The following is a 144,179-nucleotide window of genomic DNA, read 5'->3' as shown; positions in this document are numbered from 1 at the left end:
TTAATTGTTTAATAGAGCGCAAACTTAATTAATATTTTAACTTCATAATATTTGAATTAGAAAACAAGTATAAAGTCCGTAGATAAATTCAACCGTTAATAATACTGTTTTATGCAGTAATCAGTTAATAATACTGTTTATTGAAAGCACAGTATATTGATAATGGCTCAAGCTACAAGATGATTTTTGAGGTCTGCAGTTAAGTAAAATGTATCTAAAGTTGGCAAGCCAAGTTCCTAGTTCTTATCACAGCCTAAAAATATTTTTATAAGTTTCTTGTAACAAGATTGTAGATTGAACATTAAAATTTTATATGTAACAAGCTTTTCCATTAAAATTAAGCTATAGAGCTGAATCATACAAACAAAGGAAGTCAATCCTAAATAACTGTGTTTTTACTCTAACAGAGCACCTCTTGAATCATCTAATAAGAATATTTGTATGAGTATATAAACATTTACCCTTTCTGTTTATATCTACATATTCCGTTAGATTATTTTTGATTACGTAAAACTACAATTCTAAGAGGTAACGATAAGCCATTTATGACTAAGGTTTTTAGAAAAGGGTAATGCTACGCTCTAAATAAAAAAAAAATTCCAGATTGAAAAATCAGACATTTCTTTGCCTCTCTACAGGAACCAAAAAAACTGCGTGGTGAAGTTGAATAAAAAAGCAAAAAAATTGTATTTTAGTGAGGCAAATTTATCCAAGTCTTCCTTTACATCTCTGTGAAAGATATGCAAGCCATTTCTTTCTTATAAATTTGGTATTCCAATAGTCGTATAATGCTGATTGAACTTGTAATGTACAGGTGTCTGTTGAATCTGCTATTATAAAATATGTAAACCACAATACAAACATTAAAAATAAATTCAAATTGTATCCTCAAAATTTTAAATTTCATCAAATTACTTCTAATGATATAACAAAAATTTTGATTCTTTAAATAGTAACAAGAAGACTAGTGGAAATATTTGAACTTGTTAAAAAATCATGTCATGGATTTTAGACAAAGTCTCACTTCTTGTATAAATAATTAAATATCCTAAGGCCAATTTCCGTCCTTCTTAAAAACGGCAAATGTCGTACTATGTTTAAAGAAAACGACCCTACTAATAAGTGTAACTGCCGCCCAATAAGTAATCTGCCAGTTCTCTCAAAAGTGTTTGAAATGGTTATTTATGAGCAAATGCGGGTATTTTATTGAGGCAAGCCTTAAAAATTGCTGTGTGGCATTTAAAAGTAAATTTTTACAGATTTCTGTGTCTTTTATTAATAAGAAAAAATCGTTTATAAAGATATTAAAGAATATTGAACCCATTATTGAGCCTTAAGTTAGACCAGATACTTTCGGAGAGGGCATAGTGCACAGCACGCTCTTTTTAATTTAGTTAATAAGTGGAAAGAATGCTTGGATGAAGGAGGCATTGTTGATGCTTTGCTTATGGATTTGTCAAAGGCATTTGATTTAATTTCACATGATTTGCTTATTGCTAAGTTACAAGGGTATAGGTTTTCTTACAATAGCCTCAAACTTTTGTTATCTTAACTTTCTGCTCACAAACAGAGGGTAAGACTAGAATTGTCATTCTCTGAATACTTAGATATGGAATCTAGTCTACCTTAAGGCTCAATAATGGGTTCAATGTTCTTTAATATTTTCATAAACAATTTTTTCTTATTTATAAAAGACACAAAAATCTGTAACTTTGCTGACGACAACACTCTTTCTGTTTGTGACAACAGCCTTGTGAGTGTTATAGCTCGTCTTCAAAGAAAAACATCAAATGCAATTTCATTGTTTACTTCGAAAAAAATGGCTGTAAACCCGGAAAAATTTCAATTTTTTTTAGTTGGCTTAAAAAATTGTGTTGATCAGTTTTAAAGGGTTGGAAATGTCAAAATCATTTTTCTTCTCGAGGTTACAATTGATAAGGATTTGAAGTATGATGATTATAATGAAAGTCTGTGTGGAAAAGTAAATAGTAAATGTTTTGCTCTTTCACGAGTAAGGAATTTCTTGACAGTAAAACAAGCTACTCTTTTATTCAATGCTTTATACTGTCAAATTTTTCATATTGTCTTTTGATTTGGATGTTTAGCTCAAAATATAATAATAACCTAATTAATAAAGTTCATCAAAATGGACTTAGCATTGTCTTTAAGAGATCTGATCTTTCATTAGAAGAAATTCAAAAGTATTTTCAATTTTATTAATTAACGCGTAGTTGTGGCCTTTTATAATTCTTTCTAAATTTTTTGTACAAATATAACTTACTTTAATAGTATTTCTGTTAAAAATCTTATGCAATTTATTAGTGGGAGGAAAATGTTTGTCCGCTAATTTTAGAAAAATTTTACCTATATTTGTTGAAACATTTTTGCTGTACGGGGCGTTGAACCAAATTTTGTTTCAAAAAATATTCAAATGAGACTATGCTGTCAAAATATATTTGGGATTTAAAATAAAAAAAGAAAAATTTTAATTTACAATGGTCTATTCTAAAATCTGCCCCTGCCTATAGTAACATTTCCAAAAAAAGTATTTTATGTTTACAAAAAAAAATTGAAATAATTACTCATTTAAATCAGGAAAATTTATAAAAATAAAAAATCTGAAATAATTTCTAAATGTAAACATGAAAAGAAAAACCTCTTAAAAAATTATAAAAACAAATGACCAAACTAAATCAACCCGATTCTAAAGAATCTTATTTAATAATTACTTTCTGTAACTTCCCGCTTACCAAAATAAGACAGTATTTTATTTTTATTATTTCATATCTTCCTGTAAAATATTTTTTCTTATAAATTGAATTTTTTGAGATTTAGTAACTCTTCCTGATGATCTAGTAATAGTGAAACTTCAAGTCGAAGAAAGTTAGATAAGTGTTTTTTATTAACTTATATATATATATATATATATATATATATATATATATATATATATATATATATATATATATATATATTCTCATAAATAAGACAATTTTTTTAATTTTTGTTAAAATCATTTATTTTATAAATACATGTTTCGAGTATATCATAGCCATCATCAGTTAAAATATATTAAAATGGTTAAATCAAAATAGTTATTTATTTATTTTATTTTTATTATTCATTTATTTAACCGTAGTTATGCAAAATTTACAATAATATAAGTTTACAAAACTAGGTCAGGAGACACTCAAATAGTTACAAACTAATCAAGGAGTGTCACCTAAAATGAACAACAAATAATGACAACAAAATACAAACAAAAGACCACAAATAAATCCTTGACAAAAAAAACTTATGAGATAGGAGAAAAAATAAAATAAAGTTACAGATTACAACAATAGCTTCAAATTAATAATTATAATGAAAATAAAAAATTAAAGGTAAAACAGATAAGAATAATACAAGAAACTCTTCCAAAGTATAAAGTAAAAAGTGAATTTAAAAAAAAATCAAAAAACAAAACAATCCTTATCCTGAAAATAACAGAGAATAATTTATATGAGGAAAGAGATAGAGAGAAAAAAAGAGAGAGAGTTAAATAAAAAACTAAATTGCGAACTAAAAAAGATAAATAAAATAAAAATTACTAAAAGTTTGATAACAAAACGAACAATAAAAAATTACAAATGACAGATGATTTAAGTCTTAAATTAACATTATTTATTTTTCCTTTCTTTAGATAGTAAAATTAAGTTGAATTAATAGAGACCTTATAATAAAAAATACAATAAAAAATGCAATTAAATAATGTAACAAATGTTTTAAAAAGATAAAAGAACCGGTAATGTTGAAAGGAACTAGATTAAAATTGTCATTTTTACATGGTTCATTTGTTTATTAATAGTGGGTTTATCCCACTCTATGTACATGCTTTCTTTGAGTTTTAATATAAATTTGTTTGAGGCCGAATCCAAAATTAAAAAATTAGCATGATTAAAACTATTAAAACAGCTTTTATTTGAATGAATATGTTTATCAATGTGTGAGTTTTTATCCCTTTTTTGGTGCTCGATTATTCGTGTCTTTAAATGGCGAGTAGTTTCGTCAATATAACAGGATTTACAGCCTGCTCAATCAAATTATGGACAACGAATGATTTAAAGTCTGTAGGAAAGGGATCTTTGCGGAAAAAAATTTTGAAATTTTAAATGAAGTAAAAACCAATCTTACGGTGACTGATTTACAATATATTTTAATGATCGTGTTCAGTCTTTGTTTAGTTAAATCAGATATTTTTCCAATATGTGGAAGTGTAAAATATTGATAATTTTGTATGTTTTCCGAACGCGATGAAGTGTCGATATTGGTGTTGTTAATATAAGACTTATGGATTTTCTTAATCAACCAAGACGGGTACAAGTTGCGTTTGAGAACTTTAAAAAGATCGTTAATATCATGACTAAGACCGAGACTAGTGTCGTTTATTTTATAAGCTCTATCAATTAAACATTTAACCAGACTAACTTTGTATGAAAATGAAGTAAAACTGAAAAGGTTTGTGTAGAGTCCCGAGAAGGTTTTCTTATGAAAAACAGTGGCAATTGTGAAATTGTTTGTTTTATTTAGTGTAAGGTCCAAAAATAATGTTTTTGATTGAATTTCCTTTTCCATTGTAAAAGTAATAGAATTATGTTTATTACTGATATACTCCAAAAAATAAATCGGCGTGATTTTTGGAAGTGAAAGCAGCAAAAATGTCATCTACATACCGTTTATAAAAAGCTGGTTTTTCTTCATTATATGATTTGTGCCAACTATCTTCGAAATTTCCCATGAAGAGATTAGCAAGAACAGGTGCTAAAGGAGAACCCATTGCAACACCATCAATTTGGTAATAAATTTGTCCTTTGAAGAGAAAATGAGTTTGAGGTGTTGCAAAATTGAAGAGCTTTTTTAAATCACTTTTACTCATTTTAAGATTAACTTAACTATTTATAATGCTATTGACGGCAATATCTATTGTTTCTTGTAGTGGAATATTGGCGTATAAACTTGTAAGATACTAAGAAATGTTTATGAAGGCTAGCTTGGTTTATTTCTTTAGAAAAAGTGAAAGAATCTTTAGTGGCAGTGGAAGTGCCCACCTTTAAATGTCGTAATATATATATATATATATATATATATATATATATATATATATATATATATATATATATATATATATATATATATATATATATATATATATATATATATATATATATATATATATATATTAGGGTGTTTCCAAAAAAAGGTGAAGTCTGAAAAAAAAAAAAAAAGAGCCCTAGCTTATCATCTGCCCAGACCATGATTTAGTACTAAAGAATTTTTAATTTTTTGTTTTTGAAAATCCTAAGGGTTCCTTCAGGGGGTAAATTGGGCAATTATTCGAGCGTTTTGTACCATTTTCAAAACAGTTTATAGGAAGTTTTAACATAAAGATTTTTGATTTTCTTTTTTATATTTATGTTTGTAAAGACTTATTTAATCTAAATAAAATAGGATCTGCATTCAAAAAATAAGTTAAGCATTTAAAAATTGTTTCAAAAAGCCCTAAAATCTATAAATATCTAGCAAATAAAAATATTTTTTACCGTATTTTTGTTTACATTTTTTAAATAAATTTTAAATTCTATTGGTAAATAATGTTTTCTTGAAATATATTTTATATGAAATTTTGTTTTTTAGATTATATATTACAAAAGTTAATAATATGCCACCGAAAATAAAGTTTGTATTAGATATAGAATATTTTTAGTTAAAAAATTAATCGTAAAACTTCCAGCAAAGAAAACTGCTAATGAGGTCATTCAATATTATCTTTCTATCTTTCTAATATATCTTTCTACGAAAATCAAAAATTTAAGCAAATTGAAGTTTTACGTAAAAGTTCTTCTTTCATATCTAATTGTCCATTTGATCGGTCAGAATGCTGCATACTGTCCAAGTTAATGAGTCCTTGGATATTTGGTGGATTTAAAGTGCTTTAAATACAAAAACTAAAGTTATTTTTATCAATGGTTTCTAAATCTTTTTATTAATAATCTTTAATGTTATTAAATAAAAAATTTTTACTGGATTAAAATTTTACAGAATTAAGCTTGTTAAATGAGTGGATGAAATTAAAAGATCAAAGAAACAGAATGATTCTTGCTAAAGTAAAAAAAAAGAAATTTACTTGGAGAACAAATGAATAAAGTATTTTGGATTGGAGACAATCCTAATGTTATGTTTGAGGAAATATTAAAAGATAAAATAAGAAATCGGAAGACAAGGAAGAAGATGTTGCTTTTTTAAAAGATTAGCTTGGGGAAAGAAAAGGAAATCTTGGAGGTAGAGACAAAAGGTACGAGTATTCCTCATTTAGATTATCTAAGTTCTTCTAGTTCCACTTGCGAAAAATTAGGTGAGGAAACAGATATTGAACTTGAATTTAATGAGCTTCCAAATGTTCAAAACTCTGTTCTTCTTTCTAAAAATATCCCTCAGACTATCCCTCATACAGCAGTGGGAGAGAATATAACACCGCACCTACATAGAGCATAGATTAGTAAAGTTATTTTCATGACTGGTAGTTCTGTAGCAAACTTTAATTGTTCTAAATCCACATCTTATAGAGCTGCAGAGAACAAACTATATGTTGGGTCAAAAGAAACAAGGGAATACTTAAAAAACACTGCAATATTATCAGATTCACTCATGACCATAAATGTTGATGAAAAAATTATTAATGAAATAATAATTTTACGAAGGAAAAGCACTTAAAAAAACGGAGCGAAAGGATTTTAAAAAAAAGGAATTGCAGTTTTGGTTAGGATTGATGGGAAAAAAGAACTACTTGGCATTCCTCCAATAGAATCTTGTTCAGGGATTAATCAAAAGCAAACATTTGTTGAATTGATGGAATTTTTTAGCTTGGAAGATAATGTAATGTGTCTCTGCTTTGACAAAACTTTAACAAATAAAGGAAGATAGCAAGGTTCTTGCATGAAATTAATTCAACAAATTCAACGCCCATTGTTGCTAATTGCTGACATCATGTAATTGAGCGGCACATAGCCCAATTCTGGAAGACTTCTTCTCCAGAAAACAAACTATTCAAAGTTCTAAAAAAACAACATTGATGCTGAAACTAAGGAACTGAAGAGAATAACTATAACACCTGGAACATGGATATATAATCAAAGGATAGCTGCTATTCAGTTATGTAATAATGTGATCAATTTAAAGATCTTCAAAAAGGTGATAATCTAATTTTATTTATTTTATTCCTTTTTATTCTAAATTTTTATTCTAAGTAACAATTATAACAAATTTAAAATATATTAAAAACTTTTTAGGATAAAAATGTAAAAAAGAAATACTATGAGCTGGCTGAACTTACTTTAATGGTACTATAATCAATAAGTTTAAATTTCACTTACTGGGACCAGTTCACCATTCTAGATTTTAGGAAAAGGTTTATACTATCTAAAATTGTATATTTTAATGGATGAAATCCTAAACCTGGATGACAAAAACAAGGAAGAAATAACTGTTATGAATTTATTCATTTGTCTTTTCTATGCAGAGTGGTTTCTAAAACCAGAGTTAAGTTTTTTGGCGCCAACACAGGTATATTGTCTTTTAATATTTTATTGATAATTTAGTAAGCTCGTTATCAGTTAAAATGATTCAAAATGTAAATTAATATTATTTATTAGGATATGAAAGCTTACTGGCAAATGGAAAAGTTTGAGGAATGAAATTTAGTAGATGCTCTTTCTCTAATCAATAGTTTCGGCAATCATTCATTGTTCAAAGAAGACTATATAATAGTTATACTAATATTCCATGAGAAACTTACTGCAGAAAACTAAAATATAATTGCGGTTTGGTAGATAACTTCTTTTATGCTCTTAATTAATGTTATATCATGTGTGTAACAAAATCACATAAGTTTTTTCTTTTAATATGTTAGGACCAATTTTATATCATCATGTTTATTTTTCTACAAATCCTCGCGCCGCTCCCGTAATTTGCAATTTTGTAAAAATTCTAGGGCAATTTAACTAATTTTAAAACCCAGTATTTGTATCTTATGATTTTCTTTTCATTTTCAGACTTATTACCTAGTATACTTACAAATCCTAAAAAAATATGTGCATTTCTTCGCCGTTTAGAATAATTTTCTTCGGAAGTTGGCAAAATTAAAAAACGATTTTTATTTTGAGAGCTTTTCAATACCATCTGGTATTATCGATAAAAGTTATGTTAAAATATCTTGTCCTCCAACAATAATGGATTCTACGGTGGCAAAATCTAGATACCTTTGAAACTTTTTTGGAGGAAACCTTTTTCCCGACAAGTTTTCTCTATGTACTGACTGAGAAAAAACGGTATTTAAAACTTTGTTAATAAAACAGTTTTAAAACTTTGTTAATAAAACAGTTTTAAAACTTTGTTAATAAAACAGTTTTAAAACTTTGTTAATAAAACAGTTTTAAAACTTTGTTAATAAAACAGTTTTAAAACTTTGTTAATAAAACAGTTTTAAAACTTTGTTAATAAAACAGTTTTAAAACTTTGTTAATAAAACAGTTTTAAAACAAAGTTATTAAAACTGTTTTACAAACAGTTTTAATAACTTTGCGCAACAAAAAGTTGCAAAAAACTTTGTTTCCGTTAAAAAAATGGAATATTATCATATTCCTTTATATAGATCTCTGAGCCGCAGCCAACGTTTTTTGCACGGGTCAACATTAGCTGATTTGTTTTTCACTCCGCTAAACCTAGCCTTTAGTCTCAATAGCCAATATCATTCGGTTTGATCAAAATTATTTAAAAACAGCGGAAAATATAACGTTCGAAAGATAACCCTTTTCTGTTTAGACTTAGCAGCAACAAAAAATGTCTTTTGTAAACGATGTCCTATTGTTGCTACTTAGACTTAGCAGCAAAGAGTTATCTATCAAAGGTTTGTTTTCCTTTGTTTTTCGATAATACAACCCTCTCCCCTAGGGGTTACGACTAATAATCCAATTTCATTTTGTGGCACCCAATTTTTTTTCTTTAAAAAACTTAGACCAGTAATATGAGCACTTACCAAAACTTACTTACTTCCCAACTTACCGAAAAGAGCAAAAAGTACCAACTTAATAAATGGAGATTATAAGTGGAATACACTGATTCTAAGATAAGAAAAAATACTATGTTTTTAACAATGACATTAAATTACAGGAAGATTTAAATATTGCTATCTATATTAAATATTTCTACTATACTTTTATTCTGAAATCAATTACAACCCCTGCAACCTTTGGACTTTAAAAAATTTGCCTAAAAAATCCACTTTACTTTAAGCATGCTCATATTTTACATAAATGGTATGTCGAAATGAAGTCAAAAATAAATGTTCTTATCCATTGCTTTCCAAGCAAAAAAGAGAAAGATTACTAGGAAACAATTTTTTCTTTAAAAATATATATATATATATATATATATATACATATCTATATTACCCCAGCAAAAATTTTTATCGTGGATTCCCAGTTGACCTGTATAGGCCCATAGCGGTTCATCGTAGTTTTATTTGTTGAACCCGAAAATTAGTAATATATCTAACATTATATATATATATATATATATATATATATATATATATATATATATATATATATATATATATATAAATATATATATATATATATATATATATATATATATAAATATATATATATATATTTATATATATATATATATATATATATATATATATATATATATATATATATATATATATATATATATATATATATATATATTGTTAGATATATTACTAATTTTCGGGTTCAACAAATAAAACTACGATGAACCGCTATGGGCCTATACAGGTCAACTGGGAATCCACGATAAAAATTTTTATCGTGGATTCCCAGTTGTTAGAAATGCTTGAGGCTGAAGCCGAAGTAAATGTTTCAGTTGAGGAATCGCAAGACGAAGATAAATACAAATATGACAAATTATGAAACTCCTCTTTATTATGTTTGTAACCGAGAACATCTTCTTCCTATTTTGTCCGACAATTACAATTAATCAGTTTCCCAAATCAAAAAAGTTTGTAAGTTCATTCAAAAATGTCCAGCAAAAGAAACACCATTCTTCAAAATTATTTCAAATTAAAAGAAGAAAAAAAATTAAATTTATTTCTTGACTGCTAAACAATGTAGAATAGTTTAAGGATATGATTGGTAGATTCCTAGCAGTAAAAGAGTGTGTGGTTTTAGCATTAAATGATATTGGTTCATCTTAAATGTGGAATCTTATATGCTCAATATCCTATACTTTTGAGGTCATGGAAAAATCAATTAAAAGTGTATATTGTGGCAATATTGTGTCCAAAATAAGAACAAGACTTAGCCACCGTTCAGTGAACATTTTATGTTTTTTAAAATCCTAATTCCTTAGGAAAAATTAAAATAAGTGAAATAAATATTGTTTATCATTGAAAATTTTTGCTTTTGAAAGTTATGTATAATCTGCTTTTTTTTATATTTTGACGTTGATATTGATTTTATTTTTGTTATTTTATATAAATTAACAAAAGTTTAAATAAAAACATTCTTTAAATTAAAATAAAATACAAACTTCATCAAAATATTAAAAAATTAAAAATCACAGTAAACAATTTTATTTTACAAATTTGCAAAATAATTTGTAAAAATATTTTAAAGAAAAGCACGATATTTTTCAATCTTAACATGTTTCGTAGTTTACATACTACATTTCAAAAAATAAAATTACAATTAAAACTCTGGAAAATAAAAATCAAAAATTGAAGACACTACAGAGAAATAATGACGGACAAAAAAATTTGTTACAAACCGATAAAATCTATAATACAAATACGACGCAATAAATAACAAAATAATAATAATGAATAAATAAGTAAAACAAACAAAAATAATAAAATAAAGTAAATTGACAATTTTATATTATAGTGAGAAGTTTGTTTATTTAAAAAGGAATATTCCTATTTAATATGGAGCGCTTCTTTAATTTTTGATTTATTTTTGGTAAGGGCAATATCCAAAATTCAAAACAATTATAGCTAGTCAGATTTTTACAATTAATGGATAAAATTAAATGCTTATAAACATTAGATTGTTTATCACTTGTAAGGTGCTCATTTATCCTTGTTGTCAAATGTCTGGAGGTTTCTCCAATATAACTGGCATTACAGCCAGCACAAAAAGATTTGTATACAACATTTGATTTGAGCAGCTTAGGAAGTGGATCTTTTATGCAAAAACTGTATTGTAATTTATTGGATGTGAAAATTAATTTAATTATTGCGCCTTTGCAATATTTTTTAATAATTTTATCAATTTTAGTTTTAGTAAACTTCCAATAAATGGAAGTTTATAATATCTTTAATTACGATTACAAATAATATCCACAACAGATGGATTAATTTTGCCATCAGCATATAATTTGATTTCAGTGTCAACTATTTTTTGTGGAAACTTATTGTTTTTCAAAACTATAGAAAGATTTTTTATATCCTTATCAAATCCGAGCCATTTGTCGTTAATTTTGTATGTTCGATCAATCAAACAACGTGTTACACTAATTTTATAACAATACGGAACAAAACTGGAAAATTTTTTGTAAAAGACCCGTATATGTTTTTTTGTGATAAGCTGACGTACAGAGCGAAAAAGACATTAATAAGAACATTTAAAAATGCAATTTGACAATCTTGTTTTTTTTTCCATAGTAAGTTTTTATGTTTTTTATTAAGATGTTTAAAAAATTCCTGAGCTTCAAACTCTAAATTAATAGTAGCAATATTATCATCTACAGTTTATAGAAAATCGGTACGGAGGATGAGCAATTATTAACCCATTTTTGTTCATGAAACCCGACTCACAAGAAGGAATTATGTTCCCTCACAAAATTTACTAGTTTTCTTTTTAAACACCAAAACTTTTTTCTAAATATGTCATCATACGCTTTAAAACAGGATGAACTGGATATATTGAATAACGATCTTAATTTTGCTCTACCGCCCATCGTTTATAAAAAACACGGATGTCCTCGCTCAGTTCAATAGCATAGCACAATTTCTCAATACTCAACTTAGAAATAAAGAATGGGACCTCAAACCTCAAATTAAAAGTAAACTTTCTCATTTGGCAAACAATTATGTTTATAAATACACGCCACTGAAGGCTGTTTGAGGAAACACAAAATAATAAAGGACTAAAGTAAAATGAAAATATCGTAATCACAAAACCAGACAAAGGGAATGGTATAATTATTCTTAATTAGGTTGACTATATAACATCTTTAAATAACATTATAAGTGATAAAACCAAATTTAAGGAATTAAATTACGATCCAACTATTAAAATAGAAGTATCTTTACATGGGTATCTTAGGAAACTTTAAAAACTGAAATGTTTTGAAAATGACGTTTACAATAAAATTTATCCTGTTGGTTCACAAACCGCAAGAATTTATGCTTTACCTAAGATGCACAAACTCATTAAAGATTCTTCTCTACCACCTTTTAGACCAATTATTTCAAGAATCGGGACATATAATTATAACTTGCCAAACATATTTCTGATTTACTGTCTCATTATATACCAAAAAACTATTCGACCTGTGACTCGTTTTCTTTTCTTGAGGAATTAAAAAAAATTAATATAGCAAACAAATTTATAGTTTCCTACGATGTTGAAATCTTATTTATAAATATTCCACCTGAAGAAACTATAAATATATCTACTGATTTGTTATTTAAAGATGAAACTTGTTTAAAATACTTTTCTAAAGCTCAGTTCAAAAAATTGCTTCCAATTTCAACATCCGGTTCTCATTTCTTATTTAATGGGAAATATTATGGTCAAAACCAACCAAAAACAAATTAAAAATTAAAGAAGCGCTTCATATTAAATGGGAAAATTCCTCTTTAAATAAACAAACTTTTCGCTATAATATAAAATTGTCAATCTAGTTTATTTTATTATTTTTGTTTATTTTACTTATTTATTTATCATTACTATTATTTGGTTATTTACCGTGTCATATTTGTATTTTAGATATTTATTCTTTTGTAACAAATTTATTTGTCCTTTAATATTTCTCTGCAATGTCTTCAATTTTTAGTTTCTATATTCCAGAGTTTTAATTGTAATTTTATTTTTTTAAAATGTAGTATTTTCACATTTATTGCTATTGTGTTGCTCAAGAAATTCATTATTAAATTACTTATTATTTATTATATTTTAAAACATTAAAAAAAATATAAATTTCAAAACATATTTAATTATAAAATAATAGATTAAATATTTCATTTATTATTTTATATTTATAGTTCATATTATATATATTTAATATATTAAATATTTGTTCCGTGTAATGAGGTTTTTCAATTCATGGAGGTTATGAAAATATTCTCCACGGTAGTAGATCATAAACTCCTTGATATTCGAACAACAAAAACCATTCGTAAATATCTTCAATAAAGTCGATGTTGTCGTGAAGTTGAAGAGATAAATTTTACAAAGATTAATCCAGGGAAGAATGATTTCTTCAAAATCTGTCTTCGTTATTAAATATTTTGAGATGTTTATCGTCAACGATTCAATCTTATCTTTCTGTTTCCATCCTTCGAATTTAATTTGATGAGAAAAGATGACAACGCAAGCATTTGCCAAACGCTTCAATAAAAGACTTTTTTCTTCATCAATTAAAATATTTTTAAGAACAACTAGCCGCGTTAACATTCTTTCAGAATTTATTAAATGATTAACGAAATATTTTTCGCAAGAAATTTCGTATGAAGTTTTTCTATTGTTAATCAAAATCATCCACTCTCGTTTATCAACGAATGATTTAATTTCACCTGTGAATAATGATTGACTTTCATAAAAACATTCAATGAAAAGCTTCGTAGTAACTTGAAAAACTTCGTAGTAACTTGAATTATCACAAAGATCTAAAGGAAGATTAGATATAAATATTAACAATTGTTAATAATCAATATTACAATATTATATATATTATATTAATGTAAAACATAACTTATAACATTTCATATTAATATAATTTACGTAATATTTAGATATAACATAATAATATACGATATTATTATATTATACACAATTTTTTTCTATAATAAAAACAAGAGTAAAATAATAAAGAAACAAAATGTTAAAACAAAAAAAAATTAATCTTTAAAAATATTTCATTATAATTACATAAATATATTTAATTTTTTTTTTTAATTCAAATATATTAATAAAAATTTATAAATGTTCATCGTAAATTTACAGAAATTGGTTAGGTGTCACTCATATATTTAGAAACTAGCCAATGGAGTGAAAAACATATAATTCACAAACAAAAAAAAGAAGGGAAAGCATGAAAAAAAAAATTACAAAAAAGAAAAATGTCACAAAAAAAAAAGTTAAACAAATAATAATGATATTAGTAAAAATTATAATAACAATAAAAAATAATAACAATAACAATCGTACTACCAATAATAATACAAATAACTATAATATATTATAATTTACATTATATGTACATAATAATATATTTTATTAATAAAGACATAAAGACATAAAAAATCATTACAATGATAGAAATAATAAATATTGGTGATATAAGAACTAAATTTATGTAAATATTTGTAAGTTACTTCCTGACATTCAAACACAAAAAACACAATTAAAGCACAAACCAAAACCACTCATACGTTTAATTAGTTATATACTAAAGACAATTGTGGTACAGAGAGAAAATCTAAAGAATACATTCAAATAATATATTAATAAATAAAATTCTATTAATCAGTAAGTAATCCATAACAAGAAGTTATTTTCTTCGAGACTTTTTTATTATTGCAGGAATATACTGTTTCCAATAAGAAATACATTGGTGTTTAATGGAAAACTTACCATATTTAATTGTTTTGAAAAAAGAAGAGTAGAATAGAACCGGTCAAACCGCACACCATATCATTCCGCACACTGATTGAAATTATCAAATAAAAACTAAACGGATATGGCTATGAAAAAAATAAAAATAGATTCAAATACAGAACTATCTCCTCTATTCGAATTGATAAAATTATATACCGATTCAACACCATTATTTTTTTTTTTTTATACAACTTTAACGGGGAGTCAAAATTTTTTATATATTTTTAAATATATAAAAAATTTTAAATATTTAAAAATATATAAAAAATAGCGCTTGGACCGAAACTGATATAAAAATAATTTTAGCACTATCTTGTTGGAAATTGCCATGTCAAACAAGTGTCTATTGCCATGTCAAACAAGCATGGAAAGAAATTCTTACAAAGTATTACAAAGAGTCAAAATGTAAGAGTTTAGATAAACAAAACTTTCCACCGTTGCTCAAACTGCTGTACGAGAGTGGTAAATGTTTTACACGCTTGCATGCAATCGCTGGTTTCCAGCACACTGGCTTATTTCCACTTAATAAAAACAACATAAATCATAAGGCGTTAGCAATCACACAAGCGTTTAATCTACCTTCATCAACTTTAGCAACCTCTGCAGCACCTACACTATCTTGTTCAGGCACAGCTTCATCATCTTCAACAGCCGCCGCAGCTCCTACTCCAACTACACACCAATTACCATCTTTCTCAACTACACCAGCTTCAAGTTTTGATAGGTATCAAGCACGTGTTGAGCGTTGCAAAAACAGTATCGAGATAGAGTTGAAGCAGTTTTTTCAAGCAAGAAATCAATCGCATGTTAAGAAATCGAAGCAGTGCAACATGTCAAAACTTGGCGGAAAATGTATTACCGAAGAAAATGTGATCGAGTTCCTCAAACAAAAGGATAAAAAAAAAAGCAACAAAGGAAGCCGTGAAAGTTGCAAAACTTAATGCAAAGTGTAGACTCTCTATGCCAAGTGCTCAAATGCCTGAGCATAACAATGCTGAGCGACCTCAGCAAAACAATAATGAAGAACAAGTACCAGCTGCCAAACAATTAAAAGTTGCAAAATGTAAAAAGTGTAGAGTACAGTTAGTTACACACAGAAATGTTGCAAAGCGGAAATTCGATGTGTCGGGAATGGTTGTGCAAAGAAACATGTTTACCAAAGAAATATGTAGTTGGAAATAAATGTTTTTGTTGCAAAAAATGTAAAAACTTTAATATAGTTTCCTAATTATAAGTTGTGTTAAAAAAAATAAAAAAAAAGTTAAAATTTAAAAATTTCAATGTTTTCTCAAGTGTGCGGTTTTATCAGAATGTCGCCTAAAACCGCACAATTTTTTTTTTCTATACATTTAATATTTTCAGTAATTTTTTTTTTTTTAACATATATTTATATTATCTTATGTAGTTTTTTATTACCTATCTAATAAAAAAAAAAAGAGAAAGAAAAAAGAAAAAAGAAAAAAGTTATTTAATTTTTATTGATAAGTGTGCGCTTTGGCCCGGTTTTGCTCTATAGCTTACTATTTTTTGTGTTTCTGATGCGATGTTTATGTATTTCATTTGTTTTAATGAAAAACTTAAAAAGAGAGTTTTTTTAGTCCAGAAAATTTTGTTTGGATATCAGATTTCATTGTTGAAAAGGTCATTATTCGGGTAGATGCTCGTTGTAAACTTGCAATGCGATTTAGTATTAAGTTACTTTTTTGTTTTAATATTGACGCATATAAAAAAAAAAATGTTAAGATCTAAAGATCTTATGAAAATAAACAAGTTTAAAACTGTTTTTAAGAGATATAAAAATATGATAATTGCTTTAAATGAACTTAGTAAAAAAATCCATTTAAAAAAATTCTTCTCAGAAAATGCAAAAAATTTTGAACTTTGGAAAAACATTAATAGTCTAATAAACGTCAAAAACTTTAACAAATCATCTTCCAACTGTTTACAAGATAATGAAACATATATAACTGATCCGACTCTTATCTCTGAAAAGTTTAACACTTTTTTTACAGTTGCTCATAAATTTATATCCAATATTCATTCGCCTTACGCCAATTATCAAAAGTATCTTAAATATTCAAATTTACATAGTCTACTATTGTCTCCAACAAATATTCCAGAAATTTTACTCTTATATCTATATTGAATCCAAGAAAATCATAAGGTCCAAACAGCATTCCCAAAAACATTCTTATAGATTTTAACTACGAATTTTCAAATACTCTTTCTAAACTGTTTAATATCTCATTCAAAAATGGAAAATTTCCTAATATTTTGAAATTATCTTGTGTTTTTCCAATATTTAAAAATGGCTTTAGACCTATTTCACTTTTATCTAGCTTACATTAGTAAGCTAGTTGAAAAACTCATGTATTCTAGAGACTACTCTTTTCTAAACTCCTTTAACTGCCTAAATGAATTTCAATTTAGTTTTTGATCAAAACATTCTACTTGCCACGCATTGATAAGTATAACTGAAAAAATAAGAAAATTCGGATCTAAAAGGTATAGTTTACTTGTTAAATGCAAACCTAATATGTCTTCACACCGAAAAAACTGACCTAATTTTCTTTTCATCTCCAAAAAAAAACTATTTCTACAACAATGTTGAAATTAAAATTAAAATTAATAATAAACGGCCATATCCATCGAGGGTTATTAAATACCTTGGTGTATTGATTGATTGCAATCTTTCATGGAATTTTCACATTGTTGAGCTACGTAAGAAACTAACTCGAGCTAACGGTATGCTTTCAATAATTCGACATTATGTAGATAAAGTTACCCTTAAAAATATTTTCTATGCATTATTCTCATCTTATCTTAGTTACTGTTGTCAAGTTTGGGGTCAAATTGGAAACTATCACATTAACAAATTGCTTTCGTCTCAACGTCAATCCATTTGAATAAAAAACTTTCAGCCTTTTAAATCAGACACATCGGAGTCCTTCAAAAAACTTACATTCCAACCTTTCCGCGCTAGTGAAATTTGCTAATCTTCTTTTTGTTTTTGACTCTTTAAATAAAAATTTACTCTCTTCCATTACAAACTTTTTCACTGAAAGTAGACTAATACATTCATACTCTACTAGAAATATATTTATTGGAAAGCTTAATGTACCATCTTATAAAACTCAGAAGTATGGTAAGCATTCTATTGTCTATCAGTGCGTCTGTGAATGGAACAGAAGCCTTGTATGCGTTATAAATGAGTTCAAAAAACTACAGCTTTAAACACCTTTATCATCTTTTTCTCATCTTAAACAAAATCAATTTTAAAAAATTCTGAAAAATCTTTTATTTTAACTTCTTGACATTTATATCTCTTATTATTAAAATAAACTTTTAATTTTCTTATTGTTATTACTACATTTATTATCAGTATATTTTGTTTGGTAACTTTTTCATTTTTTTATTATTATTACCTCTTAATGTATATTGTATGTCTATATGCTTATTATTAGTCGTATTATATTTAAAAATTTGTGTCACTCCTTTGATCAGACTTCTGTATTAGTGGTACCATACTTATAAATCATTAACTAATTATTATAAAATAATATTATAATTTTTTTATTTATTGCTATTATTGTAATTTATTATTGTTATAATTATGATTTGTATTATTCTTAATTAATTATGTTATCTTATTATATTTTTAAAATTATTATTATTATTTATTTTTTTTTATTATTATTTTTATTGTTATTATTATTTATTACTACTAATGTAATAATGATTATTAAAGGAAAATAAATATCTTGTTGCTCGTGTTGTTGTTGTTATCAAATAAAAATAAATTTAAATTAATATTTCTCCTCAAAGTTTTGTTAGGCTTTTTTTTTTTTTTGGAGGTATTCCAAAAATTAAAAATGTGTTTTTTTGCTTGAAACTTAAATGAGTTTAATGATTTTGCCACATTTACATTATTTTTTGAAAAGAAATCCATAACTTAGGTCCTCGATATGCTATTGAACATTCTGTATATTTATTTAATTTCTTCGGCAGTTTGAAGGAATTCGATTCATTTGTTCTTAAGAAATATTTTTTATTTAGATTTTTGTCAAACTTACAAATAAAATTAGCTGGAGTTAGCTTATTAATATATTTATACATAAAAATTAGGTTAAACATTCATCATTTTCATATCTCTCATTAAGGGTTTAGTATGCTCCCCTCTTTTTTTCCTGTAAATAATTCTATACGCATGTTTTTGCAAACTAAGTATTTTTTTAAGTTTCGTTGGTTGTCTACTTTCCCATATAATATCAGCATAATTAATGAAACAATGAATTAAAGAAAAGTGTATTAATTTTAGACGAACTGTGTTTACATATGGACAAACTCGGTACATCAGACCAATGGTCTTACTAACTTTTGATTGTAAATATTTAATATGGGGAAGCCAAGAAAAATTATTGTTAACAAGTATTCCTAAAATCTTTATATAGTCTTGCTTTTTATTTGTATGTTATTAAAAGGTCTTGTAATTTAAGGGGAAGATTTTCTTTTTGCATTTTTTTATGAAGTAATGTATACTTTGTTTTTCCAACGTTTAATGAGAGCTTATTCGCTATAAACAAGTCATTTAACTTATTTAATTCAAAATTCATGTCTGCATGAATCTAAACTTGTTTGATACTATTGTTGGAAAAAAATAGGTTTGTATTATCTGCAAACATAATTGGGTTTATCTTTACTGATGCATTATTTAAGTCATTTATATAAACAAAGAATAAGAGAGGACCAAATATCAATCCTTGCGGTATTCCACACAGGATTTTAAGTATTCCATATTCTTGATTTAGAACATATTGTTTTCTATCAGTGAGGAAACTTTTAATACAATAGTAGACTTTATTAGCTTCAACATTACTCCATAATGCTTCAACTTTTCTAACAAAATACAATGATTAACGGTGTCAAAAGCTTTTGAGAGTTCAATAAATATACCTAAAGTAAATTCGTTTTTGTTATAGCCATTAATTATTTGATCAACTAATTCAATACAAGCATGTTCAGTTGAATGATTTTTCTGAAATCTAAATTGTTTTGAATTAAAAAAAATTGTTTTTAGTAAAATGACAAAACATTCTATTGTAAATCGCACGTTCGAATATTTTTGAAAATACAGAAAGCGCCGATACAGACCTGTTAATTGGAAACGTTAGAATGATCATCAATTTTACAAATTGGAAACACTTTTGCTACTTTTATTACATCAGGAAATACCCCTAGATCTAAAGAAAGTTTTACTATATAAAAAAACGGTTTACTTATACTTTTTATTTTATTTGAAATAAGTATATTACTGGCTACATGATCAAATCCCTGAGATTTATTCTTTTTTATAGAGGAAAAAACCGTTTCAAACTCTTATAAAGTTATGTCAAAATCATACAATGTTGTGTCATCTGACGGTTTTAGATTAAGTTTTTAATAGAATTAGAGGTTGGTGTAATTTTGTTAACAAGATCAAGTCCAACAATTGGAAAATATTTATAAAACTCCTCAGATATTCGTTTAGGGCATAATATATCAGTATTTTTGGTATTTTTTAGTAGCAAAGAAGAAGTTTTACTTTAAATTTTTTTTATCAAATCATTGATTACTGGCCATGTTTTTTTAGTATCTAACTTACATTTAGTAATTTGTTTGCTGTAATATATTTTTTTAGTTTTTTAAGAAGATTGATATAAAAGTATTTTCATTTTTATAAACGTCACTCCAATTCTTTGTATATAATTTGTGAGATTGTTTGTATTAATAGTAGAAAGGTTGCGTTTTTTTAAACTTAAAATTTTATATTGATCCTCCGAAAAAGCTGTAACTTTTTTTATGTTAATATATATTGGGAAATGATCACTAATATCAATCTAAAATATACCTGCCTCAAATGACGTTTCTGAGTAATTGTTAATAAAAATAATATCGATGGCAGTTGCAGAAGTTCTATTTACCCGAGTCGGTTTATTAATTACTTGCAAAACATTGTATTTAAGTAACATGTCAAAAAAAGATTTTGTTTTAGGAAATTTGTTACGGCGTTCAAATTTATATCATCGAGGATAAATAATTTTTTTCTTTTTTGGTTTATTTTTAAAATACTATTTTTGATCAAATCTTGAAATGGTCTAATTTGACCACTAGGTAGTCGGTACATACAGCCAATTATAATGTTTTTATTTTTTTAATTACTTCAATAAAAAGGCTTTCATAGTTATTATTTGCAACACATAATTGCTTTTTACTTTTAAAAAATACTTTTCAAGTCCATAAATACCTAGTCCCCTTTTTTATTTCCTTGTGGTTGGCTAATTAGTTTGAAACTTTACAAACTGTTTTTTTAATAAAATTACAAATACAAATATCTTTTTTTTTTTTTTTTTGTTCTATAATATACAAATTTTCACTTCCATTCAATTTGTCTTGCTTTAATTCATAAACTAATAGTTTTTTAGTTTAAGTTATCCGATGAAATTTTCCCTCGGATCTTTTTAAAATTCATTATTTCTTTCGTTACGTTGTTTATTTTTTCATCAAACGCTTTTACCTTGTCATCACAAATATCACCAACAAAGTTCATACCAACTTTAATTTCGCGAAGTTCATTCCTTAAATCTTGAACATTTTTTTTAAACGGATCAAACTGTAGGTTAATATTAGTTACCGTTTCTCGAAAGAAGCAAATGATCGTTTCTTTTTGAATATTCATCAGTTCACGCATCATTTTAACAGAAACATACTCCTCTTGTTTATTCATTATTAGTTAAATAATATTATAGATATATAAACAAAAATTTTAAAAATTAAGTTTTAAACGATTTTATAAAAAGTTTTCAGCGCTAGAAAAACACGTCCGATCACTTCCGTTTTTGCGTCTTTTAACGTATTAACGCTTAACACATTAATAAATAAAACATTTAAAAATCTTCAACCTTGTGTTAAAAAATTTTTAAACATGTTTTATTGTTAAATGGCTTTTTAATGGTTTGTGCTCAGAAAAAATTTATATTTATGAATTATTCATATAATTTGGATTTATGATTTAATTGCTGAAAAGACTTTTTTGTAAATTTGTAAATGAAATTTATGCGCAAAAAGTTTTTAAAAGTTCTATTTTTAATTTTCGGAGCCAAAAATTTAACGAGATACTTAAAGAAAATATTTCATAAAAAGTCTATGTGCTAAAAATATTAAATCACGTTTACTATTGGAACTAAATAAGCTACAGAGGTGGTTACAACCATTTTAAAAATGAAATAACTTAAGGTGGTACACCCCCATTCTAAAAAATCTCCTTAAAATAACCAATACAAAATTAAAACTACAATACACAAGTTAAAACAAGTATGCTGATTGTTTTTTTAAATAAGAAATCTCGATTGCCCAACTTTTGCCTCACTTATTCCATACGAATTGCCAAAATATGTGTGTAATTTAAAACAAGATATCTCCAGTTCTATATATCTTTTAGCTCTGAAATTTTCACACTATGTTCCTAAAAGGTACGAAGAGGTTATGAACTAAAATCATGCATTAAAGATGCATAGAACATTTTAAAAATAATTTTCTATATATTTAAGAAAATTTTTAACAAAAAAAAGCAAGAAAAAAAGATTTTATTGGTTCATTACCTAAGTCAATTTATAACAAAAACACCCTGACAATTTCAATTCAGCATATGGTCCCAAACTGAAAATATTGCGTTTTAAAATTTAGGTATTTGGTAAAAATGACATTTTGAGAAAAACACAAAAAACAAAATAAAAGTTCGTTATATTAGGAAAAGAAGCACAAGCCCAATTAAAAACCTCCACTATTATATTGTGGGTCCTTTTCCAGTTCTTTTTCAATATCTATGTAACCTTTTTTGATGGCTCTAAGCTGTTTTCTCCTTATTTTACCTTTAACACTTGATTTGTGATTCATTTTTTAATTCGGTTGCAATTTACGAAGTCCTTCCTGCATAAATATACCTGGTTCGATACCTCCAGCACAAATTACTTTTTCAACTGCTGTGCTTCCATCATTAAATGCTATAATAGCTGAGTTCTTACTAATCTCAAGAACTTTTTTCCCAATAAAAAAATCTTTAGGACATCTTTTCCATGTTAAGGCATTCAGACTTTCATTGTTATTTTGAGTTTGTCCGTGCAAACATTTTGATAATAATGTTTCATTTGTCAAATCTGTAAATATAGGCATAAGTACTGCTTTAATTGCTAATGGTAAGCTTAATTTAGTTTTGTATGTTGTTTCACCTGTTACTTTATTACTCTGCCACAAACACCAACTAGTTCAAGTTCGTGGGCAAAATTTGTGTCTCTCTGACTCTTCACAAATGTCACTGTTGTGAAATAAAACAGCCAAGCACCTTTTTTCATTGCATATAGGTTATTCACATTTTGACGGATAGCTATACCAAAATAATTTTGAAGCGTATTTATGGCTTTATCTGTCAGTTGACCTTTTCCATCTATTTTTTTTCCATCTGAAAGAAACTGACCTTTAAGTGTCACTCTAAGGTTACGCGCACGATTTCCAAGTCTCTTTTGGTAATGTCCAACACAATGAAGTCTGTTTATTTCAAAACCTGGATATGGATTACTTGCAACAACATGATTATATGCTGAGCTGTAACCGTCTCCAATATATCCTTCATATCTCAAACCATGCTTTTTAATTGACCGTTGGAAAATTGAAACAGCACCAGAAGCTTCCATGGATCCTGATGATTTATTGTGGTTAGCTTCACAAACATGATTTATTTTCCAATTTTGATAACCTGGTGTTGACTTTTTTTTGTTCCAATAACTAGAAGCTTTGCAGAACTTAGTTAACAAAATTGAATCAAGACATTTTCCATTCTCTCTTGATATCGAAGTGACAATACCATTTAAAGATTGATGACCTCTCTTTTGCCAGGTACCATCAACAGAAACCTGGCAAGCAGAAACATCATTAACATTGCTTCATTTAGAAATAATATCTTTGGTTTCATTGGCTGCGCTTGACATACTTGCAGAAGCAACTTCATTATAAATATTTAACAAATTGTTATTTATTGCACTATACTTTTTAAAATTCATAGGAGATGGCATGTTCATTACTGCAGCAAATTTGCATATAGATTGATAACCTTTACCAATTTCATGAAAAGCAGTAACGACTTGAAAATTAACTGATGCAGTAGGAACACCTGGAGTACTTTTAGATTTTTTAGTAGAAAACTGAGACGTGTGCCATCCTTTGCTAAATTGGCAACAAAGGCACTGTAAAGTTAAATAAAAACAAAAACCTTTCTTGCTTTTTAAATCATTTTCTAAACAAACTTCATTTCCACATTCGGAGCATTTAAACTCACTAACCATTAGTTTTAAAATATTAAAGTTTATAATGATGTTGTAATTTTTTTGACTTCCAGATATTTCAGTGTTTACTATTTTTCTGGAGCTTGCTGATAAACTTGGATCAGAAATTGATGTATCAAGCTGAATAAACTTTGAAGATTTTAGATGTTGATTACAAGAAAACTTTCTTTTTTTAGTTCGAGCAATAGAACGTCCCATATCTTATTTAGCTATTTATTTATAAGAACATTAACAATTTAAAACAGCATGCAAGCACGATACATTTGATACCTATTCACATTAGTAGTTCAAGTTATAGCTTTTAAAATAAACATGAAGCACAAAATAAACAAGCTGCAGTAGAAAGGAGTTATTGATGTTAAAAAGCTTGAGCAAGTTTACATTTTTTGTTTTAAAATGCGTTGCTATGGCGTTGCTACGGACTTCTCAATTTACTATGGCCACAAAACACATAATTGTACACACTTCCTTATTAGTTTATTAAAAAAAAAATTTATAATATTGTTCTATGAAAAATTTTGAATTTAAAAAACCAATTTTCAAAAAATTGATTTTTTCTAAAAAATTTCAAAATAAAGGGGATGTACCACCTTAAGGAATCCAATATTTTTAAAATAAAAAATATTTATATTCGCTATTAAAATTGCCCAAACTCCCTAATAATGGTCTAAGATAATAAAAAGAAATTATCACTCAATTCATTATAGTTAATTCTCAATAATTAATATATATATATATATATATATATATATATATATATATATATATATATATATATATATATATATATATATATATATATATATATATATATATATATATATATATATATATATTAGTGATGTAAATTTACCGGTAAGTTTACCGGTAAATTTTAAATAGAATGGGTAAATTTTCCTTAAAAAAATTTTTTTTTTCAAGTAACATTTGTTATTTGTAAAAACCAATAGTGGTGTAGTGGTAAACCGCTCGCTTCATAAGGGATTAGTTCCGAGTACAATGACCGCCACAACCGCCCTTAACTTGTTTCTCTGCATAACAGCTCTATTCTTTAAGGCTTATGTTAAGGAGTTGAAAAGTTAAGAGAGGGTTGTATGAAAACTATATAAGGGTTGTATTTTTAATATAAGGCTATATCAAAAACTAGTAAACAAAAATCAGTATTCTCCTTGGCTGTAATAGCGTACTTTGCCTTTACATTATTCATCATATTAAGACACAACTCTAATCGCTATTCCAATAGAATTTTTTATTACCAAAAATAATTTATTTTTAAAAAATATATAAGTGAAACACAACGTTTTTGATGTGCGGTTCATTTAAGTTCTTCTTGTATTTTCCTCATTGCACAATAAGTAAAATTTTAAAGAGGTTTCTATGTAAGATAAGAAAACAAAGCCCTATGACAGAATTTGACCTTCTACAAAAAAAATATATTTTTTAATTTTGACCTAAAGTGTATTTCAGGTCAATTTAGACCGGACCAAAACCTTAATGATTCCGTTGCACCGCACCAACCTAGCTAGAGCCCTGCCTTGTTAAAACATACATCACAATAGACACTATACCAAATGCCTTTATTTCATGTTGCTGGTTTTAAATGCTTATTCTGCCGGCTATACCAGGGCCTGATTTTCCATAAGGCACGTAAGGCCCGGACCTAGGGCCCCCTAATTTTCAGCTTTTAATAATTTTTTAACCCATCAGAATTTTCTGACGTAACAGTAGAATTTAAAAATATTTATTTCAATTTTTAAATAGTTATATCTTTTTGATGGCCGCGATGATTAGGTCAATTCAAACTTTTCTCCCTCAGGGTTCGATAAATAAGGACACAAGGGGGCCCCCAAATTGTGTTGTGCCTATAGTCCGTTTTGTTCTAGATCGGGCACTGGATTATATACTACAATCTGGAGTTACTTACACTTTTTCGATTACATGTGTATAAAAAAGACTTCATCTGGAATTGTATAAACAAATGGGCAGCAGATTAAATAAATTTACATTTCGCAAAGTATGTACTTACATCTGTATGATAAAATATAATACATATGATAAAATAAAGATATTATTAAACTGCCAATTCAAAAATCAATTTCAGCTTGATCATTAATATCTTCGTCAGAATTACTTTCTTCGAAACCCTCTGTGACTAATTCACCATCTGATTCAGAATCAGAGCTATCCAATGAAGATACCACTGAGACCGGTTCAATTCGCTGGATCTTACGAGGTGGTTGTGAATCTAAAGAAACTTGTACTTATGTATAATTTAATTTCAATAAGTTATAATATTTTCATTAAAGGTGAAGGAAGAACATTTTACATTGTATATTGAAATGGTTACATAATGAATAATACTCTTTTACATCAGAACCAAAATATAGAAAAACATTTGTTCAAAACAAAGACTTTGCATATGTATGGTGATTATGTACTTTCACTGTTACCTTTTAATGTCATTATGGAATAAAAGTTCATATCTATAGGACCATCAATGAACTGGAGCGCTGTATGAGTCTGCTTCTTTTTCCTTCTCACAGGTTGTTGTACTTTGATGTTATATGCAACTTTTGTTACTGTTGCACTTAGATCATTTGCCAGTCTGTTACGCTTCTTTGTTTTTTGCAGTGCGTTCTCTTAATTCTTGCGCTCAACTGCAGCTGATGAGGCAGGTAATGAAAGTAGCTTAAATGCAATATTCTGTAAAGGTTGCCTTCTACAGAATGCAGACCACCAATGCAATGGGTCAATGGTAATATCAACAGCTTCCCAAATCAATTTGTTGCCATAAACCTCTCCAGATTGGGATTTAAAGACATAAAATCTCTCATTATCTCCCCACTTAATAATTGAAATTCTAATCCTATTTTGACAATGGTTGAGAGACCCTGGCTTTTTTCTGATTCTATCAAACCATTTCCCATGAATCTAGGATCCAAAAGATTTGCTGCTTTTTGAATATCACGCCTACTGAATTTTCTACGTCTTTCAACAGCTTCAGTTAATAACTTTATTTCATCTCGAGGAATTTTACAGTCACTATTTAATAACACTTCTTTAAAGTTGTTGGCAACGTAGTTCCATAAACGAGGCATTACAGATGCACGAACAAGATCTCCTTCTGCAGATTTAACTGCATTTCGAAGTGATACCAGTAATTGCTCGCAAAACATACTCATTGACCAAAATGAAACAGTATCATGTAAAGTATTCTTCACAGAATTTAGTTTTGCTTTATCAGGTGCACTTGTAGCATAAACTCGAGCATCTGAAATTGAAATACGCAAAACATCTTGAAGATCATTATTTCTTTTGATCATAGTAAATGCAGATGACCATCTTGTCAGCATACTTTGAAGGAAAACAAGTTTAGACTTTTTCAATGTCATTTGATGTGTCACATGATGATTCTAACATCACATGCTTTAAAACTTGCTTCTTTCGAAAGAAACCAGACACTTTCTTGTGTTGAAGGTGGTTAAACTGAATAGAGGGAATCTTAAGTATATCTGTAGCCAGGAGTTCGAGTGCATGTGCCCCACAGCCATGACAAAAAATTTCTGGGTGATCATGTTGTAACAGCTTCCATGCCTTTGTCATATTTGATGCATGGTCAGATATAAAGGCAATAGGTTTAACATGAACTTCCTTAATTACAGAGTTGGTAATATTGTATATATATTCTGCTGAATGACGGTTGCATTCGGGATGAAGTGACTTGAGAAATATTGGTTTTGGGGTAGAAAGAAGAAATTGTATAGGATTATCATTACAAACATCTGACCATCCATCAAACATCAAAACACACCCAAGAGACTTTTTTTATTAGAATTGCATTTTCACTTTCAATCCGTAAATGCCACAATTTTAGCAAAGGCCCTGCAAGTTTATATCGAGATAGCGGATTCCAAGCAGGTCTTAGTTTTTAAAAAAAATCTATCCATAATGGATTATCAGCCATCGAAAATGCAGTTGCAGTTCCATAGATTGCTTTTGCAAAAGTTATTTCTAAATCCTCTTGGTGTTTCCGGTCACAAGTATCCATCCAGCGTTTTATACCAGGTAAATTATGACCTGATAATGAAGAAGATCTTGGAAAAAGTTCTGTAGCAGTTGCATCTACCGATAAAGAATTCAAAAAGATTGACAACTAGCAGAAGGCATTACTAGAGAAAAATCTACTCGATCACGTCGTCTTCATCTTCAGTTGAACTAACAGCAATCTCTGCAACTAGTTTAGTTGACAATAAACTTCCTTTTATATTAAACTTCTGTTTGACATCATTTGTTACATTTTTACAGTTCTTAACTAGGTGCCGCTTCATCCGAGTTGCATTATTTACAAACTGTTTTCCACAGAAGATACACTCACCCAGCATTTTTTTATCTGTGATTTTACATTTAAAATAATTCCACACAAGTGTTTTCTTATTATTCACTATTTTTTTTATTTCAAATAAATATATACAATAAATGTATAAAGAGCTGTAGTATAATTATATGATGTTATGATAATGAGTATGTTGTTATGATCAAAACTCATTTAACGGACACTGCCACCTTATGCGCAGATTTTACTAGAAAATTTCAAAATTTACCAGGGGGTAAATTTTCAAAGTTTTCCGTTAAATTTACCGGTAAATTTTACCTTCACAACACTAATATATATATATATATATATATATATATATATATATATATATATATATATATATATATATATATATATATATATATATATATATTTATATATATATATATATATATATATATATATATATATATATATATATATATATATATATATATATATATATATATTATGTTATATTATATAATATGTAATATAATAAATATACAGAAAGTTTAAACGCACAGACAGTTTAAACGCACTTGTTATTTCAACGTGTATAATTCTTTCAAGAAATGATAACCCACTAACTTTGTGAGATATGGTCCGCATTTTTATGCTTATTTATACTACGGGTATTATTTAACAGTTTAGAGAGAAAAAAAAAAAATTTTAATTTGAAGCTGGCGGAGGGTGAATGGAAAATTAACAAAACAATTAAGTCCTTTCAACTCTTTGAAATGAAGTTTAAACGCACTTTGATAAAAAACCTTGTAACTCTCGTTAATTGATAGATTCTTTCAGTCTCTTGCTACTTTATCACACAACATATTGCTAGCGTTTGGATATTGTATTTGCATTCTTAATCATATTTTATCTTGAATAAAGACCGCAGCTACTATTTAATTTAACCTTCAGCTGATAAAACCTTGTCAAAAGATCAGATTTTCATGGGTAAAAGAGCTGTCTCATCAAAAACCAAATTGTAAGTTATTGGCAAATTACTTATCAACTGGTAGTGTCAATGATAAACCTCGTATTGGGTGTCCAAAAAAACTTCAGCACGCAATGAAAACATGCTTTACACGCTGAGCAGACGCAACCCAAAAGCAGGAGTATCAGCTTTGAGTGCAGAGATCAAGTTCGCTTGTAGATAAAACAGTTAGTCGTATGAAAATAAGTAAATTATTATGCAAAAAAGAATTAAGTTCATTTCATGCTGTAAAAAAGCCTTTGCTAACGTTAACTGATCGCCAAAAACAAAAAAAAATGGTGCAAAGAGCGTTTATTTTATTCAGTAGAACAATGAAAAATGATTATCTTTAGCGATGAATCGAATTTTGAAATAATTAACAGAAAAAATTAGAGATTTGTTCGTCGCAAAAATACCGAAAAATATTAAAGCAACACATACAAAGCCGTATTCAAAAATGTGGTGGATCTGTTGGTATACGGGGATGCATATCAGGCTCAGGCGTTGGCTGTTATAAAATATACAAAGAAAGATTGAACCAGAATGGGTTAATCTTGACATTTTGGAAAATGCGCTTATCCCTAGTCGTTATTTATTCGAGGCTAATCAAAATTGGTTATTTCTGCAAGACAATGCTCAATGCCATACAGCGCATTCAATCACTGATTATTTTGTTGAAAGTGATGTTCGAATCATGCCTTGGCCAGCACGGTAACCTGACTTAAATCCTATAGAAAATTTATGGAGCTGGATGGATTATCAGCTAACAAAAAAGCAAATTTCTAGTCACGAAATGCTCAAAAAATAACTGACGAAACTGTTTCTTGAAATACCAAATCAAAATTATTGAAAACATTATAGAATCAATGCCAAGGCGATTACAAGCGTGCATCAAAAACGACGGGGGTTATATCCTATATTAATACATTTTTATTTTAAAAAATTTGAAGGTGCAATTAAACTTTATTGCACTTTTTTGTCAATAATTGTTTGATTAGCTGCGTTTATTATTATATTTTAGAAAACATTTTGTTTTTTTTTCTTAGAAATAATCAGCTAAAAAAAAAATAAGAAAAAAGAGTGGACCCTGCATCGGATTTTGGTTTTATGCATATCTAAACTTACTATTACTTACAAAAAAAGAGTGTGTTTAAATTTTCTGTACAAGGTGTATATACACGCATTCGTAATGATTTAAGAAGAAGATAGTTAAATGGTTTTCGATAAAATATTCAATAATGAATTTTTTTTTTTTTTTTTGAAGTTTTACTTCTGTTTCCACAAACCACTTGTGTGGCTTGGACGGGTTTCCATAATACCATTTCTAAATTAAATGACATTACGGAAGAGTTGAAGCAGTTTTTTACAACCGGATCTTCTTCCTGACGTTAACCTGCTCACAGATCAGGACTGAGTATTTTTATCGTGATACTACCACTAGGAAGATTACCATCCAAGGTTAACGAGCTCCTCCTACCCTTACCCACAAGTATATAGGGGGTTTTATATCAGAGTTTTCCTACTCCTAGGACTGTTGCCTTCGCCACCGCTAACGAGCCTAACCTGCTCCATATAAAGCAGGTTGTACAAGATTACATGTTAACAGTAGCAGGATGACCTGACTACCAGGGTGACCTGACCTGACCAACAATAAAATAAAAATAATAAGAATAAAATAAAAAGATTGATTTTTGGCTATTTTGATTTTACTCTTTATTTTGTTTAAAGGTAATTATTCTGAGTTTTGTCTGATACTTTTTAATTTACTGATAAATTTACGTCAAAGATTTAAAGTAACTGTTTCAATTATTCTACCGCAAGATTTGAGCAATGCTGGATTAACCAAAGAGATGTAGTCACCAGTTATAAAACTTCTATCAAAAACTCTACGCTAAATGTTTGTTTTTTTTGATTTCCTAATATAAAAATTTTTCATAAAAAAGCGAGTAAAACCTGCTTCCTTTCATTATATATTTTTCTTGCATACGTTATCCAACATTTAACTTTTAGATTTTCTCTGGCTCCGGCCAATGCTGTATAAGCAAATAATTAACAATGACAAGAGCGATTGGTAAACCTCATCAAAGTTGGGATCACTAGATTAAGATAATTTAATTTGAAAAACGGTTTGCACTTGTTACCTCCTTCAGTTGGTTTGCAAAATAGTTAATCAAAATAATTTAATGACTGCCGACAAATTAACAAAATAGAAAACTTTTAGTATTTTCAAAGCATAAATTTATTATAAGTTTTTTTTTAATGTTATTCACCTCCCCAACGCCGAGGGGGTCACTACAGTCGAGGAGGCTGATCTCTTTATTTTTTCTATTTTCTTTTTTTAAATTGTGGTTACAACCTTTTCTCAACTCGTTAACTCCGAAAAGCTCTATGTGGATTAATCTTTTTTTTTCTTTCTTCCTTTTTATACTTTTTCCAACTTTTTTTTTCATTTTTCTTTTTTCGTTTTGATAACAGTTTTAAATTTCTTTATTTTTAGAATTGTTTAAAATTCGAATTCAAAAATTATTATATGGAAACCTAAATGAACTCCAAAGAGCGGAAAATTTCAGCAGTTTCGATATTTTACAACGAATAACAAAAACCATTCAAAATAATTAAAATATTTACTTCAAAAGCATTTTTAAAAACATAAAGTAGTTTATTTCTTATAATTTTTACAATGATGTTTGAAATTTTTTAAATTTTTATTAAAATACTTAAAATAAAAATAATGTAACTTCATTCATTTAAGAAAAAATAACAAAAAAGCGTATTTTAATTTTTACAAACTTTTATTCTCAAATAATATTTGTCGTCACTTTGTGTATATGAATCTATAAAAAAAAAAAAAATGATGTTTACTTGAAATCTGCTGAAATAATTCGTTTGCGAAACAATAGTTTTAAAATTATACAACAACAACAACAGCACAACAATATATCTATTTTCCTTTTTCTAAATTTACAATCATATAATAACAATAATAATATCGATAATAATACAAATAATAAAATCATAATAAAATATCATTACTAAGAATAAATATAAATAATTATTTGACAAGGAAGGTGTCACTCATGCAGAAGCCTGATCGAACGGGAGACACCAAGTAATTATAACAATAAAAATAATGATAATAAAATAACAACAATAAAAATAACGATAATAACAAATATAACAATATATCCATTAATAAAGCAAAAGTAACAGAAACTAATTTATCACAATAATGATAATAATAATAACAATGATAATGACAATAATAATAAGAACATTATATTTAAACACTTGTAATAATAATAAAAAAGTAATTATAATAATTAAAATAAATCAATATTACCTTCCATACAATAACCATTTATACATACATAGTTACAGCTACAAACAGTAATAAACTGACAAAACGTAACAACTAACGATGACATAAAAACGATTATTGTTAAAAAATTGTCAAGATTTAGTAAATATAATAATCATAATTGTTGTAATATAATAACATCATATTACAAAATACATTGCAAATATAATAACGAAATAAAATACGAACAGAAAAACACTGTGAAAAACAAAAAAAAAAAAGTGACAACAAAAATTACAAACAAAACAAAAAATTACTGCTGAAAAAAATATTAACAAGTTTAACATAAAAAAAATTTTTATAAAACTAACATGATATAATAAAACAATAAATGATTAACAACAAATAATAATTAAAACTATATGCACTACATATACTAAAAAACTAAAGAAAAGAAAAAAATCATACATGCATATATATAATCAATCATATATATAAATACATAGTTACTGTTAAAAAAGTAATAAACGGACAAAACGTAACAACAATGACATAAAAACGACTATTGCTTAAAATTGATAAAGATTTAGGAAATGTATTAAATTTTTATAATATAATAACCAAAATATATTGCAAATATAATAAACAAATAAATTAAATATAAACAGAAAAAACGCTGTAAAAACAAAACAAAAAATTTACTACAAGCAAAGCATAAAATTAAGCTTAACAAAAGTAAAAAAAAAAGTGTAATAAAGCAAATTAACAAAATAAATTAAATATTAAAAAATAAACATACCCACACATGTATACATATATACATATACACATATACATATCCATACAGAAATACACACGTTTTTTTTTTTTTTTTTAAGTATTTAGTATTTTTCTGCGTTTTATTTATTTAGTATTGTATAAATTTATTTTTACAATAGTATTTAGTATAAATAATTATATTTGCAAAAAAATATTATGATTTTCGAATATCAACGACTTTATGTTTAAAAATTAATGAAATTCAAAATACAATAACTTCGGTCATGAATTATTGCGCAAGTCCTATAGCTTGAATTATAGCCATGAACTATTGCGCAATTCCTATAGCTAACTTTTTCAAATATTTATATTTATATTCCTATATAAATATAAATATTTGAAAAAGTTTAATTTAACTAGACAACACAAATCAAAATTTTAAAAATAACAAAAATGACACAAACCAAAAAGTGAAAATCATTTTATAATTGCTTTCATGCTTAATAATGAACTGAATGAATTTCTTATCCAAAATAATTTGCATTTTTAAAAACTTTTTTAATTTTCTTTTTGTTTACTTTTTTCATTCATTCCCATTTTCATTCATTTCATTTTCATTCATACCCATTTTCATTCATTACTTTTTTTCATTCATTCCAGTTTTTCATCTTTAATAATAATTATTATATTCTGTGCAAGTTTTAATTTTAATTATTATAATCCATGCAAGTTTCATTTAATGTTTTAAAATACTAATTACAACATAATGTAGCCATTGTAAATTTAACAAATACAACTAAACTCTACTTCCATAAAACAAAAGAAATGGCTCATTGTATAAACCAGTAACGAGTCACCAACTTTTCATAACTCATACACAGATGTGCCAAAAACCACACTAGACTTTATCATAACAAACACACCAGACCATGTGTTTGAGCTAAAAGAAGAAGCCCATTTGGAAACACACCAACAAGGCAGATGCACTGCCTGTTAACTGGAACATTTTCATTAATGGGAATTGATGACAACCAGGCAACACTATTAGCACCACGTCTTATATGGAGTAAAGCCAATTATGACGCACTCTCGGCCCACATTTTAGAATATGTATGGCTGAGAAATTTTGATGGGTCCTCAGAGTCAGAAAAATTTTTTTTTGTTAGTTGATAAGTACAATTAAGCGGTAAGGGCTACATATTCCTTCAACAACTGCTAAATTTAAAGAGAAAAAGACAGCTAGGTGACAGATGAAGTCAAAAAGGCGCTATCCAGAAAACATTAACTATGGAGTCAATACATATCGGCTGGTAAAGAAACTCATGAAATTGTTTGGACATTATATAAGGTGGCATGTAGGACAGTAAAAACAATAGACAAAGCGGTTTCAAACATGAAGAGGATAGCGCATGCGTCTTCAAAGTCAACCCAAAGAAGCTGCACACTTATGTTAATCATAAAACGCAAATACATGACAACATCTGCACACTCAATCTTGATCAAGCAGATCAAGATCAGAAGATCAACAAGTAATATATTTGATCTTAAACCAGTATTTTCAATCTGTTTTTGAAATAGAACCAGATGGTCTGATTCCAGATTTTTACAATCGAACCAATGTTTGAAAAAAAACCCAAGTAATGAACCTTGACGTGACCAAATCAAATGGATTTGATGTTGTACATCCAAGAGTTTTAAAAAATTGTGCGGACGCTTTTGAGGTACCCCTAACGATTTTGCGGTACCCCTTTTCTTCAATTCCTCAATTGCAAGTCTAGAAGTTCCAGATATGTAGGAGAAATCATGCTGAGGTTATGCTGATATTCAAAAAGGATTAATGACAATGAATATAATTAGACAGTTTTTTAATTAACAATAAGTAATAACTATGATATATAATTTGGAAAAAAAAAATTAATTAACTGAAAATCTCTTGTACTTTTAAATTTAATTGATGCAATATTTTTTAATTCCTTTTAGACATTTAATTAATTTGCCTTATATTTTAATCGGTAATACAGTAATATTTTTCTAACTTGCAATATGATTTAAAAATTAATCAATTACCCAACTAGCCAGGGTTGGCAAAAAACCCAAACCAAAAACCCAATAAAACCCAAATATATATGGGTTTTTTTAAAAATGTCCTATTTAACAACTGATAAGCCTAATTTTAGCTTTTATAAATCCATTATTAGTAATAAATTGCATTTTTTTATTCTGTAAATATACTTATATACACTGTATTTATGTATAAAATGATATTTACAATGCATGTATATATAATAAAATTTTTAGTTTTAACTCCTTACAGAGTAATCCAAGATCCAAGTAATCATTTTTGTGTAGCTAGTTGGGCATTTGGTTAACTTTTAAATCAGATAACAAGTTGTAAAACAGATTAAAATATTAGGGGAAATTAATTAAATGATTACTAGTTATTCAATATCATTCCTCTCCTCAAAAGATTAAAGTTATTTAATATCTCTCCACTTACCAGATCTATCATCTGATGAAGGTATTTGAAACCAAATTTTTTATTATAAAAAGGTGCTTTTATATTATTTTTTAGAAAAAAATATTCTGAACATGTTTTTAATTTTAGGCAATTAATTAAAATCATTTATAATTGAGGGACAACCCACAATCCTTTTGAGCACCATACTAGATATAATGCAGTAGTAGACTTGTGGTAGAACACTTGGCTTATAAACAAGATGTCATGGTTCATATCTTGAATGCGCCTCTCGAAATATTTCAACCTGTAAGCCTAACCCATTTCTCAGCGCAATGGCCTTGTGTAAAAAGGTTAGTGTTTCTGAGATTAGGATAGAGAGAGTTGCAAATAAAATAAAATATTTTTATGAGTAGCCTCCTAGACTGTAGTGAACACTGGGGCCTTGGAGAGATGTATTTATAAAATAAAAAAAAAGGATATGAAGATGAGTATTGTCATTCAAGGACAACTTTAATACTGCAGTTAGAAAGGAACAACTCGATAACTTTAAAAACTTTTCCAAATACACGATATGATATATGAAGAGAGCATATGGAGAAGTCCAGCATGCCAGATTTTATCAAAAGCCTTTGATATGCCTAGAGCAATAGCCCTTACCCCATTCCCACCATCAAATGCACAGCTACAACAATTGACAAGTCAGATGTAGAACGAGAGGATCAAAATCCATATTAATTGTTAGACTCAATAATATGAAATTAAATCCATATTAATTAATTGACTCATAAGTTGTTAGACTCAAGATGAGATATTAGAAGTTTGTTAAATAAAGATTCAAAGACTTTGTTAATAATAGAGAGAAGACTGATTAGACAATAGTATGAGGGATCAGAGCGTTCTTCAGAGTTTTTAAAAATTCTACCACAGATACCATTATACAGCAGACAGGAATAGATTCAGCTAAGGACTTGTTAAATAACTTAGAGAATATTGAAGAGAGTTCTAAAGAACACTTTTGTAAAACTATGAGAGGAATATTGTCTGGACCACAAGCAGTAGAAGAGTTCAAATAAGAAATAACTTTAGTAACAGAAGTCAGAGTGATTATGGAGCCGGACCATAGTATTAATAGATTATATGTTTAATTACACTTTTAAAATATGTTTAATATATACTTAGAATGCTTGGTGAGATTTTATTTAAATTGAGACTAAAAGACTAAGTAGGTTTTTGATGTTTTTGAATTCCTTTTCAAGTATTCTTTACATTATTGATGTTGATATTAAAAAACGTTACAAAGAATAATTTTTTAAGATGTCTCAATAAACTCCCAATTATATTTTCGTACAACTTAAATTTAGCAAATAGTAGAACTTTGGTATTAACGTTTTATGAACTGACAAATTTTTTAAAAAGGATGTTTTTAGCAGAAATAGATTTAAAAATACCATAAGTGAACAAGAGATTTAGATTGAAGTATGATTTGTTAGTTTATTAATTCTTTGTAAATAGTATGTTAGTCAAATACTTTTTCAAAGGATTTATGGAAAAAATAATAGATCAGGGAATTAGGATTCATTATTGTTATAATCTTCACTTATGTAAAGTTCCCAGGTAATATAAGAACTTTCTTAAATAAAAGTATGGGTATCAAATTTTTAATAGTATCAACTAAATCTTTTTTTTTTTTTTTTTGGGGAGGGGGGGATTTTGAAGAATACAGACAAATTACGGCATATGGCCCGAGATTGAAAGTGTACCATTGCCGGAGATTATGTGAGAGTTATGCCAGGAGAGTTTTGATTATTGCAGTTACACCTGTTGGAAGAATTATAGTAAGAAATAGAGAAGAAGAGCATAAAGATTCAAAATAATTACAAACAACTTGTGGTTCTATATAGTTCCATACATTTACGTTAAAATTGATGATTAGTAAAATATTTTCTTTTTCGTAACTCAACTTTTCCAGGAGAGGATTTAAATGGTTATTTATAAGTTCAGTTGAGTTTAAATAGGGATGTCGATATATACAGTCAATCATAATATAACTTTTAATTGGATTTATACCTTCAACAAAAATAGACTGTAGAAGTTTTGAAGCATAAACCATGTATTTCCTATCTAGTATCAATTGTACTATTAATAAGACAAGAACTATCATTGACGAGAAATGGAAGAGATGCAATATTTATATAGAGCAAATTTCTGTATAAAGAATAATGTAATTATTTGTTTTTTTATGTCATGGTATTTGCACTTAGTTGGATTAAACACATTGTTACATTGTTATTATGTTTACTGAATATATTTCTAAATAAACTTGTTAAAAAGCAATTACTATAATGTACTTCTGCAACAATTTAATAGCTTTAACATTTAGTTGACAATTAAAAGACGCTTAAATGACAAGCATTGAAAGATACCATGTATATATATATATATATATATATATATATATATATATATATATATATATATATATATATATATATATATATATATATATATATATATATATACATAAATTAGTAAAACACTAATCTAATTTATATATATATATATATATATATATATATATATATATATATATATATATATACATAAATTAGTAAAACACTAATCTAATTTATATATATATATATATATATATATATATATATATATATATATATATATATATATATATATATATATATATATATATATATATATATTTATATATATATATATATATATATATATATATATATATTTATATATATATATATATATATATCAGAGGCGTAGAAAGAATTTTTTGGTGTTCGAGATAGGTAACTTCCAGACATGGAGCAAACTCCAAACATTTATACTTATGTTTATACATTTATACAAATTATGTTTATGTTTATACATTTATACAAATGTTTATACTTATGTCAAATAATGAGGGTTTGCAAAAAATTGCGATGATTGGAGGCTGGGAACAAAAAAGCCCCAAAATTTTTGCCCCCCCTGCCCCAAACGTGAGAGCAACAAGTTGATGAAGTATTTTTTGTACTATTCTTAACTAGACTTATATTCATCGATAAATTTTAAGTTTCATAGTATTATCTATTAGCGTTTAAAAATTATTACTATATAAAATTTGCAACCCCCTCAAATTGAGGGGGGTTTAAACTTTATATGGTCATAATTTTTGAACGCTAAAATATTTTTAAATGAAATCTAAAATTTATCGATGAATATAAGTCTAGTTAAGAATAGTACAAAAAATACTTCATCAACTTGTTGCTCTCACGTTTGGGGCAGGGGGAGCGAAAATCTTGGGGCATTTTTGTTCCCAGCCTTCAATCATCGCAAATTTTTGCAAACACTCATTATTTGACATAAGTATAAACATATAAATGTTTGGAGTTTGCTCCATGTCTGGAAGTTACCTATCTCGAATACCAAAAAATTCTTTCTACGCCTCTGATATATATATATATATATATATATATATATATATATATATATATATATATATATATATATATATATATATATATATATATATATATATATATATATATATATATATATATATATATATATGTTCTTAAAATTCTTAATGTTCTTAAAAAGTGAAATATTGCAGAGTATAGTGAAATATAGTGGAGCAATGGGAATTTTATAAAGCAATGTGAAACCTAACGTTACACCAATCCACTATAGAGTTATTTATTATCCTAACTTTAATAAATAGTTCAAGTCAGATCACTTCAAAAATTGTTTATGATTTTACTGTAGAAATTACATTTATATGTCTATTATATTCAACATATCTGCATAATCGTATTTAAAAAAAAAATTCTCAAAATAAATGAGTAAATGTAAAATCAATTTGTCAATCTCAATTAATAAGATTGTCATTGACAAATATCAAAAATATTTTACTTTACTCTTCAATATTTAACTTTACAATATTTCAATTTATCTACAATATTTTACATTGCTCAATAACATTTCCCATTGCTCTACAATATTTCACTTTACTCTGCAACATTTAACATCACTCTACAATATTTCACTTTACATTATTTCACTTTACAATATTTCACATTTCTCTAAAATATTTCAACTTTAAGCTAATTATAATATATTAATCAAATGTCGTGTGGTGGCAATAATAAATATAAACACTAATTCAAACTACGTAATGTTTTTGAATATAATATAACTAAAACATACAAATACAATTTATAATATATTTTAACAGTTCGTCTTGTTAGAGAATATTATAAATTGTATTTGTATGTTTTAGTTATTCTTCAGGAGTTAGCGAACAATAAGAAGAGATAATAAACGAACTGGGTTCATTTATTATCTCTTCTTATTGCTCGCTGACTCCTGACTATCCAATTGGCCAAGGCTGACCAACTCTTAAGACTGACTAATTCTTCTCACTGACCGTCGACCTCCTATTGTCTTGTCTTTCCCTTACCCTATTACATCTTTTGCGGACGCTTGACGCGTCTACGGTTAATAAACAGGTTAGTTGATAAACAATATTTATGTTAATTGTCACACGCTTTGTTAAGCTTGAGTGTTACGCTCGGTTAGTTCATAGATTGTTTGCGACCTTTGCAACATTAATCTACAATATTTCATTTTACTCTACAATTACTTTCACCTAAATTACTGCAGCAGTTTATACACTTATGCCATATTTCTTATTTTTTAACACAACCAATTTTCGTTAAAAAAAAATTTTCATAAGAAAAAAACATATATATTTAAGATTTTTGATAAATAGTATTTGCTTAAATTAAAAAACAACAACAGATTACTAATAAAAGAGAAAATGGCAAGTAAAAATAAAACTTAAAAACCGTTTAAAAGCCAATTTTGGAATGCAGTGTTATTTCATTCATTAAATGAAAATCTTTCATTGATTTATGTTTTTAGGTAATATTTATTAAAAGACAATTAATAACTAATATTTCATTCATTAAGTGAAAATCTTTAATTGATTTATGTTTTTAGGTAATATCTATTAAAAGATAATTAATCATCAATTAATTATCTGTGTTATCTTATAATTTTTTTATTAGTTTCTTAATTAATTCAAAGTAACTTATCTAAAACATCTGATTCATTTCAACTAAATGCTATAAGCAAAAAAAAGTTAAAAGAAGAGTTTAAACACAATGATAAGTATCTCAAAAATCAGATTTAGGATTTAAAAAATAATAATTGCAATTGACAAATAATTAAAAAAAACAAATAAAAAATATATATATAATACTGATAATATAATATGTTTGATAAACGACAAAGTATTTTTAGTAAATATCATTTAAAAACATAATTTTAATTCATTTCAGTGTTTAAAATGATAAAAAAGTAATTTTAAAAAATAGCCCAGGTGTTTTTGGTCATAAAAACTGTTTTTTTTTTACAATAAAAAAAAAAAAACAACCTTAACATACGTGAATTTGATAAATCTTTAAGTACATTGTTTCTCCTCATTTGTTTCAGTGAATCAATAATATATTTTCTTCAGGATGATGTTGATAAAGTTCTGTCAATAAATATCTCATTTTATTGTTGTCTGCAGTTTCATCATTTATTGACTCAATAATAATTTATTGAACATTCGTCAGTGAATTCACAGCAACAAGCAAATCTTTGCCAATCCAAAGCCGCCTTGTCTTCAAGGATTTCTTTTCCTCTGATATTCATTCCTTTGTAAAATTAGAAAGAAAACCTTATCAATTCCATATAAAAAAATTTTAATGTAGTTTAAAGTAAATACAATAATAAAAGTTTTGATTATTAAACCATTAAAGAAACTAATTCAGGTTAAATTAAAATGGTATTCATTTATAAAGGATAACTTTTATTTATTTTAACTATATTTTATTATACAAGTAGACAGGGCCAAAATCCAAATTTTTTTTTTATCATATCTTTAGTAAAAAACTAAGAATTTTTTTTTGAGATTTTTTCTGTACTTTTTCTAGGGAAAAAGTTCTTCCCTGAGGTTTAGAATTGTTTATTTTCATATCTTACTCCTTTTTTTTTACTTAAAGTTTTTGTATATTTTAGAAGGGGACATCAAAAACTGCATGACTTAAATTGTGTTTAACTTTTTTAAAATTTGAAGTAACTAGCAAATTTTGGATGAGCTTGTTATGTCAAATTTGAGTTTATATGGTACATTGATTGCAAACTTATTTTAGGAAAAGCACAACAAAAGCCACATGACTAGGATCCCAAAAGCGACATGAGTTTTTTTAGTTTGAAAAAAATTAAAGTGATACCACAAAAGTTCAATTTTTAGAGTAGATTTGTAGTGGTTGAAACTACCTATTAGATGATCGTGTGTTTATATACAGATATGTTTTAAGCTTTTGCATTGGGGATAATTTAAGTTCTGTTTATAATAATTTCTTTTTGATTCCATTACTTGTTTAGACAAATAAATAAAGACGAAGACCAACAGAAAAAAGTACAAAATGTGTTTACAAATGAGGTCACTAAATCCAAGCTTTAATGCACTTATAAAAAGAGAAGCTATATTTGAAAAAAATAGAAATTGCTGTTTAATGGTGTAAAAAAAAATGGTGTAAAAAAAAAAAGGTGTACAAAAGAACTAGAAATTGCTGTTTAGTGGTGTAAAAAAAAAACAATGTAAGAGGATATGCAGCAGTTAAAACAAGACCATTCCCACTCATCAAAGATCATAAAGCAATAAACAGTAGGCTTGATGTTAAAGTAGGTAATAGTCATGAAAAACAGTACTGTACAATTCTCATGGAGGAAGAAGAAATGTCAATTGTTTCATACATTAGGGACACAAATTAGGCAATGCAAGGGATAAACAAAGCATAATTACCAAAAATTGCCTTTCATATCCTGAAAAATTAAACAATGCAAAATTAAAGAACAATGCAAAAATAAAAGAACTCTCAATTGCACAAAGGAAAAGGCATGTTTCCACCTCGGTATTAGAAAATATTTTATATTTTATAGAGTACAGATGCTTCATTTAAAACATAACTCAAAGTTACAGTTTTTAAATATTTAAAGGACTGTAGAATTTTTCATTCATGACTTATTAAAGGAGAACGGAGTCATTGAAGAATTGATTAAAGCTTGTATAATAACAGAAGTAACACACCAGGAGACAGGAGTTTTGCCAGGAGTAAACCTTACAGATCAAATATCTAATCACGACAAAACGCTGCAAATGGGGAGATATATTATAAAATGCTGAGGAAGAACCCAGAATGCGTCACCATACATCGTCTGATAAGAACATGCAATCATGGTGTATTTAATCACAAGTTTAGCTTCTGCAACAAGTCATTGTTAGATAAGCATAAAGAGTTTGACGAATATCTTACTGAAAGAAAAGTGATAAAAAATGTTAATCCTGCTTTCAGATGGGCATTGCTAATGTTTTTATTTTAATGTGTTACAGTTGTTACAATAAAAAATCATACCTATGTTCCTAACTCTGCCTGATCCACCAGTGTGACACAGCTTTTAGACTAACTCAACAAAAACCTTCATCATGAGTATCGTAGTATGAAAGACAACATGTCTACTTATTTTTATTAACTAAATAAAGAAGCTTTCATGATAACCTTGGGTGTATTCATAACAACTGGGCCCCAAAATAATCTTTAGTCAAAGCTCCAAGACGTGTGGGAGTAACTTTCTAATTATTAAACCTCAATCACATTCAACAAGACAAGTTTATACAAGCTGCTTCAAGTATCGATACATCAAAAAGTATTCAACCCAGCACATTAACTCTTGAAAGATATATCGTTGAATTTCCTGATAAAAGAAAAAATTCAGTTCAGTATTGGAAAGCAAAATATGAGCGTTCACAAAAGCTTATTTAAGAGCTGAGCGAAAAGAGTATTCAGCTTGAAGAAATCCCTGGCTTATTGGCAGTTCAGAAGTCAAGCAAGAAATGTCTAAAATTACTACTAGGGTTACACAGGTTTACGGATCAATAAAAGGAAAAATTGTGTTGGAAATGTTGAAGGTAATTCAAGATATTAGAGCTCAAAAATTAGGGGAAAAAAAGGTAGGGAAGAAAAAAAAGGTAACAAAAAGTAACAAAATTAAGTATTTTTACAGTGTAAAAATGCATGTAACTGTGTACAAGGTGTTTGCTATGCCATAAACCTATAGCAGTGCTCTTCTTATCACAATGTACAAAGGTCAACATGTGGAAAGTCATCCTGTAAAGTGGCTGGAAAGAAGCCATTAGTGTTTTAGCTGATACAACAAGCAGCTTGCTAAAACGTAAAGTAATTGAGGATCAAAGTGAGGATTCAATGATTGAGGGCTGTTAGGAGGATACACCAGTACAACAAACTAAGTTCTCATGTGCATATCACAGTTCATTAGTTGTTGTTCTAGAAGGATCTACCAAATTCAAAGCACATATTTACGATGATGTACAAAAACACTTTAATATTGTCTCAAACAGCATTAGATTAGAGCTGATATACCGTAAAATTAGTTTATAAACAGTTAGTTTTTGATCTTGAATATATTTTTTTCGTAATGGGACCCCAAAAACTACCCAGGTATACTATATTGGTTTAGTTAAATTATTTTGCTGTCATTTTCATGTATTTTTTTTTTTTGTGGATTTTTTTGCAGAAGTATAACTAATGTCTTTACAAATAACTTTACTTTGCAAACTTAAATGTACATTTCCAGTTTTTATGGACTATCATATCAAAAAGTTATAAATTTTCTCTATTAAAATTTTTTGTTTTTTCATTATAATTTTCATAAAATTGGGCTTGACTGGTTATTTGTTCCCTTTGGAAACACTATCTTGTAAAAGAAAAAAATATTTCTTGCTTCTTGATGGGGCTTTATCTATGAGTTACAAGTACAAACGTGAGTGCGTGGATTTTGGGATTTAAAACTTCCCTTTTTGGGAGTTTTTGGGGACCGTCTACCTGTAGCATATTTTCAGTATATTTTTGATAAAACATAAAAAAATAATGATACTGGAATAAATTTTAAAACATAAGAATAAACATTTTGACAAATAATTTTAACTTTTTATAACTCCATTATATTTTCAGCCTTTTTCAGTTTCTATTATATAATATTTTTTATTAGCAAATTTAATGTAACAACAGTTACAAAAGACCTAAATTAGAGGTTTCTACTTATGGTCATTTTGTTCTACAATATTATTTAGAATCCTAAACACCAGTCTCTACTCGTTATCTTGTAAATTCTATTGAGTTTTAAGTAAAGTTTAAAATTCAAAACAGATAATACATATTTTGGTTTTGTTACAGTTGTTGTTCGAAATATGTTCCCAGCAAACACATGACATCTTTTTGACAAATTTGTGTTGAAAAAACCTCAAGTGTTTGCTGGGTTCATTTCTATACACTAATATGTTTAGGATAATTATTTTACCGTAATGAAATAAAGTTACAAAGTAAATAGTTTTTGTAAACGCAATAAAATTCTTGTAACTATGTTTACAACTATTAAATCAAATGAAATGTGTTTGCAATAATAAATTAAATTATTCTTTTGTATAAAATTTCGTATCAGTTTATAATTGCCCTGTAATGTATTTGAATGAAAAATCTTCTTTTCCGTTTAGTTTGTATGTTATGAAAAAACTACTGGTGGTTGAAGAGATTTATTATGAGAAAGCTGCTGGTCATTGAAGTGGTTTGCTATTAGAAAATTACTGGTGGTGTAAGTGTAGAGTTAAAAACTACTTAATTAGTTATTTAAATGCATAATTAGTTTTTTCGTAAGGCACCACTTCAAAGTTTGACACTTTTACCCTCTGAAGTAAATTTTCAAGAGTTGGAATAACTCAGAGTCTTTTATAGAAAAAAATCTCTTATAAAAAAATAAAATTACTTATTGTGCTAATCTTTCCTTCGTTTGCAAATGGAAAAAAAGAAAACTGTTTTTGCAGATTTCGTAACGATAAGGATCATAATAAACCAAAGTAGCTTACTTAAAAATAGTGTTTTAAAAAAAACACCTTTATATTAATCAACAATGCTTCAAATTGCTGGTCAAACAAATCTTTAAAATTTATGTAATGTAACATGTTACACAAAGGCTCCGGATAATAAAATTTTATTTGACGGACTAAAGAACTGAACAGTCCTTTATCCTAAAGGCTAAAAAAAATGGCTAAAGGACTGAACAGGTCTTTAGCAAGAACAAATGACGAAACAAAAAGGACTGAACTGAACTTAAAGCTAAATTGACTGAACAAAGGTATTAACAGGTTCATCATAGTCACACGTACAAATAGTTTGGAAACAAACAGTATCGCTTTTTTTACGTTATTTTTGAGGAAATTACTCATTCTCATTCATCTGAGAGTGCAAAGTAGGGTGAAGTAAAAAAAAAATTTTTTAGAAATTTAATTATTCTCCTTGATTTCTATATTAATTATAGGAAAACTAAAATAATGAGACCAAGATTGGGAAAATCGGACAAAAATTACCCTCTTGCAGCAAATTTTGACTAATATTATTTATTATTGACTATGTAAATGTAAGCAAGCTATACTACATATCATTTCTTAAATAATATTACAATTAAATATATATTGTAATTTTACAGAAACTTCCTGGAAAAACCATCAAAAGGAATGAAGCAGCTGCAACAGCAAAGCTGGTTTTAAAAATTTAAGGAAAAATGCATCATACCAACTGTGTCATTTATATCAAAACTGTGTATATTACATCCTTGACAAAGAGAGTTTTTATTTTTTCTTTAGCAGAGCATAAAGCTTCAAATAACTCCAACTGCTGACAGGGAAAATTAAAAAAAAACTTTCAGCTCTATAAGGACAAACTAGCTAAACTGTTTGATGTGTCTGCTTGCCAATGCAAAGATCTAAAGAAATGCTGCTGTGCCGAGATCAAAGGAGTTAAGGTAAAATGGCAGGATTAATAGCAAAAATGGAGAATATCCAAAGCAAACAGAGCCTTTTTTTCAGTTTGCAATGTTAGTTGTGATACATAAAATAAAAGTTTACAAAAGACTTCAACAAAATACAGTTTGCGTATTAATAATATAAACTAGGTTCACGAAAGAAGGTCAAAAAGATTATCATCGGAACCTTAAAAGTAAATATTTAACTACGATAAATACATACACTGAAGGTTTAATATACTAACATTATATATTGCAGCAATGGCATTAGCTGTAGTTGAGGATATTGGCATTATTTCACATGATGACGAAACACAAGTTATTGACCGGACCAATATAAGGCGTAAGCGCATGAAAGTCACGTATAACTAGAAAGTTGCTGAAGTCCAAGTAAAGGCGTTGTGCTTTGATGACAAAAAGCACCGGACACTCAATTTTCCATTAATAAGGGAACTATAGTAATGGAGGACAACATATCTTTGATTAAGGAACCTGGAGGAGGCTACTTGGGACACTGCACTCCTCTTAGTGGCGCAGCTGAAGCAATAAAATCTGCAATTCTTTAGTATTCTAAAGAAAACAACATCATTTTTTATCATTTGCAATTGCTTGACTGTGATGGAACTAATGTAAACACTGGAAACAAGGGTGGTGTTATTAGATTGATTAAGTTAAAACTTCAACGGCCTCAACAATGGGCAATTTGTTTGCTGCATGCAATTGCTTCTACTATGCCATTTGTTTGAGGAGTTGGGTGGACCAACGTCAGATCCTAGATGCTATTCAGACTCTATTGGAAATTCCCTTGAAACTTGTGAGATTTTAAAGGTTGATGATTTTCAACCTATAAACCATAATGTTGAAATGCTAGAGATGGACAGAAAAATTTGTGTTTCTACCAGGAGTTTATTGATTGGATAAATTCACAGTGATGCAGCTTACTGACCCTAACCCTAACCCTGACAGCTTTAAATTCAGGGTGATGCAGCTTACTGACCCTAACCCTAACCCTGACAGCTTACTTAAACTAAGTGAAACTAAGTTTTTTGAAAAGTTACCTTGCGCGCAAAGCTTGCCACACGCAAGCTGTAAAACGAGGTGTAAAGATGGGGACAACGATTTCTGCTTCGGTTTATGGCGTGATGAAAAGAGATGGCATGATACGTATCCGTCTTCAATTTAGTAAGAATATACCAATATTTAAAATCTAGGCACATTGCGACGCTAATTAGTACAACTTGTGCTCTATGTATGTTAATATTATATAGTAAATGCACCTGTTCAATTCTAAATCTTTAAAATAACCTGGTAAAAGAATTTTTTTTTCAGGTATATTTTTGGTGCCCCAAAAAGTCTTAACAGTCTTATCACAACACCGAAGATGAGCATTTAACGAGAAAGTTCATACCTCCTTCCTTACCGATAGCGGAAAATATGCTAGAAGCTGGGTTTGAGCCCTGGATTGTTTGCATAGGAAGCAAGCACTTTAACCACTGCGCCACGGCTGCTCGATAAAGCATCTAAAAGGAAGGATACTACAAATTATTACTATTTGGAATAAAAAATTTCAAATATTAAAAATTCTGAAAATTTATGTCTAATTTGGCCAAGAATTAATGCAGGGGGTTTTTCTTAATCAATTTTGCTCATCTTGCTCTCATATTTTTAGTTTTCATATAGTTTATATAGAAATCAGAGTCAATAATTGAACTTTTAAAATAAGTTATTTTCACTCCACCCTAGTGCTCATTAACTCAAATCAACATCTTATAGCAAAAGTAACAACCACTTTATAATAAAAGGATTGCTATAAGATTTTGCTATAAGATGTTCTGCTTTATTTAATTAAATTTATTTTACTCAACCCCTTATGGAATAGATATATACTCTAACTCTAACTAATCATACGCAGGAGTCGGTCGTGTTTTATTCTTATGCATTAAATATAAAAAATTAATCTAAGGTGACCAGACGTCTCACATTGGGTAGGACTGTCCCACATTTCGGTTTTTTGTCCCACATCGAAACTGCCCCACATTGTACAATGTTTAAGGATTCGTTTTGTAACTGGTTTTATGTTAAGTTAAGAATGTTAACTAAATGTAATTTTTCTTACTAATGCGTTGCAAGTAAAGATAAAATTTGTATCATTACAATGATAAAAAATATTTTAAAATAAATAATTAGTTTATAAGTAGTGGTTAAAAAAGCGCCCATCTTACCGTTTATTTAGGTAATCATTATTGACAATTTAAATATATACTGTGAAGTAGATTAGAAAAATTTTAGAAAAATTTTCTGTGAAAAATACTTTTTTGCTATTTTGTGGAGTTTTTTTATTGTAATTAAAAGTAGCAACTCTGATAATTTCATTCAAAATTGTCTGAAATTGCGCGTTCTATGTTATTGTATCTTGTCTTATTTGCTTAGCATATAGACGATGTAAATCAATATGTTTAAATTAAAAAATGGTACCATAGTTTAAACTGGCTTAAATGTATACCGTATATTATTTAAACCAATACTGCAATGTGGACAACTTGTGTGCGTATATTTTCTAATAATCATACTAAGCAAAGTATTTCTTTTAATATTTTACTAAATAATCAGATCAATTATAGGGCTTTTGTTACCGATATGAGAAAAATGGTAATAAAAACTGATAGGCATTGGAAAAGCAAGATGTCAGCCTCTATAAAAGTAGTAAAAAAACAACGTATTAATTGATCAAACGCTTAAAGCGTTTAACACACCGCTAAAAATATGGAAGAATATGGATAAAAAAATGTCAACATTGTCATTAAAATTACCGCTTACTAATTCACCAATGTTACAAATGCCATTAAAAAATTTATTATTAATGCTGTTATAATGGATGCATATTTTAAATATTTAAACTAAGTAATCAACTAAATAAAGAGCACAACTTTTTTTTGTGACATAATTACGCATAAATTACATATACGATAGAAGTTACAAATAATATATAAACAATATTTTAATAATACATATGCAGCTTTGTTTGTACAACATATTTGCCATATTTTTAGTACACTGCAATTTTTAATTATATGCTAATATTTGCTACCTCACCGCTACACACCATTGCTAGTAGGGATGTCATATTAGATTAATTTCATGTATGTTGTACATTAAACTATGTGTTAGTTAACTAGTGGTAGAACACTTGGCTCACAATCAAGAGGTGGTTGAAATCCACCCTACACCTCTGAAAGTACAAGACTCAACTTGTTGTTCCCCACGGCTTTCTTAAACAAGGTTTGGATTTCAGAGAAAAAGAGTGCATTGAACTGAGTATTTTGCTCAATATAATTGAATCTAGGTTTTCATTGATTTGAAAGGCTGCATTGTAGATATAAATTTTTTTTCATATTTATTAATCAATTTAATCAATTACGTCAAGCCATTACTATACCAGTAGGAAGATATTCAGCAAAATAAACTTTTTCAAGCAAAGCAACGAAAAAGGACCAGTACATTTGTTTTTCATGTAAAGCAAACTGCAGAATGTTACATATTTAAATTGTTGCTTAGTATTCTAAATATAGTTTGTGACATCAGTTGTGATGTATAAATTTTATATATAAATAATTACTAAGTATTACTAATATATGCATAATAAGTATGCATGAATTAGCTGGTCCAAGGTATTCAGACCAAACTTTGCATCGTTATAACAGCCATTGGCAACTGATGCGCATCTTCAGAAATATCATGGAAGTGTGGAGATCATTTTTAAAATACACAGTGGTGGAATTGCATTAATCTTAAGGAAGATATAATTGTGAAGAGATGTGTGGTTATTTAAGAAAAGTTAGGCTCCATGCTTGAAGTTCCTTAGCTAGTGAGGCAGAAGTTAAAAATTGACCGGAAGTGACATTTTTCCCATTTTCAGTAACTGAACTGCCTCATGGTAGTAGGACGTCAATTGCCAAATTTTGTAAACTTTGATAATCTATACAATAAAATCAAAAGAAGCTGTTTAATTCAAAACATACCAATGCTGTGTAATATGTTAATCTTCAACTGGTATTGCATGTTCAGCTTCTTACTTTTAAAATATTAGCTCCTTCGTATCTCTCATAAAATATAGATATATAGCCTCCCCAGCAGTAGCCGGGTTCATTTGCTCTCTCATATTGAACTCCCTATCACATCTGCCACAAAGTTCACCTACTGTTGTGTTTCAACTTCTCCGACTGTTAAACTTCTCCAACTGTTAAATTACCAGTTAACTACCTTTACTTGTTTTTATTATCAATTTTGTAAAAGAAACTGTAGAGTAAAGAGCTGTATCTCAACAAACCTGCAAAAATTTGAAAGAACAGTTTAGATTAGGTTATTTTACAAGGTTTGTTTAGATAAACTGTCAAGTTATCAGAAGAATTTCTTCAACAGACTTTTACAACTTCTTCAACTTCTTGTTTCAGAAATATCAATATATTAATATTATTACTTTTGAATTGAATCTAGAAACAATAAAATGTGCCTAAAATGTAATAGAGTTGTTACTGTTAAACTGTTATAGAGTTGTTACTTCATTGTTTACATTTGTGGGTTGTTCAAATGTTAAAAAATTTAGATAATGAATCATATTAATATGATTTACTGCTTTAGTCTTAATGCATGACAACATGTTTCTAGAATATTTTATAATAAACTTTAATTTCACTTCAAACTTTCAAAATTATTTTAAAAAAACAGTTACTTGATTATGACATATCTCAAATTCTATTTTATTTTTAATATCTTCTTTTTCAATTCTTAACTTTTCTTTCGTTTGCTTAAAAGTAAAACATATATTTTTTTTGCTTATTTATTTAAATTTGTATTTGTATTTAAAAGTATTTATATTATTTTATTGATATTGTAAAAATTTATGATAGATTTATGATAGTGTAAACGATACAACGGGGCTAGATGATAAGACTTTTGTCTTCTGCCTGCTCCGGTCATATCTTAACTCAAAATATTTTGTAAATAACTTATTATGAAAATGACGAAATAAACTATAAAAAAAAAAAAAAATGTTAGTTAAGTTAAAATAAACAGGAAATATAAACGGTTAAAGCTTGGATTGTTCTAAACATTTAATAAGCTCATGATTGTTCCAATAACATATAACAATAATGACTACAGACAAAAAAGTTAGTATTCTGGTCTTAATTAAGCTTCTTTTGAAACAATCATGAGCTTATTAAATGTTTAGAACAATCCCAGCCTCAAATCTAAAAAATTTGTTCTACATTTAGAAATATTCTTGAGGCTTAAAAAGGATCTGGCTGAGTAAAAACATTTTCCGAAAAAAACAACAACAAGTGTTCCCCCCCTCCCCCTAGATAGCAACTATCATCTGCATCTATACGCTCTACACGCCTAAACCACCTTAATCTTCCCTGACGCACCCTATCAGATACACTCACTATTCCAAATCGCTGTATAAGATGACTGCTTGTTTTCTTGTCTTTTAGAGTCACACCACACATCCATCTAATCATCATCTTTTCTGTTCTTTCCATAAGCTGGATATCATCAACCTTCATTGCCCATGTTTCACTTTAGCTACCAAATTTAACTTTAGCTACAAAAATCTGCTGAGAATAAAAAAAAATTGAATAGAATTTAATGACCACATCATTTTTTTTAATGTCTTAATTTTTATTCATAATAAATTACATAAATAAATAATCGTGAAATAATCTATAATAAAAGCGACAAGAAAACAATGTTAAAGATATTTATTATTATATATAAAATTTTATCAAAACGAAATATTATTGTAACATTATAAAATTAACTTAAATTTATCTTAACGCAAAAATTATATGATTTACATATTTTAATTTACAAACATAATAAAAACATAAATCAAAATAAATCCCAAAGTTTAATTGAAATAGAAAAGAATCTAGAAAAATTACAAAACTTCAGGAACATTTACAAACATGAAGTTTTTAAATCAACAATTTATCAAACTGTTACTAATGGTCCGAAAAAAACGCACGTTTATGGTTATCAAGAAAGTGAAAATTTCAAGATCAAAAATTTTTCCAGAATTTTCAATTCGCAATCACTTAATTCCCGCCTTGGTTACTATTATTATAATTTTTAAATCTATTTTTAAATACCATTTAAAAGAATTCAATTTACTTGGGCAAATAGGATGTATCCCATTGGAAGTATCTAAAATTTGATTTTTTTAATATTTTATTTGGCTTCAGTTTTTTTTTTCAATTGAATGTGAACTATTCAATAAAATGTTTTAAAAAGTCTAGTTGAAGAATTGTTGCAACTTTTGTATCAGACGCTGTTTGATCAAATACTTATTATATTTTATTACTATAATTATTACACTTTTGTATATTGTGAATGTTATATATTTTACTGTAATTATTATATTTTTAGAAATCTATTTCTAGATAAACTAGATATGATTTCCAAAGAAAGCACAAGCAAAGATCCGAAATTGAGTCAAGGAGGTTTAGTATACAACACCTAATCTCAATTTTAACCTAAACATACATTTAAAATCAAAATTTAAATCTACTATTATTTACAAGCGTATTTACGTCATTGCAACCTTTTTAACCATATTTTAATAAATTCTATTTTATTAGATTTATCTAAAATGACCATAATATTTAAATAAATAAATGTACTTACTACTAATATGGACCATTGATATCTTTTCATTGTTTGAATTATTCAAGTTAAGAAGAAACTTAAACATTTTGAAAAAAAGATTTTTTTGCAGGTTTCAAGTAACAAGAAATTTTATAAAATTATTTTGACTTGTATTAGTTAATCCAAAAATCATTGATAAACAACTCTTCAGCTTATCATTGCCAATAATCTCTTCACCACTAAAATTAATAAATGCAAACACAGAGACACAGAATTCCATTATTGATAAATGTGCAACCTGATAATGATAACCTAGATTTGTTTCAATCCTTTCAATAAATCCAAATAGTTGATCTTCAACTTTATCAAAGTCACTCATAAACGTTAGAATTTCTTCTCTTGAAAAAATGACTTTATTTTCAACAAAAAATTGATATGCAATTTTACAAATATTAAAAATATATTTTTAAAAATATATAAATATATAGAATCATTTTGCATCATATCATACACAGGTAACTCATCCTTAGTAATATGTTTTTGAACAAAATATAAAAATATACTTGCATACAAATCTGTCATTGTTAATATTGAAAAATTGACTCTTTGTTCTGAGTTAGCAATAATTTTACACATACAAGATAAATAAAATGGAACCGATGCCATGGCTTTTGCAATTTGAGATTGGTTGAGGACATTTTTAACAGCATCTTTTATTTCATCAATAACATTAAGTTCTATATAAATATTTATTCCATTTTGATTAAACCCCATTATTTGAATGGTTAACTTTTCATTATGCACCTTGGACATCCCAAAAACACTCTGGTACCAATCTATAGCATATACTCTACCAGCTATCACAGATTTGTAATTTTGAATTTTTGCTAGAACATTGACAATCGGGTATTGGAAACTAGAATTATAATTTATTAAATCATCTAAATATTTAAACTCATCTAAACCATCAATAATAAATATTATGTTATGGTTATTGATATCTAAATCTTTCACAAAATCTTTGTAGAAAACATCAAGCAATACATTTATATTAGAAATATTTTGATGTTTGTTAAGTATTCTGCATTCAAAATAAAACACAAAATCAACATTTTTCCAAATAAAATTTTTTGCCCAATTGATCAAACATTTTCTGAGTAACCAAGACTTGCCATTTCCTGCTATGCCTGAAATTAATATCAGAGATTTTTCTTTCATAAATACTTCATTATATGGAATTGGTATATAATTTACTTGTTTCTTAAGATAATTCATTCGTTCATCACTATAAACAGCATCAATATTGACATCTTTTGCATCAACAATACACAGATCAATAAAAATATTTAATAAATCAATCCTAGCAGGTATCTTTAGTGGTGGTTGAAGTTCATCAATTTTCTCATAAGTTTGAATATAAAAATATTTCAGTGCAGCAGATATGTTTAACACATCTAAATATAAAATAAAACATACTTAAATCATCATCATCACCATCACCATCATCATCATCATCATCATCATCATCATCATTATCAAATTTTGTTTTGTGCTTTATAACTTCTAACTTCTTGAAATTATATTTTTATTTACTTTGTAAAAGTATAACTTATAATGTACAAAAAAGTTAACTTATAACTATAAAAGATATTTCTTATAAGTATGGCTATTTATAAGTGTTTTTATAAGTTCTTATAAGTATAGTCTTGATTAAATTTATTTATAGATTAAATTTATTACTTATAATTATAAAACTATAAGTTATTTATAAGTTTAACTTTTAAGTAAATGAAATATAAAACAACAATTTATTTCTATAATTAATTTTTTTTTTTTATCTTTAGCTATTTAAAAATACAATAAAAATAAACTTAGTTTTTTTTATTTTTTATTTATGAATATTCACCTCCACTACAGTCAAGGAGGCTACTCATTTTTTTTTTTTTTTTATAATTTATGTTATAATTTTTTATAATTTATAGTAAATTATATTTTAATAAAATAATAAACATTTTTATTTTTAGATAAAAAATGAATAACAAATAATGTTTAAATAAATTAAAATAAGCTTCACACATAAAGAGTTATTAGCTATTATTTACTTTTGCCCCAAAAACAATATATATAATTTATATAACTATATAAAAAGGAGTAATTGTGCTTTTGTTTAAATTCTTGAAAACAATTGCATCTCTATAAGCAAACTTTTTATCATGAAATATTTCTTTTTACTTTGTAAAGATTTCCTTTTTTCATGGTATTTCAAGTTTTTTTGCAAAGCCTTTTTCATTATACGTTCTTTTTGTAAATCGTGTCAACTTCAACCATATCAAAGCTCCTACATTTTATAAATTTCTATGTATCTGAAAGTAAATCCCTAAATGATTGAAAGAAAAGTTGGATGGTAAAGATATATAAAGGAGGTAGAGATGCACGAGAATGTGGTTTGTATCAAGAAATAAATCTCCTTAACCAAAATGCAGTAGTGGTGTAGTGGTAAAGCGCTCGCTTCATAAGCGAGAGGTTCCGAGTTCGATCCTTACCACGTCCCTGGTAGTACCGCGCTCAACTTGGAAAAGATGTTTTTTGGAGAAAGTGTGCGTATGAGCTGGCAGTTAAAAACAATAAGAAACACAGTTTTAATAATGACCTTGGCATTGCCGGTTATGACTGATACAAATGTTTCATGGAGAGACATTCAAAACACTTTGTAAACCGGACGTTACATCAGCCGCTCATGCCATGGGCTTTAACCGAGTGGCTGCGGATTCTTTTTTTACTTTACTGGAAGAATTTGTGGATACAAACAAGCTACATGTCAAAAAAATCTGGAGTTGTGACAAAGCAGGTATTTCTACAGTTCTCTCTAAAATTGTTTCAACCAAATGTAAGAGACAAGTCGGTTCTCTCACTTCAGCTGATAGGGGTCAGCTTGTCACAGCCATTATTTGCTCTTCAGCAAGTGGGAAGTACATGCCACCCATAATGATGCCACCCTTTCCTCATAAGCAAATGAAGCCAGAATTAATGGATGGAGCACCACCAGGTTCCTGGGCTGAAAGTCACTCAAGCGGGTGGATACAAAAAGAATTGTTTATTGTTTGGTTAAGAAAGTTTATTCAATATTCAGGGGCCAAAATAAGCTCTCCAGTTCTACTTGTTTTAGATGGACATAAATCTCACACTAAAAGTATTGAATTGGTTAACAATGCGAGAAAGAATGGTATAATACTTCTGTGTTTGCCTCCTCATTGCGCACATCAAATGCAGCCCTTGGATTTGGCTATTATAAAGTCACTTAGCTCTTATTATGACCACAATCTCAGGAAACAGTTGAGAACAAATCCTGGGCGAGTTGCCACTCAATTTCAAATAGCTGCACTTTTTGGCTCAGCCTACCTGGGAGCTGCCACAATGACAAATGCAATAAACGGCTTTCAAAAAGCAGGCATATGGCCAGTTAATAGAAATGTTTTTTCCAAAGCAGACTTTTTGGCAGCAGAAACTACTGATATTAATTTCATTGAAACAAACCCTGTTGCTGATACATGTGACATGGTTGTTACTAGCCACCTTTGTACTTCTGTCAGCCATCCATCTGTAAGTACCAGTCATCCAATGGTAGATACAACCCAAATATCTGCTTTTAGCAGCAATTTAAATGTTTCTAACATCCATACAATTGCTTCTACAAGTCAATCATCTGATTTTACCAGCATAATGCCCACTTCTTCCAGCATTTTAACCACTTCTACAAACAATGTTAATACCACATCATTTCAAAATGTATCTCCAAGGTTTATCATTCCAATACCAAAGCAGTCACTGAAAAGGAGACTATCAAGGCAGAGAGAAAAAACTGCAATCTTGACCTCCTCTCCATATAGAGCCTCGCTATTAGACACCCTGAGTAAAAATGAGCCAAATTCATCAAAAAAAAAAAAAAAAAAAAGGCTCAAAATGACAAATAAAAATGGTTATGCATAAAAAAAACAAAAATGTTGAAGTAGACGGACAAAGCTCTGCATCTAAAAAGAGGAAAACGTTGAAAAATTCAGAGGAAGACACTTTCTGTCTCTCCTGTCAAGAAAATTACTCGACTAGTGCTGAAATTTGGGTTTCTTGTAGTGATTGCCACAGCTGGGCACATTACTACAAGATAAAAAGTCAAGTTTTACTAGTGAACTATGCATAAACATTGAATAAAGTCTACAATATATGTTTTTGTTACATTGTATACCCCAAAATTGTTACATTGTATACCGTCAAAATGACAATGATATAATTTGGACTCATTTGATATTAGTTTATATTTGTTGACATTATTTAATTGATGATAATAAAAATTGTTGATAGTAATTCTTAAATAGCATTTTTGTTTAGTATGCTGAATACTGGAAGTATTCAACATACTAAACTAAGTACTTTCTTCATATAATGATAACAATGTCATCTTCACTGTTTTCATCTTCACTTAAAAATTCTGTTGGTATATAAACTTTTCTATCTTGACATATTTTATCATCATAAAGAGTGGTAGCTGATGCTATACTAATACTATTTTTAACATGATGCATTTCTTTGGACTTTCTGTTAAATTTTGTTTCTAACTTCTTGATTTCCTTTTTGTCTATATTACCAATTATCATAAGCCTTAATCCTTTATGATCAAGCCAAAAATCCAATTCTAATAATGGAACTTTGACATTCCATTGACATTGTTTACAATCTCTGTTTTTGTTATCAAAACAATTTGCAAGGGCATATATCAAACATTTCCTCTAAAGACTGCATAGAACTTCTGTATGTAGCTGACGCTTTTTTATCATTCAAATATTTCAGAAGTCTTTGTGATGCATCAACTAGCTTGGATAGTTTGATAAGAACACTGCTGAAGTCAATGGTTGGTATACCAGCTTTTTCCCAAACAGATATAATACTTGAAGATAGAGATTTATTAATTAAACAAACTGATGTACTATGTGAATTCTTTCCGATATATAGATACATTCGAAAGACAACAGCCTCGGTTGGTATCATGTTCTTTGGTATACTGCAAGGATATCCAAGTATATATCATATGAATTTTTACATGTTGACATTTTATACCTGAAAATAGCAATAGAAACATTTCTAACCATTGGACACAACATTTTGGAACATACATAAAAAACAACACCACTATGAAAAACAGTAAAAAACCTATGCAAAATATTTAAACAGAATAAGTAAAAATTGTTTTTATATAAGTTAAAGTTTTAAACGTTGAATGTTAGTTTTAAATAACACGTCTATTGATGTATTTTAACAACTAAATTTTTTTCAATGTATCAGTGAGTTAAGCATGCTAAAGTTATAACGCAATAAAAAAAATGTTATTTTAAGAATTTAGTACATTCGACAGATGTTTTCATTACTTTAACTAGCAAAAACATTATTACAAGATCCTCCAAAATTTTTATAAAGAATTTTCAGAAAAATGGTTTAAATGGAAATTAAAGTTGGGACCCCTAAATCTATCACAATCATTCTCATATTTGATAGTATTACAATTGATAACTATACAAAACTTTTAGGACCCATATTGAAGAAAAAATATCTCACCCCACCCTAATACAAATACATATGCAAATCAATGCGAACACTGGTTGAATTTATCAAAATAAAATTAAATCATAAAAAAATCTAAAAGTTTAAAACTTTCACTGGTGCAATACCGTACTAGTGAATTTCCTGGACTTGGACCATCTGATGCGGCAACAGCAACAGCTAAAGTATATTCGGTATTGGGATTCAGATTTAGCAATACAATGGTTTGAAGGAAAGAAGAATGATTATATAACGTCTGATACTCTTGTTGGACATATGGATGACCAGGAGACTATGTTCTAGCCTAAAATAAATAACCAAAATCTTTTTTAATACCATTAATATAATTTTATAGATCATATTCACTGAAACAAACATACCACAGGTTGCGAATTTTAACATTTTAATATTTACTTTGCGCATTAGGGTGTCCCAAAATTACACTTTTATTAAAATTTGAATGTGCATGCAGTTTTTTCCCATTCTCTGATGTCTCCTGATTGCAAATATATCCAAAAAATTATAAATTTTTTAATTGACAAATTATATATTTATATAAATTTTATTATTATATAAATTTATATATAAAAAAGATAAATTATATATCTCCTTTTTTAAGTTTCTTCCTGTTGTCTCTGGCCACCAGCTTAGTTGCATATTGTCAGTCTTGTAAACCAATGCAAACCTAAGCTATTCATGATTCAAAAAGTAATCTTGAAATCAGCAAATTCATTTGAGGGTGATTTTGTAACCATGTATGATTTTAGAAAACAGAGAGCACAGCAGACAGATGTGAAAAACGTTGCTATCTATCATTTTTCTCCCTTCATACATAATCTTGTTGACCTTATCTGTTATTCTAAGGGTAAGAAGGTATAGAGCATAAGCCATAAACCTGAAGAGTAAGATTTTGTCACCGTTAGAGTTAGAAGAAATAGAAAAATATTGGTGAGAATAAGAGGATGATCGTATGTGGAGACTTGAATGGGCATGTTGGTGCAGCATCTGATGGTTTTGAAGGATTACATTGTGGAAAGGGGTTTGGCATAAGGAATACTGAAAGTAAATTATTATTAGAATTTTCAGATGGTATGGGATTGACAGTCTGTAATACATGGTTTATGAAAAAGGATTACATAAAGTAACTTATGAGTCAGGTGGTTTTAAGACTATCTTAATCAGAAAGCAGGATCCCAAATGATAATGATCAAAGATAAATGGCGTAAACATTTTGAAAAGAAAATTAAAGCAAGAAAAGAAATCATATCATAAAAAAATGTGGAAATTATGTGGAGAAATGCTTTCTTGATGTATTTGATGAAGTATGTGGAAGAACTAAAGGTTCTCAGCAACACAAAAAATATAGTGATGGAATAAAGAAGCGGCTAAAATTGTAGAAGATAAGAGGATATTTTATGGTATGTGAAAAAAGTCTGGGAATGAACAAGACAGGCTCTTGCATTGCGTGGTTAAGCCCAAAGCCAAACAAGCTATATACAAGGCTCAATCAAATGAGCAGAAGTTATTAGGTGAGATGCAAGATGGAGAGAATAAAAAAAATGGAGTGTTCAGAGTTGTAAAGCAAATGGTTAGGAAAAATAGAGATGTTGTTGGAGAAGGCTGTAATAAAGAGCTTGATGAAATGTACTTACAAATGAAGTTGAGGTAAAAACAAGGTGGATGGCTCATTTTGAAAAATTGCTAAATGAAGAGTTTGGATGGAATAAGGAAAGTTTACCTGCAGTAAATAAAGTTAGTGGACCAGCAGATCTGATAAAATGTAGTCAAGTGAAATTAGCTATTCCGAAGGCTCAGTTAGGCAAGACTGCTGGTCCTTCTAGTATATAGGCGGAGATGTTGAAAGCCTCAGGGGATGCAGGTGTTCAGTAAGTGTCCCATCTTTGCAATGCAATTGTACATGAAGCTAAAATCCCAAACAATTGGATAAAGAGTTGGATGGTAAAGAAGGTGGAATCACACTAGAATGTGGTTTGTGTAGAGGAATAAAACTGCTTGGGTATTTAGGTGCTGAAGAAAGGCTGGTGACAGTTATCATGGCTATAAATGAAAATGTCACAAAAGCAAGCACAACAAGAGATGGAGAGTGTTGAAGTAAAAGTTGGAGTGCACCAGGGCTCAGTACGCAGTCCTTTGCTTTTTATTATTGTCTTGGAAGCTCTCTCTAAAGAGTTAAGAAATGGTTTACCATGGGAGCTATTCTTTGGATAGACAATAAGTGGTTCACCTAAAGTTACTTTTTCACTTTTAAAAAGTAACTTTAAGTGAACCACTTATTGTTTTGCCAGACAAAATACTTAAGGACCTTTTGGCTGATCAGGCTTACGGATATAGAATTGTAACAGCAATAAGATCTAGAGTGTTACCTGAAAGTTTAATAAACCTTGATATAGGTCCTGTTTCTCATTCCAGATGGCTAACTACAGCCAACAGTTCCTATAGATTGTGGGTTTCAATTCATTTTCTAACAGAAAAATTCTTCGAAACTTACGTTTAATTATTGAACTCATAGTTAGCGTGTTTTTTCACTGCTGGTTTCAAATAAAGGTAAAACATTCCTGGTTAAATGGATCTCGGCATATTTTATTCCAATTGAAACAACTAAAATATCAGAAAAAAGAAGGTTGTTACAATAGTAATTAAAACTGTAAAGGGATCTGCATGGTTTGCATTTAGTGAATGCATTATTCAGACTCTTCTGTGTTCCAACGATGAGGAGGAACAAAGTTAGAAGTGCTAGAGATTAGAGGGAAAGGAGATGATAATACCCAGTTTGGAGATAATTCAGTAAGAAGTCGCAAAACCCCATGCATAAATACTGATGCTGATAAATTGACCAACCTAATTGAGTGGAGAGATTCAGTATACAAACTACTTCTTACAACAAGTCTCACAAACCATGAAGTCAAAAATTATTTTCATAAGCTTATGGTTATTCCAGATTGACCATGCCATGCCCAATCTATCGAACGTTGTGTTAAGCAGGTTTCTTTTTTACACAGTTATATGAATATAATAATTTATTTAAATTTTTCAATAACTAAATTGTTTTTAATGTTTTATATAGGTTACCAAGGCTTGCAAAAAAGCATATTCTCATTAGAAGTGAAAAGGATATATAAGAGCACAAGAAGTCAAACTATTATTAAAGCTACCAGTATAACATAATATATATTATAAGATGTATTAATATACAATATATTGTTTGTTATAACAAAATTGTTTGACTTTGGTCAAACAATTTTGTGTTCAGTACTATATCATAAACATTATTATTCATAATATATATTTTATATAATATATAATTTTGTATAATACATCAAAAGCAAGTATTAATGCTTAATTTTTCTAAAATCAACCTTCAATATTACTCACCTTCTTGCATTTTGCATACCTAATATTGAAATTAAATAAAATGCAATCAAATAATTTTTTTTTTCTTATATTATAATAATTTTGTATTTTCACATTTTTTTATAAGAAAGCAGATCCTTTAATAATTTTAAATTATGTAAAATAATTAAATAATGACTATATTAGATAATTGTGCTGACATTTCAGATTTATTTTTTATTTGCAGATTCGGATTCCCCATAAAATTCTTCACAAAAATAAACTCCCCTTATATTTAAAATTAGATAAAAACAAGAGTAAACAACGCACTCTACCATAACACTCTGTCAAAAATAATAAAAAAGTGCCTAATTTTTGTAAAAACACCCTTCACAAAAACTCACTTTCTGTGTTCACTTTTATGAATTTTTGAACCGAATATTGAATTTTCTAAAACTCAACATAATAATTAATGAGTTTATCAAAGATGTAAAAACAAAAATTTTTTATTGTAAATTATAATTTCCACCATTAATTAGTCATATTTTAGTCCATTCAAAACAACGCTGACCAACCCAGCAAGACATCATTTTCTTAAATTTCTTTTTTTTGCAGATTCGGAATCCCCATAAAACTCTTCACCAAAAGTAACCTTGTTGTTTTTAATATTAAAAAAAAAATCGACACACCCCACTTCTGCTCAACTTTGCTTCAGAAATATCAAAGAAAGTGTTACTCATTCTGTATCTTAGAGAAGTTGCCAGCACTGGAATTCCAGTTCAATGATTTGAGACAATGCAGATTTGTGTATTTATTATGGAGCTTAGGTATCTTATCATTGACACTGGATTCACTGATGATAAAGTGATGATAAACACATGATGCGTTCATGGTGTTTGGGGGTGGGGGGTGGGGTAAAATATATAATTATCACAACATTTTGTATGAAAAAATTATTTTATACAAAATTACATGCAAAAGTCATGTAAAACTGTGGGGCCTGCGTTTAAAAAAATGTAAAAACCTCAAACTTTATTGTAAATGAAAAAAATAGTGTTTTGACATTGTTGAAATTGAGTTTTTTTAGTGTTACATATGAACTTATTTGACATCAGAGAATGGGAAAGACAAAAATGAAAAATTTTTTTATGCAAATCTATCTGCCAATTTTTTAAATTGGCATATAGATTATGTGGATTAATTAATTATGTGGATTTTTCTAATTAAAAACAATACTTTATTTTATTTCTATTTCAAAAAATTAAAAATTTTTTTTTTGAAAAAAAGCAAAAAAGGTTTTAGAACTTATTTTTTTGAAAAAAAAAAACAAAAAAACTATCTGATGAGATGTATAAATCGGTTTTTATTTTTTTTTTTTTCTTATTATGATAATTGCGCCCTAAGAACGTGATTGGTTGTAATGGTTCTCACATGACCGAAAAGGTGAGGGGGACTGACCGAAAAGGTGAGGGCGTTAAATGGGTTGAAAAGGTGGGGCGTCAAGGGGTGTAACAAGTGGTTGGTGTCAAGTGACATGGTGACAAATGACATGGTGACAAGTGGTGACATGGTGACATGGTGATAAGTGAAAATGACGCATGCGTGACAGGGTCATTCTTGTCACAGTGTGCATGTTGTGACATGGTGATTTATAAAAGAATTAAAACATCGCGTTTATTTTATTGAATTTATTAAAAAAAACAAAGGTTTATAATCTCGATAGGGTCGTTTGCCATAAATTAACCGGTTAAAAAAGAAAAAAAATGTTTTTATATTATTTCTTCACAGTTGTAAGATAATTCAGAACTGAGCGCTTCTTCTACAATAAAATCTTTTTTCTTCTTGTGTCAATGATGGTGAATAAATTGGCATTTTTATTCTAATCTAAAAGAATTTTTAAACGGGTTATTATTTAAGGAAAAAAAATTTCAAGTTTATAAATTTGAATCTGTTAATAAAAAGGTTGAAAAAATGGTATAAAAAAAAACGCAAGAAAACGATAAAAATAATCGATAAAAACTCGGCATTGACATTATTTTTAGATGGAGAAAAATAAACCGTTGCAACAGTTTGAGCAGCCGAAAAAAGTATCAGTCGTGAAACCGTACAACCCTCAAGACGATAGCACGATCAAGTATCATAATGGTATTCCGTACGATAGCACGCACTATAGTTTCCCTGTGTATTAAATTAAAGAGAGTCATGGTGGAAAAAAGATTTTCTAAAAAATCAAAAAACTTTTTTGTTATTCGACCGCTTCAGACATGATATAAAAGAATACAGCAATAAAAAATACCAATTTTGCAATAAAAAAGTATATAATCTTGAAAATTGACTTGTTGTAAAAAGAAAAAATATTGAAATATGAAATAAAAATGTATTATAATAAAGTCTATTTACAGTTTAAAAAAAATTCTTGTTTTAAATGTGGGATGCAAAAATGACATCCCGCACATTGTTCGTCTCTATCCCATATAAACGAGCATTCTTTCCAGCAGCATGGTTTTTCTGGCCAACTGCATAAACAGCAACCACAGCAAAAATATCTTTTGTCCGGTTTGTCAAAGTCTTTTTTAATTTTCTCAAGCTCTTTCATTTTTTTTCTTTTCATATCTTTCTCCTTTTCGTTTTTTGTTTTTTTTTTATTTCTAAAAAAGAAAAAAAAGTGATTAGGTTGTGCTCAAGTTTGACATGTTTATAAATGTAACTGTGTACATACCTTCAGTTGAGAACGTGTTTTCTGTTTCTTTTTTTTCGCAATACCTGTTTCTTTTTCCTGTTCTTCCTTTTTTTATAATTTTTTTATCCATCTAAAAAAATTATACAAAATATTCGTAAATTATTTTATGATTAAGAAAATAATTTGCATTTATAAATTCGTATTGATTTTTAACAAATAAATAGTTTTTAAAATAATATTAAATATATTGTCAAGATATTTTTTGCATTGGTTATCCAAACAAGGTTTAAAATTTATTTCTGCAAAAATACAACTAAAAATACTTTGAAGTCCTTTTATTAAAGCTTTTTGTATAATAAAAAAAGACAAATCTGTAGAAGTTCTCCATAGCCAATACGGTCCGTGAGTATAGTTTAAAATTCGTCATGAAATCTCCGCAAGATTTTGTCAAAATTAAATTTGAAATTGACCAAAATAGATTCAATTTCATCCATGACTGCTTCCATTTTATTTTTTAACTTTTTTATTGATAATTTTCTTAAACAGAGTTGTTTTAATGACAAATCAATTTCTCCATTGGGGTAACATTTTATTTCTTTCATGATTTGATCGTAAATGTCAATATTAAACCAAATTCTTGTGTTTTGTGCCACCTCTTTTAAATAGTAAGAATAAGGAATAAACTTGTTTTCTCGTTTTGCTTTTTTCCGTTTAATTATTTCTTCCCAGACTATATTTTCTTCTAAATCTCGATGAAAAACACACAGAAAATCAACTTTAGGTTCTTCATAATTTTCCGTGTCACCAATTTCTTGAGTGCATTTTTTAATGTTTTTCATTCTGAAAAAAAAAAAAACTTTTATTAAAGATAATCGAGTATAGGGTAGATTAGGGTATTATGAGCACCTTAAGCAAAAATTGGAATAATTTCAAAAATAATTAAGCTGGATCCAAAATTTTTGCGAATAAATAATATTTAGGGATCCCTTCTCATGATCCACTTAGATATTTGGACACCCGAAATTTTTTCTTAAAAAACACAGAGGTTTTAAAAAAGTAACAAAAATGCTCATATTACCCAGACCACTTGGTAATATGAGCACTTTAAATTAGCTCACAAAAAAACATTAATTTTGTAAAAAAAATACCAACCTGACAATTGGAACTAATTTCTGGAATATAATGATTCGTTATTAACAAAACTTATCATTAAAAAAATCAAATTTTAAGCCACTTTTGTTGAAACAATACTACTGTGTCTTCCACAAGAAAAAAAAAAAAAAATTAGTTCGTTTTTTTTTTTTCATTTTTATCAACTCACACCTTTGAACGATAAAAATTCAATCTTTTTAGATTTAAATTACAGAAAAATATTTAGTATTGTTAAAATATTAAAAAGTTTTACTATATTTTATTTTTATTCAAAAAACCAATTAAAACCACTACTTGTTTAGGAATATAAACTATGTAATTTAAATAAAAATCACTGGGTAATTTGAGCATGCTCATATTACACAAAAATGGCATCTTTAAATAAAGTCAAAACAAAATATTTCTATGCATTGTTTTTCAAGCCAAAAAGGATTGGATTTTTAGCTAACATATTTTTCTTTATGAAAAAATTAATTTCATTATTTTAGCAACAAAATTTCGCGCCACAGATGCATTCATGCGTGATAATATTATTTTAATAACGCACAAAATTTAACATCGTTTTAATTAGATGATACCCGCTAATTACTGCATATAGGTTTACGCTAGTTGTACTGATTCCTGTAATGACCACATAAAGTCGATTCAAAAAATACATAGCAACTTTAACTTTACTGCTTACATCTAAGAAATCTTTAAGTATGCTCATATTACCCTAATCTACCCTACTATTATTACAAATAAATTTTTCATAAATGACAAAGTTATATTGATCGGTAAACCATTCAATAGTTTTTAAAATAATTTTAAAAAAATGGTGCAGATAATCTTTATTCAAGTGATAATATTTTTTTTTTGAATATTCAGTTTCATAATATACTTGTGCAAATAAATAAACTAAATTTATTAAAACATTATGCTGCAAAATAAAAAATTTTAAATGAGGTTTTATAAACTTGTCCAAGTTTTTTGTTGATACTTTATCAGTTTTTAGTATATATTTGGCAACTTTTTTTTTCATCGAATTTTCTTTTCTTTTTTTGAGGTAGTAAAGAAGAGTTTTTTTATCAAAATATTTTCGAGAACACAAAGTACATTTTGAGTTAAATTTGTCATTTCTTTTTTTATTCGAATAAATACCATTTTGCGTTTACATAAATCTAATAAAGAAAGTATCGGTTAGTCGGTATAAAGTTCTTGAAATGTGCGAGAAAGATTATCTTTATCAAGCCATATCTGAGCTTTATTAATAAACATTTCAGTGTAGTATGTGTATCGTCTCAACTCTGGATTAAATGAACTATGTTCTCCATTTTCCATTATCATTCGAGGACGTTTGTGTTTGATAACAAATAAATTGCTGCTGTATTTTCTTTTAAGAGTCTTCCTTTCTTTCTCCGTCATATTTTCTTTTTTGGTTTTTTTCTTTGTTCAATTTTGATTTAAATTTGCTAATCTCAGCGTTGGCAAAGAATCTTCAGAGCAGTTTGATAACTTATCTTTGAAATTTTCTGAAAACGTTTGAATGTCTTTGTAAATTTACCTTATTTTTGTGAGCATTTTGTTTAATTGGTTCTAAAACAAAAAAAAAATGACAAAAATAATTAAAATAATAATTATAATATAAATTATACTGTGTGTGAATAACAACAAAAATTAAAGTTAATATTTATTCTTAATATTATAAAGTATCATTTGTTATAAATATTTAAAAGTTCTTTTTGTTTTGCAACCACAACTTCGGCCGGATAGTAATCGCTTTTGTTTGGTTGTCCGTCAATTATCGCTGCTTTTGGCGTCTGACCATTTGATAAATTTATGCAGTCTTCATATGTTGGCAATTGAGGAATTTTCTTCTTATATTTTATATATAAATCCGTTCTTCCGATTATTGCTAACATTTCTAATAAAAGATTGTATTTGCTTTCAGGTGATATGAATTCTTTGTTGTCGTGATAAACGGAATATGTGTTAAAGTGTTCCATTAAATCAATGCCATCTTTTATTTGTTCCTTCAAACGGAGCGGTATAGATAGACAAAATTTTAAACTACGTGTGTTGTCACTCGTAAGATGATCTGCAAGTTCTCTGAAATATTTTTCAATCATTTTTTTTTGCTAAAGAATAATAAAGTTTTAATATCAATTATTTAATACAATTAAAAAAAAAAATATTTAAATGTGATTTTCAATAGACACATTAATATACAATATGTTGTTTACAATAAAATTTTTCAAATGTTCGTGATATATAAACTCTGTATATCCGATAGCCGGATTATATTCATGAACAGGTTGGTAAAAGTATCGACAATATCCGGCATTTTCAAGTTGACCTTGGTTATAATTACCAAATGAAATTTCCTTTTTCGTTTCGTGAACATTATTTCGCAGAGTAACAATAACTCTTCTTTTAAACGGCCATTTTAAAACGTGATCATGTGGAGATTTTAAAAGTTGAAAGTAAATGGCCATTTTTTTTTCAGCAATTTCGTACCCATACATTTTTATTCGATAAAAATAACCGTCTGTGGTGTAAGCAGGGTCGGAATAAAACGGTTCATTGGACAGTAATCTGAGATCCATTTGGTCACATTTGATAATTTGATTATCAGTGATTGGAAAATTTTCCTTTGATATTTTCATATCGCAAACAAGAGATTTTAAATTTGCAATTTCTTTATTTTTTTCGTTTATCAAATTTGTCAAGTTTTCCGTTGAGCTTTTGACATGATTTTCAAATTCTTTATTTTTGCAAGTGACCAAACTTGTCAGTTGAGCAATTTGTTTGTTTGAATTGGAAAGTGAAAGCATACAGTTATTGATTATTTTGTTAAAGACATTTGTGTTTGATTTTATGGTTTCGTTTATATTTTCAGTTGCCTTTATTATTAATCTTTCTTCTAAATGTGATAAACAATCTGTGACATGGTTTGCCATTATTTCAGTTGGTATTTGATGGACGCATAAAAAACACAAAAAGGTGCTTGGTTGAATTTCTTCATATCGGCATTCGTGCGTTTCTAAATTATTTACATTGATTCCACAGCAAAAGCAAGAAGTCGAATTAATTTTTTCCAAACAGTTTTGTTGATGATCAAGCAGGTTCTCGATATTTTGCAACATTCCACAATAACAGCAGCATATTTTTTCAGTGTTTTTGTGACTAAAGAATTAATTTATGAGCTCATTTTTGAAAAAGAAAATACAAAAAAAAAACATTTTTAAAAACAAAACTTACATGATTAATGGTTCCATTTTTTTTAATTGAAAATTTCAAGTGTGAAATATTTTTTTTTCTAAACTTTAAACTTATATAAAAAAAATAAATATTTATTAAACAAGTGTGAAACGACAAAATTAAATGATCGGATTAAAATAAAAAACGACAGTAAACTGTAAAAACAAATTTAAAGAGAAAATGATTTTCATTGATAAAATTCTGAGAAAATATTAAAGGTATTTTTCGAAAAAAAATTTAGAAAGATTTTTTCCGAGAAAATGTACAAAATTTTATTAATAATCTATTAATTATTAATTATCAACTTTAATAATCAACGCGTTTAAATTGCTTATAAACAGTTCGTCGCCTTTAAGACGGTTTTTTTCATCGTTTAGCCATATTTTTAAACTGTTTACAATGTTTATGATTGCCCATTCGTGTTGTTCGCGTTGAAATAATAATTGAAATACTCTTGAAAATTTACCGTAAATACGCAAGTAATCGTGATCAATGATTTCTATGGTATTATCAGCAAATCCAAAATATTTGGCCATTTCTTTCCACCGAGCACCCACAACATTTTGAATACTTTTTTCCAATTCTCTTCTCGAATTTATACTCATTTTTATATTCTAAACAAAGCAAGTAATATTGTTACTGCCAAAAATATATATATATATATAAAAGAAAAAAACAAAATATTTAAATAGTTTTATTGATGGCAAAAATAAGATATACGCCTAGAACTAAAGAAACAGCCGGTAACTTTTTATATTTTGAAAAAAAAAAAAAAACAGTTTGAATATTTTTTAAATAAAATAAAAAATTTATTTTTAGAATATATGGCGCGATCAAAAGCGAACGTGCCACGCTTAAAGTTTTCAAAATTAACACAAACAAATAATCCGATTACTCTTCAACAAAATCTTCCTAGCAACTGTAAAAACATAGTTATGTGCAAACGTAATACAAATAAAAAATATAAAGATAACAAAACAAATCGAAAACTGGGAAGAGTCGGTAAAAAAATAAAACGTTGGCGACAAACAGAAGAAAATTATATACATAGAAAATTAAACAAAAAACTAAATATATTCTCAAAAAAATTGTAAAAAAAAAATATTTATAGTCTTACACACTGGTTATCAAAGCCGTATTTTTTTAAAAGATATAAAATTTTTCTTTTATGGTTCCGTGCTTTATAGCTTTTACTACTTCTTTTCTTTTTTTTTTCTCTAAAAAAAGTGAAAGAAAATAAAAAAAAAATAAAAAAAAAGCGAAACTTATTTTTATGATTGAAAAATATTTACCTCTGTAACTTTAAAGTCGATTGAATCTTCATCTTCGACTTTTTCAACTTTATCTTTGACATGAGTAACGTTATCTTTGACTTGAGTAACATTATCTTCGACATGTTTAACAATATCTTCGACTGTTAAATCAATCACATCAATTTTTTTTTCTTTCATCGAATCCATGACCATATCATGAGCCGCAATAAAATCTTCAATAGGCACTCCGTCTGGTTTTAACACCCTTTCATAGAATTCCAATTCCTTATCATCAAATATAGTGATAACTTCTGTTGTGTTCATTGTGGCGAATTGATATTTTTTCAAAACAAACTGCTATTTATCTGAAAAAAACAAGTAAAGTTTGCTCAGCTATATTTATTTTTTTATAAATTATTACAAAAGAATTATGTAGTTGAAAGAAATATTAAATATATGTTATAACAAACATTTTTTTTATTTCTGATCAAAATAATTAAAAAAAACTTTAACAAACTTTAATGTTTGTTCAGCTTTATTAAACGCTTTTTCTTTTTCTATTCATTCTCTTCAAAGAGTAATGATTTCTGAGAAAAGTGTTTAGAAAAACAAATAACTGTTCTCTTTCTTAGAGCGAAACAATAATTTAAAAGATTTCAAAGTACATAAATACATCACGTATACGTAGCATAGTGCGTTCGCATTCTGCACTATGTTGTAATCGTCATTCATGAACCGTTCGTGGGTTCAAATCTCAGCTTCGCCCTTAAACTTCGATCTTTATCATGTCATTAAATGTAAAAACACTATAACCGTATGGTTTAGTGAACACTATAACCGTATGGTTTAGTGATGTATTGTCTAGAAAGTTATGTGTAAAAAACACTATAACCGTACGGTTTAGTGATGTAATGTCTAGGAAGTTATATGTAAAAACACTATAGTCATAGTGAGCGCACTAGACTTGGTGATGTCCGTCTAGAAAGTTATATGTTAACACTATAGTTCTGGTGAATACACGAGACTTGGTGATGTCTGTCTAGAAAGTTATAAGTAAGCAGGCAAAAATTAAGCATGCAAAAAAAAAAAAATAAGTAAGAAATAAATTAAGTTAGTAAGCAGGAAAATAAGTAAGCAAGTAAACCGCGGTTAAATAAAAAAAAGGAGGCCTACTCATAAGTAAGTCAATAAGTAAGTAAGATGAATAAGTAAGGCTAAGTAAGACAGTGTCGGGGACACAAAATTTTTTACAAAAAAAAAACAAGTCACTAAGCAAGAAAAAAGTCAGTTAAAATGTCTGTCTTGGAAGTTATAAGTAAGCAGGCAAAAATTAAGCATGCAAAAAAAAATTAAGTAAGAAATAAAAATAAGTTAGTAAGCAGGAAAATAAGTAAGCAAGTTAATACTCATAAGTAAGACAATACTTCTCATAAGTAAGACAATAAGTATGTAAGATGATTAAGTAAGGCCAAGTAAGGCAGTGTCGGGGACACAAAATTTTTTTATAAAAAAAAAAAAACAAGTCAGTAAGCAGGAAAAATAAGCATGTTAAAATGAAGAAAAAAATACTCGAAAAGTAAAGTAGGTCTACTAAGTAAGATATGCAAGTAAGACAAATAAGGTGTAAAAGTAAGGTAGTGTTGGGAGGCACAAAATATTATTTTAAATAATTATTACAATTGTGTAAAAAAGTAAAGTTAATTAAACGTGTATATAGAAGAAAAAATACAGCGTAAAATTAAATATTTTTATAAATTTCGTATAAATATATTTTAACAAAATGTACACAATTTATCAAAAAAATGTCAAGAACAAGGTCAATAGCATCTAGGCGAGAAATTGATTTTAGAGTATTTCCTGCCAGTCCTCCACCAGTGAATTTATTAAATTTAGGAATGGGAATGAAAGATCTACAAGTAGTTGTAGATCAATTGGATTGTAAAAAAATTCTTTATTGCAAGCGAAAAACAAAGGCAACGTATAAAAGAAATAGACAAAACATCAAAAATGGACGTGCAGGACAGCCGATATATAAATGGGTCTTGACAAAAAAACATTAGATAAATGTTTACATAAATTTTATATTAACAAAATATTTTATCAACAAAACCAAATAATCCTCCATGAAGAACTTGAAGTAAGATAAAAAATAAAAAAAAAATAAAGTATTGAATATGTAAAAAAGACTTTATTTGAAATAGAAAAATAAAAAAGCAAGTATAAAAATACAAAAGAAAATTAAACATTAAATTTAGTCGGAAAACGTGTTTTTAAAAAAAAAAAAATGAAAAAATCGCGACAATATCATGGAAGGAGGAAAGATTTAAAAAACGAGGAAGAGTAAACACTCAAAAACACTATAAAAAACGCGGACAAGGCATTTTAGGAAGCGTACTTGGTAGTATACCATTGCTTGGACCACTGTTTAACACTATATTTAAAAAAAAAATAATGTATAAACGCTGTCATCGAATTGGCACTATTCATCATCAGAAACAAAAATGTTCAACTTGTTTTTTAAACGCATTTTTTACTATTGTGCAAAATGACGTAAAAACATTTTCTTTGTTGGTAAAAGACATGAAACGTGATGTTAAAGGATACATCAGAAATATCAGAATGGATGTTTCGAATCGCGGAGAATATATTGTTTTATTTTCATATTTAAACGGTCATTTGGTCGAGATGATATGTGGTAATGTAAATGAAGGTGATTCGAGTTTAACTTCTTTTTTAGGCGGATTCGAACATGAATATGTTGTAGCATTAAATATGTACATTGTAAAATATAATGATAGAGTTTTATATGAAGGAAAGAAATTGCCTTTATTATAAGAAAACAAAATTGTATTTTTTTAAAATTAAACAGTGTTTGAATTTTAATTTTTTTTTTAATAAATAACGCGACTTTTAAAACTTTTTAATATATAACGCAACTTTTAAAAAAAATAACAAGTTTTAATCATGGATTTCAAAACATGTTTGGCCGAGTTTTACAATAATTTTTCCTCGCCTTCGCCTGTTTCGGATTTACAACCGTTAGATTCTTCATATAGCACATTAAAATCTTTAAATAAAAACTTTAAATTGTTTTTCCGAGTAGACGCAAGCAATCAAATGAAAATAATACGTTCATCTGATATGGCTATTATTACATTTATAATTCGTCGAAAAGAAAATAAATTTGAAATGCTATATAATGACTTTATTGAAGTGATAAAAGATACATTTCAAATATGGCTACTCGAAAGCGAATGAGAAAAACAAGCGCTAAAAATAAAAGACATTTTTTGAGACGAAAAATAAAGAAAACTCGGGGACATGGATTAGCCGATTACATAACTCCGAAAAACGTGTCAAATGCTTTGCAAGTCGGTTCTCTTTTGTATAGTTTAAAAAAAGCGTGGAAAGGAAAAAAACCAAACACGGTAAATTTAACAAAAGCTGTCGAACCTTATATGCAAGATTACTCTTTTGAAGTACGATAAAGAAAAAAATTATAATTTGTATTTTATTTTTTATTCAAATAAAATGTATATACAAAAATAAATGTTTTTTTATTTTTTGAAAACTTTGGTTTCTGTTGCGTTTAATAAAGACTTTTTTTTTGCCGTTGCAATAATCACAAGTTATGTTAATCTTTGGTAACTTAAATATCTTTTTCTCGTATGTAACATATAATATATCGTCCTTGATAACGCCAAGACATTTGTTAAATTCTTCCAAAACTGCTTTTCGATTTTCTTTTGCCAAAATACAATATAATTGACCGTAACCACCACACGTATTGCACAATTGTTCTTCGATAGTGTCGCGTAAAGGACATATAGCTTGTCTTTGCATTTTTTTAATAACAAGTTGAGATCAAAAAGCCTTTTTAAATGTTCTTTTGTGATGACGTCATCCCAAGGTCTGTCTAAAAATCTGTCTATTGTTTGTAATCGAGAAAAATTATTCAAGTATATTTGTTTTTTTTTCTTCGTTTTGCATTAAATAAATATTTTCTTCATTCATTATAGAAGGTATAGCTAATAAATCCTGCATTGAAATTTTGTTCCATTGTGTTTCATTATTCGTTGTAAGCAAATCGTGACTTTTTAAAATATTGCGTACAGTATTATCAGACAATATTTGTGCTTCATATATATCACGATTAATTGTTTTGTCTTTGGATTTGGCCGACAGCGAGTCTCGTTCCAGTTTTTCTTGTTTTTTGAAATATAAAGGTAACAAGACGTCTTTTTCAAACAGTCGTTTCGCTGTTGTATCAAGATAAGGAAAGAATTCTTTTTTTACAAATTTAAAGAATGGAGCCATCTTTAGCAGAATTTGTTCAGAATTATGAAGCTCAGAAATTTCAAAAAAATGACGGTTTAACAAAGTGTCAAATAAAGGTATGTAAATAGATGAACCATATCTGTAATCAGGCATGTTAAATAAAATTGTTAAAAAATATGCCGCGAAAGCACCACACAAACTACTATTATTCCATTGATAGCAATTTTTGTTGTAAGATAACATGACATTTTGTTGTCCAGTTTCTGCGCTAAATTTCAAGATGAAATGTGTAAACCAATAAAATTCTTTATTATGAAGTGTCCACTCGTACGGAAAATGATTTGTGTTTTTTATATAAGAATTAATTTCAATTTCGTTATAATTTATATTCAAGGTATTAATTTTTAAATTTGTTTGAACTTCGTCTACAGATTCAAACAAATGTCTGTTATATCTTAGATGAAAAGGAATTTGACGAAGAACGCTTTCTGGACCTAAACTGTCAAAGCAAAAAAAATGACCGTCATCCAATTTTATCAGCGCTCGCCAGTGTTGACCATCTTCTTTACTTGTTTAATTGTTATAAATAATAAAAGAACCGTTTTTGTTCATGCGTTTAATAATGTCGATATGGGTTGTGGATCGACTTAATTCGTCAATGCCATACACACCTTTAAAATAATTCTTATACACGGGTTGAGAAAAATACAAAATTAAAGACTCATTTGAGCACATTATTCTTCAATACTAAAAAAACTTGAAATAAATATTGTTACAACAGCATGTAAAATATTAACAAATAAAGTTTTTTTATCCGTCGGTTCTTCTTTTATTATTCTGTCAATGCTTCTTTTAACAGTTTGTTTTCGCAAAATTGCCTCGAGTTTTTTAATTAGAGTTGAAGCAGCTGGCAGCACTTTTGTACTAAACGTATCTATAAAACCGTCTGTTTGATCACCTTCTGCTTCAAACTGGCTTTTATTAGGTTGTGATTCCATGACCAAAACTACAAGTTTTGAATGATAATATTTTGCTATACAGTCTTTTTGATCCATATAGTCTTTTTTTAATTTTTCAAAATGATTCTGATGGTCAAAGCAAAGCTGAGGCTCGTTTTAAAGGTGTTTAAAATTGCTATTATTGAAACATTTTTCAATTGAGCTAGAATCAAGATTTGCTCGTTTGGAGTTTAATATTTTTTGAAGCAATTCGTTAGAGTATTCATCTTTTGTATGTTCATCATCTGATATAGGAGAATGTGGAGAGGAGTTGCCAGATTTATTAAACTGGCTGTATCTTTTACTCACTTCGTCAAGCGCATTCAACGCAGTTGTTGTGAATTCTTTTAATTATACTGTCTACTCTTTCCATTTTTTTTAATTAAAATTTAAACACATTTTACATTTTTATACTTGTAAAAATAATTTTCAAAGAAACAGAGGTTATTTATGATTTACAACTCTTTTTTTTTTTTTAGATATGGTTTATGGATGCCGAATATATTGAAAATACAGAACGACATATATGGGGGAAAAGATGTCTAAGAGAGTTGTGTTTGCGAATGTTTAATGGAAACAAAATTTATCACGTTCAAATTTGGCCATGTGTACCTTTTAATAAATTGAGTTTCAAGGAACAAAGTACTTTTAACTTTTGCAATCGTAATATTCACGGATTAACTTATCAACCTGATAATTCCTTTTCTGGCGAACATATCTTTTGTTGGAAGACTGACGAATATTTGACTCTTATTTTTAAAAATTATGCAAACAATTTAATATTGTTTAAAGGAGGAGACATTGAAAAAAGTATTCTAAAATCTTTAAATCTCAATTTATATTTCTTTGACTTGAATTATTTAAAATTTCCAAAAGTGCAAAATATGCGTTATTGGTATGGAGAACAAAAATGTGAATATCATTATACTCATTTGACATTTCAAATTTGTCGTTTACATCACTGTCCAAAATATGAAACCAAAATGCTGTTATTATACATGCAAGATTTACTTTATTTTAATATAGATGAAAATTCATCAAACAATTTTCGAGATTTTTTAAACTTTTTAAAGGATAACAACTGTAAAAATAAGAATACGTGTACATGTTTTGAAAATGTATTTTTTTTAAATGAAAATTTTTCCAAAATATAATATTATTAAAAAATAATAAATGTTTCTTTTTATGAGTGAAAGACAATTTTCAACTCTTCCTTGTTTGCAATATTTCTTTCTTTATGCTTCAAGTAATCGTAAAGTTTGTCGTCTTTCTTGTAAAGAATAGCAGATATTGTAAAATTTCTTTTGAAAAAATAAAACCAGTTTGCTTGCGGAAACAATTCAATTGGCGAATTGTGGTAAAAATTACATTGATTAATAGCTTTGTAAATTAAAACTTTATCTTGCACTATTTTGTATTTTTCAGTTTTTGAAAAATAATCATAAATGCGAATAGGTGTGTATATAGTATAATAACCATTGTGAAAGAGTTTGTCATTAAAACTAAAACGGGCATAATTGGCTTGAAGAGTAAACTTTGAAGGTATGTACTTTTTTCGCAATTCTTCATAATTGCGGTAATGGTTATTCAAATAATCGCCATGATTATTAATCAAATAAGGAAACAAAAAGTAATATTTGAGAGAAAGTTTTAATTTGTTTTTCCACGTGTTAAACGAAGCTCGATTAAAGTATTTAAAATTTGCAATAAATTCATCCAGCTTATCTTTGTACAATTTATATATCGGGTGTGTTGATTCCTTTTTGATAATTTCTAAAAAAGTTTCATTTATTAGAGCGCAAACTTGATACATTTCCGAGTCCAATTAAGCGTTTGTTCTTCAAATGACATGCATTCTCTAAACGATTTTGCAAACAAGTCCATATTTTTATTATAATCTTTCATTATAAAAACATGATAAAGAACCGAATATTGTTCCTCGGGTGAATTTAATTGAAGATTCCATTTTGTTAAATATTCTTTTATAATATTAAGCCAATCTTCATACGTGTGATCCAAATGATGAAATTCTTGAAGTATAGGATGTAGTTCATTATTTGGATAAAACAGTTGTAACGCTTTCTCTACAGATTGATCAACTTTCTTGCTCGTCATTCTTTTAAAACTGACTGTATTTTAACATTTTCAAAGTATTTATACCCATTGAAATTACCTTTTAAGGGAATAAAAAAAACAATGTTTCTGGTAATAAACTGGTTTTTTTCAAGTTTTTATTAACAATACATTTAAATATCTCAAAAAAAAAGAATAAATAATATTTAAAATTAAGCTTCTTCTTCTTCAGTTTCTTTTTTCAATTTTTTATTGTCAGTTTCTTGAATGGCATTTTCTTTCGCAGCTCCTTTTTAAATTTTGATTAAAATTTTGATAACCTTTTTCTTTCAATATGACGTTCATCATGGGAGGTTCAATTGCGGCCAATCTTTCGTATTCTGAATAATGAAACATTTCATCATCTTTTGCAAGTCGAATTGCAAAATTGGCAAATTTAACTTCTTTATAAATTTTCGTAACGTTGAACGCGTACACATAAGCTTTATTTTGAATAATTTCCAAATCGCTCATTAAATTTTCCAAAAATTTCTTTGTCACTTTACTTTGCGTATGATGTATAAACGCTTGATAGTTGTTTTAGCCGCCTTTTTTATTTAAAAAACTTTTGTCGTCTTTACTCGTTTTTATTTCTGCTCTATACAGAAAATGAATTTTTTCTCTGTTTTTGCATTGTTGCCTGTATTTTTCAGGAAGCAATATCCATTCTTCGTCGTTATGATTAGAATAAACCACTTCGTTTTTTGTAAAATCGAATTGAGCGACTGGTTTTACCGGGCATTTTGAATATTGCCCAGCAATGACATCTTTCTCTCGTTGAATGTCACAAAGCCACAATGTATTTGCAGCCAAATCGCCAAATTTCAAATAACTTTTGTCGTTGCAATATGTAATTTTAAAATCAACGCTAGCCATTTTTTTTGTTGAATAAAAAAATATTTTAAACAACTTCCTTTTATACGTTTTTTTTCATTGTTTTTTTTTTTTTTAAACAAATAAAATTCAAGATTAAAAAACAAGAATAAAACAAGTGTTTTTTTGAACAATAAGCAACGCACGATTGTTGAACTTTGAACTCGATGACGTTTTTTTGTGTACTTTTCGCTTTAAAAAAGAGTATAAAAGGAACTGTTTAGTTTAAAAAAATAAAACAGAGTGCAAGTGAGCTTGAAATGTATGTATGCGCTAAAAGTTTAAATGTTTTTTTTAAATGTAATTCTTTAGATATATAATGTTTTTTTTAGATGTCAGTTTTGATTGAAGATTTGGAAAACCATTCTTTTTATGCTACTTCAGGTAGCGCCGGTCTTGATTTGAGAAGTACACAAGAAGTTATTCTTGAACTGTTTGAAAAAAAACTTGTTTCGACTGGAGTTTCTATATTTAAAATGGATAACCATATTCAAGGTTTTATAACTGCCAAATCAGGTCTTGCTTTAAAATATGGATTAGTGGTATTCAACTCGCCTGCCATCATTGATTCTGATTATACTCGAGAGATAAAAGTCATGCTTTTTAATAACAGTAAAGAACCTTATAAAGTCGAAAAAAAAAGTTTTATTGCTCAAATCACATTTGTACCATTTGTTCGAGCTCAAAAGGTTGAAGTCGAATTTGAAGGTTGTCAATCTTTGTTTCATGTAGCATCAGCCGTTATTGAAAATAAAAGAGTTGGAGGATTTGGATCGACTGGACAATAAATATCATATACAATTTTTTTTGATTTTTAGAACAAAAAATTTTCAAGCATTGCTTATTTTTTTTATTTATTAACTTTTTTTTTTGAAATTGACAGTTGTTTTTAATTTTTAAATAAAAAATTTTTTTAAAAAAAGTTGGCAGGTATAAAAAAAAGTAACTGAATGTCAAACACGATATTATTTTGGTATTTTTGTTGGGACGATGATGAAGGAATTTTGGATATTTTAAGTACTTCTCAAAATATTAACGTCTGCATAAAGATTATGTTTTTTTTTGAATTTGCGTTATCGAAGAATAAAGTCAAAGTTTTAAAGGCGTTATTTGATTACTTTAACCGTCAGTTTTCAATATTTAACAAGAGTCGAGAAGAAAATAAAACAAAACTTTGTGACAATTTAAAGGAATTGACTTGTAATATGCAAATTTCTGACGAAATAAACGAATGTTTGTTACAATTTTATAAAGAATAAATTTTTTTTAGGATATAAAAAAAATGAAATGCAACAGTAGAAACAACTCTGGCAATGAATGCAGTTTTAATAAAAACGTGGAATGGGCAAAACATAAATGTGAATGTTTGTATATATGGAACCGCGTTTTCGATGAAAATCCAAAACATTATGAACATTTCAAAACAATTAGAAAAATTTTCAAATATGACAAAGACGATTGGGAAACAAAATGGAGCTCTGGTACAATAACAAAAATTTTAATGGAGTTAAAACACGATATTGAGAGCATTGATAAAAATTTATTAAGTTTATTGTACATGGATTGCATTTTCAAAATAATTAAAAAATGTCACAAAGCCATTTTGGAACTGGAAATTTTAATAAATGAAGAAAATAAATTTATTAAAGAGAGGGATGTTGCCATTTCAAAATATTTAGAACTATGTTTTCAATACGACTTTAAAGGACAAATCTTGCAAGATTTTAATTATGTAACACGCAAAGAAAAACTTTTAGTTCATAAAAAAATAATAAAATCTGTATTTGGATCAATTATAAAACCTTTTTTCTAATTTTTTTTAGAATGTCACAATATAATTTAGTATACAAATTTAAATCTTGGAGAAATCTTGCTTGGTTAAACTTTGAACTGTATGAATCGTTTGTCAGTTTGTTCGAGTGTAAAGGCAATGGTGAAGAAGAAAGCGATAATAGAGAATTATATGTCCGTGTAAAAGGCCATATTCAATCTGAAGTGCAAAAGCACTTTGACCACGACGGAATATCTTTAATAAATATTATTTTAACAAGTCTAAATGATGTTATTGTGGAATATAATCAAAGTATTAAATTAAATCAAGATTTACTTCAAAACTATTCTTTGTATGCTTACGAAAAAATGTTTGCTTTTTTAAAAGAAAATATTATTCCAGAAGAGAAAATTGACGAGTTTAAAAACTCATGTCGAGAATATTGCAAAATGATTGAAGAAAATAGTAAACTCGAGTTTGAAAAATTTGTTAGAAATGATTTGTATTTAATGTATTGTAAAATTATGAACGATAATATTAATCTTTAATATATGTATCTATAAAAAAAAATTTTTTTTAGTCAAGTAAAAATAAAAGTTATCAATTGTTCTCTAAACACAAAAGAAAGAATATGTTTTGAAAACGAAAAAGGATTTCAAGATTGTGAAAAATTAATAGAAAACGGCTATACTAATAATAATTTTCCATCAAAGTGCAATTTTAATAATACACCTGTTGGTCGCCAATTCATAAAAGATATTGATATGACATGATTGGTTTGTTTGTTTATGTCTTTGACAGTGTCGAAAAATGATTGCTTTAAAACAGTTGGACAGTTTTGTTGAAATGATTTGGAAATTTAATAAAGTTTGTTCTTTAAAATTTATTCAACAGGCGGCTTTGAAATGTTTACAAGAAAATTATAGCACGAACATTTATCAAGTTTCTTTTTCAAATTTTGACGACTGGGTTAAATTATTTACGCTCGAAATGAAATGTTTAAATTTGACAAATGTTGAAATTTTAATGTTATTACAATACTTTAAAAACCGTTGTCCGTTTTATTATTGTCAAAGTTTTGATGCTTTTTATTTTTATTATAACAATAATAAAAATAAAGAAAAATGGTTGACTGAAATAAATGAAATAATAAAAGATGTTGAAAATATCGAATGGTATGACGATTAACTTTTTTGATTATTTTATTTAGTTATAAAAATAATGTCTTCTCCATATCATGTCGGAAGAAAAATTGAACGACTTTTTGCGACTCTTATACGAACAAAATTGTTTTTGTCCAGCTACATTAAACAAAATTCGAGTTTCCATGCTGTTGTGTGAAGACAATGAAGACATGTGGCAAAGTTTTTTCATGCACGTTGTTGATTTTAATGAATATCCGCAAAATTTAAGAAGGATTGTTTTTCAAACGATAAAAGAAAATTTTGGCAATTATTTTAATGAAAACTTTGACAATTTTTATACGTTTTAGAATTTGGAAATGTTTGAAAAATGTAATTTTTTAACCAAGATGAACGATAATATTGCCAATTGGAACGAACAATTAAGTTCATTTGTATATTGTTATTTAGTTTATAATTATTTAAATAATTTTTAACTTTTTTTAGATGATTAACAAACAAATAATTATTGAAAATGTAATCAATTGTCAAACAAAGGAAGAATTTGAAACTTATACAAAAAGTCTTAATCCAGAAGAAATAATATTTTTGACAGCTTATTTGTCTTCTTTAAATAATAAAAGTTGAAATTATTTAATAAAAAATGAAACTAGCAAGTGAACAAAAATTAGCTTTTAAATAGCTAGATGACGGAGAAAATTTTTTCATAACAGGCGGAGCCGGCTGTGGAAAAAGTTATTTAATAGATGCGATTGCCAAAAGTGAACAAATTTATAAACAAATGACTGTCACAGAAAGTACAGGCATAGCCGCCTATTTATTAAACGGGAGTACCATTCATTCTTTTGCTGGAATTGAAACTGGCACCAAAAGTGATGACTATTATATTCGGTACATGCATCCAGAAGTACACAAAAGATGGTTACAAACAGATGTCCTTATTATTGACGAAATATCAATGATAAACGCTGAAACTTTTGATTTATTGCACCGATTAGGTTGTAAAATTAGAAAATGTGAAGACGAATTATTTGGAGGGATCCAAGTCATTGTGTGCGGTGATTTTTATCAATTAAAACCCATTGTCATAAATTATGCTTTTCAGTCTTCCATTTGGAAACAGTAAAAGTGCTCAATTTAACAACGTGTTTTAGACAGAAAGATGACTTGCAATTTTTCAATGCGCTCAACGAGTTACGTTTAGGTCAAGTGTCTGCCGAATCGATAGAATATTTGACAAAAAGGCATTTTATTGACGAGGATTCAATCAACGACGAATATACGCGTTTGTTTTTTAGAATATTATCTGTTCAATTTTATAATCATAAGAAAATGAAAGATATTAAACATAAAGAATTTACTTTTTATTCCAAAGATGTCATAAGAGATCCAAAAGCGTCGGCGTTATTTCGAATTCCTCAAGTTCTCACAGTTAAAGTCAATGCGAATGTTATGCTGATTAAAAATATAAATGTCGAAGAAGGTTTGTGTAATGGTGCAATTGGAAAAGTCATTCAAATTGAAAATTTCGGAATTTGGATATTGATGAACAATCGTGAAATTAAAATTGAAGCGGTGAATGAAGATATTTTAGACAATGCCCATTCGACCATCGCTTCTCGTGTTGGAATTCCGCTGCAATTAGCCTTTTCGTTAACCGTACACAAAGCGCAAGGAAGCACCATGAAAAAATAGTTTTGGATTTTAATGAAAACGCATTTAACCCTACTCTTTATTACGTTTCGTTGTCGAGAGTTTGCAATATAAACGATGTTTATATTTTGCATAAAAATAAAGATCAACTTGAAAAAATTTTTAAAAATATAAAGATTAATCAACTTGTTAACGGTTATTATCAACAATTTGTAAAATAATTTTTTTTTTTTTTTAGATATAAACAATGAATTTCAAAGAAACTAAAAATGAAGAAACCTTAAAAAATGGAAACATTTATAGCGAATACTTTTATTACATCATGGACAACTATAAAAACGAAGATGTCATTGAAGAAAAAGAATTGAATTATCAACTTCAATCACCTGATGACATTGTTTTTCATATCAACGAAAAAACCCAACACGGTTTTGAAATTGAACTTGACAAATGCAAATCTTTTTTAGAAGTATTTCAAAATTTTCTTATCGCTTTTAATATTGTGACATTATGTGCCAAAACTATCGATAAGGGTTGGTGCAAGATAATAAAAAGATGTTACAATTCTCCTGTCTATTTCATTAAGCCGTTAACAGGACTTGTAAATTTACAATATATTAAAGATAACAATATCCGTTCTGTATTTAATATTTTAGAGAATGACAGTCAATGGCACATCATCAGATTATGCAATTTTAAAATCAAAAGTTGATTGACCGAAACTTCAATGTCAAACTTAAGAAATTTTGATTTATCTGGAAAAAGAAAAATAAATAAAGAAGACAATGATGAAAAGAAGTTTTGCAAGTATTGAAAAAACAAAATTGCAGATGTATGCCATAAATATTATAAAAAAATAAAGACAAAATTGCAAAAAAACAGCCTGAATATTATGAAAAAATAAAGACAAAATTGCAAAAGCTAGACTTGAATATTATGAAAAAAATAAAGACAAAATTGCAAAAGCTAGACTTGAATATTATGAAAAAAATAAAAACAAAATTTCAGAAAAACGACTTGAATATTATGAAAAAATAAAAGTCCATATTTCAGAAAAATATCATGAAAAAAATAAAGACAAAACATTGGACGAATGGGAAGGAGAATGGAATCGTCCACATGACGGCAATATTCGTCGTCCGACAACGTGGACAGTTTTAAATTATAATCAGAAAAAAAAAAATGTTTTTAGATTACAGCGGTTTATTTGATTCAGGTCTTTGTTTTTATGCTGCTTTAATGATCGGTTTGTTAATTCGAAAATGGAAAACCAACACCTTAAAAAAATGGAATCTTAAATTATTTAAAAACAACTTGTCGGATTTTAGTTCTGAAGACGAAATATATCGAATTTTATTTGAAAACACCGAAGATGGTCACTTCTTTACGGCCTTACAATCTTTAAAAAATAAATGTTACAATATGACATATGGACATCTTTTAGAATTTTGCGAAATATTTTAGGAACCTCCTTTTGACAAATTAAATTTTAAAATTTTTAGTTTGAGAAAACAAACAAAAAGAGTTCGGCTTTTATATCCTCAATTAAAATCGCAATACAAAAAAAAAATTGGAATTATTACTTGAAATTATTTACGAAAGTGCAAATATAATAAGAGAAGACCAAAATCCCTATAAAGACTTTCTTTCAGAAATAGAACGTCAAAAAGCAAACGAAAGAAAAAATGCTGACAACACCATTAAAATTTGCATAGTTCAAAAACAAGATAACTTTCACGCACTAAGTATGCTTAACGAAAATTATACCGTTTTCCATGAAGAAGGAATTTATCACTGCAAGAAGTGCGGACAAAAATTTACAGCAAAAAATTCGCATAAAAAAATTTGCAAAGGTTTTTACGTTCCTGACAAGTTTATTTGTAATGACAAAAGGACTTATTACGAGCCACAAGATCAATTTATTAGAGAAAGTCGAAACTGTTTTCCGTTTTTCATTACTTATGATTGTGAAACGGCTATTTTACAAAGTAATAACATTGCTTCAGATACAATAACGCCGTTATCAGAATTAAGTTATTATTGCCACAGTGTTGTTATTCAATGTGTAAATGAAAGTTTAGCAAGAGAATGTTTTGGCTTGGATATTTTTGGAAATATTATCACACAGTGGGTGTTTTATTACGAAAACACAATAGACAGTCTTCAAAAAAATCCTTTAAACGAATTGCCACTTTGTTTTGAAAATGCCATCTCGATTTTACAAAAGACTCATAGAGACAATTTGTGGGAAAAATTAAATAACTCAATAGATACTTGTGAAAATATAGAACAGTTAAAATTAGAGTTGCGAGTCTTTGATATTATTATTTTAACAGATACTTTGGTGAGATTTTCATATCAAATTTTGAAACCTCGCTTTGAATTTTTAAATATTTCAAAGGAAGATAGAAATTTAATATGGGAAAAAGAAAATCAGTTGTGCAGTATATGTCGACTCCCGATAGATAAAATATCATATAAAGATATATATAACAAACCGCTGACTCTTCAAGAATTTGAAATGCAAAACCATAACAATATTAAAATTTATTCTGACCACCGTATTCGAGTTGTCAATTTTATATTTAAAAAAATATCCAAGTTAGAATTGTTTATGACTCCTAAAAAAGTTCAAAATTACTTGATATCGAACCCTGACGAAAAAAATTAAAACTGATCTCTATCAAATATCTTTATGTTTTTATATATGTTGCAAATGGTGGACTTGTTTTCGTTCTTACAGAGTAAAAAACGGATTATTAAGTCAGTCGGTCCGAATAACAGCTTATGATATTATATCTCATCTTAAACTTTTATGTACGCTCATAATGGATGAAGAAAAAATAAAAATATGGTTTGAAGGTGACGAAGTTGATATTATTCATAATCAACCTTATTTTTTAAACAATCTCTTTCAAAAATGTGTGTCTGAATTTTCTGTCCCATCGATATATTTACAGAATAACAAAATTGATCCTGTCACATTTTCATATTTTATTTCAAAACTAAATTTTTCATATTCACAATTGTGGTTTCAATGCATGGTCGATATTGAAAACAAGTATGAAACCGAAATTGTATTTGATAACTAAGTTCGAATAAAAGAGTCGCGAGAAAAACTATTTGCTTGTTGTAATTTGTTACTTTCTACTTTTGAAGACTATGCTGTTATTGATCATGATCATTTTACTGGTGAAACGTACGGACTCGCGCATAATTTTTGTAACAAGAACTTGGGCAGAACTGATAATTATTTAGCTTGTCCCATTTTTGCCCATAACGCTTCCTTTGATAACCGGATAATGATTATGGAAGGGTTAAAAAAAATACTCAACATTCCTTTATATAATCATTGCACTGATTCTGAAACAGAATCTTTTGACGCATTATTAAAATATAGCAACATGGAAAACGTATTTGTTATTGCAAAAAACACAAGCAAACTGAATATAATATGTATAGGAAAACATATAAAATTTGTCGATACGTTAAGATTGCTCAATTGTTCGTTAGATCAAGCTAGTAGTATGATTTTAAAAAAAGCTCAGCGTGAAATTATTAATACAATGACACGTTATTTAGAACCGTTTTATCCACAAATTCAAAATTTAATTTCCGATGATGAATTTACAAATTGCTTTATAAAAAAAACTCTGTTTCCCTATTCACAAATTAATGGCGAACTGTTAAACATTGAATACAAAAGTGTGCCTCCAATAGAACTTTTTGCCCAAAACGATCTAATGAAATCTAAAAATTTGGAAGAGGAAATGAAAAAAAATTAAAGATTCATACACGACAGTTTCAAAATTATGGAGTTTTTTAGAAATAAAAAATTTAAAATCGTTATTGCAAATATATACAGTTTTGGATACTGTCGCGCTTGCTTCTGTTATGATTGATTTTAATGAAAGAACTTTTAAAAATACCAATTTTCGTATATTGCCTCATCTAAGCATGTTTAGTTTTACAAGTAAATTAAACTCTACAAAGAGTTTAATTCAAATACAATACCCTCCAACGGCTCAACATCAACAAATGATTGAAAATAGTGTTCGAGGAGGAATGTCTAACAACGGAGCACAACGATACGCTTTAGACACTGATTATTTTGATTCGAAAATAAAAGAATTGAATTTAAATAATAACATAAGAGGTTGTTTATTATTTATGGACGAAAACGGACAATATGGAGGAGCTCAATTAAAATCTTTACCTTTTCAGATGAAGTATTCGCTCGATTATGAGTGTCGTACACTAGGCAATGTGATAAAAAAATATTATCGTAAAAACCCGAACGGTTTTTCTACTGGCGCGTTGGTACATTGCAAAATTGCGATGGACCCTGCATATCAAGAAAAAGTAGGAGGTTTTTCTCCCATGGTTGAAAAAGATTGTATTCCGTTGGAAAATTATTCTCCGACAGAAATAATGGCAAAACGTTACTTGAAAGCAAACGGGCGTTACGGCATCGAAAAAGACAAAACTCTTAAATTATTAATGAAATTAGGTCCGCATGAAACATGCGAATTTTTAGACACCTTAATTTGGTTAACAAAATCTTGCGGTTGCAAAATTTTAGAAATTTATAAAGTTTTACCTCTATGGAGATATCCTCTTGCTCGAGACATGGTAAGGCAAAATATAGAACAAAGAAAAGAAGCTGTTAAAAATAATGATAAAGTCAAAGACGCCATTTCAAAATTAATGACAAATGGCCACTATGGTACTTTGTCAAAACAAACAATAACCAAATTAAATGTCGATTTTTTAGTTCACGAAGAAAAAGTTTTACAAGATTTAATAAATAATATACATGAAATAAGAAAAGTTTTATTAGTTAAAGGATTTTCAGATCAAGCTATTAAAAGTTTGCTGCATCTTCATATTCAAAATTTATGATATAATGAAGAAAATTTTAACAATATAGAACCAAATCTTTATAAATTGGATTTTTTTTTAAAAATTTTAATTGACCAATACGAAACTGAAGATTTTACTTATGACAATTATTTTAGAGATTTGTTAATCATTTCAAGCACAAATTACAACACAAAAAGCATCTTGATGTTAAATAACAACGGAGAAATGGGAGATTTATTTTATTATCTATTAAAATCTGACGATGATTCGATAAAATCATCTCTAATTATAAAATCGTCAGATAAATGCAACATGAAAAACAAATCATTAAGAATTGTCGCTTCACAAATTTTATCTTTTGCCAAACTCAATGTCGGTCGTTTTAGCTGGGATCTTGGAGAAGCTTTGCGGAAACACGGAGCAGAAAAACATTAAGTTATAACAGATACAGACTCTGGCTGCTTTTTTATTACTCAAAAAAAAGACGAAGAAGAAAAAACTTTTTTTCAAAGTCGAAGAATGGTTAAACAACTCGAAAATTGGACAAAAATGGATGGACTATTCAAATTATCCAAAAGACCACCCCTATTATTCGATAGAATATGCAAAAGAAAGCGATCATTTTCAAAACGAAATTCCGCCACCACAGTTTATAGTTCAAACATTTGCTTTAGGGCCAAAATGCTACAGTGTTCATTCTGTTAACGAAAATATGGAAAATAAGCATAAAAACCGTGCAAAAGGAGTGCCAAATTATAAATTAGTGCTATCTAATTATATAAACGCGTACAATACATATCGAGTAGAAAAATATTTTAGAAATTTGCCAGATCAACTTGATAACGAAATTCAACCTATTCAACAAAATAGAATATCTGTCAATTTTAAAAACATTAGTATAAATCAGCACACCATTGGTTTTCTAAAAAAATTTACTCAAAAAAATTACGTTTTTGATGATGGTATACTTACCGAAATTCGAGACTGTCATACCCTCTATCCAATTGTTGATGCAAATCTCAAAGTTTTACCCGACATTGAAAAATTTTGTAGTGATGAACATATTCAACATTTGCTAAACATTGAAAAAAATATAATTAAACAAACCGAGCGTTATAGTACAATGACAACATTTAATAAAAACATTTTAATTCCAATATTATATAATTTAAAATTGAACATTTAAAATTTTTTTGTTATTATTAAAAATAGATGCGCTCTCTGTGAAATTACTGAAAAATTGGCAAACATTTCAAATCTGCAAATTAATAGAGATCTCGCAAAAAGAGAAACAAATTATAAAATTTTAAAACAAATATTAGAAAATGTATTGTAAGACTCAAAATTATTGACTTTTGTTACCTTTTGGAAAAGTATTCACGAGAAAATTGCAAATAAAAATAGATTATGTGAAACACATGCACAAATGCGTGTGTCGACATCAAAAACTGTTGTTTTAATTTCAAACTATAGTGCAAAATGAATAAAATTTGAACAGCAAATACAACCTTTAAAAAGAGAATTGTCACATCTCAATAATGCTCTTGGTAATAGTTTACTTGCACTACATCTTGTCAACGATGGTATTGTAAGTCAAGAAAGTGATATCTTTGACAGCAAAAACAACGTTATTCGTATAATTGCGAGCACTGTCGAACAAATAAGAATCGGATTGGAAATAATGGTGAATGCCAGTTTTAGAAAAAAAGACGTTAACGACGATATTAAATTGGAGAACAAAAAAAACTTTTATTTGGAAATTATTCTTAGTGTTTACAGTATTCTTTTGAGTTTTGTTAAAAAACAAAATGTTTAAAAATAAATATTGTTTGAATATAAATACTTGATTTTTTTTTTCAACCTTTTTTTTTAGAAAAAATAAATAATATTATGAACTCGACAGCATTTTACTGCTTAACAGTACGAGCAAAAATGCAACGAATGTTAACAGACATTTCACGAGGTATAGCGGGCGAATGGAAAAGATGTGCCAGATACTTAAATGTAAGCAAACACAAAATTGAAATGATTGACAATGATCATAATCGAGTAACAGACAAAGCTTACGACATGCTCCAAAGATATATGCGAAAACACAGCAATATAGATATGATCATGTCAGCTTTGGTTGCCATGGGAAGAAACGATTTAAAAAATTCAATTTTAACTCGATACTATTAACTTTTTTTGTACTATATTATAAATTGACTTGAAATAAAAATGATTCAAAAAAAAAAAAAAGTTTTTTTTTGTTTAACAAAAAAATGGACAAGGAGACAGAAACTAAAATATCAGACACTCTAAATCAAGGTTCGAAATCGTTAACAGAAATTTTGAAAGAAAAAGGTTTTGACAGTTTTCAAATTAGAGGAAAATTTAAAGAGCTAAATTGTCCAAATGAAGCTCCAAAGTTTAACATTTTTAAACCATGCAAAGATGTCTATCCTGAAAATACAATGATAACTGGACCGACTAATAGCGGAAAATCGACCATGGCTCGCGATTTAATTCACTTAGGAAAATATCCTGATGCACAAATGGTATTTCTAATTCAAATGAGAGAACCGAGCGAAGCACAGCACAAAATATGGCAAAACATTATAAATTCCCCGAAAAATAATTTACAAGCCTATGATATTTTAACAGTCGACGGTCCTGAAAAGTTGGACGAAATTGTTCAACGCGTTATCGGTTTTTCCAAAGACAAATTTGGAATTCAAAATAGTGCCTACCGTTTAATAAAAACAATATTATTTTTTGACGACATTAGCACTTTTTGTTTAAAGAGTCAACAATATGTAAGCGCGTGCACGAGCGGATCACATCACGGTGTTGGAACGATAACAATTTTTCATTCGGTTCCTTTTAAACAAAGTTCGTCTTGGAATAATTTATTATCGCATTATAAATGCATCATCACCTTTGATAATAACAACGAAATTTAAAAAATATTTAAAAACGATTTTCCATCGTGTGGAAAAATGAATCATGCAATAAGTGATTTATTAAATAAAGAAACATCCAAACCTCTCGGTCATTTGGCTTTATTTAAAAAAAATTGCTCTTATGCAAGATTGAGAACTAATATTACTAACAGTAAAGAACAAAAAGTATTTATTCCGGTCGATATTCAGGGTCAATTAGATTTTGACTATAATGGAATGAGTGTCAATAAAAAAATTATAAGTTTTCAATCGTTTACGTATGCAAAAACTCCAAATTTTAAAAATTATTATTATTTAAAATCTTATCAAAATATTTTCAAGGTGGAGAAAACAAAGAAGAAATTGAAAAACCTCGCGAAGAAGTGCAAAAACCAGACGAAGAAGTGAAAAAAAATATAAATGTCGAACAACCGATAAAAAGAAGGAAATGGAGTGAAAGCGAGAAAGTAGCGTATATTTTAAAAGAAATTAAAAGAAGAAAACGTTATGGAATTTACGACTCTTCAGACGAATCTTCAGAACGAGAATCTTCAGAATCAGAACGAGATTCTTCTGAATCAGAATGAAATTCAGACAATTGAATGGGACAGCGATGAATTTTTCAAACTATTACAAAGCGATTACGAACAATGTAACGTCATAAAAAAGAAAAAAACAACAAAACGACAAGACATGCGAAAAAAATTAGCTGTACGCGGTAAAATTTTTATTCCAAAAATGACAAGTCGAAAATATATTGATGAAAACGAAATGAAAATATGGATAAAAGAAATTTTAACTCGATTTAACGCCGTAAAAATGCTCAAGTGTGAGTTATTATCTGACAATGAAAGATTACAAATCAAAAACGCTTTTCAAGATAACGTCTGTCTTGAAACTAAACTTTTTGTGAATGAGTAGTTATATCCGTACCCAAAATTTAACGAAAACGGGAAATTGGTTGTGAAAAAAGAAAAAATGAAGGAAAGAAATCAAGCGATATCTGATTTTGTTTCTGATAATTATAACGTATTAAAAGATTATTTCAACTCTACTCATTTCAAACGTTTTCACGAAATAATAAATTATTACTCTAATAAATTAATATTATTTGATACCATACAACCTACAAAAACTGTTATCGATTTGATAAGACAACAATTTGATTCGGATTACAATAAAGAACTTTATTATACTAAAGATAATTTATATTTTTTACATTATGAGTAGATATAAACCTTATGATTTTTCGTCTCCTTTACTTACTCTCTGTAAAATTTTATCTCAAAACGCTTTTCATACCGACATTTATAAAAAAAATAGAGCTTTAGAAGAACATCAAGAAAATAACACATCGGAAAACGCAACAAGTGAACCGCAAGGCGAAAATGATACAAATATTTCTTTGACATTGAATTTTTACGATTTGCCTCAATCTTATTATTATGCCGACAATATAGATTTAGAAAATAGGCTCCATGGCGAAATTCAATTTCAGCAAAATATGAATAAAATTTTACCTGTGGAAAATTTACTTAATGGTGACGTAGCGAGCGGAATACTTGCAGATCAAGAAAAATGGAAACTCTATATAAACGTTGGACACGATCCTTATGCTTTTAGTCAAATATTATCCCAAAATAGACAAAACGAATTTAATTCGCAAGTCGATCAAAAAAATATAAGCAAGACTTTGCGGTTGATGAGAAATTCGCAAAAATTTTCCAATTTTTCCGATAACAACAACCCAATCGAGTCACAACAAAAACGCTCTTTGGTTCAAAACAGTTTAAACCGACTTCCTCACTCTGCTCTCACCAAAAATATTAAACAAACTCGCTCAAAAATTTACGTCTTGACACTGTTGGATAAATTTTTATTTGCAAACGAAATACCGAAAAAGTCTGAAGTTGTTACATTAATAGCAAACAATCAAGATTTGAAACAGCAAGAACTCCAAAAGTATAATATCATTGATCACTTGATAGATATGTGTCAAAATCAAATAAATTATCAATACGGATCTCATCAAATAACTTTAAAAGTGTACAAACCTAGAACAGAAAGAGCTACTTTGAATAATTTAAAAATTTACATTATATATTTATCGAAAGTTGTCGACGTAGACAAATCGTTGGCAAACATTATACAAAATATAACAAATACCACTTTTGAAAAATAAACGATCCTAAACAATATTCGTTTTATTCAAACGAATTTTTAAACTTGTTAACATCTCCAAACACTATTGGAAAATTGAGATTTGTTGCCGACTATTATCAAATTAAACATCTTACCTTTGCTAAACTGGAATTTTATTCAAAAATACAACTTGCCATTTCGCAACGAAAAAAAATTAACTTTGGAAGTTTCATACAAAGCTTCATTAGAAAGTGAACCTTATACTGTACTAACGTCAGCTTTTTTAGAATCTGATTCGATAAACACTCAAAGTTATTCAGCCGAAAAAGCATTTAATATATTGTCAAAATCAAAATCTTTGGTCAACACGTGGCTTGTAAAATACGCTGAAATGTTTAGAGGCGACGAATATGATATTTTAAAAGAATATATTCGTAAAAATCATTATTTATTACAAAATCAAAATATATACGAACTTTTGATATCCAACTATAATGAAAACGCTGTTAGTAACACGCCCATTGGAGAAAATATGTTATATCTAACATTTAAAACTTTCTTTTCCGACGTTCCTTCTTTACCGTTTCGAGAAACTGACGAAGTTGTACTGCTTAAAGAAAATGTATTTCAACACGTGCAAGATTATGAAATGTTTTTAAACGAAATGATCAAAAATTCAAATCAATTTTATGATGTCGAACCCAACATGAAACAAAAATCATTATTAGAAATGATGATAATAATGGGTACATTGTACAATTCTAATCTTGCACGTTTAAAACCCTTATTAATCGCTTAAAAAAATTGCTTGGATATATCACTTTACGATGATAGTGTTGAAATATTTATATCCATGTTAAAACAAGACACAGCGTTACCAAAAAATTTAAACTTGTACATTTATCCCAAGTCTGTTCTTCCGCAAACGTTTCCATCAGATTCGCTTTTATTTTCAGAATTAAAAAAAGAAGAACCCTTTGAAGAACTGGCAGCTCAACTGACTTACACACCAAAATCAACTTCTAGCGAAAAACACAAAGCGAATTCTAGTGAAAAGCACAAAGCAACACAAATTAAAAAAGTTAAATCGGAACCAAAATACAAGTTGAGAGATAAAAAACTGAAAAAATGAACGAAAATTTGCGAGACAAAATTGACCATTTAGTAACAAAACAAATTACAAACTTGTCAAGTCGTTTATTTGGATTAACAAATACAAGTCAAGTTAAAAAGGTTTTGACGCAATTCGACTCTATAAAAAAAACAGCACAGATTTAAAATTATATGAAGTACTGAATCAATTACTCACCAATTCTATTTTTGCAAAATGGGAAGGCATGATTACCGCATGGTCCCATCAAACATTATTATTTAAAAAAACAGTAAACGCGTTTTTAAAAATACAAGCTCCAAGAAAACCATATGTTTATGAAACTCACCGTTATTCGTACGAAAATGCGCACGAATATTTTCAAGCTGATTTGGCCGACATGAACAGTTTTAATTTAAATTTTAGTCCCCATCGACCTGAATTTTGTTTAGTTGTTGTAGACGGAGTATCTCGAAAAGTTTATTTAAGAGCGACCAAAAATAAAAGCGCTGAAAAAGTGTTGAACAGTTTTAAAGTTATATTTAAAGATATTGACAGACCCGACAATAAAAATTTTATATATTTGCAAACTGACCAAGGAACAGAGTTTTTTAACAACAAAATGAGCGATTAATGCGAAAAAGAAAATATACATCATTTCCATTCTAAAAATTATGGCAAAGCTTATTTGGCCGAAGCAGCTATCAGAAGATTAAAATTGCTGTATCAAAAATTGGCAAAATTAGGACAACTAAAAAAACACAATTGGAGTAAATTTCTTGAACAAATGGAACAAAAATTAAACAGACAAGAAAAAGTACCCACAGGCATTAGCCCTGAGGAATTGGATGTTAATGACGCAAACGGTAAAGCGTTACGCATGATAGATCAATACGCTTTCGACAAAAGATGACAATACACATTTAAATCGAACATGTTAAACAGAGTTGAAAAAGAATACAAAAACCAAAAATTAAAAATTTTAAAGCCGTTGACGGTCGGAACAGAATGTTATTTAAGAAAATATAAAAAAGATCCAGAAGACACGTTTAGCAAATCTTCAACTCGCGATTGGAGTTATTGGGACTCTAAAAAAGTAATCATTTTAAAAGTATCCAAACGCGCCAACCCGTCAGTAGACGGTTACTTACCGGTTTATATATATAAAGTAGGACAAGTAAACGATTTAAATACGACTTATAATGTAAAAAGAGAAGATTTGTTTCCGATCAACGAAAACGATAAAGACATTTATTATAAAAACTTTGACGAATATATAAACACATTTTACAAACCGTTGAAAAAATCTTTACATAAAAAACTCAAAGTAAAATGAACAACTTGACTTTTGAAGATGTTTTGGATTTGAATAAATATACTTGTAGTATTTTTTATTTTAACGAAATTAAAAATAAAAACGAACAAAGTACGCATTATAATGTTTTGAATGATTTTACTTTACCTTTATCAGCTAACGATTTAGATAAACCTAATTTTAAAAATAACACAGTTGTTCATTTAATGTCAATGGATGTTCCTACAAATCTAACTCGTATAGACGAAAATTTGTCGATATCAAAAAATAGTTTTGGTTCAAGTATGGAATCCAATTCGACTATTAAACAATGGTTAATAGACGTACAAAATGATATGATTTCAAATCCTACTCGAAAAATTCCTTTTTATCTTTTAACAAAAAAGATTGTCTTGTATGTCAATCATTCGACTTTGCCTGGCGATACTTTCCCTTGTTACGACATATTAGATGTAGAAAATATGACCTATAAACATCTTAACGAACTTAATTCCGTGATAGCTGACATTAAACTCTACGGTTCGTTAACAGTAAGTCCTTATCAAGATGATTTTTTCATAAGACGACTTGAACTTTTTAATACGTCTTTAAACAGAAGGCTTACGTTATCGGACTTTTTTTCAAATTATCACAACAAAAATGAAAATCTTGCAATTTCAAAATATTTAAATTTGAAATATTTGTTTGATTCTAACACGCATCTGCGTTATGTAAATAATAGCGAAAACACAATTATTTCAAAATTTGGTTTGGATAAAGACAATGTTAAGTTGTTATTACAAAGTTACTCTTTCATCAACATTCCTAACTATAATTTTTTATGGTATTTTAAAAAGAAAATAAATGAAAATAATCCTTCCGGACTGTATCCTATCCGTTCGACCATCGATCCATCCAAATACTGGGAACGCGGATTAACTTATTTTGGTTTTTTTTCAAACAGAACAACAAATGCTCAATTTGCAATAGAAGATTTTACAAATTTGTTACAATACGATTACGATGTCACTAAATCAAGATATGACAATTTGAATAATTTTTCTTTATCAACGCAAAATAGCAAAAACTTTTCAATCTATGTTAAACATCCCAATGTGACTGCAGGAGATATAAACAAACTTTCACCTGAAAAAGATGTCATTTTAGACAGAACAGAAGAAACTTTTGTTCGCCCTTTTATACATATTATGATTACACCTAAATATGGGGGAGCTGTTACTAAAAATGCGTTAAATGTAATGGTACCCGACATGAGTGATTCGAATATTTTAAGTGTAGACTTGGATGTTTATGTTAATAATTTATTAAGCAGTTCAGAAAGTGTTAAATCGTCCAAAATGAAACACATTGTTCCTTGGCAAATTGCATTTTTTTTATTAAAAATATTAACAAATACAAACACTATTAAAACTGTTGGCAACGTATTCAATATCGAAACAGAACTCACTTCTGTACCTATTTCTATTAACGCGTTGTGGAAAATTTGGAACAATCATGTAAACACTGATACAAATGAAAAACAGTCTGTAATAGATTTTGCAGTTTTCCTTAAAGCAGCTTTTATATCTATATCGACAAAGTATCTTTACATAAGCTCCTCAGCGACAGGATTTGAACCTACAGAGCTATTGGCAAGTTTTTATCAAATTTTTTTTCCCAAAACAAACGAGCGAAAATATTATCGATTTAGTTTGCAAGATATACCGCTTTCTTCTTTACCAATACCTTTTTTTAACGTTGAACAAATTATATGGCCTGAACGGGAACTAAAAATGATGGATATTTTTACAGCTGCTCTAAATTATAGTTTACCTAATAATTTACTCAATTTAAATTTAAACAATATTGCATTCAAAGATTTTGTTTACGAAGGAACAGATCCTAAAAGCAATCAAATTTTATTACGAGATTATGATATTTTAAAAAATCGCTCTTGCATTCCTGCTGACAAATTTAACAACTTTTATTCCTTTTGGTGTCAACCTTCATTTGAAAGACGGTTATTATCGCCAAAAAAAATAAGTTTGTCACTCTTAAATGCCCACGCTGAAAGAACAGTTGAATTGAAATCAAATTCGTATTCACCTTACCATATTTTAAATCAAAATAATTTACCATTGGGAACACCCGATCTGTCTGCCACACCGTTTCAAGTTTTACCATCAAACTTACCTTTAGATGTGTATAATATTGTCACAGCTGATTTATCTTTGCAAAATATAACGCAGAAACTTTTATCAAAGTTTTACTCTATTGCGAACAAACAAAACCCATTTACTCTCCTTCGATCAAAGTACCACTTTTAACTACGGCCTCTTTTGAAAGAACTACTACACTCAGTTACAAAACATGGTTAAACGGATCAAAAGTCATATTAAACGTTAAAAACGCAAAAGAATTGACGTTTTATAGCACATCGCTCAACGGTCAGTTTATTTATCAAAAAAATTCGAGTAACGCAATCATATCGTCTTGGGCAAACAGTTTACCGTTGAAAAATATCATTTTAAAAATGTATCAACCACTTGCAAACAACGCGATTCCTTACACACTCTTATTACAAAGAGATCAATATAGCTTAACCAACGAGATTAACCCGTTTACAATGTCGGTCGATCAAAGTATGGTCGACTCTATGAATCAAGATTTTAAAATTCCAAAAAGAAAATTCTCTTTTTTAAGGTGCGCACTAACACAAATAAGCAACTTTAATAACACTGTTTCAAACTTTCCGAATAGCGCAGATAATTATATTTTTATCAAATGTGATCATGCAACCAACTGCGGCATGTATTTAAACAGAAAATTTGATTCAAATATTGTCTCTTTTTTTAATTTTGCAGACTATAACAACTCTACACAAGTAACAGTTAATATCGATTTTACAAAAAATCGCAAAACCGAAATTCAAGGACAAATAGCGACATTTGACATTGTCGATATCGGCGATTGGAAACAAACAAAGTGGTCTTTTTTAAATTCAAATAAAGAACCGCTTACCTTTTCCAATATAAGTAGCACAGTTTATTTCAATCCGACTTTAAAAATAGAAATGGTACCAATTTAGAACTAAAATTTAATCAAACATCATGCCGTTTAAAACTCTTGGAACACGTTATAACAAAAATTTGATCGACTGCGATATTGAACTGTCGGTTAATCCAAACGATCAAATTAATCAATTGAAAAATCATATCGCACGTTTGCAAAATCAGCTCTTACAATATCCAACAAAAACCGACGTTGAAAATGTAAAATTGGAACTTAATGAAAAATGCAAAATATTAAATAAACAAAATAATTCAGAATCGAACGATCAAATAAAGCAATCCAATCACTCAATACCTTCTGAACCAAAAAAAAACAAAAAAATTTATCGGAAAAGAAAAATTGAAGAAGTTTCTGAAAATAGCAATTCGTCTGATAGCGACACTGAACACAATAGCAAAAAAAATAAAACAAACACTTTATATAAAACTGGTTTCCCCAGTCACGTTTGTTCTTAATGTTATCAAGAAGTTACCGCAGTTGACAAAATATACGGTTTGTGTAAAAATTGTATAATCCAACAACGAGCTATACTATCCAGCCCACTTTTGCAAAACAACAACGAGAAAAAAAAGAAATTGAACAAAAAGAGTTTAATTGAGCTCGGTTATACTTGCGCTTTGAATGATGCTAAAAATAAAAAACTGCCATTTAAAAAAGACGCAACAGATTCCGACGAAGAATAAATATATTAAAAATATCCTTCTTTCATTTTTCAAAAAAAAAAAATGTCTTCAACAGCAAAATACCGAAGAGGAGGCGACGGAAATTGATATACTCCCAATGTGGACGGACAAATTACTCTTGAAGACGTTTTAGCAAAAGCTGAAAATGAAAATAAATTGCTTCAAGAAGCTACCAATGGCAATATAAGCGCCGAATTTAAACAGCAACTCAGTCAAAAATATCCCGGTTTTAAAAGAGGAGAAGCTCAAGACGAAGTAATCTCTGTCGGATATCAAAAGTTTTCTTTTGGTATGTCTTCTGATTTCAGTACTTTAATAACATTTATTTTAAAACTTAATGAATGGACTATTCCGCAAGACTACTGGTTGGAATTTGATTGTTTTTTATATAAAAATTTGAGCACACTGACTAAATTTGGAACAACCAACAAAGAAAAAGCTTTACTCGACAAAATTTGTATAACGCAAAATTTTATATTCTACTTGATTAAAACAATGAGATTGTATCCCAATTTGCAAATGAAGAATTCTGTACCTGCTAATAATGTCAATTACAACCGTTCGTTTGACAGATTTAAAGCAATGTTGGTAAAAAAAAACTATTTGAAAAATTTCAGAGATAACATTATTAACAGAAATATGGGTATTTCAGAAAATATGGAGGGTTTTGCAACTTGGGCCGAAACAAAAACATTATGTCAATCTGCTGAGGCAGCCGCCATTATTAGAGCCAATAATGGAGCAGCCGCAGGTTACCAAACCGCGCTAAAAGCTTATAATGCTTTAATGACAAGTGATAAAGATTACAGATTTAGAGTCCCTCTTCAACTTTTGGACCCTTTTTTTCAAATTAAAGAATATTTTGGAAAAGCTAAAGAATTTAAGCTTGAATTTTTTATTGAAAACGACATGAATCAATTGTTAGAACTAGTAAGACCCTATACAGATGCCGACGCCACTGCATTAGCAGGAGTTGGAGTCGCAATAAGAAATCCAGTTATTTGGGTCAATACTTATCGAATTAAACCAAGCATTCCCTTGGAAAAGGCTTTATATTTAAATAGCAAACGCGACACGCCTTACACGGTTGTCAGAATGCCACATTTTGAACAAGTTATTACAAACGTAGAAGAAACGACTGAAATTACAATTAACTTGGGCAACATAAAAACTTCTGACTTGGTACCTCACACTATCATTGTTTCATTAATGTCAAAAAAAGAAAATGATCATTTAAGTAAAGCGTGACTTACACCTGTAGAAATGGCTTGCACTTATATTAAAAAAATTACTCTAAACAATTATAGAAGAACTTTTGTCAATTCACCAGGTGACACTGTTGAAATTGATTTGGGCAACAAATTAGAAGATCAACAATTTTGTTATAGAAGCTATGTTGCTTGGTGCAAAGGAAATTCAGCTTCTACTTTAAATCTCAATAATTTTGCAGACTTTTACACGAAAGACGACGACACGTTTATTAAATTACCAAGCGACTATTATAGTAGAACTGCAAATTTAACAGAGCCTTTAGTCATTGACTGCACAAGCGATTTTGGATATGCAAACAACAAACCTCCAGCAACAATCGCAGGAAACAACGCGTTTCAGATTCATTTTCAATTTATAGACACATTTAAAGGAGTTCTTACTTTGTACCTGCAATACGAATCTGCCATTGTTCAAACTGGAGTTCAGCAAAATGAAAATTATAGCTATGCGCCCGCTAAATTTAAATCGTCATAAATTTCAATTCAAACATTTTTACTTTAATTAAAATGACCTTTTATTTAAATTATTCATGTATATATAATATTAATAAAAAAAACAATATTTGTATTTTTTTTTACTTTATAAAAATGACTTGTAGATGTTGTCGAACGAGAAAAGGAGGTCGAAGACATAAAAGAACAAGAAGGAAAGGATTTTTAACAAAAGTTAGAAACCCAGCCAAACGATTTTTAAAATCTGATATTGGAGGTTACGCTTTAGATTACCTACAAAAACGAAGAAATGGTTAGAAGAGGACGAGGAAGAGTTTATTTACCCACACTAAAAGGTGCCGGTAAAAGACGTTTAAAAAGAAGAATGCGCGGTAAATTTCTTCCAATTTTAGCTGCTATGTTGGCGCCAACTTTATTATCGTCTATATTGCCTCGATAATAAATTAACATTTGATTTTATTTTACAATGAGGAAAAGAAAACTTTACAAAAGACAGTTTAAAAAGAAAATACGCGGAGTTCTCTCCCTCTGTTTATGCAAAAATTTATTGTTCGAAAACTTGTCAATTAATTATCTAATGCGTAAAAAAATATCACGTAAAAGACGAATCAAACAAATCAAACGAAAAAACAGTTTTGAAAAAAAATTACGAGGAGGATTTTTACTACCATTTTTTAATCCATGGAAAGCTTATAAAATTGCAGAAAAACGAGAACAAAATGATAAAAAAAACATTATAACAGACGCTCGTTTCAAAAAAGACGCACTCACCGTTTCAAAAAACGGTTACGAGGAAAATTTTTACCCATTTTGACCGCGTTAGGCGCACGACTTTTACCCACATTAGGAGCTTCGATATTACCCACAATTGGAAAAGCAGCTTTAGGCGGATTAGTATCTGGCAGAATTTCGTACGGAATTATTCGAATTGGAAAATAAAAATGAACAAATGTTAAAAATAATATATTTATTCGTTTACAACTGTCTCTTTTTTTCGTTCGTTTTGATATTTGTCGACCAAACAATAACAAACGTGAAAAAGAACAAAAGAAAATATTGCAATACCATTGAAAAATTTCATGAGTAAGCAAGGTATCACTTCCACTATGAATAAACCAGTCAGCCCCAAAGGCACGAATACACAATTAAACGCGAGTTTTAATATTTTAAACATTTATCACACAGAGATTTAAAAATACGCGCTATCGTGCGAAACAGCATTCTGATACTTTTCTTTTGAGAATCGAACCTTTTTTGACTATTTCTTTCAACTGTGAAGAAATAATATAAAAACATTTTTTTTCTTTTTTAACCGGTTAATTTATGGCAAACGACCCTATCGAGATTATAAACCGTTTTTTTTTTTAATAAATTCAATAAAATAAACGCGATTTTTTTATTCTTTTATAAATCACCATGTCACTACATGCACACTGTGACAAGAATGACCCTGTCACGCATGCGTCATTTTCACTTATCACCATGTCACCTTGTCACCACTTGTCACTTGTCACCATGTCACCTTGTCAATACTTGTCACCATGTCACTTGTCACCATGTCACCATGTCACCTTGTCACCACTTGTCACCATGTCACTTGACACCAACCACTTGTTACACCCCTTGACGCCCCACCTTTTCAACCCATTTAACGCCCTCACCTTTTCGGTCAGTCCCCCTCACCTTTTCGGTCATGTGAGAACCATTACAACCAATCACGCTCTTAGGGCGCAATTATCATAATAAGAAAAAAAAAAAATAAAAACCGATTTATACATCTCATCAACTATCAAGGAAATAATTAACTCTTTAATTAATTAAAAAAGAGTTATTTTAATCACCTAACTGGCAAGGCTTTATGGCCATGGTGAAGATAATTTATTGAGGAGTAGGAAAACTGTCAAATAAAACCTACTTTGATTAGGGTAATGTTATTATGATTTGTTAAACCTCAGATTGAAATCTTCCTGTGATGATGCAATTATTGTTTCCTGACATAAAATACAGTTTATCAATAAGTAAACTTTTTAGGATAATTAAATAAACTTACAATTATCGTAGTCAATTCTCCATTCCACCGCTGTCTGGGAGGAGAGTCACAACGGACAGAAACACTTGGTTGAAACATACTTACTGAAACATTGGTTGGAGGAGCAGATGGAACTTAAAATATATTAAAAAAATATTAGCAATGAATTAATTCTAATCATTAAATAAACCTAGTAAAAAAAATTAAAATATAGTTTTTATACATTTACTTAAGATATACTCATTAGTAGTGATATGTACCAACTAATCACTGATGGCTTTAGCATTGGCTTAAACTGGTTCTTTTTGCACAATAGGCACCTGGTTTGTTTTTATTTATTGATTTGCTTATTTTATAACCAATACCTTTATTTAAATTTTTTATCCTACATTATATAAATAATTATATGTTAAATAAACCAAACTCTAGAAATTAATGAGGATTTTTAGGGTAACAGCTCTACATCTCTTTATAGGTATGCTTTTTATTTTTGAGAAAAAAATTATAAAATTTAATATTTCAAATTCACTTCCAACAAGGTTGCAAACAACCACTATTTAAGTTGTTAACAGAAAGCAAAGTATCTGCCATAAAAGTAAGTTGTATAACAGGCACCAGACAAATAAATTTAAAAATCTTTTAACTTATCAGAGTTGATATTAAAATAATGGGGCAAGATAAAATACAAGATGTCAACAAGTAATCCCTTAGAAAAATTTTTTTATTCAGAAAAATCTTTATAAACTCAAAATACATGTTGTATATGCCTGAATCAAATTTGAAAGTCTTTCAGGAAACATTTTAAATTTATATTTAGTATCAGGAGCAGAAATAAATGGCAAATTCTTCCCGTCGCTTCCTAAAACTTGAATTAAGTGATAATATTTAGATCTTCGCTTTTAATCCCAGTTATTGTTTTGGACACATGGCTAATGGGCAGTTCATAAATATGACGTTGACACATTTACCAAAGTATTTTTTTTTTATTTCTTGTTAAAATTATAATTGTTCCTTCAAATCTGGAAACATTTTTGTATTATTAAAACATAATCAGATGCTTTTCCAGTGTCAAGTTGTAGAACAACTTTATCTTTATGAAGTTTCATGCAAGATCATCTTTATGCATAAATTCTGGACTTGTAACAAAAACAGCAATTCTGTAGCGTGTAATTTTCTACTTTTATACATTCCTCTTTAATATGGTTATATTCTTCTTTTCCATCAAATGGAAGAGTTACCTTTTAAGTTTTACCTCTTAATTCATCTTTATGGTTTTCTGGTATTTCAATATCTTTGTATAACTTTCATTTTAGTCTAAAATAATTGTATATCAATATATATATTAAAAATCTATGCATATATTAACTTTCAGTTTATTACATCATTATATAATATACAATTCTACATATATTGGAAAATAAAGTTATATGTTTTTACTTAAAACTCTAGAAATTTTTGTTCTCTGCTATCTTCCAATTTAGTTTTTGTTGTTATACCATAAGTTGCCATTTTTATTGTAGTACCATAAGCTGCCATTTTTATTGTTGTACCATAAGCGGCCATTTTTATTGTTGTACCATAAGCTGCCATTTTTATTGTTGTACCATAAGCTGCCATTTTTATTGTTATACCATAAACTGCCATTTTTTGTGAAGTTTTTACAAACTTTAAAAGAATTTTTTATTCAAAAATTGCAGAATTGCGTCTTAAGGTTTCTGACTATTTTTTATTTTTATCTGAGGTTTACTGTTTTTCTGTGAAAACAAAAATTTCATTTTCTTGCTGATATGTGGCATTTTCTTTGCATATTATATCAAAACTTTTGCCTGTTCCACATGCAAAGTTTATATGCAGCTAATAACATGGCAATTCTAAAATGGATGTTTAAGTAGATACAATGGTTGTCGACAAAAAAAAACAAGTTATAAAAAACACAAATAAAGTTATTGCATTAAATTGTTATTAAAACATACCCTGTAAAAATTACGATCAACCTTAACTGAAAGGATCAAAAAGATCCTTTTGTGGAAGTATTATACAGACCATATGAGTACATTTAGAGGTGTTTTTAAAATCTTATAATTTTGTCTGAGCCAAATTTTCACAATTTAAACCACTCCTTCCCTAATTGAGGGTGTATGGGAGTGTGTGTGTAAATTTTAGATGGTCAACAATTCAAAAAGACAAAACATTTTTTGTTAAAATTTCAATTCTATCAATAAATTTTGATTTAATATAAAAGATGTAATAATTTGAAACAAATATGATTAATTCTACATAACAACCTCATTTGTATGAAATGTGTTTTAATAATGCAAATAACCTTACACCTAATATTCCATAAAAAGAATAATTACATTTTTTACATTAAATATCGTTTTAAACACAAATTCATGAAAATATACGTAACATTTTTTCAGTTTAGTCATTTATCATGCACACAAGGGGCGGAAAAAGTTTTATTTGTCCACAACTTTGTAAGACAACTTATAGGCATTTGTTAATCTTAAATATTATAACTTTAAAACTATTATTCTCTTCTTTGTTTTGATTGTTGTTGTGACACCTTGATTAACTCCTTTCTATAAAACTCACTAGCCATATATGTAGCCTAGTACTACTAGTAAACTAAATGTTCTTAAAAAAAACTGTGTACAAGTTGTTCTTAAAATAAACTGAGTACTAGTTGTTTTTAAAAAACAATGTGCACTTAATATTTTTTTATATATTTATACTTGTGTCAATCTAGGGCGTTTTTTTAAAAAAAATTACAGTAACTAGAGGTTGTAGACAAAAATACCCTAAAATTTGTGCCTACCCCGTGAACCCATGGTAGGGAAAAATATTTTTCAAAATTATTTTGTGTATTCTTATAATTTGGTATATTTTGTGTAATGAAAATAAAATTTATTGATAAAATTGAAATTTTATTAAAAAATGTTTTGTCATTTTGAAGTGGTAACTATCTAAAATTTATGCCCCCCTCAATTAAGGAGGGGTTTGTTTAAATCATAAAAACTTGGCTCAGACAATTGAAGCATGGAATCCCTATTATATTAAAGATATCAAGGAACTAAAGAAAAGATCAAAGAAAAGTCATAAAAAATAAATTCTGAATTATAATATCTTGAATATGACAAAAGACTAGAAAAATAAGAACTAGCAACTTTAGAAGTTTGTAAATTCAGTGGTGACCTTATACAACAATACAAGCTGTAGAACTACAATAAATGAGCACCTGAAAAGTGATAAACAATCCCTTGTATATAAACAATTCCATCTATTATATATATTTATTAATTGCAAAAATCTAAGTAAATGTGATTCTTTCATGGTTTTGATACTGCTCCAACCAATTTTATGGTAATTTTTTATTGGTTTATATTTTTGATTATCTTATTATTCTATTGGTTTATAATATAACTTTAATATATTATAAAACAATATTTCTCTGTAAAGTATGTAAGAAAAATGTTTAAAATAAAACTTTGTTGATTTTTGAATTTAACATTAAATAGAAATTGACCTACAATTAGTGAAATAAATTGATGAAAAATATATTAGGGTTTCTGAAAAACTGTGATTTTTAAAAAACAGCTGTTTGCTATTATAAGATTTTGAAAATACAGTTAACAGCTGTTTTACTGTTTTTTAATATTTAATGAAATTTTTGATTACGTAAGCATGATTTTATTTAACGCTGGAAACTTTAATATTTTACTTTATATAACAATGTTTCAAAAATATAAGCACTGATAGTAGCTCATCAGAAACTCATTGTTGTTGTTGCTATTCGTCAGAAAGGCTCAATTTTATTTTTAACAAATGTTAAAGCCGGCATTTATTGATATAGCAAAAATCTACTTCCATAAATGTTGGCTTATTTGTTAATGTTGCTTAATTGTAGAAAAATTAGCAGTTTTTACAATAATTTTATCATACATTATATGAAAAAGTTGGGGCAATAAATTTTGCAGGCAACATGTTTGCAAAATTTACAATGTAATTTATTTTGGTTGGAGTTCTAAAGGCTGCTTAAGAACTCAATTCATAACATGGGCATTCCAAAGTACATCAATTCTAATCATCTAACTATCCATCAACTTCATACTAATTTCCCTATTCATTTGAATGATTTCTCAAATAAGAACTCTAGTAGCGTCAGAGCTCACTATTGATAAATCTTTCCTCCTCAGGTTTTCAACAGCTAGTTTCAAAAGATTACTTGCCTCTAACATATCTTTTAAGTAAATCGAATAATATTATTGATAAATCTAAATGTACCTTGAATTTAATTTTTTTTAAATATTGAAATATATAATGTATACATTACAATATATAATGTATGATATAGGTATCTTCATTGGCAATGCAGATTACTTCAAAATTATTAACTGCATCAGAAGTAATTTTCATCACGATCATAATCACAGGAGTGGTTCAAGTCTCCATTATAAAATTATTCTTATAAAGTGTCACACACTTCAAGATGTAGACTGATTAAGGTAAAATCGTAAAATGATTAAGGTAAAATCGACCAATGACATTGATTGTTGAATATACTTTTAACTGAAGCTCCTTTCTGACTATTCAAATTAATCTTGTTTTATACAGTTTTATCATGAAAGTTTTATCTCAAAAATATCATCCTCATATTTAAGAGGTAACATCATCAACAGTCATATAAAACTTCACTAATTTGACGTCTTTTAATTTAATGGTGTCAATCTTTTTTTCCCTGCTTTTCGTCAAAATTTTTGTGCAAAAGTTTCAATACATGGCTTATAAAAGTGAGAAAAGTAAATCCATCAAGCTATTGACCAGCAAATGTATTTACCCAGTTGGCACAAAACAGTTGGCAAAGGACATAAAAAATTTTGAACATTTTTTAAACATTTGAACATTTTTTAAACATTTGAACGTCTTTTGAACGTTCAAAAGACATTCAAATAATTCATTAAATGCAACCATGAAATTTGCTTTTTTAACTTTCACATTTTTAAAACCAAAAACTTGTTTCAGTGAAACTTTATGCAAATTGAAATTTGTTATAAAATTCAAAATTAATCAAAAATTTAATGTTTATGACAAAATTGAAAAAAAATATGCTTTTAGTGCAAGAACTTACTTTTAAAAAAACAAAAAATAGTAAAAATGCCTTAATAAAACAGCTGTTTCTGTTTGTCATTTATAAAAAAAAAAACCAGCTGTTTTACTGTTCCTGTTAAACAGTAACCAGAAACCCTAGAAAATATAATAATGATAATATAATATGGTGATGATTAAGCTGTAAATATTACATTATATATTAAATACATAAATATTAATACATAATTTTAATTCATTTCAGTATTTATGTAATAAACAAAGTGCTTAAATTTTTGGTCAAAAAAACAAACAAAAAAAAACAAAAGACCCTAAACGTACCTGATAAATCTTTTAATACATCATTTCTCCTCATATGTGACAATGAATCTGTTATATATTTTTTGTAATCTTCAGGATGATGTTGATAAAGTTCTGTCAATAAACTTCTAATTTTTGATTTGTTATCTTCTAAATTTTTATCATCATTTATATGCTCAATAATTGCATTGACTGATAAACAATCAGCAAATTCACAGCAACGAGCAAACCGTTGCCAATCTAAAGACACTTTGTCTGCAAGGATTTCTATTACTCTAATATTCATTCCTATATGAAATAAAAAGAGTCTCATTAATCCTTAGAATAATTCTTAAAACTTTTTTTTTTAATATTAAGGAACATTTCAATAATTGAGGGCTGGTAGCAACCCCTGATATAATTTTTATAATTTTAAAAAGTATAATATAATAAAAAGATATTATTATTGTTTTAAGTAAATACATGTTATTTGTCACATTGCTGTCATTAAAAAGATTTGTAAATTTCTACATAACTATTTTAATACTTAATACAGTAATAAAATGTTGTAGTGATAGAGTGGTAGAGCGATTTGTAAGCAAGAGGTTTGAATAATAAGAATATACAATAAATATGTTATGTAGCTATTTATTATGCTATCTTTAATGAACAGTTCAACTCAGGCTTTATTTCAAAAATGTTTCAAATGAAGCCCTATATTTTTATTGTAATTATATTAAGTTTAAAATAACATAAAATAAATGGTTTTTGAGTATATTCTGAGATTCAAAAATTGTAAATTGTTACAATATTGCAAAAAACAAAACAAAAACACAAATAAAGAATGATGTCTTATCTGATTTCACAATTAAAAAGTGAAGCAAAGAAAATGCTTTCTTTGATTGACTACTAACAACCAGTAGTTTATAAATCTTTGTATGAAGGTAAGCGAGTTTGCAAAATTCTTTATTTTGGAACTCAAATTAAACAAGAAAAGGTTAAGAAATTAATTAGGGTTCACTGATTTATTCATTGTGATGATAAAACTGGGAAACTAAATTGAGTTAATAAATTGCAAAACAGGTTGCGCCTCGCTTATGTCACATTCTTAAAGGAAAAAATGAATTAAAATGGTACTCATACATACAGCAACATAATTAGTTTATTTTAAATATATTTTAACATAGTAAATATTTTTAATATGCATGTGGTATTATATAAAAAACTAAATGTCAATATAATTAAAACCATAAAAAATTAAAGTATTTCATTTTGAAAATTAACAGTAACTTTTTATTATTTTATTTTCAGCCTTAAAGATATTAGACATAAGGAAAGCACACCAAAAAAAGTCATAGGATTCAAACATTTTACAACAAAGAGGCGAGTTTATATGTAGGTATATATGACTAAGCATGTGAATATTGCAGTCTATAGAGGTGGTTGTATTTATATTGTCAATAAAAGTATTTTATATAAACTCGATGATAAAGCCTTTAATATAAAATAGAGCATGTATTGAAAGTATAATAATCCAGTTTGGCCATGATCTAATTAGATATATCTATAGACCAAATAATCTCATTAACAAATAATCTCATTAACTTTGAAAATATATCAAAAATTATCATAGGATATACAAATAAAAACAATCTAATTATAAAAGGTGATTTCAAACAAAAAATCTAATTATAAATGGTGATTTCAATTTTTATGGGGCAATTTGTTCTAATGGATCAATAAACCCAATTAAAACAGAATCTTTTCATAAGTATGCTTTCTATCATGTAATAAATGACCACTACCTTTATCAACATACCTTTATCAACTCACTTATTTCGCTATAAATTTTAAACAATGCGTTCAATGTTCTTGAAATTTTCACTGAATATAGCTGATAATATTATTTATCTGAAAGTAAAAACATTTTCTTAAAATTACATTTAATTATGTAATTAAAAAAGATAACGTTTTTCTGCGGTTTAAAAGTTTATGGACACTTGTAGTTTTCTTAACAGGGGCATTAATTTATTTATGTTTTTTGCAATATTTTAATTAATTTTTTATGCAAGTTTAATTTTATTTTATTAATCTTTTTTAATTCAAAATGGGAACAGGAAAAGAAATAAGTTTTCCTATAAAAAATTTAATCTCAAAATCAGTCGAATCAAAAATGTCTTATCGTCATTCGAAACAAAAATGTCTTATCGTCAAATTGCAAACCAATGTAATGTTTCCAAGACTGCAGTAGGACAACTTGTTCAACGATATAAAGCTCAAAGAACAACCAAGTTCAAGAAGTGGATAGGTCGACCCAAAATTATTAATGAAAAAGATCAAAAATTGCTGGAAAAAATGTCGAATCAAATTTAATGCTGTTTTATCAAATTAAACGCTCTGTCGACCAGCAAATGTTATCTTTGTAAGGCTTTCTTGTTTGGCAGAAGACCAGTGAAGAAACCACTTCTTTTTGTAAAAAACCGCAAAGCTTGGGTTGAGTTTGCTAAAAAACACTTAGATTGGACACCAAATCAGTGGGCAAAAGTTCTTTTTAGTGATGAATCTAAGTTCATGCTATTTGGATTGGATGGAATTTAGTATGTTCGAAGTCCTGCAGGTGAGAGATTCAATCCTAAGTACCAACCTCCAACTGTTAAGCATGGTGGTGGAAATATTATGGTTTGGGGTTGCTTCAGCTGTGATTGTATTGGACCTATTCTTCGTATTGAAAGAATTATGCTCTTTTTTGCGATGCTAAGGATAAAATACCATGAGGATGGATATTTCAACAAGACAATGATCCAAAGCATACTGAAGTCTCTGTTAAGAATTCCTTTGCCATCAAAAAAAATTGTGTTCTCGAGTGGCCATCGCAATTTCCTGATTTTAAATTAATTGAGCATTTATGGGAACACTTAGATTGTCAAACAAAAGAACAAAACCAACAAATAAAATTGATTTCTTAGCTTTAATTTAATCAGAATAGTCGAAGATGTTATAGTCAAGCTAGTAGACTCAATGCCATATTGTTGCCAGGCTGACTCCAACAAAATATTGATGTTTTGAAATCAAATATAATTTTTTATAACCATATATATTAATTTTAATTAATAAAACTACAAGTGTCCTTAAACTTTTGAACCGCAGAGAAACTGTTATCTTATTTCAATTACATAACTAAATGTTATTTTGAAAAAATATTTTTACTTTTAGATATTATCAGCAAAAATTTTAAGAATTTTGAACGCGTTGTTTAAAATTTATAGCAAAATAAGTGACTATCTTTAAACTTTTAGGACACTACTGTAAATTATTAGAGAATATTAAATTTTCATAACAACACAGAAGTATGAACCAATAATCATTACTAAAGATTAACAAATCTCAAAAATAAATAAATTCACAACAATAAAAGACTGTTAGTCAATATGTCTATTGGTAAGTACCATTTTTTTGTAAAATACAATCCATAAGCTCTTCAGTCCGTTAAAGAAAATTATTTAAAAAAAGAAATTGTTTTTAAAAATGAAGCAAGTGTTTTTTTTCAGCAAGTATGGAGTAACTTAATACAGCATTTGTGAAGGGCCCGGAAATTGTATAATAGTACTCCATTGTCTCATAAATAATCATGAAAACCATTGCTTTTAACATTTATAGTAAATTTTTCAATATTTATGCAAATACATGACAACGAGATCCAACTTCACTGCAAAGCCATTATTTATTGACACTTATGAATGACATTTAAAACAACTTATTGCCTGCTTCTCTGAAATTTTAATCAAACCGTTAGATGCGCTAATTGGGTTTTAATAATTAATTTGCTTTATTAATTAAATAAAAAGCTGCATTTCTCTAAGTTTATCATACTATTTATTTACTTTTTTATGATGCCTATAGGTTGCAGCACATGGGTGGAGTACCTTAATACAAATTTTAAATTTTACTCCATTATAGTCCCACAAATTTAACCTGTTATATTTTGGTAATTAATGAATTTAATTTTGAAAATGTAAGTTTAGCAAATTGCACCACTCCCTTGAAAAAAAATTGTTAAAAAGAGGTTATAAAACAAAAACCAAAAGTGTACCCATGGTACCCCGCTCTTTTCTAACAAAAATTCTCAAAGCAATGAAATAATTAGGAACAGTATATAGCATTATAAAAACTATAAGCAACAACAAACTATTTATTTTCCTTTCATAATCATTTACAATAATTAATTTGAGTTCCACATATACTTGTTCTTTGTTTTCATATAAATTTATAACGTACATTAGCAGGTGCAGTATTTTATAGTGTCTTACTATTAGTACTTTTGTTTAATGTTTGTTTGCAATGATTTACTCATGCAAAATATTGTTCATGCTAAATTTATAGTGCTGTTTGTACTTATTATTCACACTTTATTATTATTACTATTATTAATTTAATAATAATGATAATAATGAATAATAATATTTATAGTGCTGTTTGTACTTATTATTCACACTTGATTGACAAGACTTTGTCGAAACTGTTGTTTAAATAAATACACATTTTACTATGTATTTTGAATACAATAAATAAACCATTTTTAAACATTTCTGATTTATTTTAATTTGCAACAATAATAATAATTGTTAATATTATCATTATTATTATTACTATTATTAATTTAATAATAATGATAATAATCTTCGTCTGATACTTTGCAGCACAAATTTTATGATATTTTACAGCATCCGGTTGATATTTTACATTTTTTAAAAATCTTTTGTGGTGCCATTTTGCATTTTTTTGATATTTATCAATATAGATATTTAGTAAACAAAGAATGCTAGATATTTAGTAAACAAAGAGTGGTAGATATTAGTGATGTCATCCAAAATTAAAGTTAACATTGAATCAGGAAATAAATGAAAATTTTAGTTACTTTGGTTTACTAAATAAACCTTATTCTCAGAAAATATAAGTTTTAATGGTATGTCATAATTTGTAAATAATATTTAATATATATATATAAAGAAAATTAGGAAGTTACAGGAATGAATTATGCGTTATAGTCTCAGCAATTTTTAAAAGCAGATCAAGCGTAGAAAAAAAAGCCACAAATGGAAGTTGGAAATCTGTCTAGTTTTTACAGTTATTTTTATGAAAATAAATTGCTTACAAGTGTTTAAAATAAGACATACGTCATTTCAAATATTTTCAAAGGAAAATTGCAGTCATCAAATATATCTTGCCAGAGTCTAGTGTTTAAAAATTCATAATATTATTTACAAATTATTGGTAAACACAAGAAAAATATAAAATAATATAATATATATATATATATATATATATATATATATATATATATATATATATATATATATATATATATATATATATTAGGCTTAAATAATTTAATTTTCTAATAATATAGAAAATATAGAAAAAATAAAAAATAATATTGAAATAAATTTCTGACAAAAATAGTAACAAACACACTCACAACGTAATATATAGTTTAAACAACAGTTAATCTAAGTATAATAAACACATAGTGTAAATATTTATTAAAATTTTAATGGAAATAAAAATGAACCTAGTAAAAATACAATACTGCTTTTTAAAAAATCAGAATCATCAGAATGATTCAGTAATTTTATAAATCAGATTTAAAAAAAAAAGAATTTCAAATTTAATTTCAAATAAAAAAATTAAAATTTTTATAATTACTTTACTTATTAATTTTTATAATTACTTTACTTATTAATTTTTTTTAACTTTTTTAAACTTTTTTTTTTAATGCTAATTTAATTTAATATTTATTTATAAAACTAATTCTTTTGTGAGGTGGAAATTAGGATTTTAAACAGTTAATGTTCTAATAATATGTTCAAAAATAATAAACACTTTATTAGTTTTTTATAAAAGGTAAAAGTGATTTAAATTATCATTCTATACAAATAGTTTATATAAATATCAAGGCTAGAGAATTAGAGCATTTTAATGCCAGTATATTTGTAATACAATTTGATTTGAAATTGCAATTTCTTTTATTCATAATAGTGAAATTCCTTTTGACCATTGCCATCATTTAATTGTTGTTAAATATATTCTTTGTATATGTTTACTTTTTTATATTAAATTGTATTGTTTGGTATATATTTTTTTGTTTTATCTGATGATTATTTGTATAAATTAAACTATATTAAAGTTTAAATCTGCAGGTAAAAATGTAACCTTGAGTTTGACATTTTGTTTTAAAACATCAAAACAATAAGAATTTATGATAAAATATATTTTTTGTGTTCAAATGGAGTTTATCTACTTTTACTTAATTTTGGTCAAAATTGATTCAAAATAATTCATATTTTAAAGTTTTAAAATGAGAAATTCAAGGAGATTGAAAATTTCAAGAATTATAGAATTAAGTAAAAATATATAGTAAAAAAGATATAAGAAACATCATAAGTTGAACTCCTTGATTTATAAAATTTACACTTTGATGTTGAGTTATAATCAAATTCAATTTGCTCAACTTTTTCTAAAATTCCAGTTTTTTTAACTATATATCCAATTCCTGAATTGTTTTTCTAACTTTGAGTTAATTATATTTAGAACATTCAAACATTGTTAGTTTAGGATTTTTAAATAATTTGATTAAAATAAAAATAAGAAATATGTGATGAAGCTTATAATTTATAAGCTTCATCACATATTTCTTATTTTTATAAATTTTATTATGTTAAATTAAAAGATTTCCAGAATATTCTGAATTTAAAATAAAATCTAAATAAATATATCTAAATGTATTTAAAATAAAATATATATAAATCTATATAAAATATATCTAAATATATTTTAAATATATTTTAAATATATCTAAAAAAATATCTAAATATATTTATATTAAAAAATTCTTTAAAAAAATTGATAACTTAAGTTTTGAGTTATGGTTATTTATATTTACAATATTATTTTATATAGATTTAGATATATTATATTTTAAATATATTTAGATATATTTATTTAGATTTTATTTTAAATTCAGAATATTCTCTAAATCTTTTAATTTAACTTAATTTATCTGAAAACATACTTACTCTATGAGTTCTACTTTCTAGTCAACAAATGGAAAAGAAGAAGCTTCTTGTAGACAGCTTTCATAATATAAGAATGTTAAAGAAATAGTCTTTTTCTCAATCACAATAGTTTTTTGAAGCGGTTAGCGTTCCATTAGATGACTCAAAACGCGAAAAGCAAAAAAACACAGACCTAAAAAGTTTTTGTATGCTAATACGCATGCGTTTATTTTGAATTACCGTGCCATGTTTTTTTATTTTAAAATTAGTTTTGCTGGCATTTTAACAGTTCATACAAGTTTTTGAATTATTCTTCAAATCAAAATGAGTGAAGACAGTTCTTTTCGAAATTTCGAAGATTTATTGGGTATTTTTAATTATAATTTTCTTTTAATTATAAACAAACATCTCTTTATTTTAATTTTAAATCAAGAAATTTTAGTCTAAATTTTACTCTAAATTTTCTAAATTTTCTAATTTTTAGATGTGGATATATATATATATATATATATATATATATATATATATATATATATATATATATATATATATATATATATATATATATATATATATATATATATATATACATATATATATATATATATATATATATATATATATATATATATATATATATATATATATATATATATATATATATATATATATATATATATATGTTACATATATCCACATGTAAATTTTCTTGATTTAAGAATAAAATAAAGAGATGTTTGTTTATAACTATATAATTTAGATGTTTTTTTGTAACTATAAAATTTAGATGTAAATAGATGTAAAATTTAGATCTAAGTTTTATATGCAGTCTATTCAAATATAATGATCACATAGATTTACTTAATAAGACATACACATAAATAATCACATAGATTGCAGTCTGCTCACGTGAACATATGTTATATGTGATCATTAACATTATCATTGAACATTTAATTTGATCACATTTAAATTATATTATAATGGTTTTTATAACGAACAGCATTGCTTTAATCATTTTTCAGTGATGGAAAATGAAAAGAAAATAATGAAAGATTATTTTATGTTTTATACAATTAAGTAATTGTTGCTATGGCTATTTCTAAATAAATGCACACCCAAACACTGCTACAGTTTCAAACCAGGCTTCAAATTTAGGTATTAGGCACATTTTATCTACAGATGCATAAAAAATTAAAGAACATGAATTTTGAACTCAGTGCATTATTGTAGCTTATAAGAAAAAAAGTTATGGAAAAAATACTGAAGGTTTGAATTGCTTTTTAAGTTTGATTATAAGATAAATAATTGTTTATAATCATCAAACAATAACTTTTATTTAAACAGTTAGCATATTACCAGTTAAAAAGTAATGTCATGTATATGTTAATAGTAGAGCTAAATAGAGCAAGTTTTCATTTGCACTGATTTATACTAAAAATTAAAGCATACACAATTATGGTTGCAGTTTTATTATTTAATTTGGATTATTTTAATGAAATAAATCAAAAAGTATATTTTAAGAATAAAGATTATCTCTATTAAGGAATACCCTTCATTGTATACTTATCCAGTATTTTTGAATGTGAGCAAGAAATAATAACAGGTATGTTGTTCGGACCACAAGCTGTAGAAGTGTCTAAGCAGGAAATCACTTTAGATGCATAAGCTGAAGTGATAAGAATGTAAAGCAATGGATCAACTTGTTTGTTGGCTGTTAAAACGTGACTAGTCAAATCATAAGACGAGATGTTGATGTTCTTAGCAAACAATTCAGTTTTGTCTTTAGGCAATGTAACAAATGAACTGAATGATGCAAGAGAGGTGGAATAACAGATTTGACCTTATGTTGACACTGTTAAAGATTCTCAAGAAGTATCGAGACCATAATTTCTGAGATGAAATACGAGATTGTGACCTGAAAGTAGCGGATTTTGGCATTAGACAAAACTTTTTTACAATTGTTTCTAGCAGTGGTAAGCAAACGTCTGTTTTCTGGAGAATTGTTTTGCTGACAGATATGAAAGTAATGGTTACAATTAAAAATTGCAGCAGCACTATAGAAAAATACGAAAAGAGTCCCAGTCAGCTTTAAGGTAGTTGTAAGATGTACGATGATAAGGGGATTCTGATAATGAAGAAGAATGAGATATTAGTTTTAGAGAGATCAAACTGTGATCAGAAGAACCTAAGGGTGAATGTGGAGAAACTGAACACTAACTAGGATCAGAAAACAAGACATAAGTTAAGTAGAGAAGGTAAATGATTCGGATTGTCTAGAAAACAAGTTGGAAAGTTAACTATTTGTGTTAGAGATTAAGAAAGGCTAAATTTTTGGCCCTTAATGCCTGCCAAGTTACTGACCCTAGAGCCAAGCCATTCAGTGTGATGAGCATTAAAGTCACAAACAAAAATAATATTTGCTGACGGATAAAGAGATAGGGCTTGGTTGATTTGAAAAGAGTGCAGTCTTGAGATGATGGAGATTGATATAAAACAAAAATCTTTGGTGTTTGGTGAATCTTTAACAGTATTTATAATAAGGGCAAATCTGTTATTCCACCTCTCGTGCATAATTCAGATTTTAGTATTATACAAATACTACAATGGGCACTGCCCCAAACAGCTAGCGTCTCTTGTGCAATCTACTAAACTTTATTCTTGTGTTACTCCTCATTTAATTAAGTCTCATCCTTTCACTGTGGGGTAAAAATATATGAAATCATCCAGACCATGACACCCTTACGTCTCAGAATTTGTTTATTTTTACACCACTTGCAGTCCATATCAAAAAAATAATAACTGCGAAAACTTTAGTTAAAAATACCAATGGGTTCCAGAGATATCGTCACTTGAAATAATGCTGACTCAGAAAATCACTAAAATGCTGGCATTTTAGTGATTTTCTGAAGTGACTACAAAGCAACTTTGACATACAGTATCTTCATAATGGCTTGGGGAAATTTCCTAAAGTTTGGTACTCTAATAGATTTTAACTTGAGAAATCCAAAAATAGCACTCTTAAGACTCGATTATCTCAAGAAATGCCTCATTTATCCAATTTTGTTCAAAATTATTGACTTGTAAATTAGTGATTTTTGGAGGTAAAATGAAGACTGTGGCCGAAAATCCCGAGTAAAAAGTTTAATTGTATATCATTATTTCATCTTAGGTCTACTGAAAAAAATTAGATTCATTAATTGTCTCTCTAATACGTGATCAAAATTTGCATTTAAAAATGGTGTCTTTTTAGAAAAATTTAAATTTTGTAACAAAAGCAATTAAAATATTTTTTAAAACATTTATTTGAATAAAACATCAAATAGTGTCATTTATTGACTAGTTTAGGACATTTAAAGTCATGGGCCAAGGGAGATACCCTCCCCTCCCACGGGAGGCCCCTACGCCCTTCCCCCAATCTCCCTAGATTTTTTTTTTTTTTTTTTTTTTTTGCATAAAATGAATAAATAATGCAAAAACATACAATTTAATTTTAATTTTGAAAAAAAAAAATTTCATTATTTCAAATTGGTGACTTAAAACCTCCTTTTATATAAAAAACAAACATAAGTTTTGTTTTGTTCTTTTTAAAGGTATTTACTTGTTTGTATTTTCTTAAAGAATTACTTTTAATTTTATAGTTTTTATATTATTTTGTTAGGTAATAAATAATAAAAATAATTAATATGGAGAAATGTGACATTGGAAAAAGTCTTAACATTCATTGCCAAAAAACTGGATTTTCAAGAAAACAAGGTTTTGTTCAATTTAAAGATCTTCCTTGTGAAAAACAAGAAGAAATAATATGGCGAGCAAATTTAAAGGAAAAATATAGTTCAATAAGAATTATGTTGTTATCATGAGCAATTCTATGGAAAATATTTTGAGAGAAAAATTACAAAGTGTTGCAATCCTTTTGGAACACACAAGGAAAGTAAAAAAATTGCTATAAAAGGTAATCTTACCTTATTTACAACAGAATTGATATGGAAATTAAAAGAAAACAATTTATTATTTATAAAATGTTTATAATTTCAGTTATTTTAACCACGTAAAACTAAATTTGTTTTTTAGGTAATATAAAGATTTCCATAGACATGGCAAACTATTTGCAAAAAAATAATGTTTATGTAACCCCAGGTTGGAAATTCTGCAGTAAAGGTTACAAAATAGCAATAGAAACTGATGAAAATTTAAATTCATAGGAGGAATGGGAATCCAAAAGTGAGAAAAAAATTAAGTTAGATACCACTATAGAATTGCTTGGAATTTCACCAGTCAAACTAAAAAGTCTTTCAAAACACAGCAAATTGCCTGTAGCAAAACAAAAGTTTGAGAACACTATTGACAGAGTTGCAAAAATGGTCTCATTAGCATATAATATTAAAGAAACTTTTTTAACAACAGAATTAAAAAGCCCCATTTTAAACAAGAACATCAACAATGACCATGATCTAGACATTTTAATGTATGAAGTAAAAAATAAAATTTCAGAGACTGACTCTTATTGCCATAAGGTGCAAATGTTAACACTCGCAGCAAAATCATGGACACGTAAAAAGATATCAAGCTACTTTGAAGTGTCTGAGTATCTTGTTTGAACAGCAAGAAAAGTTAAAAATGAGAATGGAATTCTATCATTACCCGGAAAAAAAACTGGAAACCCACTTTCAACAGTTAATTTAGTGATTAACTTTTATCAAAGTGATGAATTTTCAAGAATGATGCCAGGAAAAAAAGATTATGTAAGTATTAAGAAAAACCAACATGTTCAAAAAAGATTATTGCTACTCAATCTTAATGAATTACATGTTGCATTTAAAAAAGACTACCCTAACGTCAAAGTCAGTTTATCAAAATTTTGTACTCTTAAACCTAAATGGTGTATTACAACTAATGCATCAGGTACCCACAATGTATGTGTTTGCATACATCACCAAAATACAAAATTTCTCATTGATGCCATTAGGTGGAATAAAAGTTATAAAGATTTCATGGCATTGATTGTTTGCTCTCTTGAAAATGCAGAATGTATGTTGCATCGATGTAACCAATGCCCTGGTATTGAAGTGTTAAAAAGTTTTTTAGTGCAGGAGTTTATGGACCATGAGCATGAAGAAGATGTAGTATTTAAGCAATGGCAGAGTACCGATCGTACAACACTACTTTCACAGTCATTGCCACTAGATGAATTTAATGATTTATTATGTGACAGCATTGACAACCTTACCACTCATTCATATATTGCAAAAACACAAAGTAGATACTTAAAAAACTGTAAAGAAAATCTTAACCAAAACGAATGCTTAATTTTAGGAGATTTTGCTGAAAACTATCAATATGTTGTTCAGGATGAGGTTCAAAGTTATCACTGGAGCAAAAGTCAATGCTCACTTTATACAATTGTACTTTATTTTATAGAGAACAAACTTCTCAAACATAAATCTTTTTGTTACCTTTCAGAAGATATTGATCATGACACAGGATTTATTTACAAGACTCAGGAAGATATAACTAGATATATCAAAGAAAATCTACCTGATGTATCAAGTGTGAAATACTTTTCCGATGGTTGTGCAGCACAATTTAAAAATTTTAAAAATTTTATCAATCTTTGTCATCACAGTAAAGACTTTGATTTAAATGCTGAATGGGTATTTTTTGCTACCAGTCATGGTAAAATCCCCCTGTGATGGTATTGGTGGGACTGTTAAAAGAGTAGTATGTTAAGAAAGTCTAAAACAAATAACTACTGGGCAGATTTTAGATGTTAATTTAATGTACTACTTTTGTAAAGCCAAGATAAATGGAATTTATTTTAAGTTATTTTCAAAAGAAGAAATTGATCAAACACGAGCACAATTAGAAAAAAGATATTTAGATGGAAGAACAGTTCCTGGCACAAGGATGTATCATCATTTTATTCCAATTGCTCCAAACACTATAAGTTATAAAAAAAAAAGTACTGATGCATGCACTGAAATATTTGATATCATTCCAAAAAGCAAACAATATGTAGATATTTCATTAAATATTAAAAAAATGGATTATATTGCATGTTTTTATGATGGATTTTGGTGGGTAGGGATTGCTGAAGATGTAAGTGAGCTTGATATAAAAGTCAGATTCATGCATCCACATGGACCAGGTAAAAACTTCTTTTGGTCAATGAGAACTGATGAGTGCTGGGTGCTCAATTCTGAAGTTATATGCCTAATTTCTACACCGCGAACAATATCAGGTCATACATACAATATATCTGATTCAGATTTGAAGAACATAAACTGCCGGCCACAAAAAAAAATTAATTATGCTTAAAATAATTTTGCTTTTATTTTATTTACCTATTTTGCATTTAAAATGTCTTTTTTTTTTTCAAATTCTTGAATTGTAGGCTGAGAAGGAGGGGTGGGGGTTTAAATAAATCACAAATCACTCCCATCTTATTATGTCAATGACTATATTAGTCTAAAACTACATAAAGATATTGATTGTCAAAAAGTTTTAAAAACGTTTTAATATCTTTGGTTTTAAAATTTATGACTTAAAATCGTAAAAAGATGTTTGAAATAACAGGTAAGTATTTATCTATTTGAAGTAACGCAAATAAACTGTTTCTCAAACTTAAACTGAAAAAATATGTTTTTAAAATGTATTTTAACAATCAACTATTATTTATTCATTTTATGTAAAAAATAAAAAAAAATCTAGGGAGATGGGGGGCGGCGTGGGGGCCTCCCGTGGGAGGAGAGGGCGTCTTCCTTGGCCCATGACTATAAATATCCTAAACTAGTCAATAAATAACACTATTTGATGTTTTATTCAAATAAATGTTTTACAAAATATTTTAATTGCTTTTGTTACAAAATTTAAATTTTTCTAAAAAGACACCATTTTTAAATGCAAATTTTGATCATGTATTAGAGAGACAATTGATGAATCTAATTTTTTTCAGTAGACCTAAGATGAAATTATGATATACAATTAAACTTTTTACTCGGGATTTTGGGCCACAGTCTTCATTTTACCTCCAAAATTCACTAATTTACAAGTCAATAATTGTGAACAAAATTGGACAAATGAGGCATTTCTTGAGATAATCGAGTCTTGAGGGTGCTTTTTTTGGATTCCTCAAGTTAAAATATATTAGAGTACCAAATTTTAGGAAACTTCCCCAAGCCATTATGAAGATACTGTATGTCAAAGTTGCTTTGTAGTCGCTTCAGAAAATCACTAAAATGCTGAGTCAGCATTATTTCAAGTGACGATATCCCTGGAACCCATTGGTATTTTTAACTAAAATTTTCGCAGTTATTATTTTTTTGATATGGACTGCAAGTGGTGTAAAAATAAACAAATTCTGAGACGTAAGGGTGTCGAAAATTATTTTTTTTGGATGATTTCATATATTTTTACCCTGTGGCTGTTCCTAAGTGCTCAAAAAATTCTTATTCGTCTAGTTTTTTCCCTCGAGTATCAATTCTTTAAAATTAAATCCCTTCCTCATGTTTTCCTGATTCATATAATTTGCAGTTTTTTAAATCATTATCTTGCTATTCATCTTTTTCCTTCCAGTAACTTCTAACTTTAATAGTGGTTGCTTGCAGCCTTGTTGGAAGTAAATGTTTTTTTTTTTAAATCTGCCTTCTCTTGCATGGTTCAGACTGTGACCTCATCTAAGACAAAGCTGGATTGTTTGCTATGAACTTTTTAACAATCTCTTGATTCCACTAATCACATTCTACCTGATATAGCTGAATGGCAGTTTGATCCATTGCAATCACCCCAGCTTCTGTATCTAAAGTGATTTCCTGCTTAGACTCTTCTACAGCTTGTGGTATGGACAACATCCCTATTTTAGTCTTGCAGAAGTGTTCTCCGGAGCTGCCGCCTATACTTTAAAAACTATTCAAAAAATGATTATCAGAAACGTGTTTTCTTGCCTGCTGTGAAGTGGTGTCTGTTGTACCTATTTTCAAAAATTCTGGAGAACAATATGATTCGTCTAACTATCATCCCATTAGTCTTCTTACTATCAAAAGTTAGGTTTTTAAGTCTTTACTTAACAAACACTTAATCTCTCTAATTGAATCTAATAACTTTCTGATATGAATTTTGATCTTCTCGTTTTACTGCTGATTTTTTAACAGTAATAACCAATAGGTTGTGCATTAAAATGATGTAGGAAGGTTAGGATGCAACACATACGTGTTAACACATTGACAAAGTGTTAACCCGTTGAACAACGTGTTAACACTTTATTTTACGAAATATTTTACGGATATTTTACGAAAAGATTTTCCGGATTTTTTAAATATGAAAATAAATAGGTTTAATATTAGATAAAATAACGACAATACTTTCTTTATTTTAGAATCGTGGTGGAACGCATGGCGCCGCATTCACCTGGTCCCAAGACCTAAACCTGGTGTATCACTTTTGGATATCAAATGGTTTTAAAGATCTCCCCGTTTTGCTTGGGGATGCAGAAAGTCTTAAAATAAATTATTACTTATAATATAAATTCTCAATAAATTAGTTTTGTTTGCTTTGGGCTTGTTGGAAACAAGGGTGTTGTTATGCTCTGTGTTATGAGAACATTAGGACTTCTTAGAGCACCTAAATAACTAAAAAAGACACAGTACATCGGCTAACGCCCGATGCATTGTGGTAGTAATATTTATTTAAATCTAGAACACATAGTTTGTTGAGCGCATATTCAAAAAAACTAAAATCTTATATGAACAATAAGCCAGAAATTATTACTCAATTTTAAAACACGGCTACTCGTTTAACAAAGCAAACACCAAAGTAGCCTTGCTTTAATACCTAAAACCATATTAGAAAGAAATTATAACTCATTTCAGCTATGAGGAGAAGTTAAAACAAAAACATTTAAATTCTTATAGCTCAAGTTAAGTACAATCTCAAAGAAGCTTTATAATAGCTCATAGAGAAAATAGTTAATGTTACATAATACATAGTAATATAGAACAAAGTAATATTTGTTATTTTCTAGCCAATTTACCATAACATTGAGCAATAATATCTCCTAGGGCCATAAATTCCTCACAATTTGATTTGATCAAAAAAAATCATATGCATGCAAGGTTCTAGGAAAGATTAGACTGCCAAAAATCAACTTCTGATGTCAAACAGCTTTTACAAATTACACATTACAACTGGTGTTTTGGTTTCCCATGAAAAGTAAATGTATTTTGCTTTCCTTAAGGTGATTCCTATATAATCCTATATTGATTAAGCAATAATTTTTCATAAGTAGGTACAGAATGTGTAAAAAAAACTATTTTCGAATTCCAAAAATATATTGATGATCATAGAGGCCTATAATACTCAAAAAAAACTCTAAAAATAGGGTTTACTAGAAACATGATTACTCATGAGTAAAAGCTTGTTTTTTCAAACTTGGTATACTTGTGTGCGCTACCTGTATTTAGTGCGTGAGTTTTTTTTATTATAAGATCTTGTTTTACTAAAGGTTATGCTACAAAACAACTGAATTTTCGAAACTAAAATTATACCTACCTGTATACAATTGTAAATATTGTAAAAAGGAGCAATAAATTAAAAAAATTATACCACAAGAAAAAGCGTTCAATTTTACATTGGAATATCTAATTTGCCAAAAAATCATTTTTTGAAAAAATTTTGAGTTTTGAACATATAGGAACCATCTTAAACATGCATCTTCCACTATCTGAAATCCATCTGCTCAGGTAATAAAATCCGTGTGCTCAGGTAATAAAAAGCCTATGTAAGCCTATGTAAGCCTATGAAGCTATGTAATGGAGTATGTAATGTACATAAATAAGTCAGTGGTTAAATATAATATATATATATATTTTTTTAGTTCTGTTTACTATGCCATATATGTTTGTCACATTTTGTTTATCAAATAAGAGATATTTATCAAGCTTGGTCATTCCTTTAAAATTACCTTTTTTAGACTAAAAAGAAAATTCTTCAACATATTCTGAAATTAAATTAAAAAAATTATTTTGCAAAATTTATACAAAATACCAACAAAGTCATTGTTGCTTTTCTTTCTCGCGAAAATATATTTTTTAAAGACATCTCAGCCCACATTCAAAATTAAGCTTAAGTCGTTGATCTTTTTGTTTCGATTAAGTAAAATAATAGTATATTTTTATTTAAAAAAAAATTATCTTCTTAAATAAACATCAAATTTGTATTGGTACTGGTTCAATAATATTGCTTGTTAAATTTAAGTTTTGCTTTTTAAACTCAAAGATTTAAAAATAGTGTTGTTAAAATAGTGTTTGTTTACGTTTTGACTTTTTTACCATTTCACAGTTCCAAATTTTATATCGGAACTGTGAAAAGGTCTATTAAGTGTTTTCTAGATTCTACTGAAATCAACTCCACTGATATTTTGATGCAGACAGGAGTACAAGTTTTTTTTTGGATTCTTTTATCTCAAATTATTTGATTTTTTTAGTAATGTCAATCGGATCAACTCGAGATATTCGATCATGGACACATCAGATCTTTAATTACAGTTTTCGTAGTTTTATTTTTCCAACTTTTCTTGATTAAAACTACTCTTTTATCACTGAGCATTTAAAAATATCTAGAACTAGATTCCACATCTAATCTACTTAAATCTATTTTTCATTCCATTGCTATTGAAGCAAAAATACAATCTACATTGCACTATATTACTATAATACATATTACGTTTTCTTTGGATACTAAACAAAGTTTGGCTTAAATTAGTTTTGGTTACCTTTTTATAATTAATTTGGTTAGGTTTTTATAGCTAATAGGTTGGCTTTTTTCAAATCTGTAGACTCAAAGGAATTGCTCCAACCAACAATGCCACAGCAATGCTAAACTTCATGGGTGGAAACAGGGATAGGGCTTGTTGACAACGCAGATACTTTAGAGATATTTCAGAGACTTTTGTCACTGTATCATGTAACAAATACAGATGAAAAAAATAAAATAAATTTAAACTTTTTTTGAATTCGTTAAACTCTTATATATGGATTATATCTCGATTATATCTACACACACACACACACACACACACACACACACACACACACACACACACACACACACACACACACAGATATATATATATATATATATATATATATATATATATATATATATATATATATATATATATATCATAAAATAAAAAATAATTGTAAATAACTGAAACTGTCAAGTCATTTAGAACTGTAAAGATTTTGCAATCTTCACCTATGGAGTGGCTTGTAATTACTTCAGAAATGCAAGATTCATTTTTATCGATAAAACTTAAACGTGAGGCTGCTTTATGCAAGTCATAATATTTGCCAACTCGTTTAGGCATTTTTCTTTTGCGTCTTAATGGTAGCTCACAAAGTCTTGGCAAATTTGATTGAGACTTGTGCCAAATATCAGGCATATTTTCTGGACGTAACAAAATCCCTTGTTCCGCTGGCAGACTATTTACTAAGTTTGTTTTAAGTTGGTAAAGCCCATCAAATAAATTATCAACAGCTTTTTGACAGCTGCATAAATAAGTTAACTGTCTGATTTCATTTAAAAGCTCGCGACATTTTTCAGATGTGTGATGATTAATTTGTACTTCAGAATTTAGCTCAGTATAACCAAGGGCATTATTATCTTTCATGGACTGAACACTACTATCTCTTTGCACACTAGACTCCATTGCCAGATCATGCAGTGGTGTTGCATGAGTTAAAAGATTATTTTGCAACAAAATGTTACTGGAATGAGTAAATTCTTGAACTGAAGCAGCAAGTGCATTTTCCTCAGTAAACAAATCTAATGTGAAATAGGGTGAGTTAGCGTACGATGTACCAAATGCAGACCAAGAGAGATTTTCTTTAAGAAAAATCCCAAAGAAATGTTTGCATGGATATGCAGAATTGAACCAACTAGGACAAGAACAAGTTGGCAAATTTACAGCATCACCAAGGTAGCATTGGTATATTTCTCTACAATCTGAATTAAATGAAGCAACATTGTAAAGTCTTTCTGTTAAAGAAGTAATACCTTGCAGGTTAACACCTTGTAACTTATCTATTATTCTCATGTAATGTTTGACTAAAGGCTTAGGACGATCAATTAAATATTCAGGTATGTTTTTATTGTATTTTTTGTATGATGTATGCGCCATTCTGTTTTTATCACAATAGCTAAATGTAACATTAATTATTACCATGTCATATAAAAAAATACTTTTTCCAAAATAAATAAACTGTTATATATTGTAGGTAAGAATAAACATTTTTTAGACATTTAGTTCAAATTTTGCTATTTGTAACTGTTGCAGTTTTTAGCGATATTACTTATTATCTAGCAGGGATATGATATATTCAAATTTATTTTATCCAATATACATATTTTTTAAATTTACCCAGTTACCTTTTTAGAACTTTTATTTACATACAAAAATTTACACTTTTCTTTATTCCACTTTGTTTAAAATTAAACTGTTAATCGACATGTAGGCAAATCTCTATGCGCTTAACCTTGTAAAATAAGGCCTGCTATTGCACTTTTATTCAATCATTTTTCAGTCTGTATGAACCCTGCACTATAATTCATATAGTTTAGTTTATAATTAATGCACTATAAACTATAGTATATAATTAATGCATAATATTTATAGTATAATGCATAATAATTTATAGTATTAATGCATAATAATTAATAGTATAATTAATTAAAATAGTTTATAATTAACGCACTATAAACCATTTTTACAAAATAAAAATAACAAATTCTATGCATATGCTTGAGTTGTAGTAGAGCTTAAAAATTACACAATAGCTAAGGTAGAAATATTTACAAATTTTTTAGAAATAATTTTCAGGAATATAGTCTGCGAAACGGTAGATTTGGCATTTTAAGTTTTTTTTTGTAAGGCAGTCGGCAATTTTTATGGATAAACCCCTCATTTTATTCGTAGCATCTAATTTGTAGCCATTTTATTTGTAGCATCTAATTCGTAGCATTCGTAGCCCTGTATGTAAAATGTAACTTAAATTCTAACTTTCTTAGCTGCTTTGTCACTAAATATATTATTTATTAGCATCAGCTAACCTGGCATATTTGTATATACCATATAGCAAACTAACCTGTCATATAGCAACAACAAACTAACCTGTATCATATAGCAAACTAACCTGTCATATTTGTGAGAGAGGAATTCTTCAATGCAAATTGTTAGCATAGATGTTATTGAAGAATTTTTTCTTTTTTCTAGGAAACTGTATTTGAAAGATTGGTTCTGTCTTTCAATGCCATTGTTGGTATTGACATTCAACAAGAGACGATCTTGCCGGTAGGCAAACACCCATCTCTGAAATAAAAAATTGGTTACTAGCTATTAAATTGTTTTTTTTTTCAATAATTAAAAGAAAATAAATGTATCTTAGTGATTATTACATAGTTAGTAAGATGCATAAAGTAATCTCTATAATGCAGACAAAATAATTTTAAAATTCTCAATCAAATTAAAACTAACCTTTTGAATACACAACCAAGTGTTTTTCAAATATTCTGATAATTTTGGGTTACTTTTCCACTCGTATGACTCTTCTAACTCATGAACCTCTTTTTGGCAAATTTCTTTGGTTTTTGCATATGCTATACCAGAAGTTTTTCTCTAACTCTATCTTTCACCAAGCAACATCCATTCACAGATTTAGAAAGCCACCGTTCCCAAGCTTGTTCACAATGAAAATCACAAATGTGTACCTGACATCCTAGCAAATGAATCATTTATTAATCTTCAAAATTTTAACATTATTATTTCCATCAAATATGAAATAAAATTGGACATTGGATCTTTATTAGAATTTAAGTCATTATAATAATCACTGCTGGTACATATAAAAAAAAAGATTAGAAAAAATTATACCTGGGAAAACAGATTCAAGTGAATTTCTTTCTTCGTTGCTGTAATCCGTAAAAAAATAAGTTGGTTGAAATGAGGGATTCCATTCTTTAATGCACATCAACACTTCTGTAATTGCATCAGTTGTTTCATTTTCACAAACAAAATTAGCAACAATTTGATAATCAACGTTCGTTTTAACAACAATAAAAAAAAGAGGAAGAGCATATCGAGTTGTACGATATGTTGCATCCAGAAAGGCAAGCTCATTCCCATATCGAGAGAATAACCTTTGTTGCCATGCATCTTGATACACAAACAAAAAAGAATCTTTAAGATATAGAACATTGCTTTCTGAATTGCATTCTCCTTTAGGCCTAAACATTATCTTTGCATCTGGAAGGTAAAGCTTCCATTCATTAATCTTGTCGCGCAGACACTCTTGATCTATCATGGATCTACGGAGATTTAGTCTAGCTTTCTTTATATGATTAGCGATTGTTTCATCCAGTGGGAAAAACCGTTTGTTTGATTTCTCTGGAATGATTTTTGAGTTAAATTCCATGTTAACAAAGTCACTTAGATGTCGTTTCATTTCTGGAACTGAATTGACTCCGTTTTTAACAAGTTCAACAATTTTTTTAACAATATCTTTAGATAAAGGCTGATTAAGACCTGCCGCCTATATGTATATACATAGATATGAATAATATATATATATATATATATATATATATATATATATATATATATATATATATATATATATATATATATATATATATATATATATTATAATAATGTCAATAAACGAGATAAAAAATGTAGCCAAAATTAGGTTAAAACATATTTTAAACAAAAATAACAAGTTCGAAATTGTTACATTGAAACGATAAGTATAAAAGCATTGAAACGATATGTATAAAAGTATTACTTACATCATTAATAAGGTGGTTTTTATGATCGGAAATGCCAGGTAACAATAGGATATATTTTCTAATCGTTATAAACTTATTTTGAGTAGCCAAAGCTGAATGGAGTTTTTTTGACGTTTCCCTTCTTAAATATGAAGAATCTCTCTCCAGCTACAGTGAACACAAACTCATATTTTATAATAGATTGACTATCTATATATTGAATAGATATATCTATATCTATATATCTATATATATATCAGTCTTCTCCGTTTGAAATTTAACGCTATCGCACGAAAAGACGCTGGCCGGACAGTCATTATTTGTTTGGCGTGCAAAATTTTTTAAATTTCATTTAAATTTTAACTAATATAAAAACATTCGAAACAAAAATTTTATAGCACTAAGATTAAATGAAATTGCGTTAACAATTTTAATTGCAGGGCTGAATTTAGTGGCTGGACATTGGCGGCCTCCTTGACCATTCCCAAGACCTACCAAAGAAGGCAACCAACCACTGTTTATTTTTTTAAAAATAATAAACAGTGGTTGGTTGTCCCCTCATGTGCTGATATCCGACCACTAAATTAAACCCTGTAATTGATAAACTTAGTTTTTAATAAATGTAAGAATGTTTTCAGAGTTTTTTAATGACTATTTAAAATATGTAAAAAAGATTTGTTGCAATTTAAAAACATGAGCACAATTTTTTGGCAAACACTTAAAGAAGCACAGACAGAAGAATTCGCAAGCGTGTGGACGAGCGTTAAACTGCATAAGCGCAAAGAGGCTCGCTAAACAGAGAATACTGCTATATATACACACACACACATATATATATATATATATATATATATATATATATATATATATATATATATACATATATATATATATATATATATATATATATATATATATATATATATATATATATATATATATATATATATATACATATATATATATATATATATATATATATATATATATATATATATATATATATATATATATATATATATATATAAAGACTATATTACCTTAAATTCAGGGAATTCAACTATTTCTTTTATGGAAACTTTGGCCGGACAACCAAATTTTTTGGTATCTTGCAAAGCAACTCGCTTTTTGAAGCAAGAATGATCTGTTGTCTGTGCGTTAGAAATAAATTTATGGAACATAATATTATATCAATTTATGGAACATAACATAACATATATATATATATATATATATATATATATATATATATATATATATATATATATATATATATATATATATATATATAACTTTATATATTTATAACAACAATTACAAATGTATTCTATAAAATAGAGTGCTCAATGTTCTTAAAAGAACAGAGCAATAAGAAATTATTAGAAATCACTTATCAACATCAATTTGGAAATTGATAAGTGATTTCTAATAATCTATATATATATATATATATATATATATATATATATATATATATATATATATATATATATATATATATATATATATATATATATATATATATATATATATATATACATTTTTTTAATAAGAAACCAGTTTATAAGAAACTAGTACTAGGAGCCTCAAAATCTTAAGGAAGTTTTAGTACTGAGTTACTTACAATAAGAAACTTATTTAAGAGTTCCTTGAATAGTTAATCAATTTCCTCAAGTTAGTATTATCTACAATGGAGAACAACAGTTTGAATGAGTATTTAATTTGCACGTACAATCTAATAAAATTCAATTTGATTGCAAATAAAAACTTCAGAAATTTAAGAATCTTTTACTAATAGATTTTAAAAAAACCTTTAAAATAAGAATAAGAACTTTTTATTACACTTTTTATAACACGTTTGCTTGGTTTCTTATTATAAAAAAAAGTGTATATATATACATATAACAATGACCAAATAGTTTTAAAATATGAGTATATAAAAATGTGTGTATTAATATTACTAACTGCAAAAAAATTAGAGCAGTATCACTGTAACAACTACAATTTTATTGCCTAAGAAATTACACTTACAGCTTCTTGATTTTTTTTCTCTCTGTACTCAGACTTTGCTACACAACCTTTGTCTTTTCCATGTTGGCAGTCAAGAATACTGGATGACAAAAAAATGAAGGGTATTCTTGAGTAGGGATAATCTTTATGCTCAAAAAACACCTTGTGATTTTTCTTCATTATATCTTCATTAAAAAAATCAAATTGAAACATAAAACTTAAATCATAATTGTTTACCTTTAAGGTTTTTAATATAAATACATCAGTGAAAATGAAAACTTGCTCTACTTAGCTATACTATTAACATATTAACTTTGTAACCAGTAAGTTAATATGCTACTTGTTTAAGCAATTAATTAAACTAATAAAAGGATATTGTTTAATGATATTTTAAAATTCAAAATAATTTAAAAAACAAAACAGATTTAAAATACAATTATTTATCTTATAAATAAATAAAAAACTAATTCTAGTAATAAAATAGGCATTAAAAGTCATTCAAACCTTCAATATTTTTTTCCATTACTTTTTTGAAAGCTACAACATACTGCACTGTGTGTAAAATTTCATGTTCTTTAATTTTTGCGCAAACATCTGCATATGTAGATAAAATGTGCTTAATTTCTAAATCTGAAACCTGGTTTGAAACTGCAGCAGTGATTGGATGTGAATCTATTTAGAAATAGCCAAAGCAATAACTACTTAATTGTATAAAACATAAAATAATCTTGCATTATCTTCTTATAATATTCCATCACTGAAAAACAATTAAGGATTCAATAATGCTGTTTGCTAAAAAATTTCATAACAAACAGCATTACTGAATCCTTAAAGTTTAAATCAAGAAAATTTGAATGTGGATATATGTACCAGTCTGTTCACATGTAATGGTGAACAGTCTGGTACATATATCCACATTCAAATTTTCTTGATTTAAACTTTAAATAAAAAGATGTAACTATATGAAAAAATTACCCATTAATCTTCCAACTCTTGCGAAGAACTATCTTCGCTCATTTTGATTTGAAAAATGATTCAAAAACTTATAAAAAACGAATTTTGGTAAACTGTTAAAAATGCCAACGAAACTCGTTTAAAAAATATTTGACGCGATGATTCCAAAATAAAGTTTCCATTTTAAACGCATGCGTATTAGCATACAAAAACTTTTTAGGTCTGTGTTTTTTTGCTTTTCGCATTTCGCGTTTTGAGTCATCTAATGCAGTGGTTCCCAACCGGTGGTCCATGGACCCCTGGGGGTCCATATGAACTTTTGAAACGGACCACAAGGTAAACGTAAATTCAAAATAAATTGAGTTATTGAATTTTAATTTTGATATTTTACTCTGTCTTAAAGAAAAAAATAATTCTTAAATTCAAAATGTAATTCATGCTAGGCAACATATGTTGCACAAAATCTGTGTAAGCCAATTCGACGTTAACCGTCAATGACTTGCGGACCACTATGAAGCAATAAATAATTTATATTATTCTTACATCCGTAAATTTTAAATGCTATATAAAATTATCTTATCTTATGGTAAAAATATTTTTCCTAACTAATTGGTTTGAAAGAAAGTAATTTGTATTATTTTCTTTGAATAGTCGAGAATATACTTCTCTCAAATGAATTATACAAATCTCGAGTTAATATATTACATTATTTTATATTATTTGTTAAATTCTTTAGATGTCTAAAAGTAAAAAAGGTCATATTCAGATGAATATATGAAATATGGTTTTACCTACATGCTAAAAGAAACCATTTGCTACCCACAGTGTGTTATTTGTTATAAAGTACTAGGAAATGACTCTATGAAACCCTCAAAGCTTGCTATTCACTTGAATAAGTGCCATCCTGATCTTCGAACAAAAGATTCTGATTTTTTCAAAAGAAAATTTGAATCACTGAAGAGGTGTAAGTTGGATAAAACTGGGATTATTCACCAAACTCAACAGAATATAGTAGAAGCATCTTATAAGGTTTCATATATAATAGCACAGAAGAAAAAAGCTCACACATTGGCTGAAGAAGTTATACTTCCATGTACAAAAGAAATCGTTAGATTATTATTTGGAGAAGAAGCTGTAAAGAAGATAGATAATATACCTTTATCAAATACTACAGTCAAACGAAGGATAACTGACATTTCATCAAATATTAAAGAAAATGTTATTAATGAAATTAAAGAATCACCATATTTTTCTATTCAGTTGGATGATTCCACAGATGTAAGTTCAATGGCACAATTAATTGTATTTTGTAGGTATATTCACAATAATAAATTCAAAGAAGAATTTTTGTTCTCTTCTTTCCTTGAAACAACAACAAAAGCAGCTGATATTTTGGAAATTATGAAATAGTTTTTCATTGACAATAAATTACAATGGAAATATTTGTTAGGAATTACTACTGATGGAGCTCCTGCCATGATGGGTTGTAAGTCTGGATTGCAGACTAGGATAAAAGAGATTGCTCCAAATGTAGTGGGTGTACACTGTTTTATTCATAGACAGGCTTTGGCAACCAAAACATTGCCAGGTAGTTTGAAAACTGTATTTAATCAATTGGTCAAATTAGTGAATCATATAAACTCTTCTGCTTTTAACACTCGACTTTTTACAAAATTTTCTTCTGACCTAGATGCTGAACACAATAATTATTGTTTTATACTTCAGTGCGATGGCTTTCTGCTGGAAATTTTTTGGAAAGATTTTTCAAGCTTAGAAACGAAGTGAAAGAATTTTTACGTCAAATGAAAAGTGGACTGGTAGAATATTTTGAATTTGACAATTTTGAAACAACAACTGCTTATCTTGTGGACATTGTGGGTCATTTTAACAAATTAAATTTGCAACTTCAAGGCAAAAATGCTAATGTCATTACACACTCGGATAAACTGAAGGCATTTATTGAAAAGCTCAAACTGTATAAGACTAGAATCAATAATGGAAATTTGATAATGTTTCAAAATTTAAATAGCGTAATTGGAAATAACATGCTTCCCGAAGTTTTAAAGATAGAAATACTTTGTCACCTAGATAATTTGATTAATGAATTTGGTAACTATTTTCCAGATGTGAACCTTTTGAGCAGTGAAGTAATTATATCACCATTTTCTTGTGATGTGAAAAATGTGAATGAGGAAGCACAAGAAGAATTTATAGAGTTAAAGAATGATACCACTGCTAAGGATCACTTCAAAATAACACCATTAAATAACTTCTGGTTGAAAATGAGGAATTCATATCCATTGTGTTTAACAATTGCACTTAAAGCCCTTATTCCTTTTTCAACATCATATTTGTGTGAAGCAGGGTTTTCAGCCATGTTATCTATAAAAACCAAAAAAAGAAATAGACTTGAAATTGATGCAGATATTAGATGTGCTCTATCAAAAACTAAACCAGATTTTCAGATAATAATTGCTGGTTAGCAGTGCCAGAATTCACATTGACCAGTTTTTGTATCATATATTAACTAAGATAAATATTTTTGGGTCATAGATAGTCTATTCTATTAAAAAATACCTTGAATAAAATGTTGTCCTGATGAATAAAAATTACATTATTAAAATGTTTGCCTTGTAATAATTTTTAAAAGTAAAGGGGTCCATGGAGATCTTATGATATATAATTTGGGGAACGGGTTAGAAAAGGTTGGGAACCACTGATCTAATGGAACGCTAACCTTTTGAAACGCCGTATCTGTATACCCGGCAGCCTTGTGGTAAAAGCGTAAAACCTAGATGCCCGGCAATTGAAATACGCATGCGCTTTTTTTCTGATTAAAAGTGCCGGGTAAATTAAATACGCAGAAACTATATGCCCGGCAGTGGCCTAAAAGCCACATTTTTGCTATGTTAAAAGTTACGGGTATATAAAGTATGAAAAAACTGCACGCCAGGCAATCAGCTTAGGTATTATTTTCTAATACAATAAGTGCCGGGTTGATAAAATATGAAAAAACTACGTGCCAGGCAGTAAACTTAGTTATTATTTTTGTTATATAATAAGTACCGGGCAGAGATTGAGTGGCAGGCAGCGGACTTAATAATAATTCTTTCTTATGTTAAAAGTACCGGGTTGGTAAAATATAAAAAGACTCATGCAATACGCAAGGCAAATTGTTAATTGGCAAAATACTGTCCATCAATAAGTATGTTACATCCTACAACTATTACAAAACAAATATTTTGTTTTAGGTGTCTTTTGTAAGGTAGAGCATTTTAAATGGCTCCACAATGCAATGCTTTCTTCTTCATCATTCACAAATTTTTCTACAAATCGAACAAATCCATTGCTGCTTTTTTTTGCTATCAATGACACATTGATAGCTAAAAAAAATTTTTTTAGGAGCACCAATTACTGTTGTATCAGTCCCTTTTGGTCTACCTTTGGTTTTCATTTTTGACGGCATCAAAACTTCTTTAAGATCAAACTTTGAATGGTTTGGGGGGAATAATTTTATCCGAAAAGAGGGAGATAAGGGGATAAGAGGGGATAAAAGTGTCAATAGAATCTACGTGTTCCTTTGAACTGATAGGGTTTGATTTGATCTTACTAATGTCTGTTTCGGTAACGTCTTTATCAACTTCCATTAACTCAAATTCTATAAAATCATCATTTGTCAATACTGTCACTTCATCTACCTTTTGCCATTGTCACTTCATTGTCACTTCACCTACCTTTTGCCATTGTCTTAAAATAACTTCCAGTTGTTCTTGCCTTTTTTTGAAGGTTAACATACCGCCCTCGCTTTCAACAGAAGCTAGTAGCTGACAAGTTTTCAATAAATTTCGATATTTTTGTGCCTGCGTTAGAACTTTGACTGGTTTAACATCAAATTCAGAAACAACTTTAACACTCGAAATAATATTTGGGAAGTTTCTTGCTCCTAGAGATTGATTGTAATGCTCCTTAGTCCACTTTCTGTTTACCAGTTTTACATCAAACATAGGTAGTAACAAAAAATTGCGCAATCGGAATAAATGATAACACGGTAATCCCATTTTCGACATAAATCGGCAATTGCAAGAATCTTTAGACACAATCAAAGATATGGAATTTTTTAAGGTCTAATTTCCAATATTATCTATTTTTTCAAAATTGAAGAATAAAGCATTTTTTATTTTTTCAAATTGTAAAATAATGGATGAAAAAGCATAAGGTGTTAAATGTTCGCTGTATGTCATCATATCAGGATTATTTGGTACCGTTCTATCATGTCTTGTCAAAGACATAAGGTGGTGATGATTCCTATCATTCCTGATTGCGCCAAGAAATGCAAAAAATTCTATAAAAAATTGCATCATACTTGTATGCTTTGTACAAACCGACTTCAATTTATTGAACATAGATTCCAGACGATTATTTATTGTTTCTCCAAAGTTTAAATGAAGATCTTTATAAGCTGCCACCCACTGGTGTTTGATAGGATCCCAATTTTTCATGAAATATTCTGAAACTGCAGTTAGTTTTGTATCTAAAAGCTTTTGTACATTCTGTTCGTAGTTAAGACTTAACTTTGCGTATGCAACTGTTTGAATTATTTCCAGGAAACAATATCTTTCTGCTGAAGTGATACCCATTTTCTTGCAAGTAATTTCTCTTCGAAAGGAGCGTAAACTTTAAAAAAACAAAACTTACATTTAAAAATTAGTATGGCATTATGTGGCATTGAATGAAAACAAATAGATACATAAACATCGTACTTAACAAAACGCGTTTTGAAAATGGCTTTAAAAAAATCAAAATAAGTCTTACCAATGATACAAACAAATTAATAAGATGGCTTCAGGAAAGGCTGAAGCAAAAGCTTCTCTCTCTGTAAAATCTTTATCCGACATCACCAAATGTGTATCTCCCCAATTATCGTTGTGCTTTTTAAAAATTTCCACCACCTCTGTAGAGCATTTCTAATATGTTTCCTCGGCTAGTATGAACAAAGCCACGACCTCACTTTGGCCATCTCCATCTATTACAACCATCAAATAAATCGGCATGCGTAACCCCAATAGCTGGTACGTAGCATCAATAAAATGTATCTTTGGATACCTTTCGTAGACCTTCTGCATTTGTGAATCCTGAAAAAAAAGCTCCTTGAACTTTTTATCCGAATCAATAAGTATTTCAACCACAGAACTTTTTCGTTGTTTTAGAAACTCTGCAATATCATTTATTTCATTATTAGAAAATGACATTTTAGAATATTGGCGAAGGTTTGCAATATCTTTTTATGTGAATTTTTTGCCAGAGGATGCCTCAGTTTTTTGCTGAAGAAGTTTGCTGTTTGCTTTTAACTGAATCGCTTCTTTAACATCATGCATCATATCTGGAGATAAGGTTCTTTGTTTTGGCAAGTGTTCGTACAGTTCTCGAGAAATAAGATGATTGGGTTCTTCTTGTAGTCAAACCACTTGTAGATACTGATTGTCGACTGAAAGTTCCAAAACAATTTCAAATGGACAACCACAACGAAAAGATTTTGTATTCCATTTTCTTGCTAATTCCGGCTTACTCGATGTTCTACTAAACTTGCAAACAAACTGTAGAGATTGGTAATGCAATCCCATATTAGCTAATGCAATTGGTTTAGGAATTCTCTTTTTTGTAGCTTCTAGTAATCATACTTTATTTTTTACGAGTTGACAATGATGTTTTGCCTGGTAAGTAGCTTTACATGCCTCAACCAATTCAATACTTGTAAACTTTTGTCCCGCTGTCCATATAATCTCATCCTATATTTTAAGGACAATTATATAGGTTGAAAAATGCAAACATTTAAATATTCTACTTAAAAAAAGCGAAAAACTTCAGAGTATAATATAAAATAATCATTTTGTCAACCCATTATAAGTCTCGTATTAGAAAAAAAACATCTACATCTAAAAAAAATATTTTTTTAATTACTTTCATGCCGCTTATATAACTGAAGGAAACTCAAAGGAGTCTCAAAATATATTTTAAGAAATAAAATAACAAATTATATTTTTTTCAACGTAAAGCGTACTTTGCTACTCCCACTTATATCATTGAGTGAGACTGACTTTTTTTGGTCATCTGTTATCTGAAAAAGAAAATAGTCTTAAAATATCATTTAACAAGTAAACTTGTATATGTGTATATTGTAGATGTAGTTTGGGATTGTTACAGCATAATAATAGCATTTTTATAACAGATAGATAATAGATAATAGTAGATAATAGATAATGGTAGATAATAGATAATGGTAGATAGATAATGGCAGATAATAGTTAAGTCCTTGTAGTGATATTACTCGATAGGTTGCTCATATCTGTTTTTTATCTATGATCTTAATGTTTAATTTTTTATATATCATTTTCTTATATATTATTTTTCTATATTTTAGATATTTCAGCACTTATAACTTTTCCCAGAAATCAAATGTTTTATAAATTTAAATATCCTTTAATAAAATATTATGTTCCACACATTGGTATTTGTCGTACATCTTTTATGTTGTAATGTAACTTTATTTTGTAAATTTTATATGTGAAAGAAATCCTAAGTTTGAGTGTTTTTATATTCATTGTTTTTACATATATGTATATACTTACATCGACTAGCAGGCATTGACTATTAAAATCGTCGTTTCCTTTTCTAACGGTTAAAGTAGGTCTTTCGACATCCAAAGTCTCATCCTATAACGGTTATATATATATATATATATATATATATATATATATATATATATATATATATATATATATATATATATATATATATATATATATATATATATATATATATATATATATATATATATATATATATATATGTATATATATATATATATATATATATATATATATATATATATATATATATATATATATATATATATATATATATATATATATATATTTGTTGTAAGGAGGTATACTTACAACAAATAGAATATCTTTATTTAAACTTTTATCTCTTTTGTTAGTAATAATATTAAAGTCCACCACTCTGACGCTTTCATCATCAAATGTTTTCTAAAAATATCACTCCAATTCTAATATATTATGTTCATATTGCTGTTGTATTTACAACATTAGCATATAAGAACTGAAAACACCGAGGTGTTATTTTTTGAATCATACCTTTTCAGTGTAAGACTCTATTTCTACATCTAAAAAGTATTTACAGAAGGTATTACTAATAATTAATTAATGGTATAAAAACTAAGATTTTTTGTGTGTTGCTTTGGTTTTCAGACAATAAGCCCACTAATTCTCCATCACGTAGATTTCCTAATAATAGTAAAATTAGTCAAAACTAAATACTATTAACTCACATGATGTATTAATAGACATTAGTGTAAAATGGTTTTAAGCAAATATATATTTTATTATAAATACTTAATTTAAAAACTTGCAATAAATGTGAAAAAAAAGTTATTCAATTACCGAATCATATTTTTGTCTGTTACTAAAGTTAAAATCGCTGAAAACCTACTTTTTTTTCCTCCACCAGCTTTAAATATATTGTGCCTGTAACTATACAACTAAAATAAAATCAAAAATAAAAGATTAGGGTAAAATGTTTAAAAATCAAATACATTGTATAGGGTTATATTACTTCATATTTTAGGCATTTGTCATTAACACTTGGCAAAAGCCAGGGTCCAATTTTATAACTTTACCTAAAGCACAATATCTAAACACATTTAAAAAGATTAAAACTTACATGACCAGAAAAAATAGATTTAAGGAGTTGTGATGAGGTAATATCTGGAAAACTTTTGTTGGTAAAATATCTGGAAAACTTTAAAATTACTGAAAAAAATAAATGAAAATAACTGTATGGAAACAACATGAAAAGATTTTTTTTAAATATCTAAAATTACCTGAGACAACCATTTTACTGTTTTCTTCAGGTTTAATGTGAACAACTTACAATAAAAAAAATTTATATACACAATTAAACATATTATGCAATATAGATTCTGAAAAGAAGATGAATACAGCATCGCAGATTTAAGTTTATATATTTAAAATTTGGTTTCTTTTATTATTATTCTGCTTTTTTTCTGAGAAATTGTATAACCATAATACACATACAAAATTAATGTACCTGCACATGCTTTACATACAATATGTCCATTACTTATAGTACCACCATGACAATTAATATCAATAACTTTGTTGCATAGAACACACAAGGTGCCAGAAGTGGATACATCACATTCGCATAAAACACAAAGGCAAAGAGCATTTCTAATATGTTTCTATACTGTTTTTTCGAATATTAAAAAACATGTCAAAATATTTGGAAAAAAATCCATACAGAGGTTAGCAGAATCATTGAAAAACATAGAACATTAAAAATATAGAACCTCCATGTCCATGAGTCTTTATACAAAATGACAGCCGTAGAATCCATCATTTTGAGTTGTAGAGCTACGTGAATGTTAAGGAATTTATGGCTACAAAGTCCAGGGTATAAATAGGGAATAAACCAGAAAGTATTTTATTGAGAGATTTCCTTAATATATTATAAAATAATATAAACTTATCATATATATATATATATATATATATATATATATATATATATATATATATATATATATATATATATATATATATATATATATATCAAATATTATATATATGTATCATAATCGTATTTATCATATAAGTTATTATCATATTTATAATATATATCATATAAGTCTATGCATATAATATATGATATAATATAGGAAATACATAAGCTGTTAGACAAACTTTATTAAAATTTCCATTTCTTTTCTATTGATGAATGACAACAGAATAATGTTCAACTGTTAAAAAATTAAATTACAAACTAGCAAAAGTAAAAAACTTCAAAAAATAAACTTTTTGAAAATACTTTTTTTAGTTATTAATTTCCATTTTTTTAACTTCCACTTGAAGATAAATATACTATATCTTTTGATAAAATAATCTCTACATGAAGTTAAAAATTACCGAAGCATCACTGTCATTATACGAGATCGCTTATTTGTATGATACAATGGACCTTTCTAAATCTTTATTTTTGCTGTAATATTTACCATGATCACAGCATATCCTTAAAAAAAAGTACAATAAGGGAAATACCATGTGGTTTCATAAAAATATAAATAGATCAAACTTTAAACATAATATATTAATTTAAATAAATAATTTACAAAGAATAAACTAACATAGCACTGTAATATAAAAAAAAACTTTTAATGGAAACTATTTAATCTTAAATCATAGAACTCGACAGTTATTGAGGGATGGCATGCATGTTCTATCTGCATGATTCAACAAAAGTTCATTTTTATCATGTAGTGCATGTATCTTAATAAAAGAATTTAAATCTACTTAAAAAAAAACTCTTCCATTGATTCTAACTGCAACATACTTGTCATTTTTAATAAGATTATCTATAGCAGCTTTGCAATTTGCTAATGGTATCAAAAATGGTTATGCTCAAAGACCTGAGCTGCATTAGTCATAAGATGATGTTAGCAACTGTAGCTTTTGTAATTTTTAAGGTCAAACACTGTGATTGCAATAAGTTGTAATATTGTTTTACGTCACAGACAATATCCTAAATTGTAAATAAAAAAATAAAAACATAATAACAACGCTGTGATTTTAATTTACATAATTAACAAAAATAAACAAGTTATTTGGTGCCAGGAAACTGTTTGTTGGTGCCAGAAGACAATCTAAAAATGATTCAACACACTAAATAAGTACGTAAAATAATCCATGTTGCTTGTCAAAATGTAGTTAACTCAATTTTTTGCACATAACTTTTGTAACAAAATTTGTAAAATAAAGAGTAGTCATAGATATTTAAAGAATCAGTTCCCTTCAATTATAATTGCTCTTTTAAACGTTTTACAATGTGCCTATCTTTATCTATCTTTATGTGAAAAAGTTATGTGCATTCCATATTTTGATGTGAAAAAAAAAACATTTAAAAGACTGTGACTCAATTTTTAAATTTGGCGAAGAAACTAATTATGCAAAACCAGGTTGTGTCGCTATTTATGAACTAAATTAAATAAAAATTTTTAGTCATTTAGTAAAAAGGTTACACTATATATTGATATATTGCATTTTTACTTAGAATCAATATTATAGAATCAGAAGGGCTACTTAGCATCATTAAGCATCTTTATATTTATGCTTACTAGAAAATATAAAAACAAAATAACATTAACAAAAATATTCCTCTTACCAAGAGTTTTTCATAAATTTCCATGACTG

The 144,179-nt window shown here is 27.8% G+C and overlaps 6 protein-coding genes across 6 annotated transcripts; 3 read left to right on the top strand and 3 right to left on the bottom strand.

The window, feature by feature from the left end:
- Window positions 1-28,265: 28,265 nt before the first annotated feature.
- On the bottom strand, window positions 28,266-56,084 carry LOC136085661 (nucleotide-binding oligomerization domain-containing protein 2-like). The gene is made up of 5 exons (XM_065806986.1): window positions 56,052-56,084; window positions 55,257-55,326; window positions 54,268-55,210; window positions 53,961-54,154; window positions 28,266-28,459 (listed from the first exon to the last, which is right to left on the bottom strand). The coding sequence occupies exons 1-5, from the start codon at window positions 56,082-56,084 to the stop codon at window positions 28,266-28,268; spliced, it is 1,434 nt and encodes a 477-aa protein (XP_065663058.1).
- A 13,960-nt stretch (window positions 56,085-70,044) lies between these two features.
- Window positions 70,045-103,794, bottom strand: LOC136085159 (uncharacterized). Its single transcript, XM_065806448.1, has 5 exons — window positions 103,691-103,794; window positions 89,684-89,786; window positions 71,061-71,386; window positions 70,886-70,985; window positions 70,045-70,382 (listed from the first exon to the last, which is right to left on the bottom strand). The coding sequence occupies exons 3-4, from the start codon at window positions 71,343-71,345 to the stop codon at window positions 70,962-70,964; spliced, it is 309 nt and encodes a 102-aa protein (XP_065662520.1). The 5' UTR covers window positions 71,346-71,386; window positions 89,684-89,786; window positions 103,691-103,794; the 3' UTR covers window positions 70,045-70,382; window positions 70,886-70,961.
- Window positions 79,615-80,070, top strand: LOC136085660 (deoxyuridine 5'-triphosphate nucleotidohydrolase-like). Its single transcript, XM_065806985.1, has one exon. The coding sequence runs from the start codon at window positions 79,615-79,617 to the stop codon at window positions 80,068-80,070; it is 456 nt and encodes a 151-aa protein (XP_065663057.1).
- Window positions 103,795-124,878: 21,084 nt separating the features above from the next.
- On the bottom strand, window positions 124,879-131,081 carry LOC136085659 (uncharacterized). The gene is made up of 6 exons (XM_065806984.1): window positions 130,948-131,081; window positions 130,034-130,691; window positions 129,638-129,878; window positions 129,297-129,472; window positions 127,382-128,303; window positions 124,879-124,935 (listed from the first exon to the last, which is right to left on the bottom strand). Exons 4-6 carry the CDS (start codon window positions 129,341-129,343, stop codon window positions 124,879-124,881), a joined length of 1,026 nt encoding a protein of 341 aa, XP_065663056.1. The 5' UTR covers window positions 129,344-129,472; window positions 129,638-129,878; window positions 130,034-130,691; window positions 130,948-131,081.
- A 3,583-nt stretch (window positions 131,082-134,664) lies between these two features.
- On the top strand, window positions 134,665-135,300 carry LOC136085658 (zinc finger BED domain-containing protein 5-like). Its single transcript, XM_065806983.1, has one exon. It carries the CDS (start codon window positions 134,665-134,667, stop codon window positions 135,298-135,300), a length of 636 nt encoding a protein of 211 aa, XP_065663055.1.
- Window positions 135,301-135,369: 69 nt separating this feature from the next.
- On the top strand, window positions 135,370-136,373 carry LOC136085657 (protein FAM200A-like). The gene is made up of 2 exons (XM_065806981.1): window positions 135,370-135,478; window positions 135,616-136,373. The coding sequence occupies exons 1-2, from the start codon at window positions 135,370-135,372 to the stop codon at window positions 136,371-136,373; spliced, it is 867 nt and encodes a 288-aa protein (XP_065663053.1).
- Window positions 136,374-144,179: the final 7,806 nt, after the last annotated feature.

This window comes from Hydra vulgaris, chromosome 09 (assembly GCF_038396675.1).
Source record: "Hydra vulgaris chromosome 09, alternate assembly HydraT2T_AEP".
Taxonomy (NCBI): domain Eukaryota; kingdom Metazoa; phylum Cnidaria; class Hydrozoa; order Anthoathecata; family Hydridae; genus Hydra; species Hydra vulgaris.
This window is presented reverse-complemented; position numbering and strand designations above follow the sequence as displayed.

Excerpts from the sequence above, each read along its gene's own strand:
- LOC136085661 (XM_065806986.1), bottom strand. The coding sequence starts at position 56,084 with ATGGTTGAAGTTGACACGATTTACAAAAAGAAC. Across the intron at positions 55,211-55,256 it reads TGATGATGATGATGATGATG|ATGTGTTAAACATATCTGCT; the intron begins GTGATGGTGATG and ends TTTTATATTTAG. Across the intron at positions 28,460-53,960 it reads TGGCAATGATAAGCTGAAGA|ATGCAACTGCTACAGAACTT; the intron begins GTTGTTTATCAA and ends CTTTATCGGTAG.
- LOC136085159 (XM_065806448.1), bottom strand. The coding sequence starts at position 71,345 with ATGAACACAACAGAAGTTATCACTATATTTGATGATAAGGAATTGGAA. Across the intron at positions 70,986-71,060 it reads TCGACTTTAAAGTTACAGAG|AGAAAAAAAAAAGAAAAGAA; the intron begins GTAAATATTTTT and ends CACTTTTTTTAG.
- LOC136085660 (XM_065806985.1), top strand. The coding sequence starts at position 79,615 with ATGTCAGTTTTGATTGAAGATTTGGAAAACCATTCTTTTTATGCTACT.
- LOC136085659 (XM_065806984.1), bottom strand. The coding sequence starts at position 129,343 with ATGCTAACAATTTGCATTGAAGAATTCCTCTCTCACAAATATGACAG. Across the intron at positions 128,304-129,296 it reads CTCTCTCACAAATATGACAG|CTATTGTGATAAAAACAGAA; the intron begins GTTAGTTTGCTA and ends TGTTACATTTAG. Across the intron at positions 124,936-127,381 it reads ATGAATCTTGCATTTCTGAA|GTATTAAAGCAAGGCTACTT; the intron begins GTAATTACAAGC and ends ATATGGTTTTAG.
- LOC136085658 (XM_065806983.1), top strand. The coding sequence starts at position 134,665 with ATGAAATATGGTTTTACCTACATGCTAAAAGAAACCATTTGCTACCCA.
- LOC136085657 (XM_065806981.1), top strand. The coding sequence starts at position 135,370 with ATGGGTTGTAAGTCTGGATTGCAGACTAGGATAAAAGAGATTGCTCCA. Across the intron at positions 135,479-135,615 it reads GGCAACCAAAACATTGCCAG|TGCGATGGCTTTCTGCTGGA; the intron begins GTAGTTTGAAAA and ends TTTATACTTCAG.